The sequence below is a fragment of the Aspergillus tanneri genome (genome assembly GCF_003426965.1).
Source record: "Aspergillus tanneri strain NIH1004 chromosome Unknown AapTan_3_pilon_pilon_pilon, whole genome shotgun sequence".
Lineage (NCBI taxonomy): Eukaryota > Fungi > Ascomycota > Eurotiomycetes > Eurotiales > Aspergillaceae > Aspergillus > Aspergillus tanneri.
The window spans coordinates 4,118,175-4,237,974 of NW_022984630.1; the positions used below are offsets into that span (position 1 = coordinate 4,118,175).

The 119,800-nt window shown below is 44.6% G+C and overlaps 36 protein-coding genes and 4 non-coding genes across 40 annotated transcripts; 23 read left to right on the forward strand and 17 right to left on the reverse strand.

The window, feature by feature from the left end:
• Window positions 1–2,192: 2,192 nt before the first annotated feature.
• Window positions 2,193–2,300, reverse strand: ATNIH1004_005159. The gene has a single exon. It is a non-coding gene; the product is annotated as a tRNA-Met (tRNA).
• Window positions 2,301–3,081: 781 nt separating this feature from the next.
• ATNIH1004_005160 lies at window positions 3,082–3,189 on the forward strand. Its single transcript has one exon. It is a non-coding gene; the product is annotated as a tRNA-Met (tRNA).
• Window positions 3,190–3,888: 699 nt separating this feature from the next.
• On the reverse strand, window positions 3,889–3,996 carry ATNIH1004_005161. Its single transcript has one exon. It is a non-coding gene; the product is annotated as a tRNA-Met (tRNA).
• Window positions 3,997–4,911: 915 nt separating this feature from the next.
• On the reverse strand, window positions 4,912–5,480 carry ATNIH1004_005162 (uncharacterized protein; the record flags this gene model as incomplete). Its single annotated transcript, XM_033569817.1, has 2 exons — window positions 4,912–5,061; window positions 5,130–5,480. The coding sequence occupies 2 exons, from the start codon at window positions 5,478–5,480 to the stop codon at window positions 4,912–4,914; spliced, it is 501 nt and encodes a 166-aa protein (XP_033428623.1).
• Window positions 5,481–8,486: 3,006 nt separating this feature from the next.
• On the reverse strand, window positions 8,487–10,190 carry ATNIH1004_005163 (putative isoamyl alcohol oxidase; the record flags this gene model as incomplete). The annotated part of the gene is made up of 1 exon (XM_033569818.1): window positions 8,487–10,190. One exon carries the CDS (start codon window positions 10,188–10,190, stop codon window positions 8,487–8,489), a length of 1,704 nt encoding a protein of 567 aa, XP_033428624.1.
• A 373-nt stretch (window positions 10,191–10,563) lies between these two features.
• On the forward strand, window positions 10,564–14,261 carry ATNIH1004_005164 (uncharacterized protein; the record flags this gene model as incomplete). The annotated part of the gene is made up of 8 exons (XM_033569819.1): window positions 10,564–10,756; window positions 10,806–10,873; window positions 10,927–11,306; window positions 11,361–11,425; window positions 11,479–11,808; window positions 12,896–13,031; window positions 13,650–13,870; window positions 14,041–14,261. The coding sequence occupies 8 exons, from the start codon at window positions 10,564–10,566 to the stop codon at window positions 14,259–14,261; spliced, it is 1,614 nt and encodes a 537-aa protein (XP_033428625.1).
• A 5,896-nt stretch (window positions 14,262–20,157) lies between these two features.
• Window positions 20,158–20,955, forward strand: ATF3 (bZIP transcription factor; the record flags this gene model as incomplete). The annotated part of the gene is made up of 1 exon (XM_033569820.1): window positions 20,158–20,955. One exon carries the CDS (start codon window positions 20,158–20,160, stop codon window positions 20,953–20,955), a length of 798 nt encoding a protein of 265 aa, XP_033428626.1.
• Window positions 20,956–22,591: 1,636 nt separating this feature from the next.
• ATNIH1004_005166 lies at window positions 22,592–22,672 on the reverse strand. Its single transcript has one exon. It is a non-coding gene; the product is annotated as a tRNA-Ser (tRNA).
• A 1,630-nt stretch (window positions 22,673–24,302) lies between these two features.
• ATNIH1004_005167 (lignocellulolytic auxiliary activity family 11 protein) lies at window positions 24,303–25,018 on the forward strand (the record flags this gene model as incomplete). The annotated part of the gene is made up of 2 exons (XM_033569821.1): window positions 24,303–24,459; window positions 24,519–25,018. 2 exons carry the CDS (start codon window positions 24,303–24,305, stop codon window positions 25,016–25,018), a joined length of 657 nt encoding a protein of 218 aa, XP_033428627.1.
• A 1,161-nt stretch (window positions 25,019–26,179) lies between these two features.
• ATNIH1004_005168 (putative 2,3-diketo-5-methylthio-1-phosphopentane phosphatase) lies at window positions 26,180–26,932 on the forward strand (the record flags this gene model as incomplete). The annotated part of the gene is made up of 4 exons (XM_033569822.1): window positions 26,180–26,213; window positions 26,294–26,497; window positions 26,545–26,589; window positions 26,643–26,932. The coding sequence occupies 4 exons, from the start codon at window positions 26,180–26,182 to the stop codon at window positions 26,930–26,932; spliced, it is 573 nt and encodes a 190-aa protein (XP_033428628.1).
• Window positions 26,933–28,635: 1,703 nt separating this feature from the next.
• ATNIH1004_005169 (uncharacterized protein) lies at window positions 28,636–29,611 on the forward strand (the record flags this gene model as incomplete). The annotated part of the gene is made up of 2 exons (XM_033569823.1): window positions 28,636–28,851; window positions 29,339–29,611. 2 exons carry the CDS (start codon window positions 28,636–28,638, stop codon window positions 29,609–29,611), a joined length of 489 nt encoding a protein of 162 aa, XP_033428629.1.
• A 690-nt stretch (window positions 29,612–30,301) lies between these two features.
• On the reverse strand, window positions 30,302–30,553 carry ATNIH1004_005170 (uncharacterized protein; the record flags this gene model as incomplete). Its single annotated transcript, XM_033569824.1, has 2 exons — window positions 30,302–30,304; window positions 30,368–30,553. 2 exons carry the CDS (start codon window positions 30,551–30,553, stop codon window positions 30,302–30,304), a joined length of 189 nt encoding a protein of 62 aa, XP_033428630.1.
• Window positions 30,554–32,012: 1,459 nt separating this feature from the next.
• Window positions 32,013–33,072, forward strand: ATNIH1004_005171 (putative allergen; the record flags this gene model as incomplete). Its single annotated transcript, XM_033569825.1, has 2 exons — window positions 32,013–32,070; window positions 32,264–33,072. 2 exons carry the CDS (start codon window positions 32,013–32,015, stop codon window positions 33,070–33,072), a joined length of 867 nt encoding a protein of 288 aa, XP_033428631.1.
• Window positions 33,073–33,396: 324 nt separating this feature from the next.
• On the forward strand, window positions 33,397–34,354 carry ATNIH1004_005172 (uncharacterized protein; the record flags this gene model as incomplete). Its single annotated transcript, XM_033569826.1, has 3 exons — window positions 33,397–33,677; window positions 33,733–33,911; window positions 33,975–34,354. 3 exons carry the CDS (start codon window positions 33,397–33,399, stop codon window positions 34,352–34,354), a joined length of 840 nt encoding a protein of 279 aa, XP_033428632.1.
• Window positions 34,355–35,233: 879 nt separating this feature from the next.
• On the forward strand, window positions 35,234–36,037 carry ATNIH1004_005173 (A4/G1 family peptidase; the record flags this gene model as incomplete). Its single annotated transcript, XM_033569827.1, has 1 exon — window positions 35,234–36,037. One exon carries the CDS (start codon window positions 35,234–35,236, stop codon window positions 36,035–36,037), a length of 804 nt encoding a protein of 267 aa, XP_033428633.1.
• Window positions 36,038–36,655: 618 nt separating this feature from the next.
• ATNIH1004_005174 (uncharacterized protein) lies at window positions 36,656–37,012 on the forward strand (the record flags this gene model as incomplete). Its single annotated transcript, XM_033569828.1, has 3 exons — window positions 36,656–36,709; window positions 36,774–36,859; window positions 36,919–37,012. The coding sequence occupies 3 exons, from the start codon at window positions 36,656–36,658 to the stop codon at window positions 37,010–37,012; spliced, it is 234 nt and encodes a 77-aa protein (XP_033428634.1).
• A 663-nt stretch (window positions 37,013–37,675) lies between these two features.
• ATNIH1004_005175 (cytochrome P450) lies at window positions 37,676–39,250 on the forward strand (the record flags this gene model as incomplete). Its single annotated transcript, XM_033569829.1, has 2 exons — window positions 37,676–38,786; window positions 38,901–39,250. 2 exons carry the CDS (start codon window positions 37,676–37,678, stop codon window positions 39,248–39,250), a joined length of 1,461 nt encoding a protein of 486 aa, XP_033428635.1.
• Window positions 39,251–39,806: 556 nt separating this feature from the next.
• Window positions 39,807–40,064, forward strand: ATNIH1004_005176 (uncharacterized protein; the record flags this gene model as incomplete). The annotated part of the gene is made up of 1 exon (XM_033569830.1): window positions 39,807–40,064. One exon carries the CDS (start codon window positions 39,807–39,809, stop codon window positions 40,062–40,064), a length of 258 nt encoding a protein of 85 aa, XP_033428636.1.
• A 7,117-nt stretch (window positions 40,065–47,181) lies between these two features.
• On the reverse strand, window positions 47,182–49,224 carry xanB (isocyanide synthase xanB; the record flags this gene model as incomplete). The annotated part of the gene is made up of 4 exons (XM_033569831.1): window positions 47,182–47,647; window positions 47,701–48,344; window positions 48,397–48,773; window positions 48,822–49,224. The coding sequence occupies 4 exons, from the start codon at window positions 49,222–49,224 to the stop codon at window positions 47,182–47,184; spliced, it is 1,890 nt and encodes a 629-aa protein (XP_033428637.1).
• Window positions 49,225–50,728: 1,504 nt separating this feature from the next.
• On the forward strand, window positions 50,729–52,535 carry ATNIH1004_005178 (uncharacterized protein; the record flags this gene model as incomplete). The annotated part of the gene is made up of 7 exons (XM_033569832.1): window positions 50,729–50,777; window positions 50,825–50,890; window positions 50,937–51,056; window positions 51,104–51,521; window positions 51,575–51,711; window positions 51,758–52,078; window positions 52,126–52,535. 7 exons carry the CDS (start codon window positions 50,729–50,731, stop codon window positions 52,533–52,535), a joined length of 1,521 nt encoding a protein of 506 aa, XP_033428638.1.
• Window positions 52,536–53,519: 984 nt separating this feature from the next.
• Window positions 53,520–53,742, forward strand: ATNIH1004_005179 (uncharacterized protein; the record flags this gene model as incomplete). The annotated part of the gene is made up of 2 exons (XM_033569833.1): window positions 53,520–53,601; window positions 53,669–53,742. 2 exons carry the CDS (start codon window positions 53,520–53,522, stop codon window positions 53,740–53,742), a joined length of 156 nt encoding a protein of 51 aa, XP_033428639.1.
• A 1,980-nt stretch (window positions 53,743–55,722) lies between these two features.
• ATNIH1004_005180 (uncharacterized protein) lies at window positions 55,723–56,193 on the forward strand (the record flags this gene model as incomplete). The annotated part of the gene is made up of 1 exon (XM_033569834.1): window positions 55,723–56,193. One exon carries the CDS (start codon window positions 55,723–55,725, stop codon window positions 56,191–56,193), a length of 471 nt encoding a protein of 156 aa, XP_033428640.1.
• Window positions 56,194–56,354: 161 nt separating this feature from the next.
• ATNIH1004_005181 (MCT family MFS transporter) lies at window positions 56,355–57,697 on the reverse strand (the record flags this gene model as incomplete). Its single annotated transcript, XM_033569835.1, has 3 exons — window positions 56,355–57,317; window positions 57,365–57,506; window positions 57,555–57,697. The coding sequence occupies 3 exons, from the start codon at window positions 57,695–57,697 to the stop codon at window positions 56,355–56,357; spliced, it is 1,248 nt and encodes a 415-aa protein (XP_033428641.1).
• Window positions 57,698–58,173: 476 nt separating this feature from the next.
• ATNIH1004_005182 (uncharacterized protein) lies at window positions 58,174–59,559 on the reverse strand (the record flags this gene model as incomplete). Its single annotated transcript, XM_033569836.1, has 1 exon — window positions 58,174–59,559. The coding sequence occupies one exon, from the start codon at window positions 59,557–59,559 to the stop codon at window positions 58,174–58,176; it is 1,386 nt and encodes a 461-aa protein (XP_033428642.1).
• Window positions 59,560–60,072: 513 nt separating this feature from the next.
• Window positions 60,073–60,666, reverse strand: ATNIH1004_005183 (flavin-dependent quinone reductase; the record flags this gene model as incomplete). Its single annotated transcript, XM_033569837.1, has 1 exon — window positions 60,073–60,666. One exon carries the CDS (start codon window positions 60,664–60,666, stop codon window positions 60,073–60,075), a length of 594 nt encoding a protein of 197 aa, XP_033428643.1.
• Window positions 60,667–61,933: 1,267 nt separating this feature from the next.
• ATNIH1004_005184 (putative MFS monocarboxylate transporter) lies at window positions 61,934–63,348 on the forward strand (the record flags this gene model as incomplete). The annotated part of the gene is made up of 3 exons (XM_033569838.1): window positions 61,934–62,103; window positions 62,152–62,389; window positions 62,437–63,348. 3 exons carry the CDS (start codon window positions 61,934–61,936, stop codon window positions 63,346–63,348), a joined length of 1,320 nt encoding a protein of 439 aa, XP_033428644.1.
• A 1,111-nt stretch (window positions 63,349–64,459) lies between these two features.
• Window positions 64,460–65,220, reverse strand: ATNIH1004_005185 (putative cysteine dioxygenase; the record flags this gene model as incomplete). The annotated part of the gene is made up of 3 exons (XM_033569839.1): window positions 64,460–64,575; window positions 64,621–64,879; window positions 64,936–65,220. 3 exons carry the CDS (start codon window positions 65,218–65,220, stop codon window positions 64,460–64,462), a joined length of 660 nt encoding a protein of 219 aa, XP_033428645.1.
• Window positions 65,221–65,793: 573 nt separating this feature from the next.
• On the forward strand, window positions 65,794–67,674 carry ATNIH1004_005186 (uncharacterized protein; the record flags this gene model as incomplete). Its single annotated transcript, XM_033569840.1, has 2 exons — window positions 65,794–66,021; window positions 66,082–67,674. 2 exons carry the CDS (start codon window positions 65,794–65,796, stop codon window positions 67,672–67,674), a joined length of 1,821 nt encoding a protein of 606 aa, XP_033428646.1.
• A 1,635-nt stretch (window positions 67,675–69,309) lies between these two features.
• Window positions 69,310–70,344, reverse strand: ATNIH1004_005187 (uncharacterized protein; the record flags this gene model as incomplete). Its single annotated transcript, XM_033569841.1, has 5 exons — window positions 69,310–69,317; window positions 69,414–69,529; window positions 69,809–70,060; window positions 70,116–70,245; window positions 70,290–70,344. 5 exons carry the CDS (start codon window positions 70,342–70,344, stop codon window positions 69,310–69,312), a joined length of 561 nt encoding a protein of 186 aa, XP_033428647.1.
• Window positions 70,345–73,339: 2,995 nt separating this feature from the next.
• On the reverse strand, window positions 73,340–74,737 carry ATNIH1004_005188 (TDT family transporter; the record flags this gene model as incomplete). The annotated part of the gene is made up of 5 exons (XM_033569842.1): window positions 73,340–73,474; window positions 73,520–73,805; window positions 73,854–74,150; window positions 74,199–74,567; window positions 74,613–74,737. 5 exons carry the CDS (start codon window positions 74,735–74,737, stop codon window positions 73,340–73,342), a joined length of 1,212 nt encoding a protein of 403 aa, XP_033428648.1.
• A 7,442-nt stretch (window positions 74,738–82,179) lies between these two features.
• ATNIH1004_005189 (uncharacterized protein) lies at window positions 82,180–82,603 on the forward strand (the record flags this gene model as incomplete). Its single annotated transcript, XM_033569843.1, has 2 exons — window positions 82,180–82,327; window positions 82,374–82,603. 2 exons carry the CDS (start codon window positions 82,180–82,182, stop codon window positions 82,601–82,603), a joined length of 378 nt encoding a protein of 125 aa, XP_033428649.1.
• A 6,127-nt stretch (window positions 82,604–88,730) lies between these two features.
• ATNIH1004_005190 (uncharacterized protein) lies at window positions 88,731–89,894 on the forward strand (the record flags this gene model as incomplete). The annotated part of the gene is made up of 1 exon (XM_033569844.1): window positions 88,731–89,894. The coding sequence occupies one exon, from the start codon at window positions 88,731–88,733 to the stop codon at window positions 89,892–89,894; it is 1,164 nt and encodes a 387-aa protein (XP_033428650.1).
• A 3,313-nt stretch (window positions 89,895–93,207) lies between these two features.
• ATNIH1004_005191 (uncharacterized protein) lies at window positions 93,208–93,597 on the reverse strand (the record flags this gene model as incomplete). Its single annotated transcript, XM_033569845.1, has 2 exons — window positions 93,208–93,381; window positions 93,424–93,597. 2 exons carry the CDS (start codon window positions 93,595–93,597, stop codon window positions 93,208–93,210), a joined length of 348 nt encoding a protein of 115 aa, XP_033428651.1.
• A 1,327-nt stretch (window positions 93,598–94,924) lies between these two features.
• Window positions 94,925–96,540, reverse strand: ATNIH1004_005192 (uncharacterized protein; the record flags this gene model as incomplete). Its single annotated transcript, XM_033569846.1, has 2 exons — window positions 94,925–95,919; window positions 95,982–96,540. 2 exons carry the CDS (start codon window positions 96,538–96,540, stop codon window positions 94,925–94,927), a joined length of 1,554 nt encoding a protein of 517 aa, XP_033428652.1.
• A 1,357-nt stretch (window positions 96,541–97,897) lies between these two features.
• Window positions 97,898–99,806, reverse strand: tyr1 (tyrosinase; the record flags this gene model as incomplete). Its single annotated transcript, XM_033569847.1, has 2 exons — window positions 97,898–98,527; window positions 98,589–99,806. The coding sequence occupies 2 exons, from the start codon at window positions 99,804–99,806 to the stop codon at window positions 97,898–97,900; spliced, it is 1,848 nt and encodes a 615-aa protein (XP_033428653.1).
• A 2,497-nt stretch (window positions 99,807–102,303) lies between these two features.
• ATNIH1004_005194 (uncharacterized protein) lies at window positions 102,304–102,668 on the reverse strand (the record flags this gene model as incomplete). Its single annotated transcript, XM_033569848.1, has 2 exons — window positions 102,304–102,524; window positions 102,620–102,668. 2 exons carry the CDS (start codon window positions 102,666–102,668, stop codon window positions 102,304–102,306), a joined length of 270 nt encoding a protein of 89 aa, XP_033428654.1.
• Window positions 102,669–103,657: 989 nt separating this feature from the next.
• Window positions 103,658–104,860, forward strand: ATNIH1004_005195 (uncharacterized protein; the record flags this gene model as incomplete). The annotated part of the gene is made up of 1 exon (XM_033569849.1): window positions 103,658–104,860. One exon carries the CDS (start codon window positions 103,658–103,660, stop codon window positions 104,858–104,860), a length of 1,203 nt encoding a protein of 400 aa, XP_033428655.1.
• A 2,036-nt stretch (window positions 104,861–106,896) lies between these two features.
• Window positions 106,897–107,177, forward strand: AIM9_2 (Phosphotransferase enzyme; the record flags this gene model as incomplete). The annotated part of the gene is made up of 2 exons (XM_033569850.1): window positions 106,897–107,056; window positions 107,122–107,177. 2 exons carry the CDS (start codon window positions 106,897–106,899, stop codon window positions 107,175–107,177), a joined length of 216 nt encoding a protein of 71 aa, XP_033428656.1.
• An 8,118-nt stretch (window positions 107,178–115,295) lies between these two features.
• Window positions 115,296–116,338, forward strand: ATNIH1004_005197 (uncharacterized protein; the record flags this gene model as incomplete). The annotated part of the gene is made up of 2 exons (XM_033569851.1): window positions 115,296–115,785; window positions 115,977–116,338. The coding sequence occupies 2 exons, from the start codon at window positions 115,296–115,298 to the stop codon at window positions 116,336–116,338; spliced, it is 852 nt and encodes a 283-aa protein (XP_033428657.1).
• Window positions 116,339–116,644: 306 nt separating this feature from the next.
• Window positions 116,645–117,796, forward strand: ATNIH1004_005198 (uncharacterized protein; the record flags this gene model as incomplete). Its single annotated transcript, XM_033569852.1, has 1 exon — window positions 116,645–117,796. The coding sequence occupies one exon, from the start codon at window positions 116,645–116,647 to the stop codon at window positions 117,794–117,796; it is 1,152 nt and encodes a 383-aa protein (XP_033428658.1).
• Window positions 117,797–119,800: the final 2,004 nt, after the last annotated feature.

Here is a 119,800-nt window from a genome sequence, read left to right on the forward strand (position 1 = left end):
CAACATGAATGATATTATCGACAACATAGAGAAATTAACTCTTATTATTCAAATATATACTAGGACCAGGGATGAGGAAAGAAATCTGCATTCTATTCCATCAGACAAGCAGTGCTCAGATGCTCCCAATTCTGGTACGACCTCGACCGGGAACGCAGAGCGCTTCGAACCTCAGGGAAACGGAAACGACTACGGATGAACGTCATATTATTCGTGATATCAGGAGACTAGTTTGCAAGAAAGATTTTGGCTCCGCAAGGTCCTTTTTGAAATAGTGTCTCACTTCTACCAGTCTCAAACTTGAATCAAGGCTGACCCTAGCAGAGTATTATCTCTCAGGGCACATGTTTGATCAGGCAATCGAACTACTGAATTTTCCCTGAGAAGCACTCCAGAGATCCACATACATCGTGGTTCCGCTATCCAACATCTCCTTGCCAAGGCTTAACTGGGGATTTAAGAGTTCAGCGAGGCTAATAGTGCCAGGCAGGCTTAAACACGAGAAAGGTGATCGAGTGAATGGGACAAGGACACCCCTTGTATGTTTAGTCGGTTGAGTTTTTGGCATACATCCTCCGTCTCATGGGGCGGTGCGAGGAGGGTGTTGCATTGCGGAACGAAAATCTTTTATCAGATCATCGACTGTTTTTAGGCAGACTGAGCCCTAGAAACCCAGTTTCAAAATATCCAGAGCTCGTAGATTCGGCTATGACTCAAATATTGAAGGACCTCTTTAGAGTGGAAAAGATGATGTCGGGAGAAGGGGCAGTTAGTATTGTCATGGGGAGTATTATGGGCCGAGAGTTCGACGATGCAATTCTTGGTTTCGGCTCCGATATCTCGTTGCTCGCTATTCCTCCCATCATGGACGTCTTTGTGCACAATCTGCTATTAGGTGTTAAGGGAAATAACTTCGAGGGATTACCTCCTTGAAGTAGACGACCAGCTTTTGATAACCTGTTGCGTCAGGCTGCAACAGCCGGTCGTGTTAAAATGCTCTATTTGTCTATAACTTTCGGTACGGACATTGAAGCCCTTGTGATTTTCACGCCTGTTGGCCAAACCCGGAAGAAAACTTTACACAGAAATCCTTATTAACCCTTACTTCAGAGGCTGGTCATATCCAAATAGTTTGGTTTCTCATTGAAAAAGGTGCGGAGTTTGAGACAGAAGGACATTGCCAAACGACCCCGCTCATATCTGCAGTAATGGGTGGGCACACAGAAGTGGTGCAGCCTCTCCTACAGAATGGGGCTCAAATCGAGGCAAAGGATGACCAATGGAAAGACGTCATTAACGCATGCTGCAGGAGACGGACTCGCTGGCATTGCTGAAGTTCTACTGGATTGGGATGCTGATTCGATACGACCGATAATCTCAGTAGGATCCTGCTGAATCATGCTGCACTAGGAAAACACCATACAACTTCCAATCTCCCAATGCGCGAGGAGGCCTGCCGTCAGATGCAACGCAGTTCCTAATTTCCCTTAGGAACAATTAAACTGGACAACTTTTGTTCCACTAGAAGAACAGGGCTGGAAGGACGATATAAGATAGTTGCTCTCGAAGAGAACTCTACGCGACTATGAGCAGATACAGTGCTCTGCAATATATATATATGCGGTGATTTCCCCATGAACATCACTGGAGTTTAATCAACTACAGATATTCTTCATCATTGAATAGCAACAACAACACGCCCGCCTTCTCCTACCTGACCCGTGTTCGGATCCTGATGGCTATGTCCTACTTATCCCCTCTCAGTATTCTATAGTTATTTGGACGGGAAGACCGATTTATATTCCGACCTGATATTTACTACTTAAAGAAAAAAAAATTCCAACCAAGTTGAAGAAACTCCACGAAGCAACCAAATTGGGACTGGTAAATGAAAATGAGAGTACAGACTTACAGCCGTCCAGAAAGAAAGTGGTGGTAAAAATAAGATGAATATAGCTCTGGGCCAGTATAGATTCCGTCTTCTGGTGAAGATCAATACCAGTACTATGATCTGGATTTGAAATTAAACAGCGTTTTATGGACTACGTCCTTGTATTACGGCTATTTGCCATTGGTCAAGCGACCTACTCTAGTTATAACTTTGCATCCTACATAAATATGATCCAAAATTGCATTGCAAGCCCTGACACTGGTAGGGTACTTTATCCTAAGTCAAATAAAGGGCAAAAAAATGCCTCCAACGAGAATCGAACTCGTGACCTGCGGATAACCAACTCTTTGTTGAGCTGTCATGTACTAATATGAGACCGCCGTCATAAAACCAACTAGACCATGGAGACGAAGCTAACAAAACTTTGTATTGCTATAATAATACTATTTCCCAGATCCATAATCCAGAAGACATCTTCAACCTACTCTGGTGGAAACGGCTCAACTCAATTTAGCTCAACGCGACATTTATGTTTGGGGTCATTTCAAAAAAAAAAAAAAAAAAGGAAGGAAACGGAAAGGAGAAGAACTTGTTGGTAGTGCCGCAATTAAACTGTAAAATTGATATTTTTCTATACTCATGCCCCTACACAATAGCTCTCTGCTTACCCAAACTAACTGCCTTCCCTACCACCAGATAGTGTCAGACATACAGCTAGTCCCGAAGAGGAAAATAGAGTACGATTGGTAAATTCTCTTCTTGGTTATTCTTTATGATTATTTTGTTGTGTGCTCCGCGGGGGTTTTACCCCGATCTAGTCACATGATTCTAGTCCACCAACGGCCATATTATTTGACAGATGGCTACGCTTAGTCTTTTTCTAACACTATACTTCGTCTCCTCGGAGAATGAAGATATTTCTACTGAGTTGCAATCCGCCCGTCACTCCAATGACCGTAACATCCTGTCTGTTCTCTATGCCAATCAGATTCCCTGGAGAAATCCCTTAATAGTATGGAGTAGTTAGCTGCTAGAGCTCTTTGATTTGTAGCTAGTATAAGTACTCAAACGTTAGTGCCGAGAAATGGCTGCCCATGATTTCTTTCCACCGCCTGCATACCATCCCTTTCAAATAGTGAATATCCATTCCTTTTGTGTGGCACTTTAGAGCAAAAATTTTCCAACCAATTGTCTCCATGGTCTAGTTGGTTTTATGACGGCGGTCTCATATTTAATTATGACGGCCCTCTCAACGGCTGGTTATCCGCAGGTCACGAGTTCGATTCTCGTTGGAGGCATTTTTTGTTGCTTCTGTTTTATGGTTCCTTTTCGGAGAATAGGAACCACACTGAGCTGTATGGAGCACTTCGTAGACCTATTCCTATGAATTGACCTTTTCTTACTCCTTCCATCTGTGCGACTCCGCCCACAATGCTTGAATTAAAGCAATCTGACCCGCACGTTTAAGCTACCAGTGACATCAAAGGTATAGGAGCATGCGTTGTGGAGTAAGAGGAGACAGCTTGAAAGTAATTATCTTGATCCTCCAAAATAAAAGACTGCTTGCGTTGGTCTCTGTGTTCTCCTGCTGCATATTTGGATTTGGATATGTAGCAACTACACATGTGCAAGCATTACAAGACAGGAGAAAAAGGGGCAGCACTGGCATGTCAGAAATGCACACAGCCCTGTTCAATAACTAGTGATACTTCAAAGAGTGAGGCTCATCCGTCCACCAGACAATCTATTAAATTTATCCTCGCAGAACAGCATTAAGCGAGCATCAATTATATAGACCAGAACAATACAACCGCATCGACTTTATAGAAATTGGAGTAACTGTTGTTGACCATATGCAATCACCGGCAAGATTACTCTCAATTCCCAAGAAGGGACATAAATTAGGTATTTAGAAACGAATAATAATAGCAATGATAAAAACAATAGCGTCCGGTGGAATATATATTAACTCTGCCGAGAGTAGAAAGCAAAAAAAATGCCTCCAACGAGAATCGAACTCGTGACCTGCGGATAACCAGCCGTTGAGAGGGCCGTCATAATTAAATATGAGACCGCCGTCATAAAACCAACTAGACCATGGAGACCTGGTTGAGGCCCAGGCAAAAACTTTGCCTAGATAATTCTAGCACCTTTTTGTGTAACAACAATTGGGCATGAAACAGAACTGAATGGGATTGCACGCCTGAACTGAAAGAGTCGATGTAAACCGAACAAATAGAGGCTGCTAATAGATTGCTGTTGCTGCAGATATAAGTGGCTTATCTGATCGGCTCTACTGGGGCAAAGAATCAATCATTAACTAATTATATATCTGCTCTATCCAGCAGACACAGATCTATACCCATTTCTATCTAGCTGGTATGTCTAGTCCAATGAACAGGAAATGAACTTGCATCCTTTCACATTTATAGTATGAATATGTTGGAAATCAAGATGCCTAAGGCACCTTCGGATATCCTAGTCCCGCAGCGATCTGATATATCACACTCAGGGGCTAAGGGACACGTAGACATAAGGAAGTGTTTGTCTACGCTCTCTGGTAGATAGATGAATATACTCACCAAGCGATACTAGATCGCACGATAGTTTCAATATACTATCTAGTCACCGCTATCCTAGCACCTCACAACATAGCTTCTTCCCCCAAGGTTTTCAAAAGAATATACATATATCACAGCTTGTATAAATGTATATATTATTCCCATACTCCTTTCTGTTTCTACGGCTCACCAGTAATAGACAATTAAAATAGTTGAATGACTGGTCCAATTTACCTCAACTTACCATATAGATAGAAGCTGTTCCACTTCAAGATATTGAAATAGTTCCAGGCTGACTGTGCAGAGAGGCCCCCAGACAAACCACTAAAACAAGTCCAATTATTTAGCATTTAGAACACATTAACTTTCCATTTCGAGTCTTCTTTAAACCCATACTATCATAGAATATGCAATAGGTTTTTTTATTTTTTACTACTTAACCTCGACCCACCAGGTCAGTCAATATGTAACAGGTAGCAGGCCAATTCCATGGGTTGGCGGGTCCCGTTTCGACTGGACAATTTCAATTGCCTCCGGCGCAATGAATCCTTTGGCAACGAGATGACGAACATATTCCATGGTCCACTCTTGGCATCTCTTATTGGTAGTCTGAGGCAGAAAGAATCAGGGTGGAACATAGAATGGAACAATACAAAGATCAATTCGGTCATACTCACATCATTCACCGGCGCCATAAAGTTCTGGCTGATCCGGGGAGGCGGCACTTGACTCGCTGCGACCTCGAGATCATTTATCGGCGTAGATTTAGTTAATGGATTGGCGTTTGGCGCATCTCGAACATGGTCCGAATGGACCTGTCCTATCGTGACCTGTGTATAGGATCCCGTGGTGTTCATCGGCGCATCGTTCCGTTTGAATTCGAGAGTATACCCCACCATAGGCGCGCCAACGACCTGGATTGTGGTACCAATTTTGGAGTTCGTTGTGGATGGGACAAAAACTGCGAAATGCGCCCGTTGAGATGGGGAATTGCGAGTGGTGACGAGGCAGAGAGGGCGGGTGGACATGTTGATTTCTCGTAAAGTATTAATAGCAGTAGGAATAAATATAGTAAACAATTTTGAATCTTGAAGTGTAATCTGAAGCATACTATGCTTTGATCTGACGGGACATCTACCCTTGTGTCTGGTATAGAGGAATTCAATTCTTATCTATCTGGAGCAAAATGCGGTACTATCTAGTTGGCGGCTAGAGTGGTCTATTATGTTCCCATCTCCTGCCAGTATTGGCAACCCTTAGCCGCTTACGTTGGAGTAACCAGTCTGCCAATTGGTGGATTTGTCAATGCATGATAAATGCATACGATAGGCTGCTGTTTTATCGCAGCCACCAATAGTTCTGGCTCAAGAGATATTTCCCCTGCGCTGCTCTGTATGGTATATATTGAAACCAGTGGACTAACTTGCTACCCTATACACATGGAACGAAATAGCGGCAGTAAAAATATCTGTGAAAATTTTAAATTAAGTGCTGGTGTCAAAAATAAGTAGTTGATCACTGGAAGGTGCTAGTATCAAGGGAATTTCTATACCCTTTATAGGAGCCAGAAATACCGCCTGTACTTCTTATAGTGTAAGAAGAAATTTCCAGAAGGATAATATTTGTTTAAATTAGACTCAACCAGATCATTCCTGCTCACTGGTTGTTTCGCGATGTGAATATCGACAAGAAAAGCACACAGAAGAATCTAGCGAACTCAGAAACACTATTAGATCTGAGGGTTCTAGATTTAGAAGACAGTTAATAACTTATGAGGACAGAAATAAACCTGGTTGATACAGTATATAAGTGGCAGGTCAGATGAAAAATGCTAAAGATACGCAGGAGTTCTGAACAACCTTTGGATGGCCAAACCTAGAAAACAATGAATGTTAATACTAACCTTTCTGTATACTCAGTATATGACTCTGTAAACTGTTGGTAACAGAACAAAAAGGGAAATAAACTCCTATAAAGCTATAAAGCCCTATGTTATGTTCCTCATAGAGGATGCTAGTTAGCTGAGTGTATATGTTAGCTCGCCAGTTATAGTATTGAAAGATTACTTAGAATATATTTCGTAAATAGTATATGTTGTGATATGGTTATAATGCCTACAGTACATATGCTTCGGAATATAACACCCAGCATAATTGTCAGTTAATAGTCGTCAGATCCTGATTGATATCTAACCAAGAGCTAAAAATTACATTTGCTATAAGTTATAGGCAGTGTATACATGGGTTTTGGATTGATTAGGTTACATTAGAGATTAGTGCGCCGCATCTTACGCCCGGAACCCAGTGAACTAAACCAACAAGGATATATGCTTGAATGGATGAGAATTTAAGCGTGCATTAACCTGCTTACTGTTACATGCATAAGTTAATGTACAGTAATAATAGGCAGGGTTTCTATAGTTGATTAACCATGTTTATCATTGTGCTTATACACCGGGACTGTAAGCGAGCGCCGCACTTCTCCCGATAGGTGAAAAGAAAGCCATACAAAACACCTAAAAATCTGCATTTCTATATAAAACCTAATTACTACTTTGATTAGGAAATTTATTGATCTTATGACCCTGAATACCACAGCCAGAACACTGTGGTGGCGCTCGTACACGTCGCTGAACTGTAAATGGCCCTCTATCGATTGGTATAGTATCTTGAGCTTTCTTGGAACTTATTCTGCTGCTGTATATAATTCTGGGCCTATTTTGGAAAAAATCCCTCTGTAGCAGGTATATATCACTTAGATTCCCTTTTTTTTACAGTCTGTTTTATTTGCAGCTCGTAAATCCTCTACTTTTTGATATGCAAGAATAGCTTTATTTAGAACCATTTCATGCCCTTTAATAATCTTGTTTAATTATATTTCTGAAAAGATTGGGGCTTTGTGTACATGCTTTTAGCGCCTTTTATTGCAGATGCTTGCTTTTTTAATTGCCGAGAATTATAAGGTGATTTACGCGCTGAATTGGTTGAACGACTGCCTGGAGGTGTAGGACTTTTTAGTTGAATATTAAGCTTTTTAAGAGCTCTTTCTGAGTTAAATGAAACCAAGCCATTCCTAAAAAGCCATACTGAGTATTCTCCTTCTTAAAGCCTTTGTACAGGTTTCGGGATAGGCTTAAGAAAATTAAGTTTATTAATATAGTTAAAGCCAAGATATGCCTTGTTCTTAACCAGGTTTTTATACGCGTGTTTTAGTGGCCCAAAGCAACTAGTATTAAGCAGTTTAAATAGGGGGTGCCACGTTGCAAGAAGAATATTAGCTATTTCTTCACATAAGATAGTCGGGGAGGTGTTCCACGTCAGTCTAATAATAATATCTATCGTGCAAGTAATTCCTCATTTAATATTAATTTATAACTATTGGCGCGTTTTTTAGACCGTGGAGTTACTTTACAAGGCTGTTGTTGTAGTAATCTTTCAGATATTTGAAACACCTGTGCTGCTTGTTGAACAGACTGAATTTGTGACTTTTTAAATGCAGAAATGGCTATAGTAATCCTGTCTTCTTGATCCTTTAAAGCATTTTCGGAGGTCTTTTTGGTGGCATGGTGGTGGTTGAATGACTTGATTAAAAATGGAAGCGTAGAAATAAGGGTGCAGCACTCGCTTACCGATTATGTTAGTTAACTAATTAGTTTTTTTTTGCAGCAGGATCCAACTTACTACTTATGGAGTGCTCCTTATAGATACTCTTAACTACCCAAGCGGTCGGCTGCCTACGGAGAATCCCTCGATGGAAATGTGGAAGGATCACGCCAAGTGGGCGGGAGATGCCATTTGGATCGGCTTCTGGCTGAGGAGCCAATCTTGGCTCGCTGAGCATTGTGGGAAGACTAACATACGAGGGTTATTAGTTCGAATCCACAGGGTCTGATACGAGAATTGTTATTACTCCGAAGTAGTCTACCCCGTATTAATGGTCCTTTCGGAATTGTCGGATCTGGATCCTTTACAGTTTACACAAGCGAGGTTATCAATAGTCTAGTAATATACGAAGTAGTGTACAGTCTTGTTTAATTAATCAAATGCCGCAAAGCAGGAACTCTTGGCATCAGACTCCTCCCATCCAACACACTTCCAGCAGTGCAATAATCCCTTGGGATCGTACTTCTTCTTCAGCGTCAAGAGCTTCCCGTAATTCTCCTCTCCCCACCAGGCCTCCTTCCAGTCCGGGGTGAATGGGTTCGCCTCGGGACTGTACGCGCCGCTGCCGGGGGTTAGGTCCTCGAGAAGCTGGGTCATATGCTGCAGTTCGGCCACGGTTTCCTCACGGGTGTTGAGGGTGCTGTTCCAAGACCAGAACCCGTCAGCCCCGAGGGACCAGATAGCGTTTCGCCAGGCGGGGGTCGCGGATGTGGATTTGGGATTCTTGTAGAGAAGGGGTCCCACCACGGGGATGTACACGTTTCCTCCTTTGGAGAGCAACACGGAGAAGAATTTCATGAGACCAGCGCGACCGGCCTCTGTCTCGAAGACGGATTGTGGAATCAGTCGAGTCCCTGCGAAATGGGTGTTGCCAACTTTGACGGAGTTGGGGACGACATATTTCTCGTAGAAGCCGTACCAGGAGGAGAATTTCTCGATGACGGCGGTGCCACCCTGGGATTTAGCGTAGGCGACCACTTCGGCGAGGGACTCCTTGGCCTCGGCCAGTGAAAGGAGTGGTGTCACGTTGATGAATGAGTTGCTGTTGATGTGGCCGCCCCAGCCCTCGTGAGCCCACTTGATCGTATTGTTGACCAGGATGTCTAGGAATGGGAGTACGTTGCTAGAATCGGACTTCTGGGGGAATTTGATTGAAGCGGAGATCAGAGGCATGCGGGGTTCCACACGATGCGTGCTTTCTATGACCACACCGAAGGTTCCGCCTCCGCCGCCGCGAAGCGCCCAGAAGAGGTCCTGGTTCTGACACTCATTGGCGATGCGGTAATGACTGTCCGGTGTGACTACCTTGTACTCGACAACGTGGTCGATTCCCAGACCGTAAACCGGAGACAGGATGGAATGGCCGCCGGTCTGCACCCAGCCACCTGAGACGCCGACGGTGGGTGAGTATCCGCCGATGAAGGTGACGTTGTGCTCATTGGCAAAGTTGTAGACTTGGTCGAAGTTCACACCGGCTCCAACAGTGATGGCGTTGTAAGTGGAAGACGCCTTGCAGCCGGACGGGGTGAAGGTTGCACTGTAGTGCATGGATTGCAGGTTGCGTGTCCACAGAGAGAGAGTTCCTCGACCACTGCTGCGGCCGAGGAAGTCGTGACCGCTGTTCTTGATGGATAAACGGGTCCCAGAGCAGCTGGAGAACCTGAGCGCCTCCACCACGTCTTTGGGGGTTTTTACCTCCAGAGAGTAGGAAGGCGTGTTGCCCTGGTTGCAGGGGCCCTTCAGTGCCTGGGGATTAGTGGGGTCCGTGTTATCCAGGAGACACTGATTTTGCGGATCGGAGGCGCAGATTTCCACCTGGTTATACATGAAGCCATTGTCCGAGTTGGAACGATGGAAAGGATCCGAGTAGTTACTCTGGATCACCTTGCAGGCAGCTTCATCCACAGTGGCCTCGACGCCATTGTAGTGGGAGAAGCACGGCGAGGAGAACGGCTTCAATGGCTGTACACGACCCCCGAGAGTGGCATTGAAGCTATGCAGGGTACAGTTGTAGGAGGCGGATACGCCGAGCAGATGAACGACCAACAGGGCCAACAAAGTCTTGGAAAGCGGCATATTCCAACCATAGAAAAAAAAGGAAACAAAAAAGAAAAAAGAAAAGCAAAAGAAAAAAAAAAAGAACCACCAATGTGCTGGGAAGACAAGGGCTCTGGGACATCCTTGTACCTTAAGAGGATGCAGCATCGGCAGATCCTTGCCGCACCAGTCTAGTGGATTTCGTGAGGGATTCAGCCCCTGGTCTGATGTTGCATTGCCCCAACGGGCTTAATTTGTTTATTCCGTCCAAGTTATTCGAAGCCTGAAGTGAACCATCGCTGATACCTTCCAGGGGAATGCAAAGTCAATCATGGTGGGCATGACCGTGCATCGTATATCCTCCCTGACCTGGAGTCCTCCGTGAACCATCTTCCCCAGATGTTCGTTCGCTATGGCCATCCGCAACGAATATTGGGGAAATGTGGTAACGATCGTTCCCGCGATCGGGGCAGGCATCGCGACGATCGTCTATATTCTCCGACTGGTAGCATGTCGTACGGCCACGGTCGGATGGCGATTAGAGGAATTGTTGATGGGTATTGGACTGGTGCTTTCCTACGGTGCCACCACGTTTGTCATCTACAGTAAGTACGAGTCCATTTGTCTGGGTGATTTCAGACTCACGATCACCAGCGGCCTTTAATGGCGTCGGAGTCCCGGGTGACAAGCTTCCTCAGGACGAACGGATCCGTCTGCAATTCGTAAGTGCTGTGTCGTGTCCATTTGATGAATGAAGTTGTACCAACCCGACTAGGGCTCGTGGATGATCCAGAAGTTCTGGCCACCGTCCATGGCGTTCGTGAAAGTCTCCATCCTGGTCTTACTGCGACGATTGTTGGGTACTCTGAGGCCTGTCCGGATTGCAATCACCTGTCTGATTATCTTTACGGTCATGTGGGCATTTACCGAACTCATGGGCAATATCTTTCAATGTTCCCCCGTCCAGTATTACTATGATACTCGATTGAACGGACACTGCATGGCCGGACAGACCAAGCTGTTCCAGACCTCGGCGTGTTTGTCTTTGGTGGAGGATATTATTATTTTGCTGTTACCGATGCCAGTGGTCTGGAGACTGAACATGACGGTCCAGCAGAAACTGACCTTGACCTTTGTTTTCTCACTTGGAGCACTGTACGTTGACCATGTAGGACTTTGACACAAAACATCAAACTGATTAATCACCAGGGTCTGCATCTTCAGCTTACTACGAGTGATTGAATTCAACCATTTCCACACCAATGATCTAGCTGGTAGGATCCCCTTCTATTGGCTTAGTGCTCTACTGATGGTGATATTTGTCCAGCATCTAGTGCTAAAGAATCCATCTGGACCGCCCTCGAACTCGACGTCGCCATCATATGTGGCTGCCTTCCCGTGTTAAAGCCGCTTATCTCTGGATTTCTCGGCAGAGTCAAAGGCCAGACAACTCGGTCCTCACGCACGCCTCGCTACATGCACAGTGCCAGTCAGAACCCGGACGGATTCCACAAGATCAGTGACCCGCACGGATTGTCAGCGAACAAGAAGGTGGTGGTCAGCACGAATGCGCCAGGGCGATGCAGTTCAGATGTCGAATTGCGTGGAATCACCGTCCATACGGCGATCGAGCAGGATGTGGAGAGTCGATCATTGAGTACGAGTTCCGAGGCGGTGGGGAGGGCGTGGCCGAGGTGATCTGGAATTGATTGATGCTTGTAAATATTACCTTGGAGTTGGTTGGCTTGCTACGACTAATTATAATAAGAATATACGTAGAGAATAGAATATAATATTGAAAATAAATGCAGCCTTTCTCCTCTCTTCTTTTTTATCGCAAAAATTTCTCATATGGATTTAGTGATAGCAAATCACGGCCATTTCCTAATATGGCCCATACTCCGGAGTAGATAGACTAGGGCTTACTATAGTTCTAAAATTTCTTACCACCGAGCATGGAATATTTACTCCGTATGTACGCAGTAAGACCTAGCCAGTAAGGATGATCCAGCAGATGATCACTGTTTCAGTGTGTTGTGCCCTGCATATTGCATGACGTGGACAGTCTCGTGATGGTGAGATCAACTCGTATTAATTGGGACCATCGATCTCGATCTTATGGATTAAATTATAGCACTAGAAATTTCTTCAATGCTCTATTAACCATGGGACAGTTAATTAAGCAGTATAGCTTTTAGCTCATAGTTAATAATTTATGTTAGTATAATTAGTTAATATAGCATTAGATATTAGTTGCTTAGCTTGTAAATATTTCTATCTTCACTTCCTGCCTTTAGTGACTATTTATGTTCTGTTAAAAAATCCTGGCTTCTAGTGAAGTCATGACTGATAGTCATATAGAAAGCTTCAACATGGTACTCTAGTGTCCTTACCCAGCTATAAATACTATATTCTTCCTCATTCTTCCTTCTTCAACTCATACTATAAAACATCGAGATTCGATATGGACGATAGAATGGATTTTTAAGTCATCCCTCTCGTGTCAGCAGGGAGGGAAGTCAACCGACATTGTCAAATGAATAGGGTGCTGTTAAAGTTTCACAGAGTTGTACAATTTAGGGCTATACTCCTTTTACGTTGAAGTTTTCATGAGGAATCAGACTAATTTGCCTTACCATGTCAGAACAAACCCAAAGGTAAGCATTTTTATAATTTGACTTGCTATAGACTGGTTGGGTGGCGGGTATATGATTATGCTCTGTCTTTGTGTTGATATTTACTAGAACTTGATAACCGGATATTTGATATCGTCAAAAAGCAGGGAAATGGGTCGCCCATTTCCTTGGGCAAATCCAACAACTTGGAAGAATATGTCATAATCAGTGTTATGGGGGATGCTAATAAGCCCAGCATACTATGGTATTACGGAACATGATCCATAACATTGTTCTGATGGCACAGCAGTTCGATAGCTTTAGCGCACGCTATAATTGTGAGCGATTCAGTATCATCGCACTCTCTACTTGTTCGGTTTGCCTGGGTAATTTTTGGTTGCACGGTTATTGGTGGTATCTTCCGTACTCGGGAGCGTGTTGTGATGAAAGGATATCTAGCTGTGATGACCACAGGGCAAGAGAAAATCTAATGAGTCAGCAAATGCAATATTCTGGAATGTGAAAGAGAAAATTGCTATGGATAGAAAAGTGTCGACCACAAGGATCTAAATGTATTGTTCAGCTGTTCTTTTATGCACGCGAATTTCTCCGACTCACCCTTTCGGGTAAACGATGGGAGTACTTGAGTACCTTTGAGGATCTATAAATTAATGGTTCGGTTTCTCTGTTTTTTGGTTATAGGAAGGAAGGGAGTGTTGTAAAGAGTCTAGAAACAATCAGAGTCGTGCCGTCGTTTAGACACAGGGAAATGATTCTCTTTCCATCAATGTGATAGAAAGGGAGGTTGTTCTTGTTGACAGAAATGCTGGTTCAAACTCATTTCTGGGGAGTATGGGGATGACCCTTTTGGTTTCGATGACAGTATTGCTAGAGTCGAGCGTAACGCCACACTGGACAAGCTCGAGTTTAGGGGCAGAGGGTGGCATTTCTGGTGTTGGGCTAACGAGGAACGTTTTGTTGGGAGGTTGATTGTCGATATGGAATGTTGCGGGAAGAAAGTCTACGTCTTATCAGAAGAGCTAGATCAAGTGCTCTGGGAGCTACACGACTTACATGGCCATTTTGCCGCCCGCATTACCTTGGGTAGAGCCATCGGACGGTATTTCAGACGTGGGAGGTATCAGTCCATCAAAGAATTCTGCCATATCTGTCCAGAGTGTCAACTTGTGCCTCCAGATTAGTCAAAGTTCATTGTGGCACTCGAACCAATGCAGATATATGCAGTTGATTATATCGGGCTGTTTACCACTCAGTCTCGTTCGACTTTGAGACCACTTTGTACCTGAAAATTCTCTGGTGCATGCACTGCCTGACATCCATCAAAGTGTACAATCCCCAGAAGGGATTGGACGCGTACCTCGGATTTGTTGCAGGAGACAGCGGATTCACTACCTGGAACGAAGGGAACCAGGTGTTCCTCGGTACCATCAAGGAGAGTGTAATGTCAAATGTGAAAGCGACGCATAAGAATTGATTAGTTTCTGTTCTCTACCGCTGGGCTGCCTCTTCTTGACAGCGGGTACGTGACTTGTTGGCTAGTTAGCTAGTATAAAGAATTAACGTAAGCCAGAAGGTACATACGCTCCTGGGCCCAAACTATTGGATGTTGTCCCTAGTACTCGCAACGGTTTTTTGGCTCGTGTTTTTGAGTTCTTGGAGTGTCGTAGGTGGTGTTGTATTTCCCCCCCAGTTGTCACTCTGTAATTAGTGTTTTGGTGAAGGAATGTCATTCGCGTAGTCCGATGCAACTTAGTGTGCTTCTTACTTGTATCCCCTACACCTATTCGATGCATTATTCTTATAGCTGACCCGTTTATCCAGAGTCCGTAGTGTCGGTGTGTGTATCCTCCTCTTGCGAACAGTTCTTCGGTTACCAAGACTGGTTGGGGACGAAGGTTATTGTATTTTTTAGCATGAAGAAATTGGCTAACCACTATTTTGTAACTTCCTGATGTATAACGTTTAAAGAACTAAAGATAAATGGAATAAAATGATAACATTGAAGTGCTTCCACTGAAAGGCTATTTTGTCTAACACCAAATACATCGACCTGACAATGCTCTGGAGAGAAGAATTACTGGATTACTGAGCTCGAGGTTTCTGACTTTGTTTGGGAGTTTTGAAAGCAAGGCATCATAATGAATCATGTCGAAAACCCTGTACATACCAACACTGATCACTCCTTTATACGCTAAATGACTCACCGTACAGCAAAAAGGTATGCACTTCGTGCAACGATTAAGGCTTATAAGAACGGGCAATAAATACTGGGTATAAAGGTATAATCTAGAAGTAGTATTGTAGCTTCTACTATTTCCGACTCTCCCTTTTGATGTTGACAGCCCTAGAATAAGATATATGAAATCTCTTTCTCTGTATCTGCTTGTTTGTTAGAAATATAAGTCAATACACTAACTGCGAGGACTGTACAGAGTACTCTATATCCTTTTGGGAGAATCAAATGCACAAGCCATATCTACCAGTAAGGCTGGCTCTTAATATCCATAAAACAGTTAAACACATGTGTGTTCTGCATCTTTACTATGGGGGAATGGATTGGATCATACCATTAGATATAAGACTATGACCTGATAGAAAGATAGATGATTGACTCTCACATCTATCTAATTATATAATTGATGTCGTTGAGAGAATTCTAGGTACTCTGTATATCCAACAAAAGTTGGCAGAGCTCTTTAGCCCCCTTTCCATAGAATATGGTCCGTTACATACAATAAATGTGACTGGCCTACTTGAGTTGCATGTTAGTCCTTGGGTTGGCCCGTTGATTCGCCATCTTTATTATATTATTGACCTGTCGACATCGAAAGTGGTTACCGTATGCACCTTGGGTTGATGTGATCTATCTTGGTACTCCTATTATGAGTATACTATTGACACGACCTGCCCGCCCCTCTGTCTTACAGTTAAGACCCTCGAGCCCTCACAATGTTAGACCTCCTAACCCAACTCCTAAGTTTCCTGATCGTCTCTGCAGTGTGACTCAGTAGCGGAGAGAGGACTTGACGTGTCTGGGGTCATAAGAATTGTTTTACTGATGAAAGGAGGGGAGATTACTGTGTCTGTATCATGGATTGAATGTCTGCATGATTAGTGTTGTGATAAGCATCATGGAGATGAGGTGGGTTGACATACCCTGATGTGGCACCTTATTATTATTTAGATCGCACTCCGCATTGCGTTGCAAGGATAATTTGGGTGAATTGGTCCGTTCTTGAGAAAAGGTGTCACATTTTGAAAAAGATGGTTAGGATACCGGCATCCCAGTTGATGATCATCGGCAGTGCATTTTCGACATTGGACATACTGTTCCAGGTCCACTGAATGGTTGACGAATTGTACTAAGGATCGGGATTGAAGACAACCAGCAAGGCTATGAAGAATAGCACACATTCGAGCTCCAAACATACTGCATGAACAATTCAGTGTAAATGGAGAAAAGGTGTCGATTAGGCACTGTAGCAGTAAGGGATCAGGTTTCTGAAAGAGCCCCAATCTGGCCATCGGTGTGACCGTCTGGTTGGGTTTCAAGACCGTTTCAAGGATATAGGGAAGATTGGCTCCATGGTCGCAAAATTTCGTCTCGAAATCCTGGATTAGACGGTCGTCTGGTTTTTGGGTTCTCCTTCAGCGAGATATCAGTGTTGGTACTCTCAGCTGAGGGTGGTGGACAACAAGGTACCTATTTTGGAACATCTTGCACACCTGATTCTGTGAAAGTCAGTCTGTCAGGGAGTTCCATGGATGAAAGAAGAAACCCAGGCATCTCCCGTGAGCTGACGATGGTAGGGCGAATTGGAGCAACAGAGAGACAGGGGTTACATGCAGAACCTGTAAACTAAAAAACTAACAGAAATATTCGAGACGTCATTGAACGGATCGACAATCCGGTATACACTCTTTTGTCATGAAGGACGTAGAGCTACAGCTGCAGGTCCTGATTGGGCTGGGATATGTCGCCACAGACCGACCCTTATTATTATATTTATACTCCGTATATATTATATTATTATGGCAGACTGTGGTTTGTATAGCAGCAGAAATAGGCAATTTCTTTACCCTGTCCGTCAATGTGGAGCCACTGTATATCTCCCAACCTATGAGAGGGTCTGTAGTTTTATACCAGCATTATCCTAGCTGTTACTCGAGGTATGACACAATGTGATGTGATGTGATGTTAATTGATTATTACCAATCTAATATTATTGGCAGGGGAAGAAATGTTGCGTAGCTGAATAGATGATCTGCATATTATAGGGCAGGGGATACAAGTACGAAGCAAACAAAGTTGCATTGGAGCTGACTTGTTCTTATTCCAGCAATACTCCGACGTAAGACATGGATGGATTACGTCAAAAATGAGCAGATTCGCGCATTGATCGCAAAGTATTCACATGAGATGTCGTCGGGATAAGATTAGCGGAGGCCGCGGGTGGCAACTGCCTTGAATAACCGTTTGGAGGGTCTAACTCCTTGACGCAAACTGGTCAAGGAGACGATCGGAAACCGATTTGTAAATGACAACCTGAGTGACGATTGATATTCAGATCGATGATTTAGTATTTGTCTGTTTGATATTGGCTATCGGGTGAGATCATCTCCGGCTACATAATTAGACTTGGTCTTCTATCATATGCCTCATACCACTGCAATAAGTGTAACGTCAGTTTAGATATTATCTATGTCCATACTACTGGTTGTTATTGATATAGATAAATATCAATCTACGGGGTTTAGTATGTTTAAAAACCCAAGAAGCAGAGGGCACAGAGATAGACGGCTATCAATTCATACAAAAACAGCATCCCCGAACCATGGATACTACAGTGGGCGTGAACCTTTTTTACGGTGCTAGAAGTGTCTGAAACACCGGTGAAATACGGAGCGTTGCTGTTCGAGGCACCTACGAATCTATTCCGGTAGCAGTACGGACATGTGAGAGGGTATAGCATCGCAGCTAAATCCTGTCACGAGTAATCTCAACCATGGAATCATGAGAGAATATCCAAGGATCTCCGTCCCACCAAAGCCCATTTCAAAACCGTTTATCTCGAAGAGTCCAGGCGGTATGCGATAATTGCAGAGTGAGGGAGATCAATGTAGGTAGATCCGGGACCGGAAATGTTCATATACATGCGAGAGTAGTAGATCGTATGATCGTTGTAGCGCATATAATATCCCTTTCCAGTCGGCGTTTGAATCCAGCCTAAAAGGAATGTATAGCCTTTTTTTTTGTTTTTTTTTGAAAAGGTTAATGATACATGCTTATTGATCAGGCACGCTCCAATACTGGAGGAACAAAATGCGTACTTCTGGCACGAACGCCACCGACACACTAGTAATAGAGATTATTGGCCGAAGATAAATACGTCGAATGATCATGTTCTCACTCATGTTACAAGGGCTCAATTGGGAGCAATGGGTCAATACTTTGAATGTGGTCCAGAGTGTGCTCAGGGGAAATACATTTCGTCCTAACCGAAGACTAGGAGTTCATCAGAGACCAAGCAATTCTTTCCCAGAAGTAACGATGTCAATGGCCTGCATCGAGTTCCATCCGCACTGAGTACTGGTATGTTTCCGGATTTCACATTAGAATTCCTAATTACCAATTCTCGCCTACGTATGCAAACATAGATGTAGGATACCCTTGGAGTTCATGATCTGGAAGGGTGGTAAGCGGCTGCTGTATATCAGTATGTCGGCAGAAGATAATGGAACAAAATAATTATCTCCAATAATTCTTCGTCAATGACTATAGTCATTGCAATCAGCATCACAAGCAAAAAAGGTATCGTTAGATCTGCACGATTGATGACGTACTAGCTTTACACCCCGAGCGAAGCAAATCAAATCAGATTAATGTGTGCCATGGTCTGTCGACTCAAAAAACTGGGACAAAACGTAAGTCCAGACCCTACGTCTAGGTATGGTTGGACAGAAAAGCATACCGTGCGGAATGAATTACCCACTCCGTTTTATAGCCCTGCGGAATGGTATTAACTTTTCATCTACTAGGATACAAGGGCACATCTCAACTGGATCGCAGACAACCGCCTGGCTATTGGTCTGGCCAGTTTATGGTACCTTTCTATCCAGCGGGTAACAGCATTGCAGGTCTTTAAGTTTCGGAAGTGGACTTAAAGTTGAATGATATATTAATCCTACTCTGTCAAGAAACAGCTAACTCGTGTTTCCCGATGCAGAGGGGTCAATCTTGGAACCAGAGATATCCTAGTGTATGCATGTCTAGGATCTAAAGCAAGGAGCAGGGATGTGTACCTGTTTTATGTGTGTTTTAAGCGTGATGATTGCGCAATCTTGCATATGTGTCAAGATGATGGATGTGATTGGGTGGGAGTTAGTTAGCTAGCTGGTTAGTATGTACTAGGTCGCTCATTTTTGCAGGTTTTCTGATATTCAATGCATTTAATATTGTGTATTTATTTGTATTTACCGTTGTATATCCTATTGCCTCTCATCTCAGGAATACCAGTCCTAGCTGAAAAATTTCCTTGGTTTAACATAATGGCAATTGTAATCCTACTATAACAGGCAGCTAGGATACGAAATAAGTAGGAACCAAAGTACCATGATTGTACTTCTGGTAACTCCTTAGCGTTGACAATAATCTTTAGCCCTCTATTGTGATTTGTAGGATTGATTCTTGAATACCTACTCTCGCCGTTGCGTGACTTTGCAGAATTCGGGATTTAACCATGGGGCTGCGATCATCTGATCAGCCCCAATGGGGATTGAATTTCCGTAACCAAAGAACAAAGCCCAACTTCCAACTGCCAAACTCGTTGTTCTCTTGCCAAAACAATGCGACACAGATATGGCTCAGGATGAGAGTTGAGTTTGGGAAATACATCCGGTGTATCCGAATTGGCCGAAAGCAGAGGCTTGATGATGTCGCTTTGAAGTCTATGCTCGATTGGGAATAGACTTCTGGATGGGATTCCGCCAATCACCGTTGACACTCCATGCCTCCGAGGACTGTCGTCCCGTCGTGATCGCTGATTGGCCGGGGGACCGGGGTTGACATCACCCAGTCACGCGTTCTCTTTGTCCAGGCCTCTAGAACGTGCCGTCGACGTTGGCGGGAGCAACGTTCTTGTATTCCTGTCTTCCCCAACGGTTGATCATGGCCCGTCTGCCCTGTACTATCCCGGTTCAATAGGGGAGTTCTGACAACTTCTTTATCGGGCTTTAAATACAGGGACAATCCCGTCGTTCAACCTCTTCCATCCTGATCTATACATAGTTTTACATCATCAATACCGACCTGCCATTCGGTCGGATACGATGGTCAATAACCCACTGTTCTCTCCCTGCGTCGTTTAAAAATGTCCGCAGAAATTGGTCTTTGCCCGTCTGCCCCTGATATCTTCCGCTACAGGGAGGATGCTCCTCCAGATTCGCTACCGTATTATGGCATGACTACCCTTCCTCCGGAGCATCTCTCATTTCCATTTTTACCGGACGATGCCTGGCTGAATTTCAATCAATTTCCACAGCCTCCAACGCCAGCCTGGACCAGACCTGACCTCGAGCAGCAGCAGCAGCAGCACCAATCACCTCCCAAAGAATCCACACGCAAGAAGACTCACAATCAATCCGAGTCCATGTTCACAAACGAGGAACGGGAGAAAGAAAGAGAAAAACGAGAGCAATTCCTCGCTCGCAATCGCATGGCTGCCAGTAAATGTCGTCAGAAGAAGAAGCAACATACCAGACAGCTCCAAAGCCGGTATGAGAAAGTGTCATTCCAGAAGCAAATGCTATTGATTGAGGTAGAACAGCTGCGGAGCCAGATGCTGCAGCTGAAGGATGAGCTCCTGCGTCATTCGGAGTGTGACGATGTCTCAATCAAGAACCATCTGGACAAGATGCTGGATCAGTTGAAAACCCGTGAGGTCGCAAGTGATAGCCCTGATCTGAGAAATATGCATACATTACCCATAGATGCCCTGTCATCAACCTCAACACTGGTGGATGATGGTAGCCCGCCGCAGTTCTCGGGCTCTGACATAATGACTGCAGAACAAGTACGTCGAGACTCGAATTTGAGTGTGATCAGTGATACCAGTATTAGCTCTTTGGCTAGTCATGATGGGTTTGATGATTTGATTAACTATGGCTAATCCATTTATTATTAATTGTATTGTTGCTGCTGGGGTTTGGTGCATGTGAAGCGACTTACAACTTAGCGAGACTGATGTCTGATGCCTGATGTCCGACGTCTACTTTATTGTTTAATTGGTGTTGGTTGAGTGATTTTGCACAATCTTTGGTCTATGTTCACTTAAAATCCTGTAATATAGCATTCAATCAGCGTGCAGGCCATCAAGGTAATTTAGGTAGGAGTATATCTAATGGGCTAAAAGTTGATATTATTTAAATTTCTTGTAAAACACTTAGACTGACCTTCCCGTCGATAAATTTACTCCCCTGACTAACTTTCTGGCGCTGACTGACACTAACTGAATACACCATACCAACAAACTATCCACCAATCCATCATCTTCCGCTAGACTATCTAATGTCTTCAGAATGATTCACCTCCACTCCCAATCTCCAGAAATCCTTGACCATCGAAACTAGACGCCCTCATGCCTACCTCGATCTCTTACTCTAGAAACGCCATATCGCACTCCACGACCACGATGGAATTCCACACAGCAGGATGGCTCTAGGCAACATGTTTTGTGTTGCAGGATAGATGTAGTAGCCACAATCATTCATTTCTCTTCTTGAAGCTGTTCTCATCACGTCGTCCGTGATTCGATAGGTTGATTAACCCGGTGAAATCGAGTCGTTTCCTGGTTCTAGGTGAATTTTCATTATCATATAGTATTCCTCTCACATCTTTATTTCTTTATCTATCCAATACTCAAAGAGACTAATTACATATCTGGATCTAGAATAACTAATGATGTAATATCCACGCTTATAACGACCTCAAGACTCCTTGACCCGATCGTGATCGCATCAAATAGATTACATACCACGCATATACAGCGCAGACTCTCCCTTCTCCCGGGTGCAATGTCCTCAACTCTGGTTCTTACCGTGTATACCCTGGAAATCATGGGGATATAACCTCAGGATTCGGCGGTAATATCTTGTATTTTATCTACGCTTCGAAAGGTCTTGAATCCATGCGAAGGGGAATCCTGATAATTTATATACTTGGGCACTTTGGAGAAATAAATTTGGGAAGAGAAGTGGTGATAGATGGAGAACCAGACTTAAAGCAAGGGAGAATAAGACGTCATGAGATGTGTGAAATGGCTAGATATTGTTCTAGACTTCCTTATTTGTGTCACCTTAATATGGTATTACAGATCGCGTGGAACATGCACATTTAGTATATCAGTAATATCAAAAGACATTCTTAAGTTGGTTCTTTTCATTTATGAACGCTTCGATTTCTTCGCGCTTTCGCGCTGTCGAATCTAATTGCTACCCATTCCAATGCTATCTTCCCAACTCCACGCCGATCGCTCGCTGCAGAACTTGCACATTATTGCTCAGCATGAACCACTGGATAAATCATGCACCGTTACGCCCGGATCCCCGGCACCTTGTTCATAGAGATGGAGGCCCAAGCCAGTGGGTTAGTTTGGCGTTGCGGACAAGCAGCGAGGTGATGCTTACAGCCAACCAAAAACTTTAATACAATGGACGTGGTCCAAAGAAAAAACAGAAAAAAAAACAGGGCAACAAGTACTGCTGAAAATAATTTAAAAAGAAAAAAGGCAAAAAAGAAAAACATGCCGTCAGCGAGAGGATTCGAACCTCTGCTCGCGAACGAAATGGTTTTCTAGACCATCGCCTTAACCACTCGGCCACACTGACAGATTTTGATAACTAAGCAGCTTATATGTCATGATGAATGGATTATCATTTAGAGTCCAGACGCCCATGGCTTACTTGAACTCGTGTTGGAGAATGTTCTTGACGGCTTCTTCGTATTCTACCCCTGCGGCGACTGATAGTGATGTGACATTGGCGGTTGCAGCCATTGTGATATTACTGGAGTCTATTAAATGAAGGTCAGTGAGAGGACAGACATGATTTGTGGCTCATAAAGTGTAATTGACCACCATAGGCTGTATATATCCGGTTGATGGATATAAAAAGGCTATGACATCGTTGACCGAGCGGATCCAACTAATTATCTGTTGTCAAAAACATGGAACTTCACTGTCTAATTATAGCCCTACAACTACAATCAGAATATACTGTCGGTCACATACCAGACCAGAATTGATGAGATCTTTCACACGCAGACAATCTAATTGTGTGCATTGCCGCTACGGCTGCAGGATATAACCCTATCGCTGGTGGCGTTCCGGGGATATACTACTGCGAAGCACCAATGACACTCGGTGCAGATATTCGACATCTCAGGGTTGGGACGTATACTGGTAAATGTCAACCCATCTGTATCGTCCAACAGTGGCCTACAACGTAATTTGCCATTCTCTCGGCATTACAGGCAGCGGCAAACTTCCCCTGAAGATTTTCCACGCGACAATATCCTCAAGGGGATTGTTGTAACAGTAGGATCACACTGTGGTATAAAGTGAATCACTAGGCTCTTTTAGCTTGATCTTAGAAATTACTCGCAACTGCCAAGCTCTCCTCACGCAGAGTAACTAATTAGCGCCCTATCGCTTAACTAATCATCTCTGATGGATGGCTCGTGTTAATGCCGAACTCCGCAGATGATCGGTAGTTCTGATGATCTGGCCTTGTGCCCCTGTTGGTCTATCTGAGAGAAATGGGCAGCGTTATCATTGGGAGTTGATCCTGCACGGTACTTGATAAGCCGGTGCTTCTGCAGGCCTGCATGTTTGTCACCGGCAGACTCATCGTCCTCCCAAGATAATAATTGTGACTGCAACCCATACTTGTCAGTTTTGGGGTGAAGTTGCAATGTACGTGACGGATCGGCTGTCTTGATACTCCCTTCTCCATGTATACCCCTCAGACTAGACCTGATGCGCGTGATGGAACAATTAGCAATAAATTACGATCATCGCTCGGACGTAGGGAGTTGGGGTCGACGGCGTCAAAGAGTAGTCTGGGGATTGCAACGACCACATGTCCCGCCAATACACACGCGGAGATAACTTGGTTGCATGCAATATACGCCCGCTGGGGCATATCAGATCCCCTGCTAAATTGCTTGGAGATGCGTCTCAACACCACTCACCCGATCTGTTCACAAAGTGCAGAAGTAGCCTTTATCGTCGGAAATGAAACTGAGGCATGTAACTTAGGGGCAAATGCAACATGACATGTCCATGCCATGTCTCCCAAACGGCTGTCTGGGGTAGTAGACCGGAGAAGCTGGATGCAGATGAAGTAGTATAAGAATAGCCTGTTGGACTGACCAGAACATCTGGAAACAAGTAAACTTCTCAGTCAATTCTTCATCACTATCATTCAAATAATATCATTGCTCTTGCAAACCAGCAAAATGATTCTCAACTCAGTCTTCGGCGTTCTCCTCACCTCCGGCTTTGCCGCAGCGCACATGCAACTTAGCTGGCCGTATCCTCTTCGCAGTCCACTTGATCCCAATGCTGATCCTTCGATGATCGACTATTCCATGACTAACCCTCTGAACCAGGATGGTGTGTCGTCCATTCATACTTACTGCGGTCCGTGCCGCACAAGCCTAACTGTTCTGTAGGATCAAACTTTCCATGCAAGGGGTACCATAAGAACACACCGTGGCGTACAACTGCCGAATGGGCTGCCGGTCAAACTTACAACATCACGTTGGCTGGCTCCGCAACCCACGGCGGTGGCTCATGCCAGCTGTCCCTGAGCTACGACAACGGCAGCACATTCAAGGTCATCCAGTCCATGATGGGCGGGTGCCCGCTTACATCGGAATACAACTTTAAGTTACCCAGCGATGTGGCCAGTGGCAAGGCCCTCTTTGCTTGGACATGGTTCAACTTGATCGGCAACCGCGAAATGTACATGAATTGCGCCGATATCGAGATCACCGGAGGTAGCGGAAGTAGCGCCTCATTCGATGCAGCATACCCGGAGATTTTCGTTGCGAATGTCAACAATGGCTGCCAGACGGTTGAGGGAAAGCAGACTGTGTTTGCTGAACCAGGACAGCAGGTTATCTATGGCGCTGGTGTAACTGAGGGAGATCCTCCCTTCCCCAAGTGCTAGGATTAGCAACAGTATGAGTTGTGCTTCTATCTGTCAGTTATAGTGACTTTCGCTTTCATGTATTTTTTGAATTCGTCTGTTCTATCCAATTAAGCATTGGCTTTCATGCGTCTTGTTATCTGTAGAGAAATAATTCCCCTATAGAGTTCCCCATATTTCTCGGCTCATCAACTAGGAGTTGAGTTAGTTTTAGAATAGGGGAAAAATGATCAGTATCTTTGACTGAGGTTCTCTTCAATGGTCTTTACTTGCACCGTCACCATGTGACTGAACCTTCACCAAATGGTAATCTAAGTAGTATTAAATCCATGTTGAGCATTGACATCTTAATCCATTTTTGGAACCAAACGGCCTGTTGACCTCGTGCTAAATCTACAAGCCGGCTGGTCCTTGATGGTATGATAAAGCTGGACGTATCGTATTAGCGACTAAAGTTACTCAAAACAAGAAGCCCCAGGAAAATAGCGGATATCATTCCACGATGTCTAGGGTATTAGGGTCCAGGTGAAGAGATAGTTATGCGACGTATCATTAAATTCCGCGTTTTGTTTCCGCCCATTTCCCCAGGTGGTGAGCCATTATAACCGCCTCAATCTATGACCGTTGTGATTGTACTCGAAGAAGTTGAATCATGACAGACAGGGAAGGCCAAATGCAGAAAGAGATGATGAAATCTCAACTCAACAACAAATTTCGATGCTTGATATAAGGGCAGATTCGAATTGTTTGCTGGACTGAAGCAAGCGAAATCAAGCAACGCAGCACGTGGAACCGCAAGGATAGGCCAACTAAAGAAAGAATGCCGAGTTTCTCATCGAATGGGAAATCAAGGGAATTCAGCCGAGAGATGATGTCATTTGAATGCACAGCAGTGTGGGCCACGTGTGGCCGATACTGACTGTTGACTGAAATCTGTTCGCTTCACCATCCTTAGAAATTCATCCTCGTGCACTACATCATAGGCTGCCATGCCAAGTCAAACGCCGAACGAAACCTACATTGATGTCCCTGGCCTTCGAGGTGTATACGTCATGGGGGGGATTGGTGTCTGGTTTGCCATGTTTTGCAAAGGCTCTTAAGCATACTGCCACGCTCTTTTTTATCGGAGTTCTTTCAATATCAGCATAGCTGCTGCCTGATTCCCCAGGAAATCCGGCCACTATGTATGGCATGAGAAAGATTGTGCGCTTCTCAGGTATACACCCGATCACTGTCAATCCTTCAGATTGTGGCACACTAATCGATGTAGATTTCGATGGCACCATTTTCATGCAGGATACCGCCACGTCCTGGTTGATAATCTAGGCTGCGGTGTTGAGGCCCGAAAGAAGCTTGATGAACAGATCAAATCCGGGGAGCGTTCGTTTTGTGAAGTCTCAGAGGATATGTGGGGATCACTCAGGATCTCTTTGGATGATGGATTCGAAGTCCTGAAGCAGCTCGATATGGACTCTGGATTTCAGGAATTTCATCAGTTCTGTATTACAAGTTAGATAGACTTCAATATCATCGGTACTGGGCTGTAGCCTGTCTTACGCAGAGTTCTAGACACATTTTTGGGTCCGGAGGAGGTATGTCTAAATTACCACCTGAAGATTGGACAAAAATTAACCTACTTATGCAGTCGTCAAATTTGAAATTGTCGCGAATTGTGTGGCAATTAGCCCTGGAGGACCAAACTGGAAGCCAATTTGGCGACACGAATCAGACCTAGGACATGACAAGGCCCTCTCCGTAAACGAGCGCCGTGCCCAAGAGGTTGAAGACTGCCCAGAAGGAGAGATTCCTCTTATTATTTTCATTGGCGACGGCGTTTCCGACCTCCCAGCTGCGCGGGAGGCAGATGTTCTTTTCGCTCGCAAAGGACTGCTCCTGGAAGAATATTGCATCGGCAACAAGATTCCATATGTTTGAACCCTTTTCCGAACCCTTTTCCGAAGTCAAACGGGAAGTGGAGAAGATCGTGAAGGAGGATGAGGAGAAGACTAGAGGCGAGGGGTACCTTCTCGATTTAATCCTCGTGCCAGTATGTGGCGACGGATATCTAGCAAGCAAGCTGTATGTCTTGGTCCTAGGGGCATTACTCTGATTACTACATGCAATGCAGGCTCCTAAGTTTACTTCAGTCTCAGCACCGCCTCCGCTGCTCCACTTCAGTATCTGTTAGTGAAACATAGGGCTTCGCTAGTCTCCTGTCAAGTAAACTAAGAAATGTCTTGTCTTGTTTACCCGTCAGCAGTATGCACCAACCATGGGGTTTGCCCCCAATTTTTACCCTTCCCAGAGATGGCTTTGGGAGCGATGATGTGAACTTCCTGCCACAATTCATCCAGCTTGAGGCAGCAATGTTCTCTTTCATTTTTTGCTGACTATAATGCAGTGGATTGTTGTCTTGCTTTTCTTCAGAATAATTTTCTACGATCTTATGCCCTGCAATACATTCTTTTTTTCTGAATACTAAACCAGCATCTATCAGACCACGAATACTATCGAGGAGAGCCAGATACTTGTGTGCAGACACCGTAGCGCGGTGGTCCGTTGTATCAAGGAATCCATCCACGCCAGAATCCTCGTCAGCAGTTGTTTGAATCAATGGGTGAGGGTCCACTAGGTGGGATTAAGAAGTTGCTTCAAGCGGTAAGTTGACGTTTGATGATGTAGCGAACATGGCTGACTATCTCAGGATGTTTACATCTGATGATTGTGAATTTACCGTCCGAGGAAGGAATGGCGCAGGCACGCGAGGCATTATATTCATGAACCTAGTACAATTCTCTATATTGTTTGGTGTAGTACAGAGTCTCATCACCATTTGCACTATTAGACACGTACAACAGTTGTGGAATGCTGGTTTCGTGATGGCAGTAGCAAGGGAGCTCTAGGACTAATTTTCTCAGCCGCTGCGAACCTTGTCTTTGCTCTCCGTCCATCATGATGATATTGAGGCAATCGTCTGCAGAAATACGCAATCCGGATTTCACTGAGATAGACTAATGATATAGAACTAATTCTCATGTTATTCATTATTGCGTGCCAGGTGGCCATAATATACCCAATTGATATCGACTTGGAGCATTTAAACTCAGCCCGCGGTAATACTTTACTTGGTCTACTACATCTGCATACAATCGTTTCATCCTTTTCTCCGATAAACATATCAATAATAGTTTCGACATATTCAATATTCCCTCCTTACTTGCCATATACTACGTCATCGAATCCGGGTCGTAAATAAGCTTCAAGTGGATCCGGATCAACCACTTATTTGCGCTCTACTGCATCTTCGCAAAATTAAGCCATTCCCCCTTACTCGAATTGCTCGGTACTGATGGAAATCTCCACGTTCCGTCCCCGGGGAAAGCTCTGTCGTGAGTTGGAGATATCTTCAAGCTTCAACCAATGATGCACATGGAGGGACCAGCTGCAGACTATGGATGGATCAACCATCCGATATACTTACTCCATGCATTCTTCAGTACAGGAGATCCATTGTCTGATCCCCCCATGAAGGGTCTGGAGCTAAAACCTGGAGATCATGGGCATAAATAAAATTTTTTTTCACCTTGCTCAGCATTCAGATGGAATTCAATTTCTAGACATCTATGCCTATCATTATCATGTCTTCTGAGTCCAGCGACACGCAGGGGACTGGGACCACCCAGCAGAGCCATGAGAAGCAGGACAGTATCAGCCACGAATATGGTCGTCCAAACACGGCACAAGACAATCGATACAGCATGACGGCAGACACGGTGCGACTCGGAGTCTCTAACGAGGAGCATCTGCATAGCCATCGCAAGTCCTACCGTCTGGACTTTGGTCCTCTGACTCATGTCAACACGGCAGAGACATAACTCCCTGCCTTCGGCGGCGAAATGCAACCGGGTCTGTATAGACCTGTGAAAGATCGCACGATTGCCAACCCGGCGCCGCTTGGTCTGGGCGGATTTGCTCTTAGCACTTTTGTCCTTGGCTGCATTAACCGTGCCTAGTATGGTGGTTGGATCGGCGTATACGTAGGGGATTGATTCGTTTGCTTGCGGGCATGTGGTATGTCTTTCTGAAACTGGAGCTGAGAGAGTATCTAACGGATGAAATAGGGAAATGACCGCGGGTAACAACTTCGGAGCATCGTACGGGCGGTTCTGGATATCATTGGCGATTGTATTCACTCCCGGCGGGCTTAAAATTCAGTCTCAACTGGAGCAAGCCGTTGGGGGTTCCCTAGGGATGTTTTACGACTCGTTTGGGTTGTTCCTCATGTTGCGTTCCTATTCTCTACTTCCTCTCTGGTAAAAGTTTAAGAACTGATAAAAACAGGGATGGTTCATCTTCACCTTCCTCCTTCTTACCTGCACCGTGAAGTTAACTGTGACTTTCTTCTCGCTGTTCTTGTCCGTCGATCTGGCATTCCTCCTGCTTGGAATCGGGTACATCCATCGCGAAGCGGCGGATATGCCGAACATGCCGATCATCAAGGGGGGTGCGTTCCTTGCGCTGTTGGCGGCTTTTCTGGCTTGGTATGTTGCTTTGGCTGGTATTGCAGATGATATTAATAGTTTCTTTGTGATTCCGGTGTTTTATTTCCCGTAATCGGAGAAGGGGAGAAGGGGAGAAGGGGAGAAAGGGAAGAAAGAGTGCCTAGATTGGTTATAGGAGAGGGCTGTTGATTAATGATGGTATTCATGATAGTAGATATATTAGTATAATACCCGTAGGATGAATTGAATAGTTGTCTATTATTATTCTGGAAACTGATAATGATTGATAAAGGATGTAGTACATTGGAAATTCTCTAAGACTGCCAGCCTGGGGAAGAATACCAGGAGACTGTCGAAATACCTGAGACTAATATTGGACACTGTTTACAGCTCAGGATAATAGGAACATATATTGCTGTATAAGTTCTAGGATTACTTGGATGAGGATTACTAGGGGGTCTTGAATAATATCGCTAGTGTACGCACCTGCCTTTGGAGAGTATTGCTCACGACATATAGGGCCAGATAAAGGGAACTGTTACTAATCCTTCAGAATTGGCTTTTATATGATTTCCAGTTCGAACGCCTACGCAGAATGCTCAGGAATACGATGCTATCCAGACGAATGAGCATCGTCTCTGTATTGTGTGGTACGCGAATAGCTGAGCTGAGGGAGGGATATCCGGTAGTATAGTGTATCTGAGGAGGCATCTATTAATAAGAAATATAGTCATAGAAACTATTTCTGGAGTCTGAGTTAAGGAAAAAGATATTAACTCTTCAAAGGTGCTCTTCTAGACATTTACTGAAGATGACCATCAGCCACCATATACAACTATAGATCTTACGACAGATCAAACGGAATCACTGTGCCTGGAAGCAAGTCGTATTGGGCGTAGACACCGCGAATACCATTGTAGAAGTCTCCAGACTGATTGTAAATATCTGAGAGGCGTGACTGGTGGATTCCATTGACGCCGGGACAGCCGGACTGCAGCTGGCTGTGCGAATTACCAGACGGGGAGCCGACGATATCCAGGGTATGGATGGGCATATTACCTAATGAATCAGGTAGTCCAGTGGGAAGCTGTTGAAGTGTTCAGACCGTATATGGGTGGGTTAGGGATTGAGGGACAAATATCCCTAGTGGCTTGGAGATGAAGAGTATCTGGCCCCGTAGAACTTGAACTGTATGGATCGGGTGCTGACTGGCTGTTGGGTTGGGTGTTGATTGGAATTTGTCATTACCGTTCGTGTGGAATAATGTCCGAGTAAGGGATAGTACTATAATTGCCTCTAGACTGAACTGGTCGAAGTTATTAAGGATATCGCTGAACTAGTGCATATAACCAATATTATGACTGATGTATAATTATGTCAAACCCTGGTTAGACGAATATATGGTATTTTCAGTATCTCAGGGACTGGCTTAGTTGTACAGAATTCCTAGAAGATTGGGCATTGCATGTGACCAACGTGGATGCCGACTCATGGTTCCCCGAAGCCAGTCCTCGAAGCTACAGAGAGCCAAGCACTAAACGATATACTCTATGACGAGACTCGAATCACTTCTCATTGAAAGCAACCATTTGTGGGTCACTTAGTGATAAATGTGTTAGTGTTGAAATATCTATCGTACAGTCCACCTAGGGCACACAAACACAAAGACATGTAATAAGGGGTTCAACCCCCTAATCATCTCAACCATGGAATCAGCCGGGGTCTTCCCTCTTACGAATGCATCCAGAGAGCAGCACAGAGTGGATGGGAAGGCCATTGGCGGACCTGGCTTAGTCATCTCACAAAAACTGGAAGTGGTTTTGTCCCTGGCCCAGACTTGGCATTCCATGGGTTGGAGGCAGTTCTTTTTGAATCAGTTTCATGTTTTCTTGTTTTTGTCTTTATTTTGTCTTTGTCTGTGGTGGTCGTCATGGTTGTCTACTCCTATCTAGAGTATGCGGGAAGAGAGGATGTACTCCGGAATAGAAGACACACAGCACATCATGTAACTGGATATTTGAACATTTCGTGCTATTCTAGAGTTAGCACTAGTTATTCCGCACTGTATAAACGCCAAGTGGAGAGATCCACATACAAGACGCAGAATTTGAACAGATTCCATTACATTCCAACTGACCCGCTTTGGATACAATTGTATTGCCAGTCAGTCCAGCCTTCCAGCCAGAACAGGACATTCTCTGAACGTTTCAGCCATAAAGTATTTATAAAGTATTTCCAGTGCAAAAGCGAGAAAACAAGGATTTCAGAGCATTAAAGTTCTCCCACTTCCCATGAGCCACTGGCATTCAATCCCAAACATGCAGAAAGCCTAAATCCAGGAACAGCCGGTTTTCTCAACGAATCCAATAAACAGTGGGTTCCCATGGCCAATCTCATTGCTTTTGATAGTTCAATCATCGGGTACCTCTATAAGGTACCCCATTATCCACTCTCCACCTGCGCTGACGCATTCTGGCTACGTTCTCGACCAGTAGACAGACCCATTCGTCACCATGGCGTTCGAGACCGTGGTTCTGTCGGCAATCGACCCATTCCAGTGCCGAGAATTCTGTCTGTAGGATTAGCAGGTATATAGAGGAGGATGTTCTCCTCTTTCATCCTTAATTTTTCGCTCCAGCGTTGTTGCTCCAACTACAGACATTCCTTACTTCATTCATCAGTCGTCGCGATTGACGCAATACACTCCTTAAATACCAACCAATCAAGCACAATGCATTCTCCAAGTCTCTTTTGCTGCTGGCAGCCCTCACCACCGGCACGCTGTCCCATCCAGCGGGCCACTACCATCGGCGTCAGGCGCCAACTGATCCTGCTGTGCCTAGCACACCTTCTTCCTCTTCCACTTCTACATCCTCCTCTAGCTCTGGATCTGCTGGATCCTCCAGCTCTGCATCCTCCAGCTCCAGCTCCTCTAGCGGCGGATACTCAACTGCTGGATTCGGCGCCAGCACCGCCCACAGCGGCGCGGACATCACCTACAAGGGCAACGTCGGCAACCCATGGGGCAGCAACATCATTGAAGTCTCCTCCGGCTCCGCCGACAGCTACCAGCACGTGCTGGAGATCTCCGGCCAGAACACGGAGCCCTGGACTGTTGTCTTCTGGAACAAATACGGTCCGGACGGTCAGATGACGGGCTGGTACGGCAACAGTGCGCTGACATTGACCGTCAACTCCGGCGAGACCAAATATGTCGCGTTAGCAGATGATTCCAACGGTGGGTTCGCTGCCGCGCCGAGCTCCAGTGGGATCCCCACCGACAATGCAGGCGGATATGCATCCACCTGGGGTGAGTTCGACTTCAGCAGTGCGGGTAATGCCGGCTGGTCGGGCTTTGATGTCTCTGCTATTGCGGCGCAGAATGCAGGCTTGCCTGTTCAGGGTATGAAGATCTGTGATGCTGCCAGTGGGACTTGCTCATCTATCACCAAGGATGCTGCCACTGTGGATAATGCTTATACCTCGGCCGAGACGGATATCGGAGGTATTGGTGGGAATATCGCAGGCGGTGGCCAGGTTAAGTTGGCTGTTACTCTGGATTATAGCGCGTGAAAAGTTAGAATCTACATTACATTTTATTATATTATACTGTATAATCTGTAGATTCATGTACAGAGTAGATTGTATACCGATGTAAGTGGAACTTTGCCTGCGTCTGCATAGTCTAATGCATCGTTGGTCATTTTCAGTTTAGTCTGCTTGAACGTTTGGTCCGTAACTGCCCTTATTGGTTGCATGACAACATTTTCATACAGATTAAGAGACATTATTGGATACGCCCAGTTTGACAAATTGCACGACTATATAACCAATATAAGAGGGGTTAGCCTTTCTTATACTCTGTATCTTTCCACCTTCTATTCAATTTTATTCTTCATGTCCCTCGTCTGGTTTATAACCGGAACATCCTCCGGTTTCGGAAACGAACTCGTTAAACAGGCCCTCTCGCGCGGCGACAAAGTGATAGCTACCGCCCGTGATGTATCGAAGATCGCGTCACTGAAGGATTCCGGAGCAGCCGTGATGAGTTTAGACGTGACTGCATCGCAGTCAGATCTGGATCGGAAAGCCGTCGAAGCTATTGGTACCTACGGACACATCGATGTATTAGTGAATAATGCGGCGTATACACAATTCGGCACGCTTGAAGACCTGGGGTATTTTTATTGGTTGTCTAGGTTAAATTTGAATGCTCGTTAACCGACCGTACAGTAATGAATATTCCACGCAATTCAATACAAACGTCATCGGGACGACCAACACCACAAAGGCATTTTTGCCTCATTTTCGACAGAGAAGGAATGGGATTATCGTGAATTTTGGATCCATGGCGGCGTGGACGACTTATCCCACTGTTGGAGCGTATTCCGCATCGAAAGCGGCGATTCGCTGTACGTTTATTATTATTATTAATTTTATTCCTTACATCCAAGGAAATAATACTGACCATCTAGATATCACCGAATCTCTAAACCAGGAGATATCAGGCTTCGGAATAAAAACCCTCCTCGTGGAGCCGGGATACTTCCGAACAGAGCTCCTTGGTCAAAATAGCAGCTATATCAAAACAACGATCCCTGATTATAAAGAGCTCACGCAGACGACGTTCTCCGCCTTTCAAAACACCCATGGGAAACAGGTCGGTGACCCCGTCAAAGCCGTGGCGCGGATTCTGGACGTCGTCAAGGGCCAGAATGGCGCCGCGGGGAGGGAGTGGCCGAATGAGCTGGTGCTCGGGTCGGATGCTGTCGAAACGGTGAAGAAGAAATGTCAGGATATGTTGAGGAAGTTGGAGGAGTGGGAGGAGTTTTCCACAGGGACAGATATTTCTTGATAGTTCTATTGCTATCTTAGGTTTGATTGATGGAATTAGACATGTAGTGCGAGTTCTGAAGTTAGATGATAGGACCCCGTATGCACTATTTAGGTCAACTGATCATCAGATAGCTAGCTTCAGCCTGAATAGATTATGTCTTCATAGTACACGGTAGACAGATAAGGAATATTTTATCCGAGTCATCCGCACCAGGATTTATTAGATTAATATCAAATTAATCTAATCAGGGTCACATCTACATCGCCACAAAGTACCCTGCGGACTGATTATCCCCACCATCGATCGCGATGCTTATTATTCGCCCACAAGGCTTGTCGAAAGCTTGTTGCTCCATGCCGCCCTTCATCACGGCACCAACATGAGAGCGCAGGATAGCGGGGTTGTAGACGCTAACACTATGCCGTCGGACTCCGGATGGGCCATGGTAATATCCCGACGTGCCAGTGATTGCATTGTTGCATTGCCTAGCGAGGCCATGCTTGACTGTGAATTATCGATGCGAGACTATTGGTTGTCGTGGAGCGGATATGTTGTCGAAGTGTAGCTTCTGTTATCGGGGTTGGGTTGGACACCAATAGCGTCGTTGATTAGTAGGTTGTGGAGCAGCCGACTCAAAAATGAATATTGTCACTATACTATATCATTCTGGATCACCCGGAAGACTATTTCAGTATCATGGTAGTTGGTCCATTGATGATTTGTATTCGTCGGAGTATGGCATCATCGCTTGGATGCTCTAGCGCAATAGTCCACGCTGAAGGACGTTAGACAGAGTCCGGCGCAGGTATAAATGGGCTCAATTCCTCGACCTAAATATCCAGATCAGATCTGCTCATCATTTCTCTTCCATTAACTCTTACCTTTAGAATAGTCATCATGAAGTTCTCTCCTGTTCTTATTTCCACTTTATTGGCCAGTAGCGCCATATCCGCTCCTCTCACCGAGAAGCGTCGCGCTCGCAATGTAGCCCGACTGCTGTCCGACCGCCGCAGCAACCGACCCTTCAAGCCGGACACGCAGGAGGTCTTACAGCTGAACAAGACCTCGCACGAGCAGTACAGCTCCAACTGGGCGGGCGCCGTGCTCATCGGATCCGGATACACCTCCGTGACGGGCGAGTTCGTTGTTCCGAAACCGTCTGTGCCATCTGGCGGCTCGTCTGGAGGACAATACTGTGCCTCTGCCTGGGTGGGTATCGACGGGGATACCTGCAGCAGTGCGATCCTGCAGACTGGAATCGACTTCTGTGCGCAGGGGAGCTCCGTGTCCTTCGAGGCTTGGTATGAATGGTACCCGGACTCTTCGTACAATTTTGACAACTTTGGTGTTTCCGTCGGTGATAACATCAGAGTCACTGTGGACGCGAGCAGTAAGACCAGTGGTACTGCTACCGTGGAGAACGTGTCGACCGGACAGAAGGTCAGCCATACGTTCAATGGGAATGTGGCAGGGAATCTGTGCGAGACTAATGCCGAGTGGATTGTCGAGGATTTCGAATCCAGCGGGTCGTTGGTACAGTTTGCTGACTTTGGGACCGTCACTTTTACTGGGGCGAAGGCATCAACCGGGGGGTCGTCGGTTGGTCCCTCAGGCGCAACTATAATGGATATCAAGCAGAATAATCAGGTCTTCACTTCGTCGTCTGTGTCGGGCGATGAGGTGACTGTTAAGTATGTTTGATGCTGTCAGCTAAGCGAACTAGGGAGTGAATATTTGGAATAGGAAGGTGTATTAGGACTTTTGAGAATTGATGTTGTTGTTTATTTCCTATATCTTTAGGAGACTGTATAGCAGATACGCAGATGCATAACCGTAGACACATGGTAAATAAGCCCATAAGCACATCCTTTTCTGGTAGTACAATACGAGGACCATGTACAATGATTATGATATGCTCAGACCGTTTTTGTTCATAATTAAGTCTATTGAATTAACATGCATAGCTTACCTTCCAAGACGTATCAATAAGCTTTATGTGTACGGAGTAACGTACAAGGAATGAGCTAACAATAAGCATATTTTTCTCACAATTCGACAGGCTGGACATCTATTTCTAAATAAAAATAACGATGGCTTCAGCATTTTAGAATACAGCCAGAGAAGAATCAAACTCTCCAATTGAGGGTGATGGGTCGCTTGGGTCAGGTACTCAATGCCACTTACCGCTCTAGCCATATTTACCCCGCCTAGACTTCCTATTTCTAGTTACCTTCCCCTACATCCATTTCCATCTTCTACAAATCTCATCCAGTTCTGCATCCATCTATCAAACTCTTGAACACGCCCGACACAGCCATCATGTCTAGCTCCGGCAAGGGATTCACTTACACCGGTTCCGGTACCAACAGCCAGGTAATCTGAGTCCTCCCTATGATGCTTTTATGCAATTTATGCAATTCTGACAGCGTTTTTCCAGGGTAATCATTACTGTTCGCGTGATTATGGCACTGGCTCTGACTCCAATGGTTCGGGCCGTGGTGATGCCTACCATTACTCTAACAGGTGTGTGCCTTCCACCGCTCAGTCTAACAGGTGCTAATTCATCAATCAACCCCTTGCAGTGACGGATCGTACTACTATTCCAACTCCAACGGTAGCAGCTACTACAACAATGGCAAGGGGGGATCGACCTACACCCCTGCAGGAAAGAAGTGAGATGAGGCTATGTTAGGTTGCTGCGTTTCCCACGGAAATAAAGGTGCAGTCTAGCTTTTATGCCAGATGACTCAATCCTTGTTACTCCGTCATTGGATGATCTGCCTGGTTGTTCTTCACAGTAGACCTAGATGAGCTTAGGCTCTAGACTAAGGTAGCCATGTTTTCGAATTGCCGACTCACCGACCAAGACCCTCTTCTGTGAGATCAATATACGCCTGTCCTAGCCTCAGGCAGATACTGCCAAAAAGAGCGAAGCTTGCGATTACTACGCATGAGTCATCCAGATTGGAACAATTGATCACCGCTAGGACGCTGATTGGCCAAATTTACGGATGATTTATCTTCCAGCCGACGGAATTTGACAATTCCGGAATCCGCAGGAAGAATAGGCATCCGCAGGAATGGGGAATGACGTATCACAAGTCGCAGCAGATCGTAGGCACTCCACAGCCTCGGACAAATCGCATCTCCGAGGATAGAACCAGACAGTCATCAACATATCGGTCGTAAGTGGTGGCCGACAGTGAATCTATGGAATTCCCCGCAACCGACGATCCGTCCCTTGACAATGTAGGCGACATTTCTTGATTTCTATAAGAAGGAGACATTCTACCCTCTCCTCTCTCCTCTCCTCTAACCTCGAGACTCTTACTGCCTATCATGGCCTCTCGTTACCCGGTGGTGGTGCTTGGAGGCGCCATCGTCCTGATCCTCTACATTCTCAGTTTCGTCCAACGTAAATGGACTCGCTACCGCTTTGCCCGTGACAACCACTGCCAGGCTCCCGTGCGTATGCGCACTGTGGACCGTCTCTTTGGCATCGACAACCTCTATGGGACCATCGTGGCTGCCAAGAACCATAGATTCCTCAATCGAAGCCTGAATAACTTCCGCACATACGGCCATACGTTCACCAGCAAGCGATTCTTCACCAAAGTCATCGTCACCCGCGAGCCACTCAACGTCAAGACCATACTGTCCCTCAAGTTCAAGGACTTCTCCCTAGGTGACCGCATCCACTCATTTGGCCCTCTCCTGGGATACGGCATCTTCACCACCGACGGTGAACACTGGGCCCAGTCACGCGCCATGATCCGTCCCAACTTCATCAAAGACCAGGTGGCCCATCTAGATATCTTCGAGGAGCTCATGAGTGATTTGCTACCGCTGATCCCTACGGACGGCCGCACAGTAGATCTTCAGGAGCTATTCTTCTGCTACACCATCGACTCTGCCACGGAGTTCCTGTTCGGTCATAGCGTGCACAGTCTGAAGAAGAAGCGGTCCGATGTGCAGGAAGACCCGGAAAAGGACTTCGCCAGTGCTTTTAACTACGCCCAGGATGCCATCGCCTACAACGCCCGTCTGGGCCGACTGAGCGATCTCGTTCCGGATCGTAAAGTGGCAAGATGTAACCGCGTCTGCCACGAGCTGGTCGAACAGTATGTCGACAAGGCTCTGAAGTATCGCGCCAACTACGACGAGGAGAAAGCCAGTGACGACGACGGCAAAAAAAAGAAACGATATCTGTTCCTGCAAGGGTTGGCTCAGCAGACTGGCGATCGGAAGCGCATCCGCGACGAGCTGATGAACGTGCTCCTGGCTGGTCGTGACACCACCGCCTCCTTGCTCAGTAACATGTTCTTCATGCTGGCTAAGCATCCGCAGGTGTGGGCGAAACTGCAGGAAGAGGTTGCGACCCTGGAGGGACGTGCCCCGACGTATGAGCAATTGCGAAATCTGACATATCTCAAATACTGCATGAATGAATGTGAGTCTCCATGCTCCATCTACTTATGTCTATCACTGACAGTTGAAGCGTTACGTCTTCACCCCGTCGTCCCAGCCAACAGTCGACAGGCCCTAACTGACACCGTACTCCCAGTTGGAGGCGGTCCTAACGGCAAGTCCCCCGTATTTGTCCCCAAAGACACAGTCGTCGCATACAGCACATTCTCGATGCATCGACGGGAAGATTTCTACGGACCAGATGCGGAAGAATATCGACCAGAGCGATGGGCCAGTCTGCGACCGGGATGGGAGTATTTGCCGTTCAACGGCGGACCTCGTATCTGTGTGGGCCAACAGTATGCGCTCACAGAGGCGGGATATGTGACGGTGCGGTTGGCGCAGCAGTTTTCCGTGCTGGAGAGTCGTGACTCCGGACCGTGGGAAGAGAGTTTAACCTTGACTTTGTGTTCGAAAAACGGGACTCAGGTCAGCTTGAGACATTAGTTACGTTGATATGACTATACTTTATTTATGATTTCATAGCTTAATGGCAACCTTCTATTAGTCTGCGCTTTGGATATGAATAGTTGAATAGATTATATTAGCACTGCTAATGTAGAAGATCGCGGGAATTCCGCGAGGAGTATAGTATATGATAGTATTAAGTTTTGCCTATAGGCAACTTAGCTGTACTGCCGCAAGTAGAGTGAGGTGATACCTCAGGCACAAACGGGTATCTCGGACCGGTATGATCTTTGGAGTCAAGACCAGGATTAAGAAAGTCGAAAGAGTTCAGGAATAGTCTTGTGAGTTTCTGTCATATTATTACTATACAAATTGTATTATATTTTGTTGATCACACAACGATAGAGCTATCCATGGATGTATAGCTATGAGAAAATACAGAGTTTATCTGCAGAACCTTATTCATGCATGAGTTGACATACTCATGATGTCAATGTGGCCACCCACGTCATCGACTATATAAACCCCGCCTATCCACTAGATCTACAGTACTAACAATCATAAATAAATACTACACACCATACAAGTGATAAGAATGCCTACCCGATCAGAACAAGTCGAATCCGCCAAAACCAAAGCCTCGGAAGAGGCCGAAAACCTCCAACAATCCATGCCAGGCACCAGCGACCATCCTAGCAAGATCGCCGGCCAGTACCATTCCCTCAAGGGCTCTCTGACCGAGTCGATTGGCAATATGACCGGTTCCAAGGAGTGGAAGAAATCTGGTCGCGAGGAATACGAGCGCGGACAGAAGGAGTATGAATCTGCTGGAACTTGGTTTCCTTCCGAGTGATCGTGATCATATTATTCTTGAGTTGTTTGTTTGGATGTTGATGGGGAGTTTGTCTGGCCCTTGTGGTGTCTGTTGGCTAAAAGGTTGACCGCTATATCATGTATCACAAATTCTGTCCCTGGTCAAATATGCAACGGAAGTATAATCCCACCACATTGCATCTACTTCGGAATATACCTCTAGGATCAATAGTTGTAGACTCATTCCACACAGTGGGTACAGTATGGAGGACCAACCAGAGGAGAAGGAAAGATGAGATCTTCATTCACTTGACTTGCTCTCGCTGCAGGTCATCTGGGCTACAGTGCCTACCTAGTGCTTGGGCATCGATATGACAGTCGGCCTGTCTGCCCCTCCCCTCATCCATGCGGGAGACAAACAATAGATGGAAGACAAGTTAGTGTTATATTCTCATTAGATGGTCCACCAATTGATCAGGTATTCCTCAGCGTTCATCTGACGCCATCCATCCATAACATCTCCAGTGAAAAGTAAGAGGAATAATCATTTCCGCCCTTAGCGCGACGCACGATTCTATGACGTAGCCGGCACAGGACTGCAGTGCGGTCGGTCATGCGACGGTGATTCGGAATCTTTGTTCCTTGATCCTTTCATGTTCCACGGAGGCCAGCTGTCTGGATGGTAGGGATGGGAGATTTCCACCGGTAGGGACGGGGATGGTGGATGGTGGCGTCAGATGATGGAAAGGACAACAAAAGTCGGGATTTTTGATCCGGCGGGAAGTCGTCCGTCGTTCCGGCGACCTTTTGCCCGATCGAGATCGTTGTATGTCAGTAATGGCGGTGTATACTTTGCTCTCTGACTGTGATCATCCGATTGGACTTATATCATATTGACTTGTCATTGTTTCTCTCTATTTATGTATGTATAATAATATATGAATATATATGTATATATATATATGTATTAAGTATATATATTTACTTATATCTATATTCCATATCTTGGGCACTCAACTATCGGAATGCATTAACATCGGAGAGTAAACCACCAATCACCTCAGTACCTTGTCTCCCGACAGTCCGTCACACAGCCTAAACATGCGAACTACGTGTTTCGTCCCGCAGATCTGTCGTTCGGCAGCCTGCTTCCAATGGCCTGGATGTCTTCATGGTACGGAGCAAGGTATACTGCAGTCTTCCCCGGCCAATCGGCTGGCCAGGCCTGTTCCACTTGATTGATGCCGGAATGCAAGGGAACTTTCGATAGACCAGACTTGGTACTCCGTAGACAAATGGATTATACTAACAGGATTTTGGTTACGCTAACAGATTTTTTTTATCCTTTGTTTTAAAGAAAAAAAAAAGAAAAAAGAAAATTTAACACGGCCACATGGCTTCGTCAAAGTCAATCTGGTTGACCTGCACCTCGCGATGATAAATAGCTTCGTTTCCCCTTCGATCTCCTCTACATTTTGCTAAACAGAATCTCCTCCTAAACCTCAAGTGAATCTATTGAATCCACAGTATCTCGTCAAACCATCTACATAATACAATGGATAAATCCACCACCTCAGGAAAAGACACCCAACCCAGCCTAGCTGAATACCAAGCCCAATGGACAAAACTCCACAATGACACCATTAAACAAATCAAACAAGCGAAAGGTAGCCTTAGCCTCCTATACAAGTATTAACTAACTCGGATAGAGAAAGAACAGAGCTCCAAAAGCACGGGTAGCGGATCGTCCCGATAATACGACCGACGACCTTAGCATCATGGGAAACGGTTGCATTGCATTGACGGAGGATGGCGTCCATTTCGAGGCCAAGTCTGTTGTTTTGATATCTGATGGGTTCTGGCTTGAGTTGGCATGATATTAGCTAGTTTGAGATTACTGATCAATTATTCTTATCGTTTTTATAACTTTATTGATATTGGTAATGAATTATTTTAGAATATTATCTATGCTATATGTATGCAAGTATGTGTATTATATATAAAGCCTATCAGATGCAACAAGAAAAGGCATTGAGTACTATACTAGAGCCATCAGTTACTCACCGACCAGTATGTCATACCGAGTATTGGGCACCAATATACAACCAGTTACAATGTTTCACAGTTTATACTACAATCACACTGATTGATAACGGGGTACCGGTGAGGCACGGCCAATGAGATGGTGATGACATGCATGGCGAGTCGACGCTAGGATGCTTGTGTTCTGTTTTCCATGGGACTGGGAATGACGTTGGTTTTGATGCATTTGTGTGGTGGTACAGTACTTGATTTGTGTTTGTAAGGATGTTTTAAATATGTGTATACACCACTAGATTTGTTACACTTGAAGCAGTCAGTGGATACTACGTTTGATTTTTATGTATACAGGAGATGTTGCATGTAGTAGATTTTATGACAGTTAAAACACTTTGTCTCGATTTGGGGAAATAGACGAGTTTGATTTTAAAATTGTGGCCTAGTGATTGTAGATTCCAAGCATACCAAGTTGTACATACACCAATATTTATCTTATCTCTGAGGGAATGTTGAAATGGCTATAAGTCCTTAAAGGCCCGTTTAATAGAAAGTAATCTTTGGGTGTAGGCCTCTAGCATGAATTAAAGATATAATGAATAGTCAATGTTCTTCACTCTTGAGATACATTCTACAATAAACCAGGTTAAATGCAACCTCCTTAATTGCAATACTCCACTAAATGCAAGTGGCTACGGTGGCCAATTTGATTTCCCATACAAATCGTATTATACTCTATTGTCTACAAGATGCAATCCAGCATCATCTTTCGCATATAAAATTGCATTTTATAAGAGTGCGGAAAAGGCTAATTTTAATCTTATTTAGAGTTGTCAATTACCCACCAACAACGCGCTGCTCTACGAGCTTAACATAAATTAAAGAGATATCTAAATAATTTAGCATTTCAAACACGGTTTGAAGAGACATATCATCGCCGGTTTGATCCTTCCACTATCTCTCGAACGATCTCAAAATTTGCCTTTTTTGACCGCGAAATCGAAGATTACAAGCTTGACAATAAACGGACTCGAATAGAACACTAGCTAGAGCAAGAAAAGGGGCTTTATAAATAGGTAAAGCTTGCAAATACCAGATAGAAGAGAATAATAAGTTTATTATGCTCAATGTGGTGCATATAATGAGGTTGATTGCAATGAAAACAATAAAGAACACCAAGTTCTATCGCAGGTAGCTGTTTCCCATGCCTTGGATACTTTATAAAAGCTTCCTCTCTATGAAGAGCAACCAAATAATGGAAACAAGGACTATATTCGGCTTTTGCGGCGCCATGAGGGGTTTTTATTAAAGAAAAAGTGTAAAAGCGGTATCGAAGTGATATATGGTCTTTTTTTTTGTATGGAAATTTGATATATGGAATAATCTTCTAAATGCATCCAGAAAGGCGGTCTAAAATGATTGCATTTAACTGGGTTCTACTGTATTAGGTTATGCTCTGCAAGTGACAGCATAACCAGCAATTTACTCCAAGTTCCATTCATCTTCAATAATACATCGAGCATAGCATGTCTCCATTTGTCCAAGACCACAACTGAGGGTCTATGTCAAGGGCTGAACCCATAGAACCTATGAGATAGGTTATGTACAAGAAGGAATCGTTGAAGAAGGGAAGAAAGGAAGAGGAAATGAGCGTTAAACAAACAACCTGAAAAGTCACGTGACATATGGATCGAGGGCCGATGGGCCAAAGGTGCCAACAGGGCCAAAAGGGACAGTAGGGACAGTAGGGACAGTAGGGACAATAGGGACAATAGGGATAATAGGGCCATTGGCCCGAGAGGTCAAATGGGCTCCAGCCCTTTACAGTCTATCTTTTATATGCCACAGGGACAGACCATTGTTGCCTAGTATAGTATAGGTATCTTAGATCCATATAAATAAAAATGTGGAGAAAAATGTATGGAGCATGCAAGGCTATACTAATGGTGTCAGAAACTCGGCCAGCAGTCGAATATGCAGCATAGCTCATTCAGTCAGTGAGTTCTATATTGTCGACCAAAATGGGTCTATATTACAATTATTCAGCATCCGCTCGGTCCGACTTTGTTCCTTTGTGACCATTTTTATTCAGTTCTCCCAGATAGATTCAGATAGTCAGAGACCTTACCTTCAATATAGATGGATCCTTATCCATAGATCAGTGATACTAGCTCATACGCGTATTCAGCTGGCCGACATATATTTTATCCCCTCGTCTGGTGACCTTGGTCAAAATAGCGCCTTGGCAGAGCATTAAATTATAATTGGCTAGAGCTATGACCGCCCAACTATTCTGCCGTAACTGCATCCAACATGTAGAACGCGTACAGTCGCGGTAAACAACAACCTAATATCCCATAAAAAAATGCCTCCTTTACCTGCCACACCACCCCCTTCGCAGTCAGTCCCAGATAGCCAGGGGAATGTCAATCAATATATTATTGAATCGGCCAATTAGAGCAAAGGAAAGAAAGCTGAAAATCCCTATAAAAACATGCCGGCACAGGATATAATTAAAGCATCCCATCGCCCGAGTCTGTCTATTTTAAAGCTATGAAAATAAAGCCATCTGTACTTAAAATACTACCAAATGTGGATACAGACAGCCCTGTATCACTATTCAAGCAATTTTTACCTGATTCGCTATGGAAGACTGTTGTGGAGAATACTAATAAATGTACGGAGGTACAGCGATCCTGTAAGGATCCATCTAAGCGAGCAAGACCATGGTATCCAACAATATTAAACAAAATAAATGTTTTTATTGGGGCTCTTATGTATATAGGAGTCTATAAAGAACCTTAAATTAAGTTATATTAGCAGCAGGATATTAGAAAGGGTCCAGTCCATATAATTTCTTTTTATCTTAGTCTTATCCGATTTAAGCAGTTAAAGCGCTATCTCCATATCTCCTCTGTTACGCCTGAGCTATATCCTTGGCCTCGAGATCTATTGGATCGGGAATTGACTATTCAAGATAAGATAAATATGAATATTAACTGGGTTGGTGATATCTAGTAGTATAAACTTAATCCACATTATCTTGCTTCCGAATTGCAAGCATGTAAATTTATGAACCTTCTTTAAAAATCTTTATTAAGAAGACTATAATAAAATGCTTTGGAAGATCGTTACACACTTTTAAGATGCTAAATAAGCCAATCCTGCAGGTAAGAAAGTGCAATATCTTATTAATACTTTCTAATAAGAAGTGCTTTTTTTATATAGGGATATAAACTCTTCTCCCTCGCAGATCATGGCTATATATATACTTTTACCCCAGCAAGCCATGCCAAGAGCCTTTACAAAGTTGTTAAAAATAAATACCTGACACTTACAGGTTTAATGGTTCTTTATTTGCTTAAACAACTTCCTAAAAAAGAAAGGCACTATATTATTTATCTAGATAACTACTTTACAAGCATCGGCCTTTTAAAACCCTGCAAGATTAAGAAATTAGTGCATGTGGGATAACACGTGCAAAAAAAAAGGATTTTCCCCTGCTTATACAGACTTTAAAAAAGCTTAAAATTGCCCTACAATGGAATACAATATGTGCTATAACTGTTAATAATATTCTTTGCTTCGCCTGGCAAGATAATAATCTTGTTACTGGCTTGTTAACGGTTCATAAAGTTGACAAGACAGAAGACCTTATAAAACGGGAGAGAAAGCATTTATTAAAAATCTCTACCAGTGCACAGATTACACGCCCTGTTTTTAACAGTAAGGCAATAAAAGAACTGCCTATTCCAGCTATTATTAATAATTATAATCACTTTATGGGAGGGGTTGATATTGCCAATTAACTGCGTGCAAAATATACAAGCCACCGTCCAACTTTCCACAGCTGGTGGCCTTTATTCTATTAGATTATTAATACCGCTGTCGTTAACGCATACAGAATACACTATATAAGTAGACAGGAGCATTAAAAACAGACCTTTTCCCAGCTTTAATTCCGTAGGAAGTTATACCAGAGCTTATTCCAACATGCCGACAATCCCCGCAAGTAAAAGGCCACCACAGATCTACTACTAATCTGTTTAAATTTAGCGGTAAAACATACACTAATTTAAGCAGAAAAACATGCAAGATGTCTCTGGTGTACTTATCAAGTTAATAAGCATGTAAAAGGCGAGCACTTGCAAAGACTTAGGCAACTTCCTTGCAGTGGTTGGACTTGCTCTGCGTGTAATGTTTATCTTTGCTATCCTTACTCTAGGTGCTCCTGCAGCGAATTATTTTATTCTGGCACTGAATAATCAATTCTATATTGAATACAGAGATATAATTGGCTAGTAAATATAAGTTATTCTGCATATTTTCAACGTCAAATATATACTATATATGTATAAAGATATTGTATTTTAGCAGTGGCTAGCGAGTGGTTTTAACCCTGGTCAAAGCGGTGAACTGTTTCAGCTAATCATATCGCGGACCTTTCCTATTTTGGTAATATTGTAAATGCTAAGGCCAAAAAAAGCGCTATTTTGACCAAGTTCACCGGAGAGGGGATAATGGAGAAACTCCCAGGTTTGCAAAGTTTTCGTTCCGGGATGTGCCGTTTATTGTAGGTGTGGGGAATATTGAAATGACAAACCAGTAGAATGGCTCTATCCCTCGTTTGTCCGCCCCATATTAAACATCTTAAGGATTCTGTCTGCAAAACTATTAAAGCGGTGGTTGCATAGACCAATAAAATTTGCCTAGACCGCCAAGGCACTAAATACGCTAAAAGTTTACAAGACAAGGGGCCATTTGAGTCGGAGATTTCCTAGTGTCCGACTTCGGAATTTTTCCGCGCTCGGGCTTATCTTGTTACGGGGTTTGATATACCTTCTTTGATTGGTTAATACAAGAGAGCTGCTTCAGGGGTATTTAATGGGTTGTTCATGTTGTAGCTTCGGATTTATTGTGGATACTATTGTACATACGTCTGGAATAGAATATGACCATTTGTTTCTGAGGAGGATGTTTAGAGTACTCGATGTTAAGATGATGATGCAAAGTCTATCATTTTCTACTCTAGAATACAATGGCAAAATCGTACTTGTAGCACCAACAATTAACACATACAAACGTACACTATCCGAATATACACTATCCAAACATACCAACTAATCCACATGAATCCGTCTCAAGCACCGATCGGCACGACTCTCAAATGAACTCCTCGTATGCATCATACTCACATTATCACTGATGAGGAAATCTCCCTCTTCCCAAGCATGCCAGTAGCACACTCGTCGATCATGTAGAAGTGAGTCGATAATGTCGCACAGCGCTGCAGAATCCTCCACCCCGTCGATTGTCACGTATGTCGGATCGAAGCGAGTTTTCTCCTGTGGCCAGGGCTCGTGATATCGCAGACAGGGTCGACCTGTTGCGAAATGAGGAATGACGAGAGGGAGGTTCTCAATCACGGCTTCGTCGAATGAAGCGGTCTGGACGCGCCAGGTCAGTTTTTGGAGGTCACCTACGGATAGGTCACTTGGGAGATGGTCGAAGATCAGATGAGATGGCGCGAACAGTGTGAACCCGGAGTCTTTGGGAGATGGAGTGGTTGAGGTGAAGACTTGGAATCTGGTTGGAGATTTAGTAAAATAGATAAATTGGTAAGAGATGTAGGAGCTTACTTTGGAGGCAGTGAAATTAATTTCTCTTTACCATCGGCATCCTTTTCCTTCTTCACCTTGAATAGACCATCATAGTGGTATGGCATCCATTCCGCAGAGAGAACATTGTTCAATCCCTGACTGTCGGACCCGTGGTCTTTGACCTCTAGGATAAGCCCGAACTTCCATTCCAGTGGAGTACCCATTTCCTCAGCCTTCTTGACGAATACGTCCCGGTCGAGTGTATCGGCAAATCCTCGCAGAATGATTGGAGAGTTTTCCTGCGCCAGGCGCCGGGCCTTTTGCATATCGACTTCTGTGATGGACGGCTTGGTGCCTTTGACAGGCTTAATGGTCATTCCGCAGGGATAGTTAGGTTCGAAGATTACATCCATCGACCAGGAAAAAAGTTCGTTCTTTTCGCGATAGCACCAAGGCTGTCCGTTCCGGTACACCAGTTCCATGGTCTCGTCGCTATCGAACACCTCTCTTTGCTGGAACTTCATCCGTCCATCCACACTGAAGGATGGTGACGAATGCCAAGGAGTGATGGGGAGGACCGTCTGCGGTAGAACGGAGATGGAAATCTTCTTCGATCCATTCGATGGATGTATCGACAGTCGTACATGCTCAGGGAATGATTTCGCGATCGCCGCCGCAAACGCCTATACCGTGTCAGCAAGCATGAAACAGCGTAGAGGGGACGAGTATGCATACCGCTCCGCGGACAATCATTTTCTTAGCAATCTGCTCGCATTTCTTCTTATGTTGACTCTTCGAGCATTCCTCCATTGTGTGGCCCAGATCTTTCGTGAGAAACTTGATATATCCACGATACGTGGTGCATACGTCTTCATCTGAAGCGATCCGGGCATTGACATCGCTATCTGAAAGAGTGTGGTTGCGGATCAGAGAATCGCGGAATTCTGGCGCTTTCTCCTCATAGCGCGTCGCGTCCAATGGAACATCATCCACCATGTAGAGAATATCGCGCAGATGCACGAATCGGATATGGTCGAAGCCCTCTTCCTTGACCATCACGCGCAGCGCCTGGCCATATTCCCATACTTCTCTGTCAGAGACTCCGAGGAGATCTATCTAGTTAGTATCTGGTGTACGTAGGCTCAAGTCAAGTCACTTACCGTTGTATACCAGGCCATCAGAAGCGATTGTAAGCTCGGCCCCAGGAGTATACACATCAGAGACTGCAGAGCAAAGCCCATTCAAATGGGCCATGGCCACCTGCTCTCCCTTGTCCGGTAGACATCCTAGGGTTTTGCTCTTGCGGTTTGGCGACTTGAAAGGAAAGGCAGGTAGCACTAACTGGATTGGTTTTTGCGCGCGCACCCGGCTGTATATGATTGATAGGAATCGTAGATTTCCTTCGTCGGTTCGATCCTCGACCTCAGACGGGAGCACAGTACGGTAACGGTTGAGCACGTCTAGGATCTCGCAAGCCTTCTGTAAAGCAGTCTCATTGAAGTTGTCTTGCATGAGAGACATGCCAGAAGACGAAGCACGAGAGCTAGACAATCTTCGGACCATTTTGGCACAGTATAGTATCACAGGTAGTAAGTTAAGTAGTTATGATGATTTAAACTCGATCGCTGATGTACACCAATCGGCAACCCGGCCGAAGTCCATGTTATATACTCCGACGCATATCCAACGGAAGCCCGACGGTGGCGTAGACACTGCATCGTGGCTCAGAAGCACCACATCATCCTTGCCCAGCCAAGAGGGTCATTTCACGTCCAGGACCTTGGTATAGTCCACTTTCATGTCATTCCTGCCCCTGATTTGCGTCTCATATCGACTTTTCACCATCCTGCAGTGGTGCCATAGTGGAGCTATCCAGCTTCCCAGTCGATAGCATTTGGTACTAGAAACTAGAAACCACTGACACGTTGGGCGGGCAGTTACGAAAGTTGCATATGCGCTTCAGATGCGCTGAGTAAAGGGTGCGGAATGCCACCGTCCTGCTCATGCAAGCACGTTAAGGATTTCTAATATGGTTCCTAGTGAAGGTTCAGCGGTCTTGGCGGGTCCATCCGAGCCTTATCCTAATCTTATCTTGTTCTCAACGGGTGCCTGAAACGGTTTTGGGTATTTATGGTAAGACTTTTCAACCACACCTAGAACGAGGCCTCTGACACGTGTCCGGACGCATTCGACATAGCGTGGCTGTGTAGTCTGATTACTATCGGCTGACACATAAATCTAGCTAAAAGCTAAGGACCCTAGCTGCCTTTCTCACCCGCAAGGTACATCAGCGAACCCGATGAAAACCTTAATAGGAAAGTCAGCCCCGGTCCCGGTACAAGCTTTAATTAAGAGTACGCATAAGGAAAATAATAGGTAGATCCCAATATATAACTAGTTTATCCCATACCTAGCTATACCCTGGAATGCCTGAGTCTCAGAGATATGAATTAGACTCCTACCACGTGGCAAAACAATACTTAAAGGGTGCGGAATTTCGCCGTGCTCATCAAACACGACTCAGAGGGTCAACGTAGGTTTAGTCAGGGACTCAGGGTCAGAACCATACATTCTATTGTGTGGGTCATGCAGTCTTCAGCCCGTTAGTGTATCACTTTAAAACCCTTTTTTCACGGCCAGTCAGAGTCATTTCAAGACCCTTTATTCACGGAAGAAAGATTGGAATTTGCGTCTGAAACCAAACCAGGAAAAAACATGCCAAGGATTTGCACTGGTAGGATTATGCTCCAGGCCACTCACTTATGGTCTAGACTGCTGGTACTCCGTATACGAGGCGCAGTCCAGAGCTGCCAAGAGACCGGTAGTCTATACCATGAACACACTAGCTATGACTTCATCTAGTCCTTGTATCAGATCCGCTGCAGTGGCGTTATCGTAGTTGCCTGATCGCCTAAATTGCAAGGGGTAAGGGTATTAGTGATCCAGGAAGTATTCCGCACTGTATTCTGCTTTATTAAAGTAGACGTACTGCGACTGCTAGCATCCTGTTCACTTACTGGAATTTTTGCACTCGAGATTCATACTTGATTAATTACGTTAACACACCATGTCGATCGGCTCAGACAACAACAACGTTGACTTGGTAATTGTTGGAGGTAAATAGCTCCAAACACAGCAACATTGGCGGTACTAACAAAGCTAGGTGGACCAACCGGTCTTGCAATTGCTGTTCTCGCTCGCTCATTAGGCCTCACAGTGCGCATTATCGGTAAGACCATCATCAGCCGGATTGAATAAATACTGATGTTAGTTAGATGCCAAAGAAGGGCCTCTGGACCTGGGTCGCGCCGACGCCCTCAATGCGCGTACTCAACAGTTTCTGGAGGTTTCAAAAACCTTGGGCAAACTCCTACCAGAGGGAATAACCTGCAATAGTACGTGGATTGTTCTTTGTTTCAGTCGGCTCTAATGGTTTCTTTAGCAAGCTCGACCTACGAAGCGGGCCAGTTTACTTCCCGTCAAAATCACTGGTGGACATCCCTCAAACACACACACAGACCCAACTTCCTCATGATCGGTCAACCACGAGTGGAAGCTGCTCTTCTGGAACAACTAGATGTCGCAGTAGACTACGGAAGCACCGTCGTCGATATCACCGAGTTAGCTACGGGTGCGTCCGTCACTACGAACAAAGGGGAAACTTTTGTAGGAAAATACCTTGTCGCTGCAGATGGTGCGCGATCTTTCGTTCGCTCAACACTCAATATCCCCTTTACGGGGACAAAACCTGAGATGGTGTGGGCTGTGCTGGACACATTCATTGAAACCGACTTTCCTGTCTGTCCGGAGATTATCACCTTTCAGGTGAACGGACAAGGGCGCGTGGCATGGATTCCAAGGTAATTATCTATATCAAGCCAGTGAGATACAATACCCTGACAATTGGGTTTAGAGAGCGCGGCATGTCCAGATTTTATATCCTTCTCGACGGGGAAGTCACACAGAAAAACGCCGAAGCGTCAATCCGAGAACACATGGCCCCTCACACGGTGCGGTTCGTGAAGACAGAATGGTTCAGTACTTTTGAGAGTATGTATGCGCCAGCCCAATAAAGCCCATACTAACACTCTTGAAGTCAAGGAACGCATTGCGGAGTCATTTATTTCGCAGTCCGACCATGGCCGAGTCATTCTCGCTGGTGACGCTGCACATGTACATGCCGTCAACGGTGGTCAGGGGCTCAACACAGGTATTGCAGACGCATTTGCCCTGACGTGGCGTCTTGCATTTGCCGTGAAGGGCCTTGGAGGAGAACAGCTTCTTCGTACATATGATGCTGAACGACGTGCTGTAGCAGCCGGTGTCATTGGGGTAGCTGCAACGTTGGTGCGCACGACCGTGAAGCCGGCATTGGAGTATGTGGAGGCGATCGAGAGAAATGCCGGTTACATCACAGGTGAGAAGAATCATTTTTTCATGAGCTTATGGAAGCTAATTGAATAGGAATGGGAGTATCCTACCCTCCAAGTACGGTGGTTCGGGCCTCTCAAGACGGGGACTTCGTTGCCGGATACCGTTGCCCGGATTTGAAGGTCATTGCGTTGTCAGCTAATTGCGCCTGTAAGGTCGGAGAGGAAAGAAGATTATACACTCTCTTTGGATACGGGAAGTTTGTCGTTTTCTTCCTGGGTGACAAGGTGGACGCAGCAGATTTTGCGGCAATGAAACAATATCAGGACGTTGCTGAGTTCTGGAGGATTCGTTCAGACTCTGAAGTGACTGAAGACAGCATCCCTACGTATAGTGCCTTATGGGCACAAAGCGAACCAGGAGTCGTGGTGATTCGTCCCGATTTCTATACAGGCTGCGTTGGGAAAGACTGGCAGGATTATCTCAAGAATGCTTGTCTCTAGTCATTGATCGTGTTAAGTTTAGGCTTCATTCTATCTCTACTGTATTTTAGATATCATAGATCCAGCAACAATACATTATGTCTAAAAGATGCAGACATTTGATTGGTAGCCTGCAGCTGGCTGTTGAATATTAATAGTCACTGACAACTAGCTCACTTAGTCCACTTCACTGAGCGGCCAGAGTTCTAAGGCCTTGCGTTGTCTATTATTTCTTATATATATTCAAATTCACCTTCATTGCAATGAAGACGTCATTTTACCGCTACCTTGGGATCCTTCTAGCAATGATTCAGCTCACTTCGTTTCAAGATCTTATATTCTCTGTAAGCTACTTTCCGGCCGGGCGTATTAATTTAATGAGAATATTCCATCAGACTTCACTGAATGTCTTTGTACTATATCCCCAACTGGTCTGCCGGATTTTAGATGCAGAAATAACATAAACTCTTGTCTATGGCAAAAGAAACAACAACAAAAACATCTATCATAAAATTCACGTCCCTGAGCGACCAGATAGACCTGCATATTGTGGTACATGAATATGACAAACACTCAGCCAGTTCAGGTGACCAGGCCAGGCTGTTGATGAGCAAGAGAGACACCTGATCAAGATCACAGCTTTCGAAGTCAACAAAGAGCCTCTACAAATGTCCAGTCCATACTACAAGGCAATGTTTCGCAATAACTGGAGTGAATACAACAAGAAAACGATTACCTTGCGTGGACATACAACGAACAGTCCACTCGACTCTGTCTTAGGATGTGGTCCCTTATACTTCAGTGTCAAACTAAGGAATTTGGCATAATGGCTAGTGATAAATATCGGTTCGACCGGCTCCATCCCTCAGCGGATGGTTTACTAGGCGATATAGAAGCGACAAACGAGTAGACGCAGAGGAATGCTACTTGATGTTTTTCCATCAAATACTTTTCCCCTGCTTTGCTTACCGATGTGCACTGGGTTTTCAAGAAGTAATCAAGGCCATGGCGTACAACTTGCCGCGGCAAATCACCGAGAATAATCCCTCAGATACGCGCCAAATGCACTTGCCGCCACATGTCATCCGTAAGTACAGAATTCATGTCTATCTTTGCCGGACACAACTACAATATGCTAACAATATCTGGTATAGAACAGCTCAACGCCGCAAAGGGCGGCCATCTCCAAAACTTCATCGCGAGCTATTCGCAGAGATCTGCAGTATAGTCGACTAAGCAAGATGTGACTGCAAGGAGAAAACGGTGTTTTTGTCAAGGAACTCAGACGCATTCGAGTCTGGCTCTAGGAAGATAATATGTCTAAGGCTAGCATTAACACTATGTTAGCACGACTGAAGTAATTCGACGTGGCAATGATATGTCCAGGTTCACCTGACAGTACATCGAACCCAAGTTGCTTGCATTGCAAAATTGATTGGGACAATATAGTAAGCAGAGCAATCCGCACAGTAAGAGACTACTTCGATGCTCTATGCCTGGATTTTATGGGAAGAAGTCAAGACGCGGACGAGGCCTATTGGAACCAAAATGAATCATAGGGACGGTATGATCTAGATTATCAGGTCACTGATAGTGAACGGATATGGTACTTCAGTTTTAAGACGCCGTGAGAAAAGGGGTTTGATTGCAGATTCGTAGGAATACTTGTGGGTTGATTTCAGTGTGATATTTCGTCAAGATACAAGGTTGAGTATGGCGATATACTGGCTTTCTAGGAACTCTGTATTACTGTTGGCTGGAGAAGAATACTATTTGGTATTCTATTTATTTAGCCAATGAATCTCAATTTGCGTGGCCGTTCTATATAATGTAGCTAGAATGGTTTTCTCTCATCCAGGTTTGTGGTGATTCCGGTACATTGGATTATGTCATAAATATCAAATGATGCTACGAGCCATTAACAGCTAGGATTTCATTAATAAAAAGGATTTATCCGGTCCATATACGGCTTATTGCGGATTAAACATTCTACAGTTAACAATTTCTGTATATAAAAGAACCGAGCATGAAATAGATGGAAATCCCAATTTGTATATAAACAACTCCTCCAAATACAAGTGCAATCGTTTAGAAAGAAGAATAATGTTTCAGGTCCAACCCTAGTCAACGGTATAAATAGCATCATCACCACCACACACTCAATATCCTTCCTTTATTTCACTATCCTTCTTGCCCCGATCCCCAACAATTCTTCTCCCTTTGACCTCAAGTAATTTACTAACCTTGGCTGCAGATCACAACCTCCACTTAACTCAATTCGGCATCTCGTATGCCCATTTATGAAAATATGTGCATCTTCATGGTCAGCCGGCTTGTGTACCTCCACTGTCAAGATGAATGAGACAACGAGATTGAGCTCATCCGGTCTGCTCTGAACGATCTCAAGAACCATAGGATGGAAATCTACTTCCTCTTTCCCTATCCAGTTAATACTAGGGGAATGGTGCTCCACTTTCGTATTCATCGGTACATGAATGAGCGCAAGGCCTTGAAGATGTTTTTTCATGATAGGATGGATGTGGCTTTGGCTATGGCTAGGCGCGGCAGCGTGCTGTTCGAGCCAGTGGTAAGTCTGGCCTTCCTTTCTCTTTCTTTTGCCTGCTTTTTCCTTTTTCTAAATGATAAAAAGTAAAAAGTGCAAATCCAGAAAAAAGCTGACCATACCCCAGAACTAACAAGGAAAATAGGCAAAAAATTTCAAAATATCCCAAAAATAACATAAAAAACAAGGAATACCCGTAAGGGAGGGGTAAAAAGATAATAATAATAAAATAAAAAGGGGACACCTTCGCTGGTGTCCTTGAAATTCTAAATAATTACTATTGAACTATGCATGCGCTATTATAAAATACGTAGAAGTCATCGGGGGGTTGTCGATGCTATTTCCTACACGCGCTGGAGCAGCTATCCCTCCATAGCCGAAGAATGTACTGCCACTTTAGATACATCACTCACCACCGAGGAACGATTAACATACATTGTAGCGCATTGTCAAGCTCCGTGGCCCCCGCAGTGGGCCTACTCAACGGAACTATCGACCACAGACAGGTTCTCGGCATCACCGCCAACTCAGTCTTCCATGAATCAGAGATTCGGATACTAGAATTCCATCAAGGCACGCACATCTCTTCTTATCCATGGACACAAGTATCTCACCAGAAACTTCTTCTCAATAGGACAGGACACGATGGATGGCACATTCCAACGGCTTCTCGATACTATCCAGCGATTTCTACTCTACTCTACACCGTCGAGCTATCTGCACCTCGGCAACTTGTTGTCGAACACCCTTCGCCTTCGGTCTCCTATGGAACCATGTATCTACGAAAACATCTACTCCTTCTTCGCAGGCACACATACAAATATATTAATGCATATTACCCGCATGGGAATTATCCAAACGTTTTCAGCCTCTGCTACCAAGGACAATCTCCAGAGACTAGAGGGCATTCTGATCCTCCTCTCAAGTAGCCAGAATCAGGTGTTTAATTCCAAGTTCACACTGCGCGATTACGAGTTTCTGCGACGGACTTTTGAAGAGCGGCATTATCGTAGGTTCTTGGTCGAGGGTTATGGACATACTGATCCGGTTGTGGGGAAGAGTGCTGTGAAGGATGTATACTGGACGGTGTTTGAGCATTTATTAAATATTTTCTAGCTTTTTGGTCTCTATTTCTTGTTATTATATTTGGAGTGAATGTAATGAAATTAATCTATATAAGAGGTTACAACCATGTCTATTAAGATGAGAATCATCTATTAGCATATACCACATGCAACCACCAGTCAGCAACGTCTAAGCAAAGGTAGCAAGCAAAGCTAAGCAACAGCCCTGACGCCAACAAAAAGAACCTTGGCCATAAAAATGACCACCGCACCCAACAACGACGCCACCCCTGCAAAGATAATCGCCACATCGTAATTCCCATAGTTATGAATCATAGCCCCAGTGATGGGCGTCCCCGTCAACCCGGAGAGACTGAGAACACCCAGCGCCATGCCCATGTAAGAACCGATCTGATTCGGCTTGGGCGCGGTCATAGCAATCGTCGCGGTGAACAGGGAGATGACCGTCCCGCTGAAGAACCCAAACAGCACAGAAAACACAATCATACCCCCTAGAGAAGTGATTCTCAGCCAGCAGAAAATCAAGATCCCGCAGATGACCGACGATCCAGATAGCGTGTTAAATCTCCCGATGCGGTTTGCCACCACGCCGCTTAGGAGTCGACCAACCAAGGACCCTGCGTTCAGGATGGAAATGAGATAATATGACATGTCCACTGTGATGGAGATGGACTGCGCATAGCCCGGGATGAAGTAGAAGGGGACGAAAACCGCCCAGAAGACTAGGAAGAGGCCGATTATCTGTGCCGTGTACGCAGGGTGTTTCCACGCTTCGAGAAGGAAGAGCGGCCCCGTGCGTCGTTTCGATACGTTTGTGGATATCGATGCGCAGGCGATAATGCTTAGTCCGAGCATGAGGAATCCAAGAATGCGTACCGACCAGCCGAAGCCAAGAGAGCTGCGATTTAACATGCGGTTCAGGGCGACTGGAAATATCACTCCCGCCAGGGAGGATCCGCTGGATGCGATTCCCATGGCGAGTGGTCGACGACGGAAGAAGTATTGGTTGACGGCTGTTAACGTCGGGGTGTATGTGAGGCCGTTGGTGAGGCCTCCTAGGACGCCATGAGCAAGGATAAATTGGTAGTATTCCTTGCAGAGACTGGTCAACATGACTGATGCGACGAAGAGCAACGAGCATGGAATGAGGATGATCTGGATTAGTTAGGCATGGCTTTGACAATAAAGGGAGTCAAATGTACCCTGGGTCCGTATCGATCCATCATCGGACCAGATATAAGTCCTGCCGAGAACATGAAGAAGACTTGGAGCGAGCCGATCCAAGCAATGTTGGAGTCACTTTCATTTTTCAGCAGCGTGCGTCCATAATATGCTTCGTAGACTCTACGGAACGTCAGTGCTGCCACATAATATTTTACGAGGTAGAAGTACCCAAAGGCATTTATGTATCCAAATGTGTTGAACATAACACACCAACATGACAACACTGCCATCCATGCTTTAAAGCCCCCCTCAGGGAAAGTTGGTTTTGGAGGGGAATTTTCCTCCGTGTTGACTTGTTTTTCTTTCGACATGGTGGAGTACTCCGTTTTTCCTCGTCTTTCTTCCCTTGTCTTATACTTATCTTGTTTTATGTTCTCAATGTAGTTGATGAATTTATCGTATATATTTGTAAATTATTGAAATGACAAGAACTATACTCGAACACAAATATATTCTGCCAAATTCTCCATAATGCTTCGGACATATCCCAAATAGGAGAATATTGCGATCGGGTCCGAGGCTTGGTATGTGCGGACATAGGTTTGTCGGGGGAGCCTGAGGCACCTGCAGGTATTTACTGATCGACCAGCGGAATAGTTGCTTTATCTTGCATCTGGAGTCAGATCTCATATCGTCTGTGCTAGCTGGGTGAATTTATTTTATTTTATTTGTACTTTCAATCCTGGATTTAAGAAAAGAAACAAACAATCATCACCAATCATCGACCGTCTCCATAACCCAACCAAACGAGACAAAAAAAATACTATTATGATCAAAACAAAGTAAGTCAAGCCAGTGACATCCATTGAATAACAGCATCGGTATAAGCCCACAAAATGGGCGAATGATCAGAGGCAAAGCTCCGACCAGTATAGAACGTATTCTGTCTCCCCTGCAACCCATACATTCGACGATAGAACCCATCCTGGATATCCTGAGGCGACACCATTGGCGTGGCGGGAGAATGGCTTGCAAGCAGCAACAGCTCAGGCGTCGTCACATTGTAGGTGCCCGCATCTCTCATCCGACTGAGACCTGACAAGATGAGCTCGGTCGCATCGTTTGCAGTAAAGCTCACATCGCCGATTATCTCGCTGGTCACGTACCCGGATACTCCAGGGTATCGGAGCCGCCATGCATACGGCATGTGCGGTAAGCTGCCGGGTCCATTGTCAGGGTTGGTGTTGACGACGTTGATTTTGTCGGGGATCCCTGTGTGGTTTAGCACAGCGACGTAGTAGTTGTTATAGACGAGTTTCTGGAATATCCCAGTTTCTGTTTCGTCGAGGTCGAAGCCCTTTAGATTCTCCAAGGTGGGAGGAATTGTGATGAGCAGCTTTTGTGCGTGAATCAGCGTCGACTGACCAGTTGAATCCTGCACGACGACTTTCACGCTGCTCCTGGACCTTTCGGTTTGAACAACGCTGCTATTGTACAGTACATCGGCTCCGAGAACTTCTGCTGCCTTGCGGTAGAGCTCGTATCCTCCTTTTGTCGGCACTAGAAACCCGCTGAGGATGGCATCGACTTGCTGTATGCCAAAGGCTTGGATGATATAAATAGTTGGGACGTCCATGAGATTGCCTAGGTTCTGACAGAAAGTGAATATCAAGCTCAGGGCTCCTTCGATTCTATGCTCCGACACGAACTCCCGGAACGGACGCAGGAGCTCTTCAGGAACGGGGTCTGGCAGACTGATCGTGCCGTTTCGAAGATAGTCATATTTCTCAATCACGCCCCGGTACAGAATTGCCGCCGCGATCGTTGCCAGAACACCACCTGGAGGAGGGACTCGCTTTCCGGTTTCGAAATTGACGTTCTCCATGATCAAGGTGTCTGGTAAAAGCAGTCGCCATTCCACGCCCAGTCGTCGGAAATAGTTCCGAGATAGCTCGTTGCTGATCAGACCTTCGACCCCGTAATCGAAATATTCTCCACTGTCAAGATAGAAGGTCTCAGTGTGGCCGCCTAGAAGATGCTGTTGTTCTACCACGGCGACCGATTTCCCTTGCTCTTTCAACCGAATGGCAGCGTAGGTTCCCGTCGAGCCTCCTCCAATGATGCAGACATCGCGGACGATCGTATCTTCAGGGGCGAAATCACTCTCCGATAAGAAAGCGCCATTTGCAATAGCGGCTACGAATAGAAGCACACTGATGAGTTTCCAGACCATTGAGCCTGCTATTATCTAGATTCTGGGTGAATACAAAGAAATGTAGGTGTTGGAACGCATCATGCCATGAAGACGGATTTGTGTGATCATCAGCTGCCAACAAACGGTTCAGCCCCTGGATGGTGTGTAGAACATTGCATCTTATGTTACATTTGGTCATCAGATCGCCCACTGAGTCTGCAGTTGTACCGTGTAAGTCCTGTCCATGATCCTATATTGGAGATGATCAACCGAGGGCTTAGGCCTATTGGCTGCGTATTTCAGCTCTTCTTCCTTAGTGTGCTTTTACAAGCTACTCTGGAGCGGGGAAGCCTGCAATCCAGTTCTCTTCAAGAAAACCTTCAGTTATTATCCCATTGTCTATTGAACAGTAAGTCATTATGTAGAATAATTGGCCCAAGATATGTTGCTTATCTTAGGTTCCACTGCATGGAGAATTTATTATGATAGGATGTCTCATCTTATTACATTCCTAATATCAACATAGGTGCAATATAAAATAAGAGTCAAGCTCTATTTACGAAGTACCAACTCCTGCAACTCAACAAACGCCTCCTTGATACCCTGCTTTTCACCACCCCAGAAGGAACTCTCCCCCGTCAAATCCAAATCCTCCCCCTTCGCCCCCCTAAGTAAGATCTCCTCCTCAGGAAATGCCAGGGAAACCATCCTCTCCAACTGAGTCATGCGCAACCCCTGTAGAACCTGTCCCAGCTGTGCCGCGGCTTTCCCCCCACCCCTTCCTCCATAACTCACAATCAACGCGGGCTTCCCCTTCCACTCATGGTAGAGATAATCCAGAGCATTCTTGATACTCGCCGGATACCCCCAGTTATACTGCGGCGTGATGAAGATGAAGCCATCGTGGGAGGAGATTTCCCTCGACCAGGCCTGCGTATGCGGGTGCACGTATTGATCGGCTGATTGAATATGCGTGGGAATCCAGGGCTCGTCGCACAGGGGAAGGTTCCACACGGCGAGATCAATCAGCTTGATTTCTGTTGTGGGATTCGTTTCCTGGATCGTCTGACGTATAAACTCCCCGATCTGTGGACCCACTCGCGGGTTCCTCTGACTACAAATTATCAAGCCGATTCGGGGAGTCATACTGATGCTAAGATGGTTGTGCTGTTCTGTTTAATCTAGCTTTAGTACTTCGTGGTTTGTTCCTTTTATTACCTGTGTACGGCGGACCATTGATTCCACTCCGCAAAACTCATACTGAAAGTCGAGACTTATCTCCGAAGCAAACCTAAAAGTCAGCCCGATCGCCGGTATCTCCGAAAGCAAAATAGACAAACTTGATATATGCATTTTATGTCCAGTCAGGGATTTACTGTGTATTTAATGTGTCTATGGCATTCATATGATGCATACCTAGATTACAGTAGCCTTAGAGTTTACTCTTCCTTTATGACTTGTCTGTTTCAAGCTTGCTTAAGTTGATGCCTGAGGTACTAATATGCTTTTATCAATGTAGGGCATTAAACCTGTATCTGGTGTGTAATAGGCTATTTTTGGTTCTCCAACATATTAACATGTCACTGTGTATAACTTTAACCTATTATGACTGCGTTGATGTCGTGCAAGACGCCTGCTATATTTATATATCGGTTATGTTATGATCATTCGCTCAGGGGAAGGAATGGGTGGCAGAAGAACACTATACCAGCTACACGCTGGTAGCCTACTAGGGAGAATAACAATAACAATTGTATTGACTGCACAATCAACGAGTTCACCAACATGCTCTCTCTATCTTTCCCTAGCTACTATCTTAAGGAATGGAAGGGATTCAGGGGGATGACGCTGAGCGCTCGCCAAGGCGCTAGGAGTCATCGGATCCCAAATTCTAATGTTTCTCTATCAGGCTGCATCATCATCCGCCTCCTATATTAGCGTATATTATTCTCTTTTGAAAATGAAAACTATTTTCTTTGTTGTATATTGATTTTGGTAGAAATAATAGTGAATCTATTGCATGGGAGTATTACTCCAAAGGCTGCCACGTGTGCAAGCCGACCTCGGGCCATGCCATCCCGATATTTTGCACCATCTTCGAATCAATGATGCAATATCCCTTGTACCACGACAATATCCTAACATGGATATACATTGGACTGGATGATATAGAGTTCGTAATAATGCTGTATAATTGATCAATATGGACTTCTTTAACTCCAATATCTGGTTTCGGTAAGGAAATTCATGAATTCATGAATTGCCGGTTATCCAACCGAGCATCTCCAATATGACTAATGGAAACCCCATGGGGCTGCGGGGATATCACTAGTCTCCTTTGAATAAATATTAAGAATCGGCCGGATATTCTGACTCGATTCTGCTATGGCAGCTGCTTAGATTCGATATGAGCATGTCAGTTGAGAAATCGGTGTCGTGTCGAGAAGATACCAACCGCGAGCTAGAAGAGCCACACCCAACTTCAGATAAACATGACCAGCCTGTTAAACATCCCTTACCTAATGGTGGTTTGGAAGGATGGCTAAGCGTACTAGCTGGGTTCTGCGTCTTCGCTAATTCCTGGTAGGCATTCAGTCCTCGTCCATAGCTCTAAGTTTTAACCTTATTCAGGGGCTTGATCACCACCTATGGCGCTTTTCAAGAATACTATCAGACAGCCCTTCTTCGCGACCAACCCCCTTCATCACTCTCATGGATTGGCAGTATCCAGGCCACCCTGATTGTCATGGTGGGTATCGTCACCGGGCCGCTAGTTGATTCAGGGTATCTGCGTGTATTGGTCGTCTGCGGAAGTTTCTTGACGGTATTCGGGATCATGATGACCAGTCTATCGACGCAGTACTATCAGGTACGGTACCTTCTCTCCACTGCAAAAACCAGCGCTAACTGCTCCAGGTTATCTTGGCCCAGGGATTTTGCGTCGGACTAGGTGGAGGAGTCGCATATATCCCGGCGCTCGTGGTGATCTCCTCGTACTTCACGACCAAACGCCCGATTGCCATCGGCTGCGCATCAATCGGGTCCAGCGTCGGTAGTGTCGTCTTCCCCATCATATTTCGACAGTTGCAACCCAGGATCGGATTTCCATGGACAGTGCGCTGCATCGGCTTCATCAATCTCTTTCTTGCGCTCATCACATGCATCGTACTATGTCGACGACCCGGCCAAAAAACCCGCGTCAGAAGCATGCTTGACTGGACGGCATTCAAAGAACCACCATTTATACTCCTATCTGTCTCGCTGACCTGCGTCATGCTCGGATATTACATCCCCGTGTTTTACGTGGCATCGTATTCCCGCGTCGCATTACACACGACCAAAAGCCTCTCATTCTACATGGTCTCCATTATCAACGGCTCCTCTGCATTCGGTCGCATAGTTCCCTATCTAGCTGGGTCGCGTGTGAAACCCATCGCCGTCCTCCTCTGTGGGAGCATCGCCGGCGCAGTCGCCATGTTTTGCTGGATGGCCGTGTCGAATATCCCTGGGTTTATCGTGTGGGCATGCTATTGGGGTTTTCTCAGCGGGTTGTTCGTCACGGCGCCGACTTCCATCGTTGCGCATCCGGCTTTCTGTCCAGACTCGAGTTATCTCGGTACGCGCATGGGCATGATGTGGGGGATTAGTTCGTTCGGGTCCCTGGTGGGTACCCCGATTGCGGGCACGTTGGTCGATCTCGAGAAAGTCGAGTTCATTCGTGCGCAGGTCTTCGCGGGGTGTTTGATGGTCGGGGCGATGATCTTGCAGGCGTACCCGACTTTTGTTGTTTTTCGATATGATCGAAGGAAGGATGTATATCGAGGCTAGTGGTATATAGAAGATAGACTTGTGAATATTTACATAATAGCAATGAATGTGCATATGTTAACCCTGAAGGATTTCCCGTGTAGGATGCTACCTTAATTGACCTTCAGTTGTCAACTAAAATATTATACGTAGACTTGTATCTATTGTCAGGTCACCCGACTGTGTATTTCACTCTATAATTTGCATTCTTTTGAGAACTATGTGAAATTGAGCTGTACAGATCCAAGTGACATATAGTCCACAAATGTAGAGCAATCGCCGACTTCTACGAATTACTCTTGCGGGTATCCGCCAATTTTCCCCCTCACTGATATTTGGGTTGAACTAAACTTAATTAGGAAGAAGTAGTCCAATTGTGTGTATTTCAAGCCGCTATTAGTCCTACTGCATAAAATGTCAAAGGTGATAGCCAGGGGAATAAGGAGACATCTTGACTTGATGATAATCTTGATGATAAAGACATCTGTGTGGGATAGTAGGCGTAAGCAATTAGGCGAGGTCCCGTGCCTCGACACAAATCATACTTAAATTGCATAGTTTATGTAACCTGTCGAGGTCACTGTTTACCAAATAGGCACTAGCGCCCTGCTAAGCGACCTTCTACGCAGCTGAAAGCACCTAGATGTAGATAGTTAAGATAGTCATGAAATAATCAAGAATCTATGAGCTTCGCCATATCCCACAGAGTACACGGGACGGAATAATTGCTGGAAAGGTCGGTGAGCGTCGGTGATCGTCCGTTCTTGGCGCATCGGTGATTAAGCTCAATCGGCGATTGAGTAGATCGTCCCTTCCTTATTTGAGCTACATACAAGGTGCCTTTTTGAAGATTGAGATTAAATCAGATGACATGGTTTGAATCATTAGACAGTTATTATTCTGATTTTACAGTGGGAATGCTCATGGATTCTACCACTTGTAACTACAGATACATCGCCTTGTACCGAACTCAACGAGACTCAATATGATAGGGATTAAACAGTTAATTAAATAAACAATGCAACCTGACGACCTGGATATCGCTAATAAGAATAAAAATCGAAATGCGCTGACAGCTACAGTATCATAAGTATGAGCGAAGATTAGGTGATCTTTCGCTGCGTATCCCGCATTATGCAGAATTTTTAGGTTTCAAATATGACCGTGCCTGCGGTACAAAACTGGCCTTTCCTGTTGCTTCATCGAAGATATAATAGCCGTAGTCTGCGGCATTTGGCGGCGTATACACTGACAAGTCAGAATAAACATAACCACACTGGCGGAAAGGCTTACAGTGTAGAGAAACCGCTACTTGATCCGCATTCGGGTTATGCACACGATGCAACCCGATTTCATCAGAGATATAAGCCACTTCATTCATCTGATGTACCCGGTGAGATTTCACTTTTAAAGGACCAGCCTTCCCGTCTGCGTTTTTGGGGGTCTCGTAGACCGTTTCCGCTAGTTGACCTGCCAGAATCTTCATGATGCAATGCGCATTGGCGTGGTCGTGTACGGGGGATCCCTTTCCCGGGTTCCAAACAAGGAGGAGCTACATCCACCCAATTAATTAGCTGCATAATGACATGAAGGTAGATGTGAACCTACGATATTTGCCTTGGAGTTGATATTTTCAATAGCATTGCGGGTATAGTTCTTGCTAGGGTCGTTGTGGAAATACCGTACCCAGTCGTCTAGATTGGATACGTATTTCCGGACAATGGAGATGAGGTACTCCTCGTTGATACTGGAGGAATCGATCCCAGCGGAGTCTCCCAGGTGGGACTTGATATCCTTTATGAGGTCTTTGAGATTGTATACGTTCGGTAGAGGATCGTAGTGTGCCGAAGTCGACTGGGCGACTGTGATGGGTAGCGAGACAATGGACGACATTGTTATGGTAAGACCTGCGAATATGCAACAATGGCAAATAAGAATCCAGTCCTGGGGACTATTTCATTTATGTGATGATACGTAGGGGCTTCAATCGCCGAATGGCGCGGGAATATATGACTCGGCGATTGAAATGCGGTTGGCCACGGCGTGTATGCGTACAAGGAGGTCAATCTTGGTATCAGGATTGTCAAGGGTCCAGGATATAACTTCAATTGATTGGCGATAATACATTCCTGCTAATTTATTGGATACTTGTCGAGTGAGATCTACTCCATACATGGTTGAGAGTTGAGTGAAACCGGGGTGCTGAATATGGAACAGGACTTGAACTGGCCTTTCAGGCAGCATGTAGCTATATAAGATGAAGGGTGCAAGAGATGAAGAAAATATGAACAATAATATCTAGACACTTTTTCTTCTTTTTTCTTTCTTTCACTTTCTCTCTTTTTTATTTATTATATTTTTTAAAAAGCATCGATGTCCTGCGGAGTCCTCATGACGGGGTATTACGTAACTCAAGGAGGATTGAAGTTCAGTCCCCGATTCTCCCTCAACTCAACTGAAACAGACATGGCGCCTGTAAGATCAACCAGGGAGAGTGGGCTTGCTGCATTGGCCTGTACCGAGTGCAGAAAGCAGCATCTGAAATGCGACGCTAGTAAACCAACATGTTCGCGCTGTTTGCAGGGGGGCTTCCTCTGCCACTACTTGCCTTCTCGACGTGGTGGCCGAAGGAAACCACGTCATGACTCGGTCACTTCCCAGTATCGAGCAACAGACCATACAAATGAGCTCAATGTCAGTATTAACCCTCCTGGAAGCGACAACTGTAGTGACATACAGACCAACTGTTAGTAGTCTCCAGCTTCAAGTTTGCAACTGAATGTCCCTGCCTCGACTAATGCGCCCGACATCCCCTCATCGCAGAGAAATTCGCATCCGGATTTCGCCAACCTCACATGGCCTACGCCTACCTCGCTGCCACAGGACCATGCTAGTCGAATCCGTCTAGATCAAGGAGGTAGGTCCTGGGATTGCGATGATCGTTTCCCGCGACTGTTCTACGAGCATTTCCATGTGGCGCACCCCATTCTGGTGCCCTACTGTTCGTATAAGGACCGGAACTATCCCCAGTTTCTGCAGCTGGTGGTGAGCTTCGTCGGTTCCCACTATGCGCCATCGAGCTTCAGCCAGCAGCTAAGAGACAAGGTCGATGCTGAACTGGCGTCAAATCCTGACCGATCGCCGTGCATGGTACAGGCGTGGCTGATCTACTCCATCGCTCTGTATGCACGGGGCGAGCAGGAAAAAGCCCAAGATGCGCTGTCGCATAGCACTGAGATTGCTTTTGAACTGGGTATGAATCGCTGGGACTTTGCATCGGCTTCGCAGCCTGAAAGATCCATCGAGGCCGAGAGCATGAGACGAACGTGGTGGGAGTTGTACGTTACGGATATTTTCATGGCAGTTCAGCTCAAAACAATCACTTTCCGATGTAGTACGGTGGCGCCTGACGTGGGCCTTCCTTGCGAGGATTCAGTCTTTGCCGGTGGTTGTGATGTTCCCGAGCCACGCAAGATGCTTGATTTCAAACGGAGGGTATTCGCTCCTGATGAGACGGTTTTCTCATCATTCAGTTATCGCATCGAGGCTGCGACAATACTGTGCAGGGTCTTGGTGCTGAATCGATTACGGGACTATCATCGCGATCATCTCCAGGCTATCGAAAACGCGCTCGTGAGCTGGGTCAATCACCTGCCCCCTAGAAAACTAGACATAGTGGATTCGTATGGAAACGTCGACGAGATGATGTTCCAGGCTCATCTGACCATCGCCTACGCGGCGATGCTGCTACATCTTCCCCGAAGCGATCTGCAGCCTCTCCTGTCGCAGCCCGACGATAGATTCTGGCCTTCTGCGACATGTCATCTCTCGTCGACGTTCACACGTCTGGTCCACAGCATCAAGGCCACCGAGGCCTCGAGACGAATCTCGGATATGATCTCAGTCTGTCCCAACATTCAAAAACACACGCCATTTATCGTTCCCGCGCTGGCGCTTTGCGGAATGATCCAGCTCGCCACGTCTATCAGCCACTCGGAAGAGTGCTTCGACCACCACTGCAATCGCGTCACACTAATTCTCGGATGCTTGAAAAGCACCAAACGAACCTGGAACTCGGCGGAAGCAGCGTACCACGGTCTCCGGTCCTCTGCATCAGACATCTTATCGGACTCCATCGAACGGTGGAATGAAGGACCACTGGAGAAGTCTATTCCTTCGCAGTCAACATCGAATGATATAGATCGGCCAACCCAAGGCGCACCAGCTGTTACAACAATTGCGGAGGGGCAAAGCCTTCTGGTGCCTGAGTTGGTACCGGCGTTTATCGATCCAACATGCTATAATGCCTCATATTTTAACTGTCTTGCCGAATTTGATATTAACTAGACAGGGTCCTTGCGTATAGGATAACAGGTTCTGCCGTATCGTGTCTATTCGGGCAACCAACTGCGAAGGTTCAGCAAGGAGCAAGGGTTGGTTCAACTTGAATATACAACCGTGTCGAGCCGGAGACCTAGTGAAGCGCACCACTAACTGTGGATAAACTATGAATACAGGAAGGCAACTACAAGGTGATGTGCCGCGTCAGATATTGATGGTATGCTTTAAGTCAATTACATGAAATTGTGGAGCATTGAACCTGAAATGTGCAATACTCAATGACAGGACTGAGTCTGAGTGACTTCTTAAAAAGTTCAGGACGAATAGCGCCTACAAAATAAAAGTTTGTGTAGGAACTACAGTACGAATCTACGAAGAATGTGGTAGATAGAAATTTAAAATACTTTTTTACTGGTCCAGTAGTTTTGCTCTCTACACCGACTTTGTATTAACTGCACATGTCTCAGCAATGCCGAATACCTTCCATACTGCATTAATTAATAGAATATCTATGTAGATCATTAAACAGATGAGATGAAGGGTATTATGCATGCTATTTATGCTCCATATCAAAGCTTAATCATACTATTAACTTATCAAAATAAAGGGTCGTGAACTGTACAGCCAGATGTGTAAATCAGACCCCCAAAGGCAAGCTATATGTAGTTTAGATATGTACATACTTCAGAATGCAAGGGCTGCATCCAAGATCCAAGACGTTGTTTCGCCTTCCAGGTAATGTCGAGAGCACTGTAGCTAATATTGCAAGACTAACATTTAGACCGAAGATTCTATCTAACCCTGTGAGTGTATAGATAGTCAATATATCAAAGTTCTGTCGCTGTCAGCGAATATGGGAAGACTCATCAATAGGGCTGGTTAAGGACAGTAATCACTCCCATTATTGGCTCTATCTAAATAAACTCCCACACATCAAGAACCACAACATCACGGATAACTGTATATAGTCCGAAGATTAAGCGACAGATGTCTATGTAAAATGTACACCAACACGCCAATTCTATCCTGCATTATTTGCACAGGCCCAACTCGCCGTCTTGGAGTTGTGGTGGATGGCCTTCTCAGGCACATAAAGACCGAGTCCAAACTGGTACTCTCAGTATACGAAGTCTCAGGAAAAGTGAACATACAATGCCACACGCAATCCCAAAAATAACATCATGTAGAATGGTATACCCAGTTTTCCTAAATGAGGTGAACAACAGACCATTCCCCATATGCAACCCAAAAATTGCCGGCAACCCATCTATCCAGATCAGCAAGTATCACTTCACTTCGCAGACCACATACAACTAAACCAGGTCCCAATCAATGCACTCTAATCAGTTAGCATATGGTATAAATAGCAGATACAATCCATACAATCAAACTCAACAAGTAATTAAAACAGGGATCGACTCCGCCACAATCCACGCAGTGAACTCACCCGAACCCAATTCCTACCCAAGCCCGAATCGCAACCACATCATGGCTGTGAATCTGATCAGGGCCACGGAAGATCCGCACGTAAATGTTCTTCGCCGTGACGTGGCTGTGGATCACCCCGGAGAAAATCACCTATCTCTATCAGCGATATTCTAGGTGAATTCGAGGGAATCGAATAGTGAGGATAGCAAGCCCCTAAGCGACTTTATTCATTAATGGGCCTGCAGAGCTTAAAGCTGGAGAGAGAACCATAGCTCCAGCGTAGCATTATATGACTACCGCTGTGACAATGTACATACATGTATCGACGACTTGAAGCACAGCAAATGATTTGGGAAAATTCCGAGGATTTTCCGTCTCGGAGAGGAACCCGAAGATGGAACCGTGGACAGCTGGTTCATCAGGATCAAGAATTCTATTCTACATGGCAATGAGTATACTATAGGCAAATATTATATTAGTGACTGCTAGAAAAGCCTCTGAGAGCTCATTCCTCGTAGGTGATCTCCAGAGCGGAAACGGGTTTTGAATGCCGATAGCAGCCATCGTGACTACGGTTGTAATGAGAATACTACCAAAGGCTGGTCATATAAGATGACAGAATTCATGAATAACATGTAACCGATATCCAATACACCCTCTTCGTTGTCCGTGGCAAGGCCCTAAAAGGTTAGACGTCATTCCGACGACGGACAACACAATGGTGCAGGCCCCATCGTCCGTCGGCTCATTCATCAGCACCGGGAAACTAAGCACATGGCTGGCCATGAGATAGACCAGAAAAATCAATTGTGTGACATTGAGCAGCTCCTCGCCTAGTCGACCGAAAGGTGTTACCCCTGCATCGCTCATGCTGTGGATTTCTGGGTATCGGAGTTTCAACTTGCCGATGACGAGAGCTGTGTAACAGGACAGTCTGGAGAGGAAGACAATGAGAACGACGGCTCTGGGGGATTATTAGGTATTTTGTGGATTCATAGTATATATGTTTTGATACTTACGGGCCAATTCCCAGCGCGGTGATTGCGGAAGAGAGAGAAAGAATCCCAAGGGAGATGTTTGGTGCAATCATCACTGGAAAGCTTACAAGGGATTCTAAATCCTGGGAAGCACTCACACATTCCACACTGCCTGCAATTGTTAATCAAGTGCGATTTCAAAGTCGACAGTCTTACACCATGTCATGACGCGGTACTTGACTCGTCCATTCTGTTCCACCGAATGGGTCATTGTCGACTGGGAAGGGTTCCTCGTGATGTTCCCCCTTCTCTGGAATATTTGGATAGGAGTCAGGCTCATCATCCGTCGGATCTACTCCTGCCGATTAATTCATCGTCAACGATAGTTGTAGGATAGTAAGTGATGAGCTGCGTTGAGAAGTTCTAGTCTCACGGGTTTACAGTTTAGCCCTTGCATCGGCTCACAAAGCAAACATGAATATTCATAGGGTAGATCACAAGCTGTATTAATATATTAAAAATATTTCATCTAGCTGGTTATATTTGGATGAGGAATTTGATTCAAACAATATAACATGATGTTTATTTTTATGAGATTTGTAGATATTTACTAAGTTTGGCATATATATCCCGTACCTCATTGTTAAGATCCGCACCCTGAGGTCCCCATCCCAACATTGCATAGCGATGCTCGTTGAACTCTCCGTCAAGAAAATGTAACATTTGGCCTTGAGCCTCGGCTCTTGCAGCTTTGACAACTTTCTCTAGCGAAGAAGGACCGTATACGATAACGTATGCTACATTCTATTTGCCGATCGTACAATTACAGACAGGATAAATCTCTGGAGCTCGTTTCTTCCTCGCACACGGGTTGGATAGTTTAGCCACATGGCCTTCTACATATTGCTGGATATCTACATCGCTAGCTCGGATCTTGATACACTGGAATTGTTCGAAATTTGCGGAAATGTCTGGGACTGACCTTGAAGTTGTAAAGAGACTGATATTTCCCTCCGGTGCAAGGTCTATGGTATGTGAGATTACTTGATCAAGCGTGCAGTCGAATCTGAACATCCATCCCGAGCATCGAGTACAATCTAACACGCGAATATATCCTAAAAGTTTTTCCAATAGCGTTAGAACTTCTTCGTATTGTGGCCGCGTTCCACAAACGTTTATAATGTTTGTACAATATGTTGAGAACCTCAAGGATGAAATGTGATGGCTGTATGAGCTGCTTGATGATATATGCACATATACCGTCTAGCTTCTGTTCGTGCTGCTTTTTATAATCCAAAGATACATATGCAATACCAATACCTTTAGCAGCTTCACATATCCGATGAATACGATCAAGAGTAATGGAAGAGAGAATTGTTTTTCCTGCTCCAGGAATGCCAGGACAATATATTACCTCCCTATTTTTGGCTTAGGAAGTCGGCATGATAGCTGCGGTAGTTCATTGACGAGAGCCAATCGGCAAACTTCTGCGATTCCTAGTCCCCGTTCCAACTTCTTTTTCGTTTTACTCGGCTCATGCGCTAGATTGGAATATGGAAGAATAACTGCCGAGCATAGGATACCGCCGCTGCAGCAACAAATCCATGACACTGGTTGTTCTTATAGGAGACACGGTAGTCTGAGATTCCACGCACGACGAGGCATGGAATGCTTGTCGATGCCCCGGCAGCCTCCAATTCAAAACTAGAAACTCGTGTCCTTGTGCCAGGTGGTCGCGGCGGATTCCATCTTTTATGACCAGCGCTCTGGAAGGTAAGATGCCCCCATGGACGACACAGGGATTTGCTCTTCGTCTCAATTCAACAGTTAGTATAAGTCGCAGTTGCAATCTTGGAAGGATGATCCGACTTGGCGGTGCTTATACGTTGCTGGGAATAGGTAATCTCTGTCAACGCCAGAAAATTTGGATCGACGCAGCAGAGGTGGCCTGTGTTGATTCGCTTGATACTCAATAGTAGTGGGTTTTCCTTGGACAGCCCATTGAGCCCCTAGTGTTTGTGCAGCCAGAGAAGAACAGATGGTGGAGGAGCAAGGGCATTTATTCTATTGATGCCATTCTCTGCCTTCCCCCGACCGTTTTGTATAACACCAGGATATACTCCTCCTGGCTTATCACCACATGTCCTAGGCGAATCATCCGGGTTTCTGTTGCTAGTAGGACGACACCTCGGATGTCGTCTAGGACGCCATATCGAATGTTTGGGAAGGTGTTCCCGGTCTCGGCGAAGATAACTACAACTGACTTGTTACTCGCCTTCCACGACGATGCGATGGCAACGTTGTGGTCTGCAATATTGCCGAGGTGGCACAAGTTAGGGTGGGTGACTTGCTGGAGTCTACGACTTGCTGCAGCAACTGGTGATGCTCTTCATCCAACATTTAACAGCGACAATCAGCCCTACCTCAAAAGTGCAGATCCATGCTACTGTATAATCGACAAGATTGAGCGACTTGCATTCTTTAGTCTCTAAGCCATTTAAGCAACTCATTTCAACTCTCTATTAATAATTCACTAGGTATCGCCCGGACTATGCAAATGTCATTGAAATGAAGTAAGCGCCTAACAATGTGCTTGGTATATTGCAAGACAATAGACTGACGGTTAACGACAATCCGGTATAATGCCACATATATATATGTTAGGTTATAATTTGTACAAATTTAAGGTTCAAGAGCACTTCTGAAATTGCCTGTTTAACTCCAATATTTGTAAATGCACCGCCTCCTCGAGGTCTCAATTTAATCCTGTCAGCCTAACACCTGCTGACACATCCTCTGTATATAGTTATTTCGGCAGGATGAAACATGTCTTACTGATATTAAGGCACCAATCAGGGGGTTGATATTGCTACCTACTGAGTGCAGCCAATACAGAATACCAATTTGTCTCTTTAAGAAATACATGGATTTATTGGAATATGATTAAGCTCGTGTTCAAAAGGTATCAGTGCCTTTTAACATTCAGACGTGTTCCTACTACGCCTACCAACACCGTTCTTCCCAGGTAAGTTCTCTATTTACGCACCATGGTAGTATTATAGTTGGTAATATATATGCCAGCTATTCTGTTACGTTTTTAGCGTTCTCTCTCTCTCTCTGTCTTTTATTGTGCCCCCTAAGATGAAGTTCAATATTAATATTAGATTCAACAGTCCAAAATAGTTTTGTAATCCAGCGCTATGATTCAAGACATCCAGTATTAAATATTAAATATAAGAAGCCAAGACGCCACAGGTCTAAAAAGTCTAAACGCCAGAATCACTTTTCTTCTCTTTAAGATTCTGAAGACACGGCGCAATAAATATATCCCCCTTGAAGATACCCCTGTAGGTATGAAAGCTCACCAGAATCCAGAGGAGCAGCACAACCACGGAAAACACCTACCCCATTAGCATATACCACACATCTGGATAGATAGAACTTACAGTCCCAAGAACAGCAAAAAACCTCGAAGGTAACTCCCGACCCAATTGACAAGTACACATTGTATAAACACCCAGAGGGAAGGTAAGTCCCCACCAGCTCAGATTAAACGGGAAACGTCTCGTTCTGACCAGCGACGCGATGGCGAAGAAAAGCCATACTAAGCCGAAAGCCCACATGATTAGACCGAGAATAAACCCGCCCTCGTAAAATAGAATCCCACTTGCTGAGTGGAGGGATCCTGTCTGGGGGAATATCTTTCTTGCGCATTCGCCGAGTTTCTGGATTCTACAGAACATGTTAGTGCATGGTTTATAGAGAGATAGGAGGTAGTACCCGAATCCACCCTGTCCCAGTGGTCCCAGCGGGAGAAATACACTAACGACAACAGCTTTCGGAGGGAGTTTATGAAGAAGGAGTCGCTGGAGGTATATAGTCATAATCATCAACGCGAGAGGCACGCCCATTCCCCAGAGTGCGTAGCCAACTATTATAGTCCACAGGGCATATTGAGCATTGGGTAGTACTTCAGCTACAACGGCGGCAGAGGCAGCAGCAACGACGCACGAGACGATAGGTAGTAGCCATGCCGCGGTCATAGAGGATAGATCTATCTCCGATTTTCGAGTCATTCTGTAGACATCTGTTAGCATTTATATACCCTAGTCCAGTGATACGTACACTATAAAAGGGATGGTAGTCGCTGTTGTAATTGATACCACTGCATCTAGAATCCACAATGCCCATGCAAAATAGGCCGCTCCTTCTCCCCATGCTGGCACACATACGTTGCAAAACATGTTGATAATTGTAGCTAGGCCCATGGGAAATGTACCAAGGAACATAGATTGTGCCGGATGTGTCGCCATGACTGTGAAAATCTCGGGGTATAAGATGTATCGCATGGCGGCAATAGTGCAAAACATTATGAAGTATACGACGTTGAGGACGAATAGAATGATGGAAATATAGTATAGCCATCTCCCGTTATACGGTAGAGTGTTAAGTAGTAGTGAGACGATCCCGGTGCCCATGTTGACTGAAAACCATCTAGGACTGTTAGTTTTCATATTTTGTGGACGCATGGGAACATACGCTGGGGTAAAGTTGCGGACTATACGACGCCATCCGATATTGTGTTTGCAGACAGGGATAGTGCTGCGTTGTGTCGTTTGAGAGGATGAGTCCTGACTTTCAGATGGCTTGTCCATCGAGTCCATATTTGGATATTCTGTTTGAGTTGACATTGATATTTCTTGAAGATCTGCAAGGGCAAAAATCTTGGAGAATCTATAGTATACCAAAATCGATCGATCCTCCAGGCAATGTTGACGTAACGTAAAAATTTTCAGCAAGATACAGCTCAAATTTGCTCATCTTGATCACGAGTCCAAAGTAGATAATAAATGAAGTAATGCATACTTAACAACCTTTATAGTTAAATTTTTTTTTTTTTTTTTTTTTAAATAGTACTATTTACAATCGCCGTTTAGAAAGCAATCGCCGAATGATAAAGCTCACGCGACAAGCCTCGGAAGGATTCCTTTGCTCCACTTGTTCTTTTCGCCACCATTTTGACAGGTAATATGGAGTACATTATTGGAGGAAAATTCCTGGCAGGCGGATGGGGCTTCGGTATGAATTTCTACTCTTAGCCTCTCAGGGCAAGGTTGTACAACACAGTTCCTCAGTTAAAATATGACGTTTTCATTAGAAACCTATCTTTTGTTGAACCCAACGAATGTGCTGAATGACACTACAAAGGGCCAGGACCAGTCTTCTGGTTGCTCTGTAGTAACAAGACTTCATTGCACAGTCCATACCTGACGGTCGAACCCTATATAAACACCTACAGCGCCATTCTGGGTAAGAAATAAAACCAGATTGAAAGATACTTACCGTAAGATAATATTTGGCACACTCGTCGCCAAAGGCTGTATTTGTCAGACATAAATATGGTAAGCTCTGAATGGGTCTCACCACAGCTGACCTTCCCTGCAACAGAGCCGTAAAGCAACATCTAAACGACATATCATAGGCCAAAAAGTGCCGGTACAATTATCTGCTCCCTACATACCTGTCAATATCCAAGACTTTCGCCAGTTCAGCACGCAATACCGCCTAACTTCCCCCGCATTTCCAGCCCTAACAATGTCGTCAGAGAGACGATGTGATTGTGGGGAAAACTTGATGGAATTTGCTTTATGCCTCATCGATGTCATCGGTAATAGTCGCATTTCTGGTTGTGCGGTGGGTGGCTGGATCGTGCAGCTTTCCATCGTCGGCCTGTGCAATCCGACATCTCCCCAGTCTCGGACGGCAAAGCCCTTGATCTCTGCTGTGTGAAGACAGACTCTAACGACGATGATTTGAGCGTGTGCTTCCACGGCCAATCTGTAAACAGATAGTGGAAGAAAGTCCGCGTCGCAGAAAGATGCCATGTACCTGTTCCCTACTCGTTAACCTCAATTTGAAAGGATATGGAATCCCTTGTGACAAAGCAAGTAAATGAACACCATATTTGAAACCAAGCGAGTTTCCTTTCTTTAGAATCCAGCCCGAACAGTACCTTGGCATACGTACGGGTATCATCAGCAGGCGTCTGATACAGCGCAGCAACCACAACCAACGTCTAGTTCTCAGCCGCCGAGCGCGCAGCAGTTTTTCTGGCCTGGGCACTGCACGTAGTTGGGTTGGGCTTCATCGCCATTCGGCCAATAGCAGGTGCCTGCCACGCCACCGCTGGCAATGAAGAGGGTGAGTAGACGAAGCGCATTGAGACAGCCGCCCGGGCAACCGAGGGGCTGAATTCAGTGTAGGAGGAAGGTGAACAGAAGGTAGAACGCAGAGAGATAAAGACAGGGAATGAAGGGTGTAACGATATAACACTCCATCATCCTTAGCTTGTTGGGTGGGGTGGGGATGCCTAATAATATTAAAATTGGGGCCAACCCAGCCTGACTCTCGAGGCCGAAAATGGAGAAGAGTGCAAGGGTCCAGAACGCCTACTGCATAATTACGCGCCTAATTCGACAGGGATCCTTATTAGTGTCTGACGGTTCACCTAGGGATAGAAGTTCAATAATACAATATTCGGTGGGAAGGCGGGGAAGTAGATTGATATGACCCGCATTGAAGTGCAGTTAGGAAGTGATAGATACGAGGGTTCTTGAATTGGAATAGTTCTTTGGATATAGGACCGAGATAGGAGATTTCAAGGGAAAAAATTCTTTAAATGACTTTAACATTGTCAAGCGGGTTGGTCCCAATAGTCATGGCTGAGGGCAACGCGCCAGGAAGTCACCACTCTACGTCGAATAATATTCTTGTTGTTAGGGCTATCGTAGGCAGGGGAACCTGCCACTACATCTTTCAAAGTCGAATTAATGCCGATTACCCAATGGAATGGCGAAGGTCTTATGTCCCGTGTCTATCTTCATGCACGTCTTCGAGGAGGTAATACCAACAACACTGAGAAAAGGTAATTAGGTCGCCCTGTGCAAAGGGAATAATAAACCATGAGTTACATAGATTTTTTACCCGTAGCCTATCTTGGGTATTTGCCGTTCCGCTCGAGTCACTCGGCGCCCCGACTACTGTATCAGCTGGCACTATATTCTTCAGTTTCTTATATAAACAAATTACCAAACTTTTTGCTCGCTTAGTTGTTAAGTGGATATTTTATCTTCTGTCCGGGCTGCCACAAGGAATTGCAGTTGATGTTCCCCGAGGAAGTCGCAGTGCTTGATTGATTCTAAGTATCCTAAGGAACTTATTGTAGTAAGAGTTTTAATTCTTACTTCGTCCACTTATTCTTAATGCCTGTAATATTGTTTTTGTAGGTTTGCCATGCGGTTTCCGAAAGACCCCTTTCTTTACTAGATATTGGCGATGCCGACGATAGTGCTAAGACCGGAGCGAGATTTTTATTGCCTCTTTCTAACTTCTATCTAAAGGAATGGAACGATTCAGGGGACGAAGCTGAGCTCTCGCGAAGGCGCTAGGGAGCATCGAATCCCGAATCTCGATATTTCTCTATCATCAATTAACAGGAATAAGTGCAATAAAAGACAAATTTTTAAAACAGAAAGCTATAAGCAAAAGACAATTGACAGGATACTGGGCGCTACCATGCATGTGGACGGGCTCATCGCTACAGGGGGGAGGAATTTCATGTCAGGTAGATTAATATGCCACTACTAGAGAACAAGAATATAGCCTATCCTATATAGACGTATTTCGCATCTTAGATAAGTTGCCGCTATTTACTGCCAAATCCCCAATATCAGATTAATAGTCACCTAATACTGGCTCTGTAGACTTCTTCCCGCGTGCAAAACTGTCATAATTACTTCCCATTATACTCTGTTCCAGTGATTGTTCCTTGCCCACCCGCATCTGCTCTAATGAAGGATGTAAAGGACACCACAAGTGGATAAAAAGGTCCTTTAGTAGACCCCTCAAGCAAACCATTGGCTCCACAACCCGATCATAAAGCGCCCACTCAAGAGCAATCTTTTTTGGATCTTCTGGATGCCAGGGTACATCTCTGGCATTGGACAGATCCAATTCCAAAGTTAAGTTGCCAGGAGGGATTGCAAGGGAAATAAAGTAAAGGGAGATAATCCAGTCCTCTGTCTCCTTCCTATTCGGTTGAAATGCCCGACGATTATTCATGTGAGGAAGCTTCCAGTAGATATGGTGCAGGTATGGAAATGAATATTTTGGGAAACAGCAAAGAAATGCCGATTTCTGTACGCTCCATGCTGCGCCTGCTGCCGAGCCTGTGGGGTCACATTGGACTTCGAGGATGTTTTTGGAATAGAAAATTGGTATAGCTAGTTGCCTTATTGTCTTGCTAACTAGAAATATCATATCTGGTGTCTCCCAGCATGGCTGAGCGGTAGAGAACGCCGTATGTGTTGATGGGCAGTAGTTTCTATCGCCAGTCTGACGCCGGTCCCAAGGAAATGCATTACAACAAAGTCCCTGACATTTTTGGTGGACAAATCTATTCCGGGGCGATGAGTATATTAGTGACGTAGGAGCAACAAGATCTGAGAATTCTAGTATGCGTAGTTGAAGTTCAAGGGGCAGATCAAGGAATCGAAAGATCACAGGAGACTGTGTGAGATATCTGGTCTTTTGCCGTATTGTCGTCATAATTATTTGCTGGAGATCCGGATTCCAGTAAGGGCCCAAACGGATTGAACATTCCCTTAACCGGGGAAGATTCTGGAGGGGATCTAAGAAGGCTGCTGCAGTCTCTTTTGTTGCAGCATCGCAGATTAAACGGAGTTCTAGCTGGTCGTCGTGTTTGATATATGTTGATAACAGGTTACATATATGCAGCCAGTCCGATAAGACACCGGTATTCTTGCTAAGTTGACTGTCTTTCTCAATAATTTCGCAAGCTGTATCGTGACAGCGAGCTGTACCCAACCGACGGCAGCTCGTACCAACTATAATGCAAATAAATCTTAGGGATCTCCAGCCCAGGGGACTCATACTCATCAGACCCCGTAATCCATAGCCAATATCATGGGCAAAGAGGAATTCATTCTCAGAATAGAACATGGTACGCGCATCTTCGGATACAGCACGTGAAACGTAGAAGAGCTGGTTTGCAAGATAGTTTTTATTAATAAGCCTCTGATCACGGGAGGACCACTCAACAACAGGCGGATAGCTAAGATCAAGCCTCCAGTTTATAATAATGCCTAGCTTGACATAGATTTGGAATCGAACTTTATAAGGGAAATGGAGAAAAAAGGGTTGTTCTGGCATTCTGGTAGTGATGAGTGAGTGTTGAAATGGGGTTTGTGTTAGGATTGCAGCTTGGCGCCTAGGTTAAGGAAAGAGGTTGCTTAAGTATGTAGTTACGTAGGTAACTGTCAGAATAAAGCTAGTCAATATTGGGACATCATGTGAATATATATACCCAATACTCCTCATAGAGGGGTTGGGCAGAACATCCTTCTGAAAAATATTCAATTCTCACCTCCATACCAATATCCCAAATAATCGAACAGTAACGCACTTAGTAAGTGTCGACCAAAGTGGGCCAATATTACCCATTATTCAGCATCCGCTCGGTCCGACTTTATTCCTTTGTTTTGCACCTTTTTTATCCAGCTCTCCCAGATAGTTTCAGATAGTTAGAGGCCTTAGAGACCTCATTTTCTTCAATGCATATCCATATTATGATTATATGATCGGTGATACTAGCTCATACGCGTATTTAGCTGGCCGACAGTAAGTGACATGGCTAAGTTAATTTGTACTTTGGTTATAGTTACGTGTCAGGATTAGGTGACTAAGAAGATGTCAAAAAAGTCCTCAATAAGTAAAAGAACATGATAACAAGAACATCAATCATAATTATCAGTATAGTCAAGAAGAGCCCAACCAAGCTTAAAACTATTTATTTTAAGATCTTTCCATAAACCGTATCTTCTTTCTTATTTAGTACTAGCCGAATATCTGACAGCGAGCGACGCACGGACACACCTCCGTACTGTATATAAAATGACACTTTTTGTAAAGGGCTAGAGCCCGTTTGACCTCTCGGGCCAATGTCCCTACTGTCCCCGTTGTCCCTATTGTCCCTATTGTCCCTATTGTCCCTATTGTCCCTATTGTCCCTATTGTCCCTACTGTCCCTACTGTCCCTATTGTCCCTACTGTCCCTACTGTCCCTACTGTCCCTACTGTCCCTACTGTCCCTTTTGGCCCTATTGGCCCTTTGGGCCATTGGCCCTCGATCCCTGTCACGTGACTCCCCATCTTATTTGTTTACCGCTCATTTTCCTCTTCCTTTCTTCCCTCCTTCAACGATTCCTTCTCGTACATAACCTATCTGTAGGTTCTACGGGTTCAGCCCTTGACACTTTTTAGGACCTCAGTATCTTAGCATAAACTTCCAAGAAGGTCAAAAATCAGTAGTTTAGACTAATATATACTAATACTAAGCCTAGAAGATTATACGATATCTGATTCTTTATATTACAAGAGATGAGCCTTAAAAACCGCTGTATTATATTAATACTGTATTATGGGCTAGAAAAAATCTAAAAATATTAAATAAAAATGTAGAGGCATTTAGTAGTATGCACATTAAAAGCAGAATCTAAATAAATAAGATATCTGTATTGTTGGCTTGGATATTGAATTTCTAAAAAATGCCATTTTAATTTTATACACAATACAAAGGTGCGTCGCTTGCTTACATGCATCACTTGCTTACTGAATATGTTAGCTAACTTAACTAGTTAACTAACTTATGTCTATATAGGGTGACTAAGTGGTGTCGCAGCCATACGAATTAGTGAGTAGAGGGGAAATTGTGTGTGTGTCATATTAACGTAAGTAATTTTGAGCAAAGATAATAGGCTAGGGAAAATTCGCGCGATATCTATTAACTAAGTTTCAAACCGTGGCAAGGCAGATCCCAATAGGACCTTGTTTTATGTCCCACTAGGTACTTATCGAGTCCTTCGACCTCGAGACTGAGTGTATCCACTAACTGGATACTCCCTTGTAATATTGAAGCTTGGTGATATGAACAACTGCTCAGCTAGGTCTGAGCGGTTTGATACAATAAAGAAAATTTTGATTATGACTCCATAGATGCGAAGATATGGTAAGGACGTGCTCTGACTGCCAAACTAAACACATCAAAAAGATCTAATCTAAAGGCAAGGCGGTACAGAAATAAGAAAGCAAGCGATAATATGAATAACGACTTGACCAACTGCAGTCATAAGACAAAGAAGACATGCTGTCTCTAATAAAGAGATACAACTAAAGTAATTTTAACTTGAGAATTATCTTATTCTGCTCAAAATCCATCTGAATGTTGTCGATTATCTTTCTGATAGACCCAGCGTGATCAGTAAGAAAATAGCAAATGAGAAGGAAGAAAACTGTCGATTGTCACCGGGGCTGTCCACAACCAAAAGAAAGGTAGGTACTACACGAACATAGAGTAAAGTAAGTTGACCTGATTACTATAGGCAGACAGAGCAGAGGATGAGTTGATCAGTGCGTGCCCAGGCAGCCGGGCTGAGGAGGGGTGAGTATGTCAGGATTCGTAGTCGGAGCCATCACACGATAGCTGTCACCCCTCACCGCCTGCAGAGAATTCCGACCCTCGTGTGCTTTGTTTTCTAGTCCTTCAAACGATGTCTGTCAAAATGCAATCCAATTATTCGTCTAACCTCGTGCTGTGACAGACTAGGAGTGAGTACAACATGGGCGCTCATTGAGCACTTAGATATAGGGTGAGGTAGAGCCACGTGTACGGGGGCTGACTAATGTTGATGCAACATGCTATTGGGCAAAAATGGCGCTTAAAACAGCGCGATGGGCTGCCGTTTTCAGCTGCCGATTTACCGTTAACCAGTATTGGGTTGTAATTTATATTTTGCACGTTCTAGGCGGATTGACAGCTTATATTTTAAGTTCCGACCACTCCGGACGGAAGGAGCAGCATGATCTCATCAATTGTGAAGATTGGATGATCCTCTGCATAATAATATTTAGTTTAAACAGAGATACAGATCTGTCTGTACTACTTGGCTATATCTAAAAATCTTCTTTTATGAAGCTATATCTGTTGAGCCGGCTATTCTCCAACCTCCGGACGCTTTTCCATTCCATAATGGCTGCGTTCCTCCATTCGCCGACTGTTCCAACCATTCCAGCCAACAATCCTACACTGTCTGAGCCTACAGATGCAGGAGACGGGTATCGGTGGCTGCTGACACCAGTAGAACGCTCTCGTGTTGCATCAATGCTTCACTGCGATGGTATGTCTGTACTCTAGAGTAAATGTATAAGGACCTAATGGTTCAGTTTCTGAGATTTCTCTCGACTCGATTGTAATGAGACAGAATCGTGAAGTCTGTAATGGCTGTGGAAAATACGTTGGTCTAGATGACTTCGTTTACAATGCAAAACGATTGGGTGTTCATTCACCAGCTTTTATGATAGATATTCTCAGAGAATGTGGGGAGAGGAATTCCGATGAACTGGAATGCTCAGAGTGTGGTACCATGTATGAAACACGTTACGAGTATGTCTAATGTTTATGCCGCACTATGCTATCGAAGGTGATTTTGGTTGCTGTCGTTATACTTCGACTTGCCTCCTGAGAGAATTCTTGTTTTCATTAGGCTGGGTTGCTATAAAATCAGTTTCTTAATAATAATATATTAGAAGATATTCATATTATCCTATTAGAACTTTTACTTGGAAGAGTTATTGAGCTTTTATTATCATCTATAAGATATAGCCTGCTTTACGTCTTACGTCTAAAAGAATATAGTTATCTATAGTAGTCGGCCCGGACGCAATCAGGTAGCAAAGGCGTTTCCAAGGGCAATTTAAGAATAGCTAGAAGTCTCTCTTGAGATACTCAAGGCTGTTCACTTGACGGCATCTTCTCTTTCTACCCCTTTTCTTCCCATCTCCTGCTCATTATCTTGGGCAATAGAAAGCGTCCTGGAAGCGCGTTTAACACTGCAGACAGAAATGCCTCTAGCTCTAAAGGAGAAATAAGCTCGCATTTCACGACTTCAATACCGGTGTAGGTCATTTCTAATAAGAGCTAGCTCACTGGCAGCCAGAGTTAAAGGAAACACAAATCACATTTCATTAAATTCTAGGTCTAACAGACCTAAACTTTTATCCCACAGTTGATGCACGCGCTCACTCTACTCGACAGTGAATTGCTATTTCCACGAGCAAACTTGTCCTTTGCGGAAGAATTAACCCTCTCGGGGCTCCTTCACATCCCTCAAGCCACTATACTCATTCGATTTCATGTAGGTAAATTCAACCTACTCCACAGTTTCCGAGAGTCTCTCCGCAGTAGCATCGATGCCAAGGAAGCCCGCAAATCTCACAATCTCCGCTGCAGTGTCCCTCTTCAACAATTCATACATCAAAAGGATATTTTCACAGTCGCGATGCTTCCACCACCAAGTACGGTAGGTTCACACAGGTTTAGATTTCCTTTTACCTCTATTTTTGCCCTTGCGTTTTACCGTATACAAATCTATGCATAGGTCCTAAACAGAGAATCCAAACACTCCCCTCTAGCATAGACCCATTTTTGATGCTAGTATTGGGAGGTAAAGCTAGGACCTCACGAGCACAATAAATCCCAGGAAAGCATTCATTGATAGCAGCGTGTGTGCTTATGTTACGACGAACCGCACTCTTGAGAAATGCAACTATCCTGAGAGTTTGGGCTGCTCTCCGTGGATACAATTATTACATATCAGTTGCTGTTTCCAAAAGCCATCTTCGTACCAAAACTATGTCTAAAATCAAGCCCCAGATCATCCGACCAATACAGATGCGTGGTAGGTATATGGAGGAGAGAAACAGCCTGCTCTGGTGTATAACGGTCTTGTAGAAATATATTTGGTTATTCTTAGGATCGTCCTGCTGCGAGAAAAATTCAAGAAAATAGAGACAATTGGAATTGACTGCATCTGTTGACCTGAGAATGAGAGCCCAGTATCAGCAGGCGTCCAGGTCAGTTATAGACTAACGAAAGGCCTTGTTGATACGATATGAGATGACCTTGGTGCTTCTGCTGCATTGAAGTACTCCAAGGTGAAGAAAGGAGTAATTAAGATCTAATTATATGGATGTGGAGCCAAGTTAGAAGATATCCTCTTACTATTGGCCGAAACGAAAATTCGAATGGAAACACAGAGTATGGATATGATAATGCTGATCTTGCCCACTATAGCAAGAGATACTCAAAATTTCTAGGATGACAGGGCCTTATCCAGCAATAATTCGTCATAATGCTGAACAAAGTACGGTACAGGTACAAAAGGGGAGAGTAAGTGCTCCAACAGACCATATAGCTAGTGAAAGTTTCGTGCGGAGTAGAGCGCATCTGCTTACCTCGGAACCGAATTAATATACCCGTTCAGCTATGACAGTTCTGATTGCCCACGGTGTAAAATATCATCTATGCACTTCTTTCTGCCCTAGTCTCCTTTCTTGAGTAATCTGTGGTAATTTTCTTGAATTTCCTATGCTTATAGCTGCAACCCAATTATGTACTGTCCGGTCTGAGAGCAGAAGCACTTCTCGGAAAAAGCAAGCACTTGTGAATTTCCTCTCGTGGCTTGTTTTCGTGTTCCAGAATGGCGTCCCCATGGGTCGACTCATATATGGTCACTACCCGCCGTGACCCTCCAATACGACGAATCGATACTTCGCCTTCAACAGTTGCCGTTTACAGACAACGGTGTTAATTACACCAGCTGGCAGAATAACTTTTTCAGGAAGTTAATTGCATTGGGTAATGTCCCGACAGGTATACAACAATACTGTAAGGTGCCTAGGAGTGTGGATTAGATCGCAGCATCGTGCAATACCGTTGCCAGTTAGATCGGTCTAGCAGGGAGATAGCACAACTAAGCCTACTGCGTTCTTCTGTCAAAGTCCGAAAAGCTGTCTCAGGACACTTCATTAGCTGCCTGGCCAGTAGGTAATTAGTACTCTGGTATACCCCGAGTTGAACCCCAATACAAAGAGCACAATACACATTATCACCTCGCCCAGTCTGCTTCCCTCACATCATGTCTTCAGTATATATCACCAGACGACTTACAATGGATATCCAGCATCTTCTTTTCCTGTGCCAAACTCATAATCTGGCACTATCCCTTTTCCTTGCTTCTACCTGCCACGCAATTTCCCTCTTAACGTCCCGATGGGCCGTGAATCATCCCCTTGGGGCTTTCCAAAGTCAGTGGCGATGCCATCAACGCTGAGTTTAACATGATACCTATGACCGAAAGCCTTCGGAGAAGGTCTCCGAATGGTCATGCGCATGGCTGTTTCCAATTTTACAACAGATGCTGGGACGCAGAGCACACTATTGAAAGCCAATCCTCTATTCCCCCATTAAACACTTAATAAAAAAATTATAAAGCTGTCCAAGGGCCTATATATAATGTATATAGCTGTAATTATATAGATGTGCACAATAAGGATCGGCCTTAATTATTTTCTTTATAAAATTAAGGCCTCGAAAAGTGGCTGGTGTGGTTGCAGGGAGGGATTTTAGACCCCGAAGTATATTTTTTTATAGCGCCTGCTATAAAAATGAAGCTTGTAGAAAGATTTTGGATTAGATTACTATATATAGTTTTTGTATTGATAACTATAATATATTGGTGACCTTACCCATAGGGGATATATTATATTACTAAATTTATGCTGTGAATAACGTTCCCTAGGTAATTTTAATACATTAATATTAAACCTGAGCCAGACCCCTAGCTAATACAGCTAAACACTTAGAACAAATAGGCCTTGCGGCCATAAAATTAAATACTAAAGATAATGGGAGGTTAGCCATGTCTAACTAGGTAAGATTTAGCTTAGTTAGATATTAATAATATAAGAAGCTATAATAATAAAACAAAGTAATAGATTAGAAACCCTCCCAGCAGCTATGCAAGCTGTTGGATTGTATACAGAGATAATGCTTTTTGGTTTTTAGTGTTTGGCATGTTCTCTCAAGTTGCTGGTTTTTATATCTGCTCTATAAGCGCTTGTTAACTATCTTTCCTATATATCTGTGGGATTGCAGTGTTAAGGATTAGGTTCTTGCTTCGTTGGCAAAGCGCCTGCACAGATAAATGTTTCATAGTTTGGCTCCACCAAGCTAATAGAAATGAAACTGGTTATATCCGTGGAGAGCAACCCAATTTCTTAGGATAGTTGTATTTCCCAAGAGCATGGTTTGACCTGTCATCGGCACACTCGCTGCTCCTAAGATTAATAAGTATGTTCCTGGGATTTCTTGTGCTCGTGAGACCTTAATTTACCTCTTAAGAGCCTCTCAAGAGTATCAAAATAGCGGTCTATTCTAGAGGAGGGCAAATTTGGCCTTCTATTTAGGATCTATGTATAGATTTGTAATATGGTAGAATCCAAGGGGAGATAATTGACTGCTCAGATGCCCTTTCACCATATTGTTGAAAGTCATAAGCAAATTATAAGCGGTAAATTTGACTTATGAGAATACTAATCTGTTTGATTTTAATTAGACCTTACTGCGAAATGTGAGTATAGGAAACTACCACTAATCTGATATGGGTGCGTCGGTGAACTACAGTAAGGTTTGCCATCCACGGCGTAAACCTAATTATCGCTCTAGCAAAGCCAGCTCCTTCACGCTCGTGGTGATATGGCGGATAATGCAGGTGGACGTAGGATGGTGGGGATCGATAAGCCGCCCACGCCATTTTCAGCGCCTGTACCCGAAAACGGCAGCTGGGGACGAAATACAATATATATTACGGAAATTCACAAAGGAGATTCGATTTCATATAAGCACCGTGATATTGTAATTGTTCACCGGACTCAAAGGCCGCAGTTTTGATTGTCCTAGAGCGTAGTTGATTATTTCTCTATTAGATAAAACCTTGGAGTTCGAACTCTCCCTTTCGTAAAACAAAACAATACTTCCTTGCAATGAAAGTCTGTGTGTGGAGATGCTTGGTGGAAATCAATGCAGCGCTAAGCCTTCATGTAACAAGCCTGAGGTGCTAGTGCGTCGCCATATCAGATCAGACCATGGAGATATAACCACTGCTAGGACCACCATGGTAATGGGGTTGCATGGAAAAGTGTGGCCACAATAAGCAACTCAATATGCTTCCGTAAAGCTCTTTCCTGTTTCAACCAACCATCTGTAAAGGAGTTCTGTTCAGTGACCGGTGGCAAATACTCCAGGATCGGGATGTGACACCAAAAGTAAGAATTAATGAGTAGTCTTAGAAAGAGGACAGGTGTGCCAGTTTTGCCCAAAACATGCGGATCTTAGACATCATCAGGTGACGCGTCTCAGGGCATTGCAATCACCATGAAATTGGAAATCACGAGACATCCATGGATTTAATAAAAATAAAAAAGTGCGGTGCTTCACCAGGGTACCTAGAAGCTGCGTCTAGGGATACATGTGTATATTGTGAGATATTAGATTTAGCACAAAAGAGGATAAATATAATTACCCATTCTGGAACAGAAGCGTTCTCGAACATGTGACGAATTTCTTGGCTGCCTCGATATTTATTTTTTTTTTTCCCGACTGCACAGCTTCGTGGCTTTGCAAATGAAGTGCGGCAGAAATTGCAAGATGTCAGCCATAAAATTACGCGTGTTCGCAAGTATCGATCCTTCATTGAATTAGGTCTCTGATTCAACTAAACTATCAAAACATCTCGCGTTTATAAACGCGAGGTAAACAAATGAAGAATGTAAACTAACTCATATAGGAAATATACGCGACCCGATGATGTATCATCAACAACATTTGACCGAGAAAGGTGCTGAATAATCAATATTACCATAGTTAGTTAAATTGTCGACACAAGCGGGTTTGGAAGCCTGGGAATCCACCACCCCTTGACACAATGCTAGGTTTTAGGGTGGAATTAAAAGTCCGCGCAAATCCCACAGTGGAAATACTGTCAGCGGGATTATTCCGCTGACAAGAAGTAGGCATTGGTAAGCACTCTGGATGTCAGAGGCATGAGCTAATTGTTTCGTCTCAGCTAGATACATGAAGGCACTAACTGTTGAGAAATAGCCAGCAGCTTAGCTAGTCTCGACAGCAAATTGTTAAGTGCTGTAGTAGTTGAGGGCATGCCGTCTATTTATAAGTCACTGCTTAAAGACTTACAGGACTATGTTGCTGTATATCCAGCACCAAGTATCGTAAATCGAGGGTATGGTGAGCATTTCTGCCTGCTGTTAAGACTTTTTTAACATGGTGCCATGGACGTGCAAAGTTCCGGGTTGGCCAAGTATACGACCACGGCTGCGGAGTGCTATAGGCACCTACAGAATGATAGGTCCTAATCAAATTATAGTAGAATCTCCTTGGCACGACGATCATTTCTCGGCTTATCGAAAACATATGGTTATAGTGTCAATTTATTTACACCGGGCACGATTCTGGGCCCTGCAATGATAATAGTGGGCCATTGTTCACGGCCTCTGCGGTGGGTGTACCTCTTACCTTTAATGCTTTTTTTATATAAGCCTATGTCTATTTATCTTCATGCTGCAGTTCTACTTATCTTTACTATTAACAACTCCACCTTACATCTCTATTTACGAAGTACGTGCTATCAATTACCCAAGATGAAAAGAGACTTTATTTTGTGGATGCTATCCACGGCTTTGTTTAGCTCTTTAGGGGCGTCAAATACCCTTCCGTCAAACAGGAGTATCATTGTTGATAAAGCTCCTGAATTCGTCCGTCCATATGTTCTTCCTAAATACAGGGGGCATGCAATTAGTTACTTAAAGTCAGGCCAAACAATCCGCTTCTCTATCACCGCCAACTCGTCCGACGGCGCCTTCTCACTTATCCAACACAACGGCAAAGCTTCGGGCTTTTTATCAGCCCGACCACACACCCATGGGGTGACACATGAGCACATCTACTGCTCTCGAGGCCGCAGTCAACTCTGGGGTTTGCAGAATGTCACCGACGCTAGCCACGAGGCCCGTGTTGTTACACCTGGTGACTACGGAAATATCCCTCCGGGCACTATTCACACATTCCAACTAGTTGATCCTGACTCTCTTCTAACCCATGCCTTCCACCCGGGCGGATTCGAAAATCTCTTTAATATATACAGCCTGGGAGATCACGATACTCACGGCGTTAGTTCGCCCTATATTCCCACCGTTGATGACTCTTCTTTCCCATCGATAACAGATAAGGAATACAACCTTCTCGTCTCCCTTGACCTCTATACAGTCCCAGCGAAAGAGTATATCCCAAGACGTGACTTTGTAAACGGCACCGCCGGAGACAGAGAGACTAAAGAAGCCTGGCACGACGGACCTAATACTCTACCGAATGACCCGGAGACCCCCTATTTTATCGCCAAAGACTACGGCCCGAAATATCTCAACACTGATATCGGATACAAGGTCATCCAGCCTCTGACAACAGCTAAACAAACAGAGGGAAATTTCACCATGGGGACTATTATAATGTCACCTAGGATGGCGAATGAGACCATTTCCAGGGTGACATTGCCACATCATTTCGCTCTGCAGATGGAGGAAGGACAACTTTCATTCCAGGTACAGGGGTATCCCAGGGTGCATCTGTTGCATGGTGATGTAGCGTTCGTCCCTGCTGGTACACCGTTTTCGTACTATGCTACTGTACCCTATACCAAGTTTATATATATGAATGCGGGCGGTAAGGGGCTGGATTATCAATTGTTGAGCAGGAGCGTGTTATGGGAGTTCCCAGCTTATCCTACATATGCTGGATTCAAGCCTAACGGGACTGCAACTAAGTTTGAGTGAGGGTGATGGATTCTGTTTACTATTAGTGTATTGTATTATACTCTAGCGGACATAGAGGGCAGTTTGGTGTTTTAGTAGAGATGTTTTAGTCAGGTATTGCTAGATTATTTAGATTGTTGTCAGGAGTGAACCCGTAGAACCCATAGGGTAGACTATGGACCAAAAGGAATTGTTGGAGAAGGGAAGAGAGAAAGAGGAAAAGGACAGGTAAACAAATAACGTGAATGTCCCATGGTGTAGGTCATCGAGGGCCAATGAGGCGAACGGGGCCCGTAGGGACAATAGGGACAATAGGGACTCCATGGCATCTGGACAGTTTACGTGGGATATTACCACGCTGATGTGGGAAACTACGGATAAATGATGCGGGATTGGATATTGGAGTGGATCTTGAAGTTTTTCGTTGCAGTTTGACCTCATATACTTACCGATCACCGGACCCCCTGGCTATTGACGATCCTGGAGGAGGCTGAGGAGGAGGCTGAAGAGGAGCTATAATAGGGTATAATGCGATATCTGTCTCTCTGTTTATTGCCCCTCATCACATCACCACATCCTCTTTCACTTTTAACCCCAACCCCCGGTTAAAAGATTCTTGCAACGGCCAACATAATTACGGTTACTCCTTCTCTCCCGCCGGAAATTATCACCCAGATTCTTTCCTACCTTGCACCCGAGTCGCTCGCCCCTTACGCCAGCATCAACACCCTATAGCAGGCGATCGTCCAACAACAGACCTTCTCCACCATCAACATCACTACCGCCTAACCCCCCGGTCCCCGACACATCATCTCCCCACAGAGATGCTCTCTTGTTCACAAAATATATTTAAAGATAACGCTGACAGAGTATAGTGTCGCCGAGCATGTTCAGGTTAAGACTAATAAAGACCGTGGTTGTAATAATTAAGCATTTACAGAGGCAATCTGTACCCTCTTTGACATCTTGAGCACGTGATTTACAAATGGCGAATATGAACCTAGTATCCGTCTATCTATTCGAAATATCTCGCCGAGCGACTTTACTAAGGATTTAAATCCCAGCATTAGACACATGCGTGGCATAAATCTGCCAGGCTCCGATATTCTTCACTGGCGATACATGTTGTCTTACGTGGAGTTGCTTAAACCAACGGAAGAACTTCCTATAGTCCCAGTAATTTCTAATCTTCTTGTGATAATAGGAAAAAGAAAAATATTACCCCGGCTACGGTATCGAAACTAATATCTGATTATCTAGACTCCGTCAGTTGACGGCGGGGCTGTCTGATAATAAGAAGAAAAATAAAAGACTTCGGGATAGGTTAAGAAATGATATCTTTATAAACCTGCTTTTTCTATTTAATACTCTACTTGTTCCTTTTTGGTTATAAATTTAATATAGAATTCGCCATTAGTCTTGTCCAGTGGCCTTTATCTCTAGAGCGCCTTATCCTTGACTATCCGGCAAAGCCCTAAAAGACGCAGACTTTCCTCCATCTAAGCTCCCAACCAGGTGGATACCCTCTGCATAGCACTCCGACAACTGAGTCAGTGGCTCAAAATTATATCTCTAGAAGGGGCTATGGTCGGTCCGGAGCTATTCTGGCTGCAAAATCTCCTTAGACTTGACCTATGCAGCTGCCACCCCTTCGGGCCAATGGCTCTTCGAAAGAGATCCGCGATGCCCAGAGTACGATTTCGACTGTAATTTGGAGAACTCGTATATTAAACCACCCATGGATAACGCGCCACAGGATGAATTCTCCGACGATTACAACACCGGGCCGTCACCAATTCTAAATACGCTTTATACAGCTACTGGGCATGCCGCGTGACACATACCGAAATTAGAGATAATGACTCTTGTTGGACAGGCCCAATTGGAGGTTAATGGTCTAATAAGGCATGGCTTTCTCGACTGCTGGATGAGGCATGAATTTGAATACGAACGAGAACAGGGCTGGGTGAGCTGGGTGGGTTCGTCCGAGCTCTTAGTTTTCTCTTATACCCGGGAGGCCTGGAAGATAACTGCGAACACACATGGTCATTCTAATTTAATCGTTGGAGTGATACAATTCGCTCTTATATTACCGCTGCGGACTAACCGGTTTATGGACATTGTCTAGAACTAGTCCATTTTACCTTAGATCCTAAACACCGAATGAGGAATGGTCTAGTTGTATCTATGTATCTATTTCTAGTGCGATATATCTAACCCGGACTACGACTGCCTTTTTTGTTGAACAGGATGTTCTTGCTACCCTTTGATCATCATATCTACGAGACGCTGATAGTCGTCTTTTTGGTTTGAACAAGGATTAATATTATTCACACTATAGATTTACTCAAATTAAGGGTCAAACGGCTTCCATGGCTATCAAGAATCAGCAGGCGATATCTTTCAGCTGCACGACTAGCTGTAGCAAGAATAGTTGGCTTCAGGATTTTAGTTCTAATAATCGTCACTGCTTTTTTACATCCTTACCTTCTGGCTGGACAAAATATGAGCTGCGAAATGCTTAGCTTATAACTATTTTTGATTAGGAGACAAAGTAAAAGATACAAGATTTTGATGTCTTCTAATTTTCGATGGTAATGGATCTTGGAGAAGCTTTTTAATACAGTGCCGGTCTTCTGCCGTTAGAATAAATTAAGAGGGCTTACTAGAAGACGGCCATTCTTCTTCTATTCTTGTAAAATGCGTTAAAAACACTTCCGGATCCCAAGGATGGAGGTCAACAGATCTCCATGAATTCTTAATATTTTTGCTTAGCTAGGCCACATTCCAGCTCGGGCAACAGAGCTTAAAGAAATCCTGTTTGTAATATGGCTTACACCTTGACATGCTTGTAAAAATCGCTCCAAATAGTCAGTGCGAACATCAAGCAGCTGTAAATTATAGGGCTAATAAGGTAGATATAAAGTTAAAAGATTCTTATTTTCATTACTGAAGTTATAACTTCATAGTAATATAAGAAAGTTGTTCGATGTGTATGCTAAAAGAATCCATGTCCACCCACCCAAAAACTAACCGGCCGGCTTGTGGTTCATGTCTTCACAAATGAAACCGATGCTTGAGTAGCTAAACTCACAAGACACTATTGGGCAAACGAGCGCGTGGGTCAGTGGATTCTGCGTTAAATATGAAGAAACCGAATAACGGCCTAAGGAGGTACATATCCCATTCGTCATGCAGCCTCCTTTCCTTTGCCAAAAATGGACAGACCAGAAATTTATGACCAAAATTACATTGCAAAGTATAGTTACGAAGCATCCGACAGCTGCTTACTTAAACCTTGGAACCCAGATGGACGGGGCCAATCTCACCCTTTCTAGGTCGACTTGTAGTCCTCTCCCGATTCAATTCTCTTGATTATATCCTCGGGGTCAATTTCGGTCCCGATCGGACTGCTAGCGAACAGGTCTGGCCCCATGAATGCCGGCGCCCCCTCCGCAGCATCAAAATTATCTGACTGCGACTCCAGTTTGTTTCCATCGGGGTTGGCCTAGTATAGAGATGTCGTGGGTCCATGATTTATACACCACACTAGGTTCATACCCAGGGCCTTGTGCTGGTGGTAGGAGAGGAAGAGGCCGTCCGAAGACCCGTAGGTGAAGGCGATATGCTCTAGGCCGCAACTGTCGGGGTCCTTATCGGTGGTTCCTAGTAGACCGGTAATAGCAATGCGATGGTGCTCCTCGTCGTAGGTGAGGAAGGCCATGACGTTATTCTCATATGGGACGGGGCGTTCAGAAATTTCTTGTAAAATGAAACCATTTGGGCAAACTTGTTGGTACGGAGCACTATGTGGGCGAGATAAGCGGGACGCTTGACCGGATGCTAAAGTCGGCTACTATGATGACACGGAGTTAAACAGTCTACTTGAAGAGCAGTATTTAGTCAAATGCGTAGAGTATACTTGGTCTTAGGAGAACTGAAACACACTCTGAGGGCTCTTCGGTCAGATCATAATAAATTTAAATCGCTTGTCAGGCCCCGGTGGTGAAGTAAGCTAGGCCGACAAAGTGAGCTTTCGATGGCATGCACTAGGAAAATAGGGCCAGAATAAATCTTCGTAATTCTCAGTCCATAGTTTCCATGGCAAAACATTATTCTGGACTGGAACCGGGAATATACGCTACTAGCTTCTTCCGCGGTTGTGTCCGCATCCAGCGTCCGGGAATATCCCCCTGCTTCCTGGTCAGTTAAGCAGCTTAGTTAGCTTGTTAAGATACTTACTTGGCTATCCCTTGGGGTTGGATCAGTTAGAATCCAAGGCATTCTAGCTTCAGAGCCTTTGGCGTCGGAGAGCTATATGCGATCAAAGCCATCGCTGACGTATATGCGCTATCATACTGGTGTTGGTATTGATACTAATCGTTGACAAGCGCTTTCGTTGGTGTCTAATTGGTTAGTTTGCCACGTTCATTCGGTCAATACAGGTTGGTAAATTATGGCAAGGGCATTGGAGACAAACCAATATCGGCGGAAATTCTGCTGAGAGTCCCATCTGGGTCGTCTGCTGCCAAGACTTCTTTGGCTTGTTGGGGTATTAATCCTCGCGAGGGACCACAGCCAGTGCATCGTTATTGATTTTCGGTGCTCCTGCGGGACGGAACTTGTCCCTGTTCCAGTATCGCGGCCCAAGATGCTGTGCTGGCGAAAATGGATGATTGCACGTTCTATCGACAAGGGCTGTGGACTGTCGACGATCTCAAGAACATCGGATTCTGGCCACATAACCAGGACAAGTGCTAAGGAGCACAGGTTCTTGCTAACAGATTTTTGTGCCTGGGCTGACTAGTTGCGGGGGATTTCTGGCACGATTAAAGTACCTGTATTATGTATATTTAAAGTAGCTGAATGAGTAGATGAAATCAAATATCTTTGAAGACGCTGGATCTTTAAATCCCGGTGTTTCAAACACTTCACTCGGCTTGAATGGATACGTACCCTTCCAAAAAAAAAAAAAAAAAAAAAAAAAACATATACAGTCAAACCACCAGCCGATAGTGCTCTGGAAAAATGTGGAAGCCCCATATACCTTGTCACGCACGGCCCAACCCCTGAGGGAAGTCAAGGATTAGAGTAGGATCTGCGAGAGACTTGAGTAACTTCAAGCGCTCGAGCTCTGAACCATAGTATGCATGCCCAAAATCCGCTAAATAGGGATCAATATAGTTCTGATAGGCATGCCATTCACTTTCAGGTCTGGCCTTCTTTATGGCATTTGTAATATTGGTTATCTTTCCGAGCGCATCCGAGCGAGTCATAGGATCACCAAACCCCGGGAAGTAGGCTGAGTAGATCTGAACAAGGAATAGACTTCGGCGATGGGCATATGACATATTGCCGGTGACAGGTGGAAGATTAGTTCTTGAGCTTGGTCCGAGTAAATCAAAGGACACATCGTTCTCTGAGCCCTTAATACTCCTTGCAGCCCGAAGTGCATCGAAGACATGGACCACCTGTTGTTTCTTATAATTAGGGGTTCCATTGTCCATGAGGGACTGACCGTAGTAGGGAAGGGGATCGGTCGTTGCATCTAGAGGGCCCATGAGGTCTGTGAGGGCGGCAAGCCAGTCCCTAAACTCTCTAACATGCGACTCAGACTCCAGCGGTACTATTCCTTTGGTCGCAAGCTTGTCTAGGAGCCTCTTGATGATACGTGAAAATGCAGATTTGTTACCCATATACTGGCCAGAAAGTATGCAGGCGGTCTCATCCGCAGCGGTGCGACCGATTAAAAGTACTTCCATCCCTAGCTCAAGAGGAAGACCGTTGGGATGATCAGCAGGCAGCATTCCCGTCTTCTGGACTTCCAACAGTACTTGTGTACAGTCAGACTCAGAACCAAAATATAGCTCGTAGTTCACGATGGAAGTTGGAGCCTTTTCCATTGCAAAGATAAATGAAGTGACAATGCCAAAATTATTGGACCCTGCACCTCGTAGTGCCCACCACAAGTCCGCATCGTTTCCCGTTGAGCTTGAATTGAGCCACCTGATATTGCCGCTGATGTCGACGAACTCCACGGACACAACTAAATGCAAATATCAGAGTCCCGTGCTTTCCCTCAATTTTACGCACATCGAAGATACTTACTACGGTCAACAAGCCAGCCCCATTTCCGAGAAGGAAAGCCCCAGCCACCACCCAAGGAATGCCCTGCCACCCCAACTGTAGGACAGGTACCATGAGGCAGAGCATATCCTTTCCGGCCCATTGCCATTGCTAAGGGGCCTAAGGTTTGACCGAATTGTACCGTCACCTCCCTTCTCTCGTCGTCAAAAGAAATGGCCCTCATTTGGCTTGGGTCGAGAATGACCTGGCCTGAGTAACCATATGCAGCATAGCTATGACCCCCTCCTCGAGCACTGAGCTTAATGTTCCCTTTCTCGGCGGCCATGCACCGCATCGTTGCTGCCACCTCCTCGGTTAGGGCGGGTATCACAATAGCCTCCGGATGTGTTTGATAATTTGCATTCTGTGGGTATGATAGCTTGTGGTACCGTGCGTCACCAGGATACACGACATTGGCTCCTGTGTTGTTGAGACAGGTTCGAAGCAAAGCTGGAAGAACCTCATCAGTCCCCAGCAAGGCTGAGACTCTTGCAAAGTGGACTACCACGGAGATTAATATTATAGTTAGAAGTTTTGCCATGATCGAAGGGTTCCGACACGGTGTAATGGACTTTCTGTGATTGTTCTGTGATTAGGTTTGAATACGGATTCTGATCAGCATCATTCACCCCTCAATCTTGAGCTGGGAGGATGCCCTAATATACGAAAATAATTATGAAATCCGCTAGAATCTAGGTAGATCTGGTGACGTGATTTATGCTTGCCAAGGATGGCAGAAATTTCAGTATATGCAATTTTTGACTGTTGTGCCCGTAAAATAGAGCCTGTGTCTCTCCTACGCTTCGTCCATATGCTCACCCACTTAATCACACATGTGCCCCAGTCCTGTGTCCGTCCTTGCTATTTCGACAGATCCACTGGTGGCAAACGAATCAATTAAATAATTTGAAGTCCATCATTATTGCTCGAAAAATATTATGCTCGATTTGTCAACTAAGTGGCTGACACAAAATAGCGATGCAGCCACTCAGGTTGCGCTAAGACTGCAGACCACTATGGGTGCAGATACGAGCGTGCCTAGCCTTCAAATCGCCGTAGTTATATTATTTTAGGAAATAATAGGCACTTTCAATGCAGGTAGGAGATTGGTCCAGACAAGATGGCGACATGTGCATCCGAACTATTTAGCATTTAAATAGTGCTACCATACCGGAACATTTCACTAATTGGTCACCTCAACTGGTATCTACAATACAGAGGTCGTGTCTATATATATATATATGCTACAATGCTCCCTGTAAGTTTTGGCGCAAGGCCCTCATGCAGAAAATGAACTAGATTCATTCGCTGGATTATCGTAATCGGGAGAGCGATTAGGTGATCACAATCACATAATAGTTACCGAAGAAAGAGGTCTATCGTAACCAGCAGCCTGAAACCAAGCAGGGGTTTCTGCCCTGTTAAATTTCTACCGAGAGATCCAATGCTCCTCAATCCTGAGCAACGCCCGTCCCATTTATAGTTAAGTACATTCTGAGATGGACAGACCCCCAGAGCCTTTAATATCAAGCGATGTGGTGCTTTTAAAGTATCAGTCGCCCGTAATGGCTGCACTCGCTGTGGTATATCACATGCATAAAGACGGAAACTTTTCAGGCCTCTAAAAGAGCAGGAAAAGTCTGTTATATGTATTGCACCTAATCGCACTGCCAGCCTGGCAAGATGCAACTAAGCGCGAGTTGAAGTGTTCCAGAACCCTGTTAATCGCTTCTCCACAAATCGGGAACGGAGCTCCAGTGTTAGATGTAAGTTGCAGTATTTTTCTCGCGTATTTCAACATCCAGTTTACCAATAGCATATGTAGACGTACAGAGCTGGCGCAGAGTAAAAGGAAGAGGAAAGGGAAAAAAGAAAGAAAGTGCCACGTCACGTCACTTTTAATGGACTAGGGGTAGGACTCGGTTACCAACAGTCCACATTCCTTTCAGCACATCAATCTGTGGATCTGGATCTATTGAAATTCTTTCTTTTTTCCTTCTCTTCGGCTCTTCTTCGGGGTTAAGGTCATTCAACTGCCTCTTGTCTTGGCCACGGCCACGTTCCAGCAAATCAGCGCGTGGGTTTTCCAATATCTTCAGTTTCATTTTTGGGGCTAAATCCGTTGCAACTTCGTGCCTCTCTTTAGGGGGGAGATCGCCGAGCTTTGCGTTTTTCCTACTCTTTACCATTAGATCCCTAGGAAGGACGTGGTGTCCAGTTACCTCGAGCGTGTTACTGCAGTTGGCACAGCTAGGCACATGCCATCGGCTAAATACTGGCTCGACACCCACGACCTCTTCCCCATTTCCGGCATCGGTGACCGTGCAGACGACGAAAGACCCTGGCCGTTGTGCGCGGCTGATCCCAGAAAAGCGCACGATAGGCAGTGCCGAGGCCTCTTTGTCTGCTGCGGTATTGAATTCGGCTGCTTTCTCTTTTAAATTGGACAGTGTAAGTTCATCCTTACCGCTCACGGGAACAGGATGCAATTCGTAATCATAGCCGAGGTGTTTGATGTTCACGACGTCCTAAAGACCTGGTTAGACCCGCCACTTTGGTCTTTCAGTGTAGCTGAGGCTAATCACCTACCTCTGATGTGAGGTATTTGTCGTGGTTGACCTTGAACGGCACTAGGGGAGTTTTCATGTTCAGGTGAGAGTCCGCTGGCATGAAGGCTGTAGGACCTTGGTTATCGATAGGACTAGTCCCTGGATAACCCTCAAATATTTCCAGTTCCTCCTCCGCGCCATTCGTGACCTGCCACATCCAGAAGACTAGATCGATGAAGCAGTGATGGAAGAAGAAAATTGGATCAAAAGATGCCGTGTCATTCTCCCCCATGTCGCCATTCGATCCGGCATAGTTTGGCCGAGTAGAATCCCTATCGGGCAGGCTATATCCACCAACCGCTAGATGAACCCCATTGTGTGGCTTTTCCAGGGAGACAGCGAATTTGTTGTTCCAATTCGCCTCTCGGTGGTAATTGTCGTCATTCCACTTCGCGGCAGAGGTCGTATTGGAAAACACAGTGTAATTCGGCGTGTAGACTGCCCACAAGTACAGAGCACTCATTCCAGGGACGTGGTCATCACTTTCATTAGCTAGCCATGCCTTCACATTCTCATTAAGTTTTGCGGGTGCTTCGGCCTCCTTGATATGGCTATTGTGTTCCTTGGTTTCTTTCTTATCCTGTGGTGTCCCCACTAGACCTGAGTATGGGCAACGCACTGTCTCGTAGTCTTGTCCCTTGCTGTAATCAACGACCTTGGTCTCTGACTTGTCCTTGTTAGTAACGAGTCGTTTTAAATTATCGAAGAAGCCCTGCTGTAACTTGTACGAAAATAGTGGATTATGTTGAAGGGTGATTACACCATCCTTGGTGGTTATGTCCCCACTATTGAAGCCATATTTGGGGTTGAAACCAGCCTGGAAGGTATAGGTTTTGCGCGTGAATAATTCGGGGACACCCTGTGTGTCGTCGAATTCGTTCCAGTACGGGACGGCTACGTCGTCAAAACCGGACACGTTGATAAGGGCCTCTTCAAGACGGCGTAAATAGGCCCGGTGCCAGGTAGGGAAGAGGACATTTCCGTGATGGCAGTAACCTCCCCACCATTCTTCCTTGCTGTATCCGCCCCCGCGGAAAGGCTGGCCGTGGTAACCCGCGATGACATAGAAGGAATCCTCATTCAGGGCTCCAGGATGACCTGGGTCCGCTACCTGGAGCTTGTAGAAGGCATAGACCAACTTGTCCAGCTCTGTAGCACTGAGCCGCGCAATGTCCTTGCGTTTTACAAGTGATGGCATGTTTGATTTTGACAGTTATTGCTTGCTAGTTGTGTTTGTACTCTTGGTTTTCTTGCGGAAGTCCAGTGGAATGTAGATGGTTTTTAACACCCGTTATTGCTCTATGAAGTGGACCAACCTGGCTACCATTCAGCTACGTACGTTTGCTCAGCATCACACACGCCGTGACTGGAAAGCTGACACAAATATGATGGAATATGTAAGAGTCGTGAAATCATTTTGGCTTTTCGAGTGGAACAGCATGGCTGTGATGTTGAATTATATAAGCCCCAACCAGTTTCCATGTTATATGTACCAGGGTAGAGCTTCTCCAGTATCTACCAGGTGATATTAGGTTGCTGTTTCCGGTAAGTCTTTGTTTGCAATTCTAACAATACTATTTAATAAGCTTTATTGTAATGATTGGCACGATACAACGTTAGTACAACCAGAGAAAAGTTCCTAGGACCATTCATTCCCTTGTGGTTCGCAAAATCGACTCGGTGATCTTCAAATATCCAATGAAAACGCGCCGGATTCAACAGCACAGTTAGCCGTATGATTTCGTAAGTAATGGTAAGGCTTAAAACGGTGCGAATACTTGATACTAGGGTCTTCCATACTTGCGGTGGGCTTTATTGGCGCCACTGAGGCAATAGTACCAGCTAGGATATGGGTGTTGTGGCAACACCCAGATATGATGTAATTTATAATCATTGTGGTGATAACAATACCGCAAACGGACTTTGTATCTGGACAATAATGTCTTCCCATCCTGCTCTGTCATGCAACTGGCTGGATTTAGTGTCGGCAGAACTACATAAATGATTCTAAGATGTTCGGATTCGTATTTGTAATTTGCATACAGTTGCAAATATTTGTATCGGTCTTTTGCAAAGTATAGCACCCACAATATGTCCAATAATAATACGCATATCACGTGTTATGGATTCTTGATTTGTCGCTAGGGCAAGTTCTGTGCTGCACTGTACTATGACAACCTGTATATAATAAACCTGGCCAGCGAGCTGTCTACGAACCAATTGACCGTGTCGCTTAACGTATTGACTAGTATTCAACCACCTTGATTGATGAAGGTCTGATTCTTCTAATTTAAGCGATTATTCAAGACTTACTAAATACATCAGAGCATAGGGGTAAATTGGAATGACAAAATATGGCGGCATTTCAACGGAGCAGGTGCTGAATAATTTAGTGTTGAAGCGGAATAGCGGTTTCTTATCTAAAAGTTGACAGATCACTTAACTATTGTCCCTGGGGGAGTTGTCAGAGTAAAGCCAGTCCATACAAGGTTACGCGATATTTTAGCGTGGTCGAGCTGAGCTGTATGCTGATCTGTAGCTGCATAAGTTAAGATGCATACTTTTGACTGCCAAGATATTGGTCCGTCCGCGCAGGGGGCACTACCAGCCATTTCCATCGCGTAACCTGATCCGCCAATTATGATCTCCCCACATAACGATCGGGGCACGCTGTATTTACTTTTCTTTGTGCTGTACTTATCACAAATAACAAAACTAGGCTAAAAAGGCTCCAAGTAGCTAACACATTATGGTGTCAGTATAGGCATGTTACTCCCTTTGACAGTACAAGATACAGAGAAAATATAATGAATACGGTACTTGATAAGAACGAGCAACTTAAAACGGAGGGTCAATTAAAATAGTATAGAATAAGCCATATAAAGGGATCTCAAGTGAGAATTGTCAAGGATTAAATCCAGAGTATTACTGGGGCTAGGAAGGATGCCTTCGTTGCCTACTATATAGGCGCTAGATGCTTATGGTCGGATGGTTTTACATATACTAGCGCATAGGGAACCAAACCATTGCAAGAATCAGTATTTTCCGTGCGAAGCTTCTCATATAAACTGTTATAATATATGTGATACAGAGAGACCGCACCATAACTAAGTCTTTTAAGCTGCAGACAGTCTTGCTCATTGGATGGATTGGTGTCTGGAGGGGTAGTAACTGGGGCAGGCACACGTTGAGCTGCATAGTGGAGAAGACGACGTAACGCCAGACAGAAACAAATTACTAGTCAGGGCAACAGGAAAGACATTGGATGTATATTCAACGCTTTAACACCTTCCTCTCCCACGTCTGGAAATCCCCCCACGAAGCCCAGCTTACTGTTTGACTGTAATTCAACGTCCGGGCTCTCTTTTTCCCCGATATATACTTTCATTTTATTATTATTGCACACTGTGTGGAGGCCGTAGCCTACACAAATAAAATGAGGCTGATAGGCACGACACCGATTCCATTGTTGCAACCGGCAGTGATAGAATATGTCGACTATGTCTCTTCGAACGGCAAGCCAGACTATGATGTACTCCATGCATGGCGTGAGTCATTGAACCCTATACTCAAACCGAACGCGTAATCAGCTGTACAGGCTCTCATGCAGAGTGGAAATACAACAGATGGACATCGCGTGGGAGAAGTGTCCCTATGATAGATAGCGGCACGAAATTAGGCCACTCAGTCCATGTTCAAAAGAAGCACGATGCCGTTCTCAGCCCCAGAACCCCCCTGCCCGCGTCGGCTGCGTCGGACACCCGGCTGACTGTATCCACGCCGGCCTGTGCTGCTTTGGCAATTGTCCTTGCATCATACACAGGCGCGACGGACTTTGACTTCAGGATGTTGCCCGATAAAGAGAGGCCTGTCAGTTGCAGGGCCAGAGCACGGTGCCAATGGTTCAGCTCCAGGGCTCCCATTCCGTATCAATATAGACTGGAGCTCGGATCTGCAAGATTTCCTGCGGAGTGTGCAGGCCTGTCTTCCTCATCCACGAATTCAACATACCCGCCATACCCTGCTGCAATTTCTCGGCGCAGGAGCGCTCGACCCGCATAGCAAGTGTATAACAACTGGCTTGCATACGTTGCAGATCCAATGCATAATCCATCCAAGCGAAAGACAGCTAAGCTTCCTGATCTACTCGACAGAGTTCGATCTGCACTTTATACAACACGTGTACCGGCGGCACGAACACGTTCTTCAAGGGGTATATTCAACGGGCATCGAGAGAGGCGCCACAGGGTGCTTTGGTCTATATTATATTTTCTAGTAGTTGCAGCATATTTGGGTGGATTCTGCGGTTTTAGATCCGCAATTGCTCGTTCAATATGAGCATTGTGGTCCATTTGTGGTTGAGATGAAAGGAGGAGTTATCGCGACGAAATTGTTGTACCACGCGTCGCGTTGCACCACTAGTCCCTTTACGTTAGTTAACCTAACTAGATATTGAAATTCTTACATAAACGACCAATTTCCATTATCGGACCTGTCTTGGCAATGCGGGTGGAAATGGTTCGAAATCCTTCTCAATATTTATCTCGCATGAATAAACAGAGCCTCACATACTTGGGGAATAAATCTCTCAACCTTAAGGCTACTATTGAATCTTGTATCCCCTATGATCTGTTTCCCTCCCATTGTTTAGTTTTCAGAGGCGAGTTTTGAATGCGATGGCCCAACAGACTGTCTAGCTAGTCACATCAAGAAAAAGAAAAGACAAGCGACACTGGCTTCTTAGCAGTATGGTTGGAGTACCACGAAGTACAGGTTGTCGCACATGCTTGAAACGTCGAGTTAAAGTGAGCTTTTCTTCTAAAGTCCTACAAAGGATACCAGACTGGGTACTTCTGCTAAGTGGTCAATCTGACGTAGTGCGACGAATCTCGACCAGAATGCCAACGTTGCACGAGAATGAAACTAAAGTGTCCTGGATATCAGAAAACGCGCAAATTTTGCTACTTCACCCCGCCATCGCACGGAGTGCAGTTGGAAACATGTACACAGTATGTCGCAAATTACGTAGGATTGCCGCAAGCTAGCAGCATGGACGAACTTATTGAGCCAGCCCTGACAGGCATGGCTGTGGAGACGCAACAAAGAGAAATGTTTGGATTATTTGTGGACTCTACATTCCACGGACTGTACCATTCATGGAGCACCCGAGTCGATATAAACTGGATGGACTTTCTCCGGTATCATTTGGAATCAGCCTCGGCAACTCTAACATGGACTATTCGGTCTCTAAGCACACTTTACATCGGAAGATGCCACCATGACCCTGATAAAATTGCCTGCAGTCGATCAATGTACGGTCGTGCATTGCACTGCTTAATGTCTACGATGCGGAACCCTAACAAGGCTAAATCGGACGCGACATTGGGGGCAGCCCTGCTACTCGGAGTATATGAAATGCTCGACGGAACAAAGCGACTATCCTGGCTAGCCCATTCTAGTGGTGTGTCTACACTCATTCGACTCAGAGGGCCTTCTGCCCATCGTCGTGGATTTGGACGTACCCTGCTTATTTCCTTCAGAGCATTCCTCGTGGCTGACGCTTTCATCCGGAATGAGCCATGCTTCCTAGAGGAATCAGAATGGAGATCTATAATGGAAGGGTGGATAGCGGACGAAAAAAGATCCAGTAGAAGGAGTCTATTGGGTGAAACTGTCGATCAAGCGTTCAATGAGATTGTAGTTTGCCCGGGGTTGCTTGCACGTACTCGCTCCATGCTGGCTTGTAGCGGCCTTTGTGATCCGGAGACGTTACTGTTCCAGTCCAGCCGCTGTCAAAACAGCCTCAAGCAACTTAACCACCAACTGAAAGCCCTATTATGCGTCTTGGACGAACATCCAGGCCTTGACGAAAAACCAGAAATTATAGGCCCAATACCCTTTAATGTCGCCATAACACTTGCAAAAAATTCGCTTTGTGGAACGCGGCTGGCCATAGAATTTCTTGATCAACTCTTGCTTGTTCTTCAAGCAAATCAATCTCGGTGGTTGGATTGCTCTGGACGAATGTTAATGGATCAAATTGGAGATTCTCGGAACATGAGCTCGGATGTTGTGGCAGTGCCAGTGACAGGAGCAGAACCTGACAACAATGTAAGCGATTTTGTCTACCATCATTTATATCAGAAACCTGCGCAGCCTTCCCTTGACAATATTGCATTGTCCATGGGCATGCTCGCAGTAGAATTCAAGGATTGTCGAAATGGAGTTGATGCTCAAACTGAGAGAAGTTAGGATTTCTTCTTGACAATCTTTAGTGATGGGCAAACGCGAACTTGGTCGTATTAATTAATTTAATTTAAAGTTCTATTGACCTGTTCTGGCCTAGCTACAAAGCATCTAGTAATACAGGTGATTTCTAATAGAGTAAGCATCCAAGATCCTAAACATTATATAAAATTCTATAAAAAGAAAATAGTAGTAAATAAGTATAAAAATACAGATAAAAGAAGTGTGATGGTTAGGTTGTCTTTGCGTTAGTAGAGATAAAACCACTTGACTATAAGAAGGTATAAGATGACTGATCGAAAGATCAGTCGCATCTATAGTGGGTAGCGAGGCCCTCTTCCTAACCTGAGTAATACTCCGGGTTTAACCCGTGACGAAAAGTATATTATTAGAATGCTCAATTAAAAATAACTATTATATATATTAGTTCATAAAGCCGCATTTTTTATAAATTTTTTTTTTCCTGCCATCTCCCCGTTCCAAATAATTATCTTGCTTGAACCAATTACCTCTCGAACTGCTTCTTTGCAAAGAGCACATTTACACCAACTAATTCGGGAGCAATATAGACATACAGGACGCGGTGAAAACATTATTAGAAATAAATTGAAGTCGGCCTCCAGTAGAACGTCATCGTAGATATCTCTCAGAATAAAGCTAGTCCATATTGGGACATCATGTGAATATATATACCCAATACTCCTCATAGAGGGATTGGGCAGAACATCCTTCTAAAAATATTCAATTCTCACCCCATACCAATATCCCAAATAATTAGACAATATTCCAGCCTCCAACCGATTTTACTTGTACTTAAATAATATTTCACCCTTAGCAGATCAGTTCACTTGATTTTATGCAGGTTAATATGACTAGCACTCCATATACACAGTTTGCCCTGAAATCTTGGATAATATATAGCTCATCTATGTTCAGTTCAAGTTGAGGTGCAATGTGTTCGTACAGGTACCCATGCCTGCAATATACTATGCCTTAACTAGTCATGAAAACTAATAGCAGAGAACCCCTCGCCCGAGCCCAACAATCTGCGTGCTGGTCCTTGGATCGGAGACAAAGGCTTTTCTTGCCTTGGGCTGGGATTTGGGTCTCGCTCTCACGATAATACCCCAGTCGGCGCATCAACGGACTATCCACAGTCTTCAACATCAACTGGTCACTTGGCCGCAGAAATGATAAAACACCTGTCAGGTGCTGAACCAGTAGAAGCCATATAATAGGCTATATCCAAAAAGGACTCGTTGAAGAAGGAAAGAAAGAGGAAAAGGACAGGGAAGCAAATGAAAAATCACGTGACGTGGGGTCATCGAGGGCTGAAAGGGGCAATAGGGTCAACGGGGTCAAACGGGCTCTATCCCTTTACAGAAGTCAATCCTCAGTTTCCTGGAGTATCCACAATATGTGCAGTAGAACGTATTAACCCTTTAGAGTCAAGGTGGGGCCGACATCTGGTCGTGACACTGACCCAGCGGAATAGATATACTTTTCATTGATAAGTTCAATTACGAATTGGGAGTACTATCGACAGGCTCTCAAAGCTGAATTGACAAGGCTGTATCATATTGTTCCTTGGTTGCCTAGCGGAGCACCCAACGAAGGAAGCTTTGTAAGCGCTTGAGTGGATTCTATATACGTGACACATAAAGTGCATTCTACTCCTTTTAGAAAAATGGTTGGTTGGGTGAGCTGCAGCCATGTGTTTTGTGATGGCCCCACAAGTAGCTGTCGTGCGGGTACTATTCAAACCAATCATATTTAACCTTGCTCTAATCGAGTATTTGATGAGGTCATGGGCTCCAGTCCCTGGAGTCTAAGGGGTGATGAGTATTGTCCAAGGATAGCAAGGACTGAAGTTGATGTCTCTTACAAGATTCTTCCCATGATTCTCCTTAATGAATAGAATAATCATGCCTTCGTTCCCACGCATTTTAACGAGAATTCAGAGTATTTTTGCAGTATTGTCAAGAGTAGCCAGGTTATCTCTTCCAATCAGAAGTTATTTACATCAATATTCTCCCTCCCAGATGGCTAATATCGTCGGAAATCCACACGAGCTCTTCGGTTATACAAGTGGACGATGGATTTGGGACGAAAAAGAGCAGCTTCGAGAGAGGTATCATGAATTTGATATACTCGAACTGCAGAAAATTGCCATGGAGTCGGCATCCTCTGAGTCCTGTGTCAGTATGAAAAAGTTAGGGGAAGGATCAAACACTTTTGTTTTTCGTTGACGAGTAAGGCTTTCATAGAATGTAAAGACGACAGTCAAAAGTATATCAGTCTGCTACTGTTTATGCCCGCGTAAATGTCATTCTCGACTCGTTCATTAACTCTCCCGCTCTCGTTAGCTCAGTTATTCCCGGTCGATGCGAAAACGCATAGCCAATTAAAATTTCATTCGCTACACAACCTAATGTAAGTTCCATTTTATCCAATGGAAAGAGGGCATCCCTCCTATATCTTAAATTTATTAACTTGTCTGCACGGTCTATATATAACGTATCTCTGATGTACAAGTGCGAAACTCGCACGTCCCTGACGCTTTCACACTACCAACCTTGATGTCAGACCAGGACGACTTGGTGCTTGCACAGTTGACGCATCTAGTCCAATAGTCTCAATTATTCTGCTTGTTGCTGAAACTTCGACGCATAATGTATTTCTAACCGCCTTCCCTAGTTTCAGCTTGTGATCATCAGGTGCCTTTTTCATCGAGGGCTTGTGTGGTGCTCTACTAAATCAGGGTCAGGAAGTACATAAATCCCATTAGATTCCCACAGCTCCCTGCACATTTTTCAAATCTTCTACAGGGACGCAGACCGTCTAATATTCACATTGTACTCCACTCACCATCTCACTTTCGCCGAACCATTTATATCAAGAACTATTTCTTTGTATCACTACAGCAAAAGAAAATTCCTCGCACCATTCACTTGGCCGTCTTTTCCAACGGTGTCAGACCCGCTCATTGCTCATTTCACTGTTTTTGTTCCTGTAAGTGACTCGGGTAAGGTGGAAAAACTTATCCATGTTACTGGAGCTACAGACACAGGGTTTTCCCTTCAATTCAAGCGCAATTACGACTTTAGTGTCACGCAACCCAAATATCAAATTATTCCTCTGTCTTAAGTTAATGATCAGCACATAGCTGATACAGTCGGCAATGGACAACCTTCGGCAGACACAACTGCCCTTGACAGAGAGTCAGTCGCTATAACGGTGACTCTTCCTGGCTACAGCCCCAACCATTTTGGTCCTTCGGTATATGTATCCAGTAATGCAACATTACAGCTTCTAAATAAGCTCTAATACAGGCACCTAATTGCCAAAAACTAAATGCAGGATTACGTCCAGAAACTTGCCGAGTAAGACTATGTTGAAAGCAGCGCTATTTCTGTCGTCCAGAATGCACCAAGTTTACTGTAATGCTACATCGGTGTGGAAGCATACTCTGGGATTATCTACCTAGCATTTTCTGCTTCAATGTTATATATTGCTTTCCTAAACTCTAAACAATATCTTGTTTTGTTTTCGTAGACTCCTAGCTGAGGTTTTTAAGTTGCTTTCTGCCAACAAAATATAAGCTAAGTAACTCTCCAGAGACCTGTTGCAGTACGGCTTATTGTGTACTTTAAGATTTATGCCACCATTACAATTGTGCGGGTGGTCTAGCATCCCATAGCCATTGTGTAATAGTCCCATGGATCCCAGGTGCTTGAATACTGATCCAAAATTATTAGTAAGTACTGTATAGACCATTCTTCATTCCTATCGGCAGTATACTGCGCCTTGCGGGCCTCCCAGTAAGCAGGTAGCCATCCTGACTGCTCCTAGTCAACAACTGCCAGAATCTGATACGGCCGAGAGGGTGTTACAATAATATTGCTGCGGTGCAGATCACTGTGAGTAAATTTAATAGCACAGTTATTAGGTAGCTCATATCGAAATGGTTCAATCGGGACCGAATGTGGATCCGCCATTCGCCTTCGGTAGAGAAACGTGAACCAGTTGCGAAAATCATAAACTGTGGTGAATGGGCCGGCTTCGAACATGTATTCTATATAAAACACTCTATTATAAAAAGGATCGCGTACAATGTTGCCTGTAAATACAAAAATGGCTAGAAGACACAGTCCTTGAAGGTTGGGAGAATTAGTTTACCTATAAATGTATCAGACAAATCTTGTTCTAGTTGACGCAAAATATTATAGACTGTTCGAAGTTCACGGCAGATCGAAACCCGGTCACCAGCGTCCATCACGTCCTATAGTTGCTCCAGAGTTTGCCCATCTATATATTCCATGTAAATAAACTTTTCTTCTCCATCCGTGCGCCACCCGTATACTTCAGGAACTAGGACACTGTCTTAAAGGAATTAGCAGATTGCATACAGGCACTGAGCTTCTGGTATTCTCACAGCTCTTCCCCACTTAACGAATAGTCTCATATCATCGAATATCACGGGCGGTGGTCTCACATAAGGGGCGGTAGTTGAGTGGACTTTCCTATTATCTGGATTAACTCCTGCAAGGTGTTGGACTGTGGCTTGTTTGCGAGCTTCTTCTGGTGAAGGTAACTAACTCAATTTGCTGAAAAACGTTGAGTTCTTGACGTCGAAATCGAGAGAATTGGGGATCATTGATGGCGTCAACCGGACATTCCTACGCTTGCAAATCATCCTAGGGGCGCCTGGATAATGTATAAGCTTCAATACAGTCTTCGTAAATAACTTTACTATGTCGTGGAACATATGAGATATGGCAGTTAGAGTGTGAATACAATAGTTCATCATGTTTATGATCTGGGACGAGACAAGTGCGAGGCTAATAAACTTGATTTGAGTGACTAACGATCACCTAATTACCGACCCTTTAAAACAGCAGATGGATGGATGAATGGCTTCATTAACTAGACAGTTATGCCCTCTCACAATTTTAGTTCTTGAGCCAAGGGATTTGATGTATTTACAAAAGTTTTCATGGAGGAATAAGTGATGTCATTGAGCGGTAAACGGCCTGCCGTCATTTGCCATCCCTGATATCTACAGTTCTACGATCAGAATTAGTAGAGCTCTTCGCGCCAATACTAAGGCTGCTATGCAATAAAGGTCACTTCAGACAACCACATCAACAAATGATTGGTGTGCTACACACAAGGCTGAGTAAAGTGGTGTGTACAGATTCTCGGACCTTACAGTGCGGGTGAGGTGATTGATTGGATCCTAACAAAGCTCCCTATGCGGTGTAACCGTGAATGTGTACGTACGTGCACATTTCTCTATAACTGGTACAGCTAGCATATCACAGCAGCGGCTCCTAGCCTAGAATAGGCCCCATTACGATTCAAAAACCGGTGCTGCGAGCGCGTCGCGGAAAGCCAGACCGTAACTTTAAATGCCCATTCGACTTGAACGTAATATTCGAGGTTGCGTTTACAACCCCCGTATGAAACCCAACCTCCTAAGAGTTGCCGAGTTCTCCTTCCTACGGGACTTTCATCTTAAATTCGCTTTTAGAGCTATGTGTAGATGAGAACAAGTTCTCCATTTGAAGGCTTCTTGGTAACTGACTATACCTGATAAGCATTTAATTGTGTTGAATGTTCCGTTACGTACTGTCCGCGATGATACCCCACTGTAGCTGACAAGGGGCTCCACCAGGACAATAAAGTCCAGAATGAGTGCAAGTGAACTCTAGATGGCCATAATGTCGAGAAAACAGTCTGTAAGCCGCACAAATGGATCCGCAAGACAAAAGTTTCAGATAATTCCTTGATCGTTAGAAACAAATTTATTAGAGAATGTTTGGGACCAGAGACTTAGGTCGGTCCAACAGACGGTGTGGAAGCAAGATAGAAAATTTAGGTTTGTCCACACAGTCCCAACTTGTTAACTCTACCGTCAGCTGTTTCTTGCTTCCCATTGTGGGGTGCACGAAGTACATATGCAAAGAAATATCCTCTACTTTGTTAACACCTCTGCAGTCCAATGGCCCAGAGCTACCTACCATTTAAAACGCGTGAAGAATCGGTACAACCCTGGTTCCAAGTCCTGTTATGTTAGGATATCTGTTAGATAGGCAGATATACCAACACGACACAGAAAGTTCTTACAGTGTTGCTTTTTGTGGTGTAGTGGGGGTATACCTGACAATTAAGAGTCTCATTTGCTCTTGTGGTTGAGTGTTCGAATCCTGGTCTGACCACTTTCAATAGTTCACGCCAAGAGCGAATGAGACTCTTAATTGTTGGATATACCAGTACTGCACACACATTGAAACAGCGCTGCTTTTTGTGGTGTAGTGAGTGGTATATCTGACAGTATCTCGAAAATCGGCTATATTGGGGGTGACGTTTTTTTTTTTTTTTTTTTTTTTTTTTTGGCTTGTTTTATGAATTTCCGTGTAAAGATACTGCTTGCGAGAGTTGTTAGGCTTTCTCAAAGTTCCTTACAGAAAGCTATAGGTTTTTAACGTTCATTAAAATCTCTAAATTTATACGTTTTATATAGATAATGACGAACTCTATCTAATAAATATTTATTGCGAACTACGTGGTATAGACTGGGTCTTAGCTCTTAGGATGAGACCATACCCTTGGTCTCCATGTACTCCAGAACATGTATTAGCTACCCGATATTCCGAATGGATTGCTCCTGTTATATAATTGCCTCTGTGCGGACTTGTACTCTGTGGTTTTCATGTTTTAAATGAGCTGTGATCCTGAAGCGTTCGATCCTTGTACATCTCGCAAACAAGCTTGTGTATTGCATCCTCTCTGATAGTCCAACCAGAGCAGAGTCCGCCTCCTGGACCCGCAAAGAGCGTCGGACATATTTGAGAGCACTAGCAGCGCTCCTAGCACCAGCTTCAGCAGATGGCGGACATATACATAGAACCGAAATTAACAGTCTGCAAGCGAGTGACAGAGGGAGTGCGATACGTAAATGGCGATCCATTGGCGTGCGCGGTCGTGGAATGCACCAGGTTCTAGAAGCTGTCCATTAACGTTAAAATGTGGGTAACTGTTGAAAACCTCGGGGGAAGAAGCTATGTTGTGAGGTGCTAGGATAGCGGTGACTAAGTAGTATATTGAAACTATCGTGCGATCTAGTATCGCTTGGTGAGTATATTCATCTATCTACGAGGGAAGGTGTAGACAAACGCTTTCTTATGTCTACATGTCCCTTAGCCCCTTGCGTGTGATATATCAGATCGCTACGGGACTAGGATACACGAAGGTGTCTTAGGCATCCTGATTTCCAACAGTAACGAAGGTAACGATCTCCGAAGTATTCTTCTCGAAGACAGTTAAAGGCTGTGCAGTGTACAGCATATTATGATATAGTCAGGACCTGCCTCTTCCACCCACCGTTTAAGCAGAGTCCCCTATTGTAGGAGTTCAGTTAAGCCTACCCAACACAGAGAGGTATTGGAGCTTCATTCATGACTGAAATAAAAAGGTAAGCAAAAGACATACAACAGCCAGGATTCGCTGGTGGTCACCCACCCAACTACTAACTGACCGGCGTGTGGCTTGAGTACGGCTGAGCGGACGGGAAGCCCTATTTTCCACACCCTATGGTCGTATGTACTTTGAATATATTAAGTATAGCTTAAATTATTTAGTAGAAATGTTTACTTGGACACAGCCATTTAGCAATATAATATGTTAAACGTTTACAACAACTTTAATCCTGGATTTTATAGATACAGTCACTGGTATTGCTAGTCTAGAATACTCTCTATGCCCCGACTGGCGGGAATTGGATTCGCCTGCAGATAGAGGGTTATGTTAATATCTCCTTTACCAAGGTTACTATCTACACCACATAAAAAAATACATTTTGAATCAAGAAAATAGTTTTAAACTATAATTAAGAATATTTCTAGTAATATTGTATATATAAAGTAGTTGGGATTAAGAATAATATTATAAACTTGCGGCTATTTTCACGATGTTTTTGAACGACATCATAAGATTATAATTAAGTTAATTATACCCAGCACGGCTTTCTCACATAACAGTAGTACCTGCGATATCTTTAATATACTAAACTCTGTTGCCAGTGAGAGTATGTTTCCCAAAGATATCAAGGACTTAATTTTAAGATATAGCTGGACATTATTCCGGCGAAAAAATATAAATAGCTACTTTTCTAGTCGGAAGGGTCTTAGTCTAGTTACTTGTCTTCGACAATTATTGCGTAGATGTTATCCGTCTACTCCAACAAATCTAGAATGGTGATGAGCTGCTTGACTGGGGAATACCAGGTAATATTTTGTTAGACTGTTCCTTGACTCTTCTACCAGTTCAAGAACTGGTAGAATTTGCAGGAAGTAGATGACGGCACTAGCGCGTGAAATTATAGACAGATAAAAGGGAATAGCGAAAAGAATAATCTTAGCCCTTCTCCGTCTTTGTCCCAATACTAAGGAAACAGCAGGAACAAGGTCAGGTCCAAGGCACGGTTGAGTTACAATGTGTTTCCCCACCTATAGTAAAACCCCGATATGAAGGGGAAGTAGTTGCCAGAGGAGAATAAACAAGTGGCGAAGAAGCAATTAGAAATATTGATGGAGTGCGGGAACCCAAAGTGACTGGTAGTGGAATAGCCAGTTTCGACTCGGCATCGACAACGATGTTGGACGATGGCTACAGACTCAGAGAAGAACGCACACAAGGTGTAGGCAGGAACTTCAATGATCGGATACCTAGACAGTACAAGTTAAGGTGTCCAACTGGATGCACAGGCATCCCCAAATGAGAAGATTTCTTGATCTATGACAAAGGTCGCCATGCTGATGGCCACCAGCAGAATCAAAAAATTATGACATACAGCTTCCATAGGGCGTGGAATCTACTGGAAGAGTCAAATCTTGGTTATGCTGATTTATTTAGCGGTAGAATTTGATATAGCAAGTATTCTACTTGCAGTGCTCAACCAAGTGGAATACTGCAAAATGTAGGCTTTCCTGACCACCTACCTAGAACATTACTTATCATGCTCTGTGCAGAACTGTACTCATTGTTAGTTACAAATAGTGCCTCCGAAGGTGATTGTATAACCCTACCGGGCCGTATACATCACAATTCCAGACAACAGCAAATTAGTAAGAGGGAAGAAACAAGACAAACGAAGAAAATGGTAAAATGTCAATGTTCTATTATCAGACAGATATATCTGTCCAATTGAACCAACTTTAGCATGCTGACTACATATTTTACGGCAATACTATCCTAATATCATGGAGACATGGACTGAACCTTAAGTGCATGGACTAAACCTAGGGAAACTAGTGACTCGTTCCACGGACGTCCTTAATTCACACATATTAATAAAAGTAAATGTACCAGTGTCGGAACCCATAATTAATCAAAATAAACAGTGTATTCTGGATTAGCCAGAGCTCCATGCCTAATAATATGGTTCAAACCACAGCTCTTGGGGTCTTTGGGAAGATGCCCTCACGGTGAATGAAGTTCTCATAGATATATAGCCTATAACAAAGAAATTCTCGAATAATAAGGAGACTGTTATTTTAACAAGTCCATGAGTCTATTAGCCGCGATTAATTACCGCTAATACTTGCCAAATATTCTTGGGATGAGTAAGTACTCGGTGCAGCAAATAGTCTTGGAAACTGAGAGTTATTGTGAAGTTATTAGATCGTTAAAGAGATACTGGCTTTCGTTAACTATTGCCAATATTGGTTTGCAGTATAGTTGTTAAACAAAGTAATCTCCTGCCTGGTCTATATATAGTACCCCCCCCTATCATCATTTATCAAACTAGGCTATTAGAAATATTAATAGTTAGCGATATCTAGTTACTGCCCTTAGTTGGATATCGTGGACATATCTATCTACTAGTGATATTGAAAAGTATAGTAGCTTGTCTCGAAGCAAGTCCTTGGATTTAATGTCGTCCAGTAATCCGTGCATCAGGGGCTTGTTGGCCTACTGAGGGACCCGGATACAAATGTTGAACTGGACATCCGACAGCCATGAAACATTCTACGCACAGAATCTATCTCAACCTACATTTAGCACATTGACTGAAATTCACACTGAGCGATACTGGCTATAATTGGTGATGAACGCCGGTGTATCAACACTATTGGTTCCATCTTTAGTCTATCGGAGACCACAGCTGCATGCTGCACATACGTGGCCTGTGATGGCCTAAGTAGCTATATTGTTGATAGTGTTGATAGTGTTGTTGGTTCTGGTCTCCCAACAAACGGGGATAACTACATACACTGCTTATTGGTGGTCGGATATAGACGGCGATAACACGGAGTTTAGCCATGCTGCGTATAGATAAATATCTAGCCTAGTGCCGCTCTACTTCGATTAGTGTTCAGCCCACCACATCCGAAGCAATCCAGACAACCTAGGTACCTCAGATCAACAAAATAACGCCATGGTTCGAATTCTGGTAACTGGAGGAAGTGGATTTTTAGGCGGCGTGATCATCAATACACTCCTCGCGCGAGGGCACTCCGTCGTGACCACCGTTCGCTCGTCAGAAAAAGCACAATTAATCCAGTCTCAACAACGAGGAGTACCAAGTAGCCGATTAACTTTCAAAATCGTAGGCGATATTGCCGCAGCCAACGCATTCGATCAAGCAGTGATATGCGACCCTCCCATATCCGCCGTCATCCATACGGCAAGTCCCTTCCACTACAACATCACGAACGTGAAGGAAGACATGCTCGATCCTGCCGTGAACGGCACAGTTGGGATTCTGCAATCAGTGCACCAGAAGGCGCCGAGTGTGGAACGCGTGGTGATCACTTCATCCTTCGCTGCCATGTTCAATCCCACCAAGCCGACGGGATCCAAATACTCTGAGCAGGATTGGAATCCAGTGACGTGGGACGACATTGAAAGCCCTGAAAATTCCCTGGGTCAATCCGGGTATCGAACGAGCAAGACACTCGCGGAAAAGGAAGCCTGGGAGTTCATGAAAAAAAAGAAAGTCCCCGGTTTACCTTGACTGTGATGAATCCTTCGTTGATCCTGGGACCGGTGGCAGCCTCTCTTGCATCCCTTCAAGATGTCAATACATCAAACCAGCGCATAAGAGATTTTATCACAGGTGCTTCCAAGGAGAAGTGTCCTCCAACGGGGAGTCAGTTCTGGGTTGATGTACGTGATGCGGCGTTGGCGCATGCTCTTGCTGTGGAAAAAACGGAGACCGCTGGGAAACGGTATTTTCTGACTGCTGGCAACTTTTGCAATGCAGAGATCGTCGAGAATATCCGACAGGGTTTCCAGGAGTTGCAGTCCATATTACCAAGTGGTGATGCGTTAAGGGATGGTGAATATCCACCGGGTGGTCCCAAATATGGCTATGACAATTCGTCGTCGATTAACGAGCTGGGACTGGCGTATCGGTCGCTGCAGGAGAGTGTGGTGGATACAGTTAGGAGTATGAAAGCCATACAGGAACAGAACTAAATTAGAAATTGATTCTATTCCCGTGTTATTATATTGTGTCTCTAGAGGATAGACCCATATATAGAATAGAACAAGATGATGCCGAGCTCCTAACGAGATATTCTGAACGAATATACCTATCTCTAAATATATATGGAGATACTCCATTCGAAGCCCAAACTTACATAGATAAGCTATGATTAATTATGATGGATGCCCAGAGACCATGTGGATGTCATATTTCGTCATCGTCAGCTTCATACAAATACCGTCGGTCCTCTCTTCGTGCTTCTAAAATGTGAAACACAGCTAACTAAAGACACCGAAATGGCACACCAAGCAGACGCTCTTCCCTGGAAAGATTTCGCAAGCATTTTCGATTTTGCCTACCGCAGCAAAAGGCATCATGGAGAGACAAATCTGTTCGCGCGACAAAGAACATCAGTACAAGTCAGACAGTTGTATTCCTTTGTCAGCGCTTTTGTACGCATACTGGAAGAGCACACCGACAAGGAGATGTCCATGTATGTGGATGTAGAACAAGACGATGAAGTCATATCAGAGTCAACGGCTAGGAACATCCAGCATTTAGTACAACCTACAAACCCAGTGTTCAGCGTCGAGGGCAGGAAGATATCGTTCTGGACAGATCGTGTGGGGACTGCGAATTCACGGGAAGATAAAACGGGGACGTTCACGGCGCTGTTGCTGCAGGACGAAATGGATGCTCTATTCTCGATCAGGGCAGAACCTCCCATACAATTATGTCTCAAACGAGGTCGCTGCTCACATTCGTGTACGAAGTTCGGACTGCCAGAGCTGGTGGATACAGCGATGATGGCATATATCTGTCTGAATATGCTGTTTCAAAAAACTGAATTGCATGATGCAGAAACACGAGCGAATTATATACAATCTGGGAAATCAGGGGATTCTCTTATCATGGATGAAAACGTCCTGGACTATCGTTCAACTCGCGGATATCAAAAAATGCTATTCGAATGTACCCAAAGCAAAACTATTTGTGGTGCGGTTATTCATACAATTCCACACCGACAATTCTATGGGTATCAAGACTGTTCATATACTACAGAGGAAGAATTCGGATTCCTCACACTCCCAGCGTTAATCTCTCGCTTTACTCGCGGCATATACCAACCAGACAGTCATGATGTTGCTATTGTTATATACATCCTCCAACAGATGGGCCTCCCCACAGAACTCATCCTTATTATCCTTGAGTTGGCGGAATATGCACCCAAGGGTAGTATCCCGATTCCGCATGACCCCTTACACAAGAAAAATTTGCCAGAGTTGCAGAAATATTTAGATTACTGCTGGCAGCTCCTCGTCAGAACCAACATGCTAGTCAAATATCGAGACAATGACTGGGAAGGGCGGGTCCTAGAATGCATTTGGAAGTTGTTCGGGGTAGAGCATCCAAGACATTTTCTCCGCTCAAGGGCGAACAGGCCTTGAGTAATATGTCTGCAGTGATTCTAGTGGGTAAACGATAATAAGACAAATAATATTATTCGACCAGCTAAAATAGAAGAGCCATAACCCAAGAGTGTCATGTAATGATGTAAACTTGAATGTGCCGCATATTGGCTGTGTTGAAGATTAATGTTGCCGCTTACGACCGAACGCATGATAATGTGAGTAACAATGAGGTTTCCGTATGCTTAGGCGACTCGAACAACTGTGCTTACCTTTGTCAGATCTTTCTTAGATTATGCCTCGACAGATGCCTCCCTTTAGATATCTAATATGATAGCTACCTCACATGTCGATGAATACGCATGTCATATGATCCGATATATATTTACCTGGCTGTGTACTCCTATGCTCAAGAATTACGATTAGTCCTTGAGATATTAGCCGAGTCGCTACCTCACTGGAGGAAATGCGGATATAAGTTATTATTAGGTGGGATTGGCTTTGCTTCATTCTGTCAATAAAGAGAGCAGATGTCTATGGCGACCCAGCAAATCATGTGCACGGTCCCCGATTACGTCAGAGGCCTCGTACGGCAAGCCATTAGGACAAAAGTTTAAAAACTAATTTTTCTATCCGGTGACTGAGTTTTTGCCGGCAGAATACAGAATAACATGCTTTGATTTATATTTAAACAGATTTTAATATTCCACTAGGAGAATAGAATACAGTATATATCTATTCAGGCTTGCTTAGCTTCACCTATAAAGGCTACTAGTCCTGAGCACCACAAAGAGGTGCATGTCAAGGGCTAAACCTCTATAACCTAATAACTAGGGTGGATACAAAAGGAATCGTCGAAGAGGAAAGAGAAGAGGAAACAGCGATGAGACGATTGCGAAGTAAGGGGGGGGAAGTCACATGATAGAGTGTACTAATCAATATACTAATCATGTGGCAGGCGAGGAGAAAGGAAACACGAGGGCTGAGGGCCCGAGTAGGCTGAGGGGCTCTAGCCCCTTACAGTGCAAGCCATTGCCCAGGTAAAAACACAAAAGCACAAAAATGCCAAACACCATACACCAAACGCCAACCAACGCCGTACGCCAAAAGGGAAGAATACACTTAAACAATAACAATAGCATTCTCTGGAGAAGAACCTGGCGCCGGTAGCGTACGACTCCCAGGAGTGTCTGCAGGGCTACCAGTATTATCTAAGGGTGCCTCTGGTTTATTATCTCCTGGATTGTCCTCTCCTCCTGATCGTACGGAGCAGCGACTAGTATGGTCACGCCATTTACAATTGGCACAAGCTCCACCAAAGTGGCCTGGAACCCGGCGACACTCTGGGAACGGACGATAGCCTGGCTGTGCCAGCCTACAGGCCAAACACGGCACGCCTACCGTACGACCGCGAGATTGGATTAGGAGGGTTTATATATAAAGGACAATAGGATAGGATCTAATGTCCAGAGATACACCCCCGTACGAACCGGACATCTTGACCTAGACAGGCCAAAACTGCCTGGCCTGGTAGGCTGTGTACCCAAGGTGCAAGCTGCTGTCCCCCAATAGGGAGAACAGGATCACCCTGGGAGACCTCCACTGTAATTTCTTAAATCTCCTGCTTAGGCTGCCAATTAAAACCACCCGTTGGCTTTGTAAATAAGCTGAGTATTGGTTAAAGCCCACTTTAATATAAATCCTTATACATTAACACAAATCAATAAACATTGTATAATAAGGTGAAAACTAATTACTATCTAAGTACTTAGAAGGGTTATTTAGACTAAAGCCAAGCTCAGAAAGTTGCTTATATACCCAATTATATGTTTCTTGAGGGAGGTATTTATTAGAATCTATAAATTTATTAGTATATTTTATATATAATTAATTAAAAAAACTTACCCCAGGCTTAAACCTCACTCTGTAGAGTCTGTAAAAGGTCTTTATTAAATAAAATACCAAAATCCTGTATACTATCTACAGGGAAATAATAGTTCATATATGGCTTGCCATGAACTAAATGCGGACGAAGCTTTTATT